The 140,596-nt window shown below is 43.8% G+C and overlaps 8 protein-coding genes across 19 annotated transcripts; 6 read left to right on the forward strand and 2 right to left on the reverse strand.

The window, feature by feature from the left end:
- Window positions 1-874: 874 nt before the first annotated feature.
- Window positions 875-14,829, forward strand: LOC112258795 (caspase recruitment domain-containing protein 10-like). Of its 3 annotated transcripts, none has more exons than XM_024433380.2 (24): window positions 877-1,056; window positions 4,261-4,503; window positions 6,506-6,643; window positions 6,735-6,921; window positions 7,235-7,373; window positions 7,581-7,769; window positions 7,876-7,995; window positions 8,183-8,308; window positions 9,014-9,184; window positions 9,385-9,483; window positions 10,051-10,087; window positions 10,675-10,712; window positions 10,987-11,075; window positions 11,279-11,325; window positions 11,443-11,563; window positions 11,712-11,889; window positions 11,989-12,112; window positions 12,297-12,537; window positions 12,758-12,824; window positions 12,910-13,012; window positions 13,123-13,281; window positions 13,458-13,570; window positions 14,201-14,316; window positions 14,462-14,829. In XM_024433380.2, the coding sequence occupies exons 1-24, from the start codon at window positions 1,050-1,052 to the stop codon at window positions 14,667-14,669; spliced, it is 3,060 nt and encodes a 1,019-aa protein (XP_024289148.2). In that variant the 5' UTR covers window positions 877-1,049; the 3' UTR covers window positions 14,670-14,829. The 3 variants fall into 3 exon arrangements, with proteins under 3 accessions (XP_024289151.1, XP_024289148.2, XP_024289150.2); XM_024433382.2 differs by having other exon boundaries at window positions 8,186-8,308; XM_024433383.2 differs by lacking the exons at window positions 12,758-12,824; window positions 13,458-13,570; window positions 14,201-14,316; window positions 14,462-14,829 and having other exon boundaries at window positions 875-1,056; window positions 13,123-13,275.
- A 776-nt stretch (window positions 14,830-15,605) lies between these two features.
- On the forward strand, window positions 15,606-42,628 carry LOC112258794 (trinucleotide repeat-containing gene 6B protein). 3 transcript variants are annotated; one of them, XM_024433378.2, is made up of 21 exons: window positions 15,606-16,574; window positions 18,803-18,890; window positions 19,161-19,182; window positions 21,077-21,436; window positions 21,583-24,246; window positions 24,333-24,488; window positions 24,574-24,758; window positions 24,888-24,950; window positions 32,932-33,090; window positions 33,339-33,473; window positions 33,708-33,857; window positions 34,055-34,153; window positions 34,349-34,547; window positions 34,861-35,013; window positions 35,138-35,305; window positions 35,436-35,579; window positions 39,207-39,299; window positions 39,459-39,674; window positions 39,868-39,938; window positions 40,366-40,505; window positions 40,748-42,628. In XM_024433378.2, the coding sequence occupies exons 2-21, from the start codon at window positions 18,834-18,836 to the stop codon at window positions 41,301-41,303; spliced, it is 5,790 nt and encodes a 1,929-aa protein (XP_024289146.1). In that variant the 5' UTR covers window positions 15,606-16,574; window positions 18,803-18,833; the 3' UTR covers window positions 41,304-42,628. The 3 variants fall into 3 exon arrangements, with proteins under 3 accessions (XP_024289146.1, XP_024289145.1, XP_024289147.1); XM_024433377.2 differs by lacking the exon at window positions 15,606-16,574 and adding an exon at window positions 16,692-17,238; XM_024433379.2 differs by lacking the exon at window positions 15,606-16,574 and adding an exon at window positions 18,103-18,516.
- A 3,161-nt stretch (window positions 42,629-45,789) lies between these two features.
- On the forward strand, window positions 45,790-55,561 carry LOC112258792 (casein kinase I). Of its 2 annotated transcripts, none has more exons than XM_024433376.2 (11): window positions 45,790-46,010; window positions 48,450-48,540; window positions 48,751-48,861; window positions 49,153-49,301; window positions 49,704-49,932; window positions 50,146-50,316; window positions 50,482-50,630; window positions 50,973-51,162; window positions 51,611-51,750; window positions 53,245-53,311; window positions 53,440-55,561. In XM_024433376.2, the coding sequence occupies exons 2-10, from the start codon at window positions 48,465-48,467 to the stop codon at window positions 53,275-53,277; spliced, it is 1,248 nt and encodes a 415-aa protein (XP_024289144.1). In that variant the 5' UTR covers window positions 45,790-46,010; window positions 48,450-48,464; the 3' UTR covers window positions 53,278-53,311; window positions 53,440-55,561. The 2 variants fall into 2 exon arrangements, with proteins under 2 accessions (XP_024289144.1, XP_024289143.1); XM_024433375.2 differs by having other exon boundaries at window positions 46,010-46,147.
- Window positions 55,562-60,056: 4,495 nt separating this feature from the next.
- On the forward strand, window positions 60,057-77,484 carry LOC112248053 (transmembrane protein 184B). Its single transcript, XM_042327543.1, has 9 exons — window positions 60,057-60,519; window positions 69,273-69,509; window positions 70,602-70,767; window positions 73,813-73,903; window positions 74,111-74,186; window positions 74,271-74,362; window positions 74,737-74,906; window positions 75,070-75,264; window positions 76,178-77,484. The coding sequence occupies exons 1-9, from the start codon at window positions 60,457-60,459 to the stop codon at window positions 76,402-76,404; spliced, it is 1,317 nt and encodes a 438-aa protein (XP_042183477.1). The 5' UTR covers window positions 60,057-60,456; the 3' UTR covers window positions 76,405-77,484.
- Window positions 77,485-89,025: 11,541 nt separating this feature from the next.
- On the reverse strand, window positions 89,026-97,520 carry LOC112258770 (ADP-ribosylation factor-binding protein GGA1). Of its 2 annotated transcripts, XM_024433327.2 has the most exons (18): window positions 97,441-97,520; window positions 97,205-97,352; window positions 96,531-96,615; window positions 95,853-95,928; window positions 95,618-95,716; window positions 95,403-95,526; window positions 95,216-95,316; window positions 94,991-95,071; window positions 94,522-94,659; window positions 94,313-94,394; window positions 94,086-94,199; window positions 93,812-93,952; window positions 93,659-93,735; window positions 90,838-91,028; window positions 90,344-90,549; window positions 90,085-90,254; window positions 89,883-89,993; window positions 89,026-89,759 (listed from the first exon to the last, which is right to left on the reverse strand). In XM_024433327.2, the coding sequence occupies exons 2-18, from the start codon at window positions 97,269-97,271 to the stop codon at window positions 89,649-89,651; spliced, it is 1,974 nt and encodes a 657-aa protein (XP_024289095.1). In that variant the 5' UTR covers window positions 97,272-97,352; window positions 97,441-97,520; the 3' UTR covers window positions 89,026-89,648. The 2 variants fall into 2 exon arrangements, with proteins under 2 accessions (XP_024289095.1, XP_024289094.1); XM_024433326.2 differs by having other exon boundaries at window positions 97,205-97,495.
- A 3,413-nt stretch (window positions 97,521-100,933) lies between these two features.
- Window positions 100,934-105,409, forward strand: LOC112258771 (MICAL-like protein 1). Of its 5 annotated transcripts, XM_024433334.2 has the most exons (11): window positions 100,934-101,069; window positions 101,177-101,720; window positions 101,939-101,981; window positions 102,107-103,235; window positions 103,538-103,638; window positions 103,739-103,865; window positions 103,996-104,086; window positions 104,236-104,306; window positions 104,460-104,556; window positions 104,667-104,705; window positions 104,841-105,409. In XM_024433334.2, exons 6-11 carry the CDS (start codon window positions 103,799-103,801, stop codon window positions 104,920-104,922), a joined length of 447 nt encoding a protein of 148 aa, XP_024289102.1. In that variant the 5' UTR covers window positions 100,934-101,069; window positions 101,177-101,720; window positions 101,939-101,981; window positions 102,107-103,235; window positions 103,538-103,638; window positions 103,739-103,798; the 3' UTR covers window positions 104,923-105,409. The 5 variants fall into 5 exon arrangements, with proteins under 5 accessions (XP_024289102.1, XP_042183482.1, XP_042183484.1 ...); XM_042327548.1 differs by having other exon boundaries at window positions 103,538-103,865; XM_042327550.1 differs by having other exon boundaries at window positions 103,541-103,865.
- A 368-nt stretch (window positions 105,410-105,777) lies between these two features.
- LOC112258772 (DNA-directed RNA polymerases I, II, and III subunit RPABC2) lies at window positions 105,778-108,258 on the forward strand. Of its 2 annotated transcripts, none has more exons than XM_024433335.2 (5): window positions 105,778-105,936; window positions 106,192-106,261; window positions 106,536-106,666; window positions 107,427-107,498; window positions 107,617-108,258. In XM_024433335.2, exons 1-5 carry the CDS (start codon window positions 105,917-105,919, stop codon window positions 107,705-107,707), a joined length of 384 nt encoding a protein of 127 aa, XP_024289103.1. In that variant the 5' UTR covers window positions 105,778-105,916; the 3' UTR covers window positions 107,708-108,258. The 2 variants fall into 2 exon arrangements, with proteins under 2 accessions (XP_024289103.1, XP_024289104.1); XM_024433336.2 differs by having other exon boundaries at window positions 106,539-106,666.
- A 3,701-nt stretch (window positions 108,259-111,959) lies between these two features.
- On the reverse strand, window positions 111,960-120,690 carry LOC112258769 (transcription factor Sox-10). Its single transcript, XM_024433325.2, has 4 exons — window positions 120,550-120,690; window positions 115,518-116,375; window positions 113,722-113,987; window positions 111,960-113,609 (listed from the first exon to the last, which is right to left on the reverse strand). Exons 2-4 carry the CDS (start codon window positions 115,958-115,960, stop codon window positions 112,828-112,830), a joined length of 1,491 nt encoding a protein of 496 aa, XP_024289093.2. The 5' UTR covers window positions 115,961-116,375; window positions 120,550-120,690; the 3' UTR covers window positions 111,960-112,827.
- Between the last annotated feature and the right edge of the window lie 19,906 nt (window positions 120,691-140,596).

Raw genomic sequence — 140,596 nt, forward strand, 5'->3', positions numbered from 1 at the left:
GGCTACCTAAATATGGCTCCCAATCAGAGACAATGACTAACACCTGCCTCTGATTGAGAACCATATCAGGCCCAAACACAGAAACAGACAAACAAGACATCCAACATAGAATGCCCACTCAGATCACACCCTGACCAAACAAAACATAGAAACATACAAAGCAAACTATGGTCAGGGTGTGACAGAATTAAACTGAGCAACTTTGTAAAACAGTGGGTGGATTGCTCCACCTTGTGGGAAAGCCCTTCTCTAGCCCCTCTTCAAAGCAGCTTTAATACCTAATTGAGTTGAAGGGAGTAAACTCAAAAAGTTCAACAGCAAAAATGACTGATCTTCATGATCTTAGATCTGTATGGCCTGTTGAAATGGAAGTTGTGCTCTAGCCTACTGATGGCTGGTTACATTTGAACTATGGTAGGCTTTCCTTTTTAACAACATTTGTTTAAAGTTAACCATACACTGTGTGTACAGAAATGTCAATTTCCAAAGACCAAGGCCACTTTATTTCAGGAAATTAGCTTTAATGGTTGACTTTGGGCATGAAAACGGTCCAACTCCTCCACTTTCTCATTCTTCAAACAGAAAATGTTTCCCTTGGGTTAACCAGAGATACAGTATTTGGGTTAACCTGGCCTTAACCTAAAGTAGCAGGCTTAAAAGAAAATGCCTGAGAGGAGTACCACATCCGGTTTTCAGCAGAAAAGGAAGCCTATGTTGAATTAGCTGTATCCCTGAAACCGGATACATCCGGTTGTTGGAAATTTATCCTGGTTTGGTCATCTGGAATGATCAGGACAGTTGTGAACAATTGCTGATTGGTGGAATATGGGATGTGCAGACAATTGTGAGGAGGCGGGACTGCAAAGTTGGGGAGGGGTGTGATACTGTGTCCCAGGTACAACACAACCAGCTTCTCAATGCAATAGCATAGCCATAGTGGAATAGTAGTTTACGTTTCTATGGACTCATTCATCCTTTTATGATTGATCAAAACGAAAAGTGGAATATCTGTCTGAGGAGTTTGCTTACAACACGATCAATCCTTGACAATGAGTGGTAAGTGGGAAATTAAGATTTCTTCTTGTCATGTTTATTTAAATTTATTTTTTAAAAGATTTCTTACCTGACTTTATCAGATAAAGTTAGATGACTCAATCGGGGGTGAAAAGTTGCGGCACTGAATGACACTTCGCCCTCCTTATTGTCTTGTCAGTCACAGTTATTTTTAGTATTGTAAGCTCCAGTCAATTAATGTAGTAAATATTCATATTGCCAAGTAGTCTGAGGGGTGTTCATTTTTATTTTGAGATGTTGACACTGCTCTGGGAAAAAGTTGTTCTTGATAAAAAGTATCTCATGTTTTCTGTGGACTACATGAGTAGCCTACATGGGAAAAAGAGAGATGTCAGGAAAAGATTCCACAGGACACAGATGTGTCTCGACCTGTCTGTCTGTTAGCCTATATGTGAGCAAGGGTGTGTGGTTATGGATCACTTACTCACCCCTCATTGTTGGTAAATAGCTAACTTTAAAACATATACTATGTTGCTTTAGACTTCTTCAGGAAAAAATGGGGTGTCAGCTATGACACGGCGCCTTGAGTTGGAAAAAATCTATTTTGGTTATTGAACTACAGTAAGTGAAGTGGATTTACACCCAGTTACTGAATTAGATTATGGGTCCCTGATCTATGCTTCTAAATGCGTCGAGAGTCTCAGTTGAACGTGTTTTTTCTTAGTCCAGGGAGATGGCACAACTGCTCCTCAGTAGTTGAGGTCTTTGTTTGCTATCACAGTAGGTTTTTAAGTGTGTGATATGAATCACATCAGTGTTTGCATTCTTGAACTCTGAGACAGATTTAATGTCATCCCTATCATTGTTTACAACCCACCAACCAACCTTGTGCAACACCAGGAGAAACTTGAGTAAATCATTGGTGCAGATAAATGCACCATCAAATGTGTTCATAGTACTGGAAGTTCCTCCTACAGCCTGTTATACAGTGCATTCGGAAAGTATTCAGACCCCTTGACCTTTTCCACATATTGTTACATTATAGCTTTATTCTAAAATCAATTAAATATTTTTTCCCCCTCATCAACCTACACACACTACCCCATAATGACAAAGCAAAAACAGGTTTTTAGAATTTTTTGCAAATGTATTAAAAAAATAAACTGAACTATCACATTTCCATAAGTATTCAGACATAAGTATTCAGAGTACTTTGTTGAAGCACCTTTGGCAGTGATTACAGCCTGGAGTCTTCTTGGGTATGATGCTACAAGCTTGGCACTCCTGCATTTGGGGAGTTTCTCCCAGTCTTCTCTGGAGATCCTCTCAAGCTCTGTCAGGTTGGATGGGGAGCATCACTGCACAGTTATTTTCAGGTCTCTCCAGAGATGTTAGATCGGGTTCAAGTCTGGGCTCTGGCTGGGCCACTCAAGGACATTCAGAGACTTCTCCCGAAGCCACTCCGGTGTTATCTTGGCTGTGTGCTTAGGGTCGTTGTCCTGTTGGAAGGTGAACCTTCAATCCAGTCTGAGGTCCTAAGCGCTCTGGAGCAGGTTTTCATCAAGGATCTCTCTGTACTTTGCTTCATTCATCTTTCCCTCCATCCTGACCAGCCTTCCAGTCCCTGCTGCAGAAAAACCCACAGCATGGTGGTGCCACCACTGTGCTTCACTGTAGGGATAGTGCCAGTTTTCCTCCGATGTGAAACTTGGCATTCAGGCCAAACTATTCAATCTTGGTTTCATTAAACCAGAGAACCTAGTTTCCCATGGTCAGAGTCCTTTAGGTGCCTTTTGGCAAATTCTAAGCAGGCTGTCATGTGCCTTTTACTGAGGAGTGGCTTCCATCTGGCTATTCTACCATACATGCCAGATTGGTGGAGTGCTGCGGAGATGGTTGTCCTTCTTGAAGGTTCTCCCATCTCCACAGAGGATCTCTGGAGCTCTGTCAGGGTGACCATTGGGTTCTTGGTCACCCCCCTGACCAAGGCCCTTCTCCCCCGATTGCTGGCCGTGCGGCCAGCTCTAGGAAGAGTCTCGGTGGCTCCAAACTTCTTCCATATAAGAATGATGGAGGCCACTGCAATCTTGGGGACCTTCAATGCTACAGATTTTTTTTGGAACCCTTCCCCAGATCTGTGCCTCGACACAATCCTGTCTCGGACCTCTACGGACAATTCCTTCGATGTCATGGCTTGGTTTTTGCTCTGACATGCACTTTCAACTGTGGGATCTTATATAGACATGTGTTTCTTTCCAAATCATGTCCAATCAATTGAATTTACCACAGGTGGACTTCAATCAGGTTGTAGAAACATCTCAAGGATGATCAATGGAAACAGGATGCACCTGAGCTCAATTTTGAGTCTCATGGCAAAGGGTCTGAATACTTATGTAAATAAGTGTTAGGTTCTTATTTTTGAGAGTAAATAACTCAAGGACACTAGATAAGCTTTAACCAAGTTTAATTCTTCCCAAAGGTTCTGTACAGCTGTAATTCAGACAACCCAACATTTCTCCCATCACAGATATATATCCCACTTAAGACACTCCTCCTTCTCTCCAATCCTTACATCTTATGGTTCTACAGGAAAAGAGTAACAGGATACTAAACCCTTATTACTCCCTTCAGGGGATCTGACCTCACCTCCTGACCTCAACCCCTCCTTCACCTAATCCACAGATGTCTATCTTTCTCCCCTATATCAACATGTTGCTCTCCTCCCATCCACCCAACACATTCCAAAGTCATATGTCTTTCTACAGAGAACCATTAACTTCTGACATAAAACCCAGTCTCTTTCACTATTCTATGCTTCTTCTCCATCATTTATTTAATATCTCAATGTTCAAAATGTCAAATCAAACATAAGGTATTTCTGTTTTTTAGCAAACATTTCTAAAAATCTGTTTTCGCGTTGTCATTATGGGGTATTGTGTGTAGATTGATGAGGAAAATCAATTTTTGAATACATTTTAGAATAAGGCTGTAACGTAACAAAATGTGGAAAAAGTCAAGCGGTCTGAATACTTTCCGAATGATCTGTATGTTAATTGCAAAATAATCCCCTCCAGCTTTCCTTGGAACACAGCCAGAAAAGCACCTCCTTATGCTACTTCTCACAAAGCAGCATACAATGGCCATAAACTGTATTATCAACATAGTTTGAGCCTGTTCTCTTTATAACACAGAATGTTGGCTCCTCTTTCAAACCAGTCCTGTATTAACTTGCTTTCTCTGTACCAGGCATCACAGTATGGGTGAAGGATTATGACACGGGACAGGAAGAGGGGCGGACAGTGTCCCCGTTCTCTGAGGAGTGCTGTGAGGAGCTGTGGGACAGGGTGGAGGGGGTGAGGCACAAGCTGACCCGCATCCTGAACCCAGCCAAGCTCACCCCCTACCTGAGGCAGTGCAAGGTCATCGACGAGCAGGATGAGGATGAGGTCCTCAACTCCATCCAGTACCCACTACGTATCAGCAAGGCTGGTGAGAGAGAGGGAGGGAGAGGGAATGTGTGGGAGCAAAAAAGAGAGGGAGAATGAGATAAAAAATTATGGAAGTGAATGAGAAGAGTGTAAAAGGTACAGTTGAAGTTGGAAGTTTACATACACCTTAGCCAAATACATTTAAACTCAGTTTTTCACCATTCCTGACATTTAATCCGAGCAAAAATTCCCTGTCTTCGATAAATTGGGATCCCCACTTTATTTTAAGAGTGAAATGTCAGAATAATAGTCGAGAGAATGATTTATTTCAGCTTTTATTTCTTTCATCACATTCCCAGTTGGTCAAAAGTTTACATACACTCAATTAGTATTTGGTAGCATTGCCTTTAAATTGTTTAACATGGGTCCAACGTATCGGGTAGCCTTCCACAAGTTTCCCACAATAAGTTGGGTGAATTTTGGCCCATTCCTCCTGACAGAGCTGGTGTAACTGAGTCAAGTTTGTAGGCCTCCTTGCTCGCACACGCTTTTTTAGTTCTGCCCACAAATGTTCTATAGGATTGAGGTCAGGGCTTTGGATGGCCACTCCAATACTTTGACTTTGTTGTCCTTAAGCCATTTTGCTACAACTTTGGAAGTATGCTTGGGGTCATTGTTCATTTGGAAGACCCATTTTTGACCAAGCTTTAACTTCCTGACTGATGTCTTCAGATGTTGCTTCAATATATCCACATAATTTTCCTTCCATGTGATGCCATCTATTTTGTGAAGTGCACCAGTCCCTCCTGCCGCAGAGCACCCGCACAACATGATGCTGCCACCCCAGTGCTTCAAGGTTGGGATGGTGTTCTTCGGCTTGCAAGCCTTCCCCTTTTTCCTCCAAACATAATGATGGTCATTATGGCCAAACAGTTCTATTTTTGTTTCATCAGACCAGAGAACATTTCTACAAAAAGTACGATCTTTGTCCCCATGTGCAGTTGCGAACCGTAGTCTGGCTTTTTTATGGTGGTTTTGGAGCAGTGGCTTCTTCCTTGCTGAGTGGCCTTTCAGGTTATGTCGATATAGGACTCGTTTTACTGTGGATATAGATCGTTTTGTACCTGTTTCCTCCAGCATCTTCACAAGGTCCTTTGCTGTTGTTCTGGGATTGATTTGTACTTTTCGTTCCATTCATCCCTATGAGACAGAACGTGTCTACTTCCTGAACGGTATGACGGCTGCGTGGTCCCATGGTGTTTATACTTGTGTACTATTGTTTGTACAGATGAACGTGGTACCTTCAGGCATTTGGAAATTGCTCCCAAGGATGAACCAGACTTGTGGAGGTCTACAATTTATTTTCTGAGGTCTTGGCTGATTTCTTTAGATTTTCCCATGATGTCTAGCAAAGAGGCACTGAGTTTGAAGGAAGGCCTTGAAATACATCCACAGGTACACCTCCAATTGACTCAAATGATGTCAATTAGCCTATCAGAAGCTTCTAAAGCCATGACATTTTCTGGAATTTTAACCGACTTGCCAAACCTATAGTTTGTTAACAAGAAATTTGTGGAGTGGTTGAAAAACGAGTTTTAATGACTCCAACCTAAGTGTATGTAAACCTCCGACTTCAACTGTAAGTGAGAGGAGGCAGGGAGAGAGGAGGTAGGTCGGAGAGAGTGAGGTAAGTAGGGGTTTGTGCCGTGTGAGAAAAAGGTGGTTTGGAAGGATAGCAAGAGGGGAGTGAGAGACAGAGTGAGGGGAGACAGGTATGAGTAACGAGGCAGGAGATCAAGATGAAAGGAATGAAGGAGTGGCCACTAGCTAGGTAAAGGAGAGGGAGAGATAAAGGAGGAGGTAGACAGATGGGGAGTGAAAAAGACGGGGAGAGAGGAAGAAACAGAGAGATGAGGTTAGAGAGGAAAAGATGACAAAGGGATTACCTGGAACATGAGCAGCTTTCACACTTTTGTCAGTACAGTACTTACAGTGTCTCCATCTTCAGGATGTATTGTCGTCTTCGTCTTAGAAACTTTAATGATGACCTAACTGTTTATCAGGACGTTTGATTGACATCCTGCATGGGCGGGGCCAGCGTGGCCTGCAGGCCTTCATGGAGTCTTTGGAGTTCTACCACCCCGAGCAATACACTCAGCTCACTGGAAAACAGCCCACCCAGCGCTGCTCCATCATCTTGGGTGAGGATTTGTCCCCAAATATCCCCCTTCCACTCCTGTATAACCTGTGTTCCCCCATCCCCCATTTACCTCCATTGCTGTGTCCCCCCAGATGAAGAGGGTCCAGAGGGCCTGACTCAGTTCCTGCTGCTCGAGGTGCGTAAGCTGAGGGAGCAGCTGCTGGGGAGCCGCGTGTGTGAGCGCCGCCTGTCCCAGCGTTGCCGTGTGGCCGAGGAGGAGCGCAGCCGGGCTGAACGCAAGACACTGGACCTACGACATGACCGGCTGCAGATAGAGAGGTACACCACACGGAACCACACATACAGGGCTTAAAGCACTGTGAGACAAATGACACTAGCATTAAAGTTTGATTAATTGAACTTCACAGGTAAAACCACACAGACATCTGGTTGTTATCCACAAGGCCCAACAATGTGCATTGCACCCAAAGTGAATGACAGTATTCAGACTGGAACTTGAAACATCGGGAATGATATACATAAACTACATTCGTGATAAGCCATGGTCCATGGCTGTCATACATTTTTTTAATAGGGATGTACAGTTTCTATGTCCAGTGTACTGAGAGCTGGCTGAATGTGTCTCCCACAGGCTGCGTCAGGACTGGGAGGCAGGCAGCAGGGAGCTGGGCCGGCTGAAGGACAGGCACCTGGAACAGGCTGTGAAATACTCTCGTGCCCTGGAGGATCAGGCCAAGGCCTCCGCACGTGAGAGAGAGCTACTGGAACAGGTATAGAGAGGAGAGGGGGCCAAAGGGTCTGATGGGTTGTTGAAGGAGAGGGAGGGTGACTGGGACAGAAGAAAGCAGCTGGTGAAAGATAAAAGGATGGATGGAGGGTATACATTTTTTTTAAAGAGCTGTTGGGACATGCCTTTATAGGAAGCCTTTTCCCTGGTAGGATTCCCTTGTAATACTCTTACTCAACCTTTTCTACAGATGGAGCAGCTGAAGATCAGACTGATGGAGGCAGAGAAAGAGACTGACAGTAGCCCTGTCTCTATTGCGCCAGTCAGAAGGAACAGGAGTGTCGCCCATCGGACGAACGACGCCCCCGCTGTTCCCGAGAAGAGGGAGAAGCCACTGCAGCACATTGACATTCAGAAGTCAGGTCACATTGAAACACAGGTAGAGCCACCACTCAGAGTGAATCTGATTCACCCTCTGAGTTTGGGATGTTTTCCCGCTCCGACGGTGCTGCTCTAACTCTTTTATTGTTCCGTTTTGACCTCAGGCTCTGTTGGACATCCTGAAGCAGGACCGCAGGGAGGCAGCAGAGCAGAGACACGAGCTGTGTGGCAACATCGCCAGACTACAGGGAGAGCTGGAGAGCTCTGAGGATTTCAGGGACAAGGTGAGAGCAGAGAAAGGGCCTATTCACGCCATTCTGTCCCATTATTCACTCTCAGAAGTCACTGAGCTGGTGACAGTTTTTCAAGTTGTCTTTGTTCAGGCTTCATAAAGTGTTAAAACACGCCTCTTGTATATCAACACAATTGTATTATTCTGTCTTTGATTGTATGGTGTGTTGTGTTGTGAAGCAGGAGTCTCAGTGTGAGCAGCTGCAGCTGAAGGTGAGGACTCTGCAGCTGGACTGGGAGATGGAACATAAAAGGAGCATTTCCTACTTCAACCAGATTATGGAGCTGGAGAAGGAGAGGGACCAGGTCAGTAGGTCTGAGTAGGGATACGGGTTAGAATCAAGTAATCAATGTATGGTAAGGTTTTTGTTTCTGTTGGTTTAAATTGTTCATGGCTGTTTGGACACTGAATGAACATGCACAGAGTGTAACGGTTGTCTGTGGTGGAAGAAGAGGAGGACCAATGCTCAGCGTGGTAAGTGTCCATAGTGATAATTTAATGAACACAAAAACAAATTAACGAGAACGAACGAAACAGTCCTGTATGGTAAATACACAAATCAGAAAACAATCACCCACAACTCAAGGGTGAAAACAGGCTACCTAAGTATGGTTCTCAATCAGGGACAACGATTGACAGCTGCCTCTGATTGAGAACCACACCAGGCCAAACACAGAAATCCCAAATCATAGAAAAAAGAACATAGACTGCCCACCCCAACTCACGCCCTGACCATACTAAAACAAAGACAAAACAAAGGAACTCAGGTCAGAACGTGACACAGAGGAATATTGAGGTTGGAGTGTTGAGTTTGAGGCCTTTTTGCAGGATAATATAAGGCCTTTCTCTGCATAGTTGCCCCATTACTCACCGTAATACATCATTTTTGTCTAGTCATGCAGGTGTTTCCACTACTCAGTATCTCCCCCACTCTGTGTCTGCCTGTCTCCTCATAACTCATCTCTCTAGCACGTTCTCTCCTCCTCCCTCTAATACTATATATCCTTCAGGCTCTGCGCAGTCGAGACAGCCTGCAGTTGGAGTATACTGACTGCCTATTGGACAAGAACCGCCTGCGTAAACGCATTGCAGAGCTTCAGGCCAATCTAGAGCAGCAGCAGAGAGAGCTGGAGAAAGAGAAGGACAGGAGCAGGGAGCAGAGTTCCCCCTGTATGCACTGTGTGAGTCTCAGCTACTGTATGTACACACATTCTGTGTACACACTTTTGATTATACTTGCACAACACAAGTGTGTTTTCCCTATTCTGTCAGACATACAGTTTCACACACTCACAAAAATATGACAATCAAATTACAGTGTGGACCTGTTAGCCTTCTCCTGTACTCTTCCAATGTGATTGTCTCTCTGTCCCTCTCCTAGTCTCACCTGTCTCTGTGCAGCGAGGACCAGTGCTACGGGCCCTGCTGCTCCCTAGACCTCAGCCCTCTGCCCAACGGCACTCACCAGCTGCTCTGCAAGGTCAGAGTTCATTGCCATCTTATCATCTTCGTTGGCAGCAGCTAGAATATTAGCAACATTATAGTGTTATGATCAACAGCAGCCACAACATTTATCTCTTCATAATCATGTAATAAATAGTCCTTGAGGAGTGTGGCAGTGTTGCTGTCCAACCCATCTTTTCATTTGACTCATTCAGAGTTGTACTTAAGTAGGTACCATTGAGCTGATCCCCGTAACAATAATGATACTTTTACTTGGCATGGTTATTCATGGTCTACTTACAGAGAATATTATTTTTAGATCAGTGTGAAGCAACTCCTGTGTGCTAATTAGGTCGCATTGTTGTTTTGCGTAGAGTTAGAGATATTATGTTTTATGTATTGTTTATTTAACTTTTGTTTATTACCTACTTCACTTCTTTGGCAATGTTAACATATGTTTCCCATGCCAATAAAGCCCCTTGAACTGAACTGAATTGATGTTGCCAGAGAGGAATTTGTGTAACTGTCAGCATGTTGGTACCTGTAGGATACCTTTCAGTGAACAGATGTTGATGATGTCTCTGTTTTCATTTCTGTGTTACAGTCTCCCTCTACAGACCAAACCCATGTCAACTCCGAAGGTAAGCCTATATTTCAAATCAAATCAAATGTTATTTGTCACATGCACCGAATACAACAGACCTTGCAGTAAAATGCTTACTTACAAGCCCTTAACTAACAATGCAGTTAAGAAAAATACCAACAAAAATAAGAAATAAAAGTAACAAATAATTAAAGAGCAGCAGTAAAATAACAATAGCGAGGCTATATACAGGGGGTAGAGTTGAGATGAATGCAGTGTTTCCCAACCAAGGGTACTTGGCCTATCCACAGGGGAGACTTTAAGGGTACTCTGGGTAGAGCAAAATATACTTGGTAGTCGAGTAACGGAAAAAGGTTGGGAACCACTGGATTAGGGGATTGGGGTTTTGCAAGGATAGCATTGAAGAAAAGAGCATTCCTGAGTTGATCCCTTTTTTTTTCATTCTGCTTTATTTATTATACATTTTTACATCACTGTAGCTGATGAAGGATAACCCTTGTATTTGAACTACTGTTTGAATAAGACATGGTAGAAATAGGCATGGCCAAAACAAATGGGGGTTTTTGGACCACTTTGATGAGAGAGGATAGGCTTAGACTTCTAAATACTTTATTTTGTCTGCAGGTTCCCGCTCAAACTCAGAGGAGAATCTCTTGACAGCAGTGAGTTGTTGAATTACTCCACAACACTTTGTGACATGCCAACATATCAAAGCATCATGTCTCATCTTGCATTAATCTATATTATATTAACAAATGTATTTTTCTCACTGAACAGTATAGCTGTGAATACACACAGTATATGTGGATTATTGAATAATTAATCAACTTTTTCAAGTTGTCTTGGAGACAATGAATAGGTTTAAATTGTTGGCCTGCATCTATACTTTAGTCATTCTCTATTTCCCTTTTTGTTTGTGTCCTGTGTGTTTTACAGACAGTGGACAGTGAGAGGGATGTTAACAGGCTCTCCATCTTCCCCTTCCCTCCCTGTATGGACTCCATCAACCGCAGGGTCAACATAGAGTATGTCATACCCATAGAATTAGGAATTAGAATTATTATTAATTTAATAGGATATCTATGGTCATACCATAGCAGATCAACTTGTACATTATTCTCTGATATGGAGATATCACTCTCTTAAATCCCATGTTATGCTGGAAATGCATTCAAAACTAAATAAATGATGATGAAAAGTCCTCTATTGTGATCTTATCCCTTTACAGGTTTGACCTGGACTCCTGGGGCAGTGATGAGAATGAGAACCTCACAGGTTTGGTTTAGTTCAGTACAACCCTCATGTTCGTCTAAGTCTGTAGCTACCTGTAATACATGTAACCCTGGCTAAGTATAGATGTGTGTAGTGATGTCTCATTATGTTGTGTTTCAGGAGTCCAGAGTGAGGTCTCCCTGTCGAACTCCTGTAGCTCCCTGCATTCTCACCTCTTCCCTCCTGACCTCATCAACCTGCCCCCTGTCCCACCTCACAAACCCAACTACAGCAGTCTCGGGTATGTCTCCATCTCTGTGCTGCCTACATCAGGGCAGCTAATCCAACGTAGTGTAGATACACTTGCTAACCCTTTATGGTGTGAGATATAATCTTAACTCTATACTGATAAGTGTAATTGCCATCTCTCTTTCCCCTTCCTCTTTCAGTTTCGAGCCCCTGTCCCCCGTACCAAGTCCCCCCACTACGCACAAAAGAGGAAGAGGCAGCCTGGCAGATGACATCACCATCATTGGGGGCAACCTCACAGGGATCTTTGTTAGCAGTGTCAGAGCTGGTTCTCCTGCTGAGCAGTGGGGTCTGAAGGAGGGCAGTGAGTTACTGGAGGTGAGAAACAAAGGCATACAGACAGATGGACAGGCAAACAGATAGTAGAAAAACAGCCACACAGGCCTGAGTATAACTGTCTCTCTCCTCCCTGTCCAGCTGGAGAAGGTTCTGTTTGGTGGGGGCAGTGTGCTGATGGGCCAGTGCACTGGAGAGGTGGCCCACTTCTCTCTGCAGTGGTGGACAGAGCCCTCTTCTCTCAAACACCAGACCAACACAGGGGGTGAAGTTCTGAGACAGCTTTTACAGTTCTTTTCCTTGACTGATGTGCTTTTTCAGTACAGTACACCTTTATAGTAAATGGTCTTTCTTGGCTTTTATCCAGATGTCAGACTGTTTATAGAACCAAAAAAGATAAAATAATAGAGTGTGTGTAACTAACTGCCCACCCCTTTTCCTCTTCTCAGCCTACTCCAAGTTATGTGCCCAGCTCCCTTCTCCTAACTTCTATGGTGCTGACTCCTTCTACGTGCGCGTCAACCTGGACCTGGACCCTCATAGCGACCTGCCCTGTCTGGGGGTGCACTGTGATGACATAATACACGTCACTGACACCCGTTACAATGGGAAGTACCAGTGGCGCTGCACCCTGGTGAACCCCCGCACAGCCAAGCCCTTGCAGGCGGGGGTCATGCCCAATTACAACAGGTAAGGGAGAGGTGCCACGTACTGTCACCTTTGTGACAGAGTTCAAATGAACAGGTTATATAATGTAAGACATTTTAATAAGCATGAGAAGAAGATTAAACGTTCCATTAATCTATAACAGACAGTTGTGCAAACATTTAGCTTTGTTAGACTGCACTCACAGACTGCATAAGACACATAATGATAAATGTGTTTCCCCCTACATCTTTCTCTATCTCAGAGCCCAGCAACTGTTATTGGTGAGGTTACGTACCTTAGCCCTGGAGCAGAAGGATTTCAAAAAAAAAGTATGTCTCCTCTTGTCCCTACTGTGTGTGAATCTCTGGTAACCAAGGGTAACCAGACTACTGATTCCTCCATTCCTCCCTGTAGGTATCCAAGAAGGGCTCTGAGCGTGTACGATTGGTCAAGGCTGTCCCCCCCAGCTGTCGTGGGATTGGTTCCACCCCACAGGTCCTTTACACACTCAGCAACCGTAAGCTCCGCCCATATGACTTTATTAATCTTTTTTGTTTGTCCTTTGAAGACTATAGTAAGATAAAAATACATGAACCTAAATGTGTGTGTGTGTGTGTCTTCGCTCAGGTCATGAGGAGCACCTGATTCCTTACAGTATGGTCCAGCCAATACAGGTCATGACCAAACGGCCTGTCATCTTCTCCCCCTCCTTGCTCTCTCGCGGCCTCATAGAGAGACTGCTTCAGCCAGCAGAGTCTGGACTGGACTTCAACACCTGCCAACCAGGTACACACACACATGCAGACACCCATGGTTATTTACATAGTGTCACTACACACTCAAATTTCAGAAGCACTAGTTGCATGCTTGTTGTCCTTCTTGCATGATCGGCTGTGTTTTAAAGTAATTACTTGTAGATATGTTGCCCCTCTATCCGCTTCTCATGGAGTGATGTCTTTCAGAGCTAATCCAGGCCACAGAGAGAAATGATAAGAGTGTTTTCCTGCTAGATGCTTCCACCCCAGAGCAGGCTCTTGGAATCAGTCTGCAGTCTATTCAGGATGTAATAAGCCAGGTATACACTGTTTCTTTCATTCATTCTCTCTCTCTCTCACACTCACTCACACACACACAAACAAACAAACACTTCCCATGGGGCAAAAACTGTGTCAATTTGTATGTTTTATTTAACCTTTCTTTAACTAGGCAAGTCAGTCAAGAATAAATTCTTATTTACAATGACAGCCTACCCCGGCCAAACACTCCTCTAACCCTGACGACGGGCCAATTGTGCACCACCCTATGGGACTCCCGATCACGGCCAGATGTTATACAGCCTGTAATCTAAACAGGGTCTGTAGTGACGCCTCTAGCACTGAGATGCAGTGCCTTAGACCGCTGCGCCACTTGGGAGACCCAAAATGTTGCTTCCACGCTATTTCAACGAGAAAATGTTATGTAATGATGCTTAATCGACGTGGAAAACTGAATGGATTTGAAAAAGTCATCAACATAAGGGAATTTTGTCTTTTTTCATCAAACATTTAACCTAAATCCAATGACATGGTGACATTTTTTTTGTTGATTTTACATTGAATTCATGATAGTTGACAACTACACCTAATGTAAATCAAAACTAGAGGTTGAACTGTCTGTGCCCAGTGGGTTACCTTTCCCATATAGGTTTCTGTGTCTTGTCTCTCAGGACAAGCACTGTCTGTTGGAGCTAGGCCTGAGTAGTGTGGAGGGCCTTCTGAGGCAGGGGGTCTACCCTATCGTCATTAATATCCGACCCAAGAACAAAAAACACAAGAAGCTAAAGTAGGTGCCTGACTGACTATCTGTATTTGTGTGTGTTTACAATACACTTTTAGATCATAAGTTATTATATTTTTGTAGTTGTATGTTCTCTAATTCAATTTATAAACAGTAGTTACAAAGTCAATCTATTTTGCCCCATTGACAGGAAGTTGCTGACCGGGCGAGGGGAGGATGGCGTGATGGAGGAGGTGTGTCAGGTGGACGAGCAGCAGCTGGAGACCCTGCCCCTACTCTACCACACTTTGGAACCCAGCACCTGGAGCTGCACCGAGGATCTGCTTCTCGCCATACGCAATGTCATCCACAGCCAGCAGAAGGCACTGCTGTGGGTTGAGTTGGAAAGGCTCCAATAGATCCCAATGTTTTCACCCAGTTTTATTGTTTTACTAAGATAAATTTGATACAATTATCGTATACATTTCACACACACCCATTTAGATACCTAGTTCTACCACAGTAAATATGAAGTTTCATGTTCATTTGATGAATTAAACCAAATCAAATCCAATCAAATCAAATGTATTTATATAGCCCTTTGTACATCAGCTGATATCTCAAAGTGCTGTACAGAAACCCAGCCTAAAACCCCAAACAGCAAGCAATGCAGGTGTAGAAGCACGGTGGCTAGGAAAAACTCCCTAGAAAGGCCAAAACCTAGGAAGAAACCTAGAGAGGAACCAGGCTATGTGGGGTGGCCAGTCCTCTTCTGGCTGTGCAGAGATTATAACAGAACAAACCTTACAAGCTCAGTAGTAACATGTCTTTATGTTTTAATGTTGTATTTCTTGTCTACCTATGTGTAAAAGTATAACTTTAGACCGTCCCCTCGCCCATACCCGGGCGCGAACCAGGGACTCTCTGCACACATCAACAACAGTCACCCACGAAGCATCGTTACCCATCGCTCCACAAAAGCCGAAGAACTACTTCAAGGTCTCAGAGCAAGTGACGTCACAAATTGAAACGCTATTTAGCTAGCCGTTTCACATCCGTTACATATGCTAAACATAAGCATTAAACAACCTTCATTAGTTAACAGAGCATCTTTTAAATGATTGAATAATTCATAATAATACATGGAATTTGTATAGCGCTTTTCTAACAACTAAATACATTAATATTAGTAGTTGGGGTTTGCCTACATTTGCCTTTGGCCACTTAGTCACAATATAATAGCTTTTGAATGTTCTTCTAAAAATAAATCTAAAACTTATGACTGCTTTATGGTTAGGAAAAACTTTGGCGTTTAGAATGTTCCTTTCAAGACAACTGGAAACTCGAACAAAAAACGAGAGCTTATTAAAGGCGATGCATTGTCAATAAATCATCTGTATTGACAATACAGTATTTACTGCGATGCGGCCTCCGCAGAAGTCAGAGCTAACACATTTTTTGCATTTGAAGGAAGTTGTAAAGAAAGTGTGTTTGTGTATATCTAGGACAGCCCCCCATCTACTGTCAACCAATCAACCATCCACTCAATTTGACCTCTGCATGCTTCTGGAGACTCCACAATTGCGTCACACCATCCTTACCGCGCCTCAAACCACATTTTCGGGTTAAGCGTGGTGATACCTGCAGAGGTATAATAATGCCGAGGTCAAAATAACTAGGAACTCGGAAAAATACTAGGTCAAATCATGGCGTCAGTGAATTTAAGGCTGGAAAAGTCGGAGCTCTAGGAAGAGGCCGGAGATGGAATTCCGAGTTGGATGACCGTTCAAATCGATTTTCCCGTAGCAGCTCGTTTTTCCGAGTTCCCAGTTGTTTCCAACCGACTGAAGTCGGAAGTAGGAGATTTCCGAGTTACCAGCTGTTTTGAACACCGCATAACTCAATACATTTTTCATTAATGTTGACGTTTTTGCAAAATAGATTTTAGTCGCGCGATTTTGCATTTGACTATGATATTTTGTGCAGTATTTCTCAAGTGACTTGCCTAGTTTCTCTTTGAGACAGCACTTCATTGAAGTATCCCTACTGTTGACCAATCGCGGACGAGGGAGCGTAGACTTCGTCGACCGACTTCCGCTTGCCTCTAGAGAAAAATGGTGTGCCCGAACTGCTGAAAAATAACCTGCCGAAGTCCAAAACAAACAAAAACGTCACAAAATGTCATCATAATATATTCACGAACTGTTCCGTCTGGGATGCATGCGGACGCCACTAGCCAACAAAAGAGAAAAACAACAACATTCTGGAAATGTTACATAACAACAGGGTATAAAGAAGCAGTCAAATGAGGCTGGGATTTTGAGGTCAGTCTTATGATATAGATAATACATTGTGTTCTGGAAAAGGTATGATGAAGAGAAGAGGGGGAATGCATTGATTGTACTTATTATTATCTCATACAGGTGCTGACAGTAAACCAAAAATGAGAGCGGACTAGGTTATTGATGAGTTTTTGTTTTGCAACGTGTAAGTTCACTGAGTTTATGGTAGAGGTTGTTCAGTTTCCACTGTCTAGTTATGGTCCTGTATTGTTGCTTTGGCTTACAACTTTTTCTACCAAACTCGAGAAGTGTCATCTCTGATAACACTCTGGCTAATTGGATGTAAATGACGTCACGCTTGGGCGAGAATACGCCCCCTTGCTGCAGAGTGCAGATATCCATTCAGCCCCCCTCCCTCTGGTCAACAACACAAGCTGCACAGAGAAGCAAAATGGCCGATAGTAAACTAACCGACCTCACAGCGCTTTGCAACCACCAAGAGGTTATGCATGTGTAGTTTACAGCGAAAACTACATTCTTATGAAAGGATATACGTTAGCTGAATTTCTCGATTGTTAACATTTAGCCTTTTGGTGATGTTATTTCTTATTTGGTTTAGCCTTGAACTACCGTTAGATTGCTAAACTAGCTTTAGCTAAATAGGTCTGCAAGAATTTCACAAAGTACTTTATGTTTGATTCCTGAGGTGAGTAACTAAAACGATGTATCGTTAAGTTGTTCATTACAATGTTGTAAATTGTGTGTACCATTTTTTTTCTATCCATGTTAAGTCATAAGCGACAGCTAACGTCAGTCAGCTAAGTTAGCTACAGAGAACGTCACTGAAGTTTTATCGTAGCTTCTTTGGCCTTGTCACTTCAGTCCAAAAGCGACAGTTGATTGAACAGACAAGTCATGTTATGAAGCAGTATTGTTGTCGTGTGTGTGTGCGCATGAATAATTTGAGAAACACAATCAATTCAATTAACATTGCTATGAACTATTTTCGATTACCACGGAGTACTCAACTAATCAACAGTATATATGTGTGACCGATATGTATGGATTTTTTTGTTTTTAACTATGTGTGGAGCTTAGCTTTGGGAGCTGGTTATAGCAAGCCGGCAGCTGTACGTCGTGTTCCCTACTAGGCTTCACCTTTTGAGCGGCAGTTAACGACGTCAAAGTCGCTCGCACGAAAGCGCTATCTTGCAGCTAGTTAATGTCAATACTATTTTGACAATTTAGCTAGATATGTTAACACACGTTTGTGTCGTTACGTGACTTTATTCTCGCGGAGTCTGTTTCGTCCGTTTTTTTCAAGTCCAACGCCACTGGGTGTCCAGTTTGGGGCTACTCTGTACTCGAGCTCGAGGCTGGAATAGGCCTTGGCAAACGTCAGCGCGATACCACCAGGCAAGCTTCTGCTAGCTGATTTGTATTAAGTGGCACTAGCTAGCATAATGTAACGTTAGCTATTATGGGAAATGTTTTTCATTAAATGCCGCGCATAGATAGATCCACATATAACAGTTTAACTAGTCAATAAATAGTTATAGTAAAAACGAACATTATATTGCTTGCTAGCTAGTTTCTAATCTGACAATTTTGAGCGGCTTAATTTGACTGCTGTCCTTAAATTGTATTTACAGACTAGACTACTACTTGGCAATTTGGACAAGCTCTTGTCCAAAATGCCTCCCATAGCGCAAACTTGCTTTGTTTACGTTTCCCATACATACACTCAAAAGACCCCACATTTTCAGCTTACTAGCGTTTTCAGTGGAGCGCTTTTGTAAAGCTGAGTCAAACAGGGGGACTAAAACGAAATGCTACCCCGTGATACCTGACCCATCTAGCCAACTAGCTCGCTCTATCCTGCACACACTCACTCTCTCGCCATCTCTATTAGCTCGCAAGGCCTTGACCTACGTGACAATTAAATATTTCTACCAGCTAACGGGTTATTTTATCTACCAGTCAGGTACTGCCCAGTCTTACATTTCCTCTCTGTTGATGTGCATGTGTTAAATGTTTGGAGTTGTAATTGTTTGCTTGAAAATGAATAATTCAGGGTGGCTACCACTGATTGTTGCCAAGGTTGTGTCTGCTTAATTCTATAGTTCTGACAATATTAACTAATTGTGTAAGAGTTCATTTGAATAAACTGTTGATAAAACGTTTTTAGGCAAGTCGCAGCAAATGTAGGCATCAACATCAAGTTGCATATCGCCAAATGTCAATGCCCACATCCATTTAAATGTGTCCAGATAGGAGAATCAGGAAAGGGAACAGCAGTTCATGGAAGACAAGAAAAAGAAGAAAGAGGATAAAAAGAAAAGGGAAGCTTCCCAGAAGGTATATAATATCCACTTTTCATCTGGAAATTAGGCCTACATAATTCAGAGTGCTCTGGTATGTTCCTCAAAACAGAATTGTCTGGTGTTTGATCCAGTTTCATGGCCCATTGAAAGTCAGAGCCACACTGTTTTGGCTGTGTTTTAGTCGTGACAGCAATAATGATTTATTTGGCCTGCGCACCATAGTTGCTTGCAGTATTAGCACTTGACATTCGTTACAATAATGTGTTGGCTGTTTCATGGCATTGACGGTCTTCTCTACTTTCAGGTGACTGAACAAAAAGTCAAAGGTAATTTTTTTGTTCTGTATATGCAGTACCAGTCAAAAGTTTGGACACCTACTCATTCAAGGGTTTTTATTTTTCTAAATTGTAGAATAATAGTGAAGACCTCAACTCTGAAATAACTCATGGAATCATTTAGTAATCAAAGTGTTAAACAAATCAGAATATCATTTATATTTTAGGTTCTTCAAAGTAGCCACCCTTTGCCTCTGACAGCTTTGCACACTTGACATTCTCTCAACCAGCTTCACCTGAAATGCTTTTCCAACTGTCTTGAAGGATTTCCCACATGCTAAGCACTTGTTGGCTGCTTTTCCTTCACTCTGAGGTCCAACTCATCCCAAACCATCCCAATTGGGTTGAGGTCAGGTGATTGTGGAGGCCAGGTCATCTGATGCAGCACTTCATCACTCTCCGTCTTGGTCAAATAGCCCTTACACAGCCTGGAGGTGTGTTATGGGTCATTGTCCTGTTAAAAAAACAAGAGTCCCACAAACCAGATGTGGTTTCGTATTGCTGTGGTAGCCATGCTGATTAAGTGTGCCTTGAATTTGAAATAAATCAACGTCACCAGCAAAGCACCATCAAATCACCACCATGATGCACGGTGGGAACCACGCATGTGGAGATCATCCGTTCACCTACTCTGTGTCTCACAAAGCCACGGCAGTTGGAACCAAAAATCTCAAATTTGGACTCCAGACCAAAGGACAGATTTCCACCGGTCTAATGTCTATTGCTCGTGTTTCTTGGCCCAAGCAAGTCTCTTTTTCTTATTGGTGTCCTTTAGTACTGTTTTTATTTTTTAAATTTTAATTATATTAATTATTATTTAACTAGGCAAGTCAGTTAAGAACAAATTCTTATTTACAATGACTGCCTAACCCGGACGACACTGGGCCAATTGTGCGCTGGTTTCTTTGCAGCAAGTCGACCATGAAGGCTGGATTCACACAGTCTCCTCCTCTTTGGGCTGCAATCTGATGTACAGTTAACTCTAATGAAATTATTCTCTGCAGCAGAGGTAATGCTGGCAGTCCTCAATAGAACCAGTTTCATCATAGCGCTTGATCGTTTTTGACTGCACTTAAACATTCTTAATGTTCCTTATTGACTGACCATGTCTTAAAGTAACAGTGGACTGGCATTTCTCTTTGCTTATTTGAACTGTTCCTGCCATAATATGGACTTAGCCTTATTTGGTAAAATACCATCTTTTGTATACCACCCCTACCTTGTCACACCTGATTGGCTCAAATGTATTAAGAAGGAAAGAAATTCCAAAAAATAACTTTTTAACAAGGCACACCTATTAATTTCAGGTCACTACCTCATGAAGCTGGTTGAGAGTATTCCATGATGATCGCTTTGGGCAAAGGGTGGCTACTTCGGCGTCAGGTAGCCTAGTGGTTCGAGCGTTGGACTAGTAACTGGAAGGTTGCAATATTGAATCCCCGGGCTGACAAGGTAAAAATCTGTTGTTCTGCCCCTGAACAAGGCAGTTAACCCACTGTTCCTAGGCCGTCATTGAAAATAAGAATTTATTCTTAACTGACTTGCCTAGTTAAATAAAGGTAAAGGGGGGAAAAAACGTAGAATCTCCAATATAAAACTATATAATATATTTTTTTGTTTCTACATGATTCCATGTGTTTTTCATCGTTTTGATGCCTTCACTGTTATTCTACAATGTAGATAATAGTAAAAATAAAGAAAAACCCTGGAATGAGTAGGAGTGTCCATACTTTTGACTGCTACTGTACATCTGTAACACTCCTTCCTTTCATCAAACAAGATAACGATGAGAGAGGAAAAGGCCTAGTTTATATTATGTTACATAACATTATGATTAGGATGCATTCCAGCATTGACTTGGTTCATTTGCTTCATTTTCCTTAAGTGCCAGAATCAACCAAGGCCAGCTCCACGCAGTCACTAGCCACTCCTGGCTCTGTGTCTCCCAGCCCTGGCCCCACTCCACCATCGTCCCCCTGCCCTGCAGCTGGGTTCGCTGTTCCTCCAGGTGGGAACAATGCAAACCGGGCGGCTGTGGCCAACGGACAGCCCCCCACCGGAACTCAGCGCTATATGCCCAGAGAGGTGCCCCCACGATTCCGCTGCCAGCAGGACCACAAAGTGCTTCTGAAGAGAGGCCAGCCACCACTGTCCTGCATGCTGCTGGGGGGAGTGAGCGGTAGGGGAGACGCACCCCCTCTTTCACAGGGAGATGCCCCCAATGCAACCACATCTGGATCCACAGGTGGGTCAACATTGAAATGAAAGGATGTGGTTTGGATCTGTAGTCAGCAGCTAAATTAATATTTGTCCAAGTGTAATTAACGTGCTGTTTTAATCTTCTTAACATGGTCCTCAAGTTACCAAAGTATGTTTGCTCATTATCTACAGATCCCAATCTGGGTTCACCTTCTCCTTCACCCCCTCACTCTTCACCCTCATCTTCAGTTGCTGCTTCTTCAACTTATGCAAATTCCACATGGGGGGTTGGCTCTGGCAGCCAGCCCCCTTCTCAGGGCTGGGAGAAGGTGATAGTGGATGGGAGTGACCTTGAAGAGTGGCCCAGCATTGTAGGTGGGGATAGAGTGGGTACCGAGGGAGCAGAGCTGGATGTCCCCAACAACAGCAGTGCCTCACGGACTGACAAATGCACCCAACAGCATCTGAGGACAGGAGGACCAAGAGCTGGGAGTTCAGACAGTCCCTCCCCACCCCACCCTTCCCCCTCGTCACTCACTGAATGTGTCCTGTCTGGTGTCGTGTGGGGCTCTTCAAGTCAGCCTGGAATTGGAGTGGCCGCAGCAGCAACAGCAGAGGGGCCAGTGCTCAACAATTCCAAAGTCTCCTTTCTTCCTGGGACTCAGGAGAGCCCTCTTTGTGTGAACAGTGGGATTCCTGGTGCCAACTTCAACCCTAATGCCAACCCTTCAGCCTGGCCTGCCCTTGTGCAGGATGGAACGACAGGGGTTGGTGCAGCTACCACCGAAGCTGTGCCCTCATCCATCACAACATCCTTCTCTGCCAGTACCACCCATACTCATCCACTCTCCTCTGTGAATCAAGCTAGCTATCAGCACCAACTCCATGAAATGCCTGCCAGGGATGGAGCACATCTCCATGGGGACTGGGGGGGCTTGGGGCCGGAGCTTGGAGAAGGACCAAATCAAGGAGGCAGAGACCTTGTGGACAGTGGGGTTGTTGGAGGGAGCGAGCATCTCTCTGCCTCGTCATCCTCCTCCACAACCTCTTCCTCTTCATGGAGAGCTTTGCCTCCCCCCTCTAACCTCAACACAGGTGCCTCTAAGACTGATGGGTGGGACAGAGTAGGGGGAGATGCAGCTCAGGAGGAGGAGAAAGCTGGGTTGGCAGGAGATGAGGAGTGGGTCAGGGGAAATGATGTTAGCTCAAATACCCCAGTGGTATCTCAGGGAGCATGGGATGGGGCTACAGAGGAGGGTTGGGGCGTTACACAGGAGTCGACAGATGTCAGGGGTTCCAGCAACCTGGCAATAGGAAGTAGCGGTGGAGGCGAGAGCAGCAGTGGAGGTAGCGGTGGTGGTGGTGGCGGAATATCCCAGGATTCTGCCTCACCAACATTTGCTACTATGACAACAGCTTGGGACAATCAGAAAGGGGTTGATGCTGTGGGGGAATGGGCAGGTCAAGGTGGCAGAGGAAGTGGAGACCCCTCATCCTCCAGTGGAGGAGGGTCCAGAGCTGGGAGTCACAATCGGAACCATGAGCATTCCCGCCAACGCTCCAGCAACCCACCCCCCAACCCTGAAGTGGCCTTACAGAGCATGCTCAGCCGGTCAGACCTGGATCCCAGGGTGCTGTCCAACACTGGATGGGGGCAGATCCAGGTACAGCAGAATGTTGCCTGGGACCTGGATACAGGAGCAGGAAGTCAAAATGAGGGAAGCAGTTCCCCTGCATTTCCATCTCAAGCTGTTAGTTCTACTGGTCGGGCATCTACTTACCCCGCAAGCAACAGCACAATGACTACTGATCCATCTGCTGAGGCCCATATGCCTACTATGATCACTGGTCCTGGCCCTGTACCTTCAAAGGGCGGCTGGGATGACGAGTCAAATTGTGCTCCACCATCCAACATGCGGAATTCTGCTCCCTCCAGGATGCCAGTGAAAGATATTGATGGCAGCCAGGGAAAGACGAGTGGAGCCTGGGGCGACGTCAGTACTTCAGAGAGCCATGGCAAAGGCTGGGGCAGTGAGGAGCAGGAGGGGAGAGACCGCAGAGGGGGCGGAGGAAGTAACTGGAGAGATTTCGGAGAACAGGGTGGCGGAAGAGAGAGTGGCTGGGGAGGTGGTCAGGAGGAGAAGGGGACTGCAGGGGGTTGGAAAGAGATGGGTAGGGAGGGAGGTGGATGGGGACAAAGAGGGGGAGGCAACTGGGCGCAGCGTGAACCCAAGACAGTCAGTGGAGGCTGGGGGGAAGGGAGGGGCAGAGGTGAAGGCAACACGGACAAAGGATCTTGGGGTAACATAGATGAGGGAGGCCCACAGAGGAGTTGGGGAAGTGGAGGTGACATGGGCGGCAAACCGCACCAGGACTGGTGCATGAAGCCGCATTCACCACAGATACCAAACAGCCAAGCGGCAACACAGAAAGCCCCAAATCAACAGCAACACCAATCACACACCCAACAGCCACCAGGAGGCTTGGGCAGGTCAGGAGGTCCTCCCATCCAGAATCAGAACCAAAACTCGGGCTGGACTGCTGGCCCCATCCCTCAGATCCCTGTTGGGCCTGCTGAGGCCCCTGAGCCCAGCGGGTGGGAGGAGCCCTCCCCACAGTCCATCAGCCGCAAGATGGAGATTGATGATGGCACTTCAGCCTGGGGCGATCCCACCTGCTACAACAGCAAGAATGTGAACCTGTGGGATAAAAACAGTGCCCCCTCTGGTCAGCCACCACCACTTCAAGGCCAAACTCAACAGTGTCCACCTACATTCGTACAACAGCCACCACCAAGGAGACAGCCTGCGATCCCAGCTAACCGGGACTCAAACCCTGGCAATGCACCTGGAATGGGTAAGCTATGACCGATTTAGTCCTTCGAAGGCCAACAACTGGCATTTCTGGCAGATTCTTTAATCTGATATTCTCTGTATTACCAGGCCCAGGTATGTGGGGAGGGGGTGGCAACCTTGTTGGACAATCTGTGGATAATGGCACTGCTTCCTGGGGGAAGACTTCTGATGCACCATCTGGCTGGGGAGACCCAGATAACTCTAGCAAAACTGCTGGTTGGGGAAACCCCTCATCTAAATCTGGTAAGACACTTCAAGGAGCTTTCATTGTAAAGCAAATGTGTTACTCCTCAGGACATTGCATGACCATTTTTTGCATGTCCCATAGGTTCAAAGTCTGTGCAAGAGAGCTGGGGCAAAGGAGAGGGCCCAGTTCCAGCCTCTCGACACTCCAGTTGGGATGAGGAGGAGGACGTTGGTGGAGTTTGGAACAGCACAGGCTCACAGACCAGCAGCAACTACAACTCTGGTGGCTGGGGGCAAGGCCCCGGGGGAAAGAGAGGCAACATCAAGGTATTTTTGTGGTTAGGGTCTGCTTGCTCAATTGTTTTTATATCCTAAGCTGTGGAACTATGAAAGGACATCTTTCTGATTGAGGGATTATGTTTAGCTACATTGCATGTTTCTGTTTGTTCCCTAAAGGGTGGAGGTGGAGAAAACTGGATGAACCCAATGACACGACAATTCCAAAATATGGGACTCATGGTAAGCCCTATTAATTATGTCTCGGAAGAAAGGATGGTGACGATGCATTTTCTGTTGAAGGGTAGGTAGCATAAACGTAACCACATGTAAAATATGGATTTGCATTAGAATACTCATCAAAAGTCCCAATACAAAGTTGTACCTCACTTTTCAATTTTGAGTTATTACATAAAACTGATCAGAATGCCAGAAAAAATATTTGCGGGGTGTGACATGTATTGGAGGACCCGGCAAGCCAGTCTATTCCCTATAATGCAAGCCCTCTGCCTATATGCTACATAGCTTTATTCAAGCCTGTCTCAAAATACAACACTGCCTCTTTAAGACAAATAAGCTCTTTACCTGACTCTTCTTTTAAAGGTGTCTAGAAATGTACATGTTTTGTGCTTTTGTAGGAAGCAATCACTCACCTATTACTGACTACAAATTATCTATAACTTACTAACTAGCAAAGGAGCTTCCGAGTGACGCAGCGGTCTAAGGCACTTCATCTCAGTGCACAAGGCTTCACTACAGTCCCTGGTTTGAATCTAGGCTGTATCAAATTCGGTCATGATTGGGAGTCCCATAGGAGTGTTTGGCCGGGGTAGGCCATCATTGTAAATAAGAATTTGTTCTTAACTGACTTGCCTAATTAAATAAAGGATCAAAAAAAAATATGAACAAAAATGTGCACTTGACTACATGAGTACCCTTATTCTACTTCTCCTCTGGTGATGTAGAGGTTAATCCAGGCCCTGCAGTGCCTTGCTCCACTCCCATTCCTCAGGCCCTCATTTGTTGACTTCTGCAACCGTAAAAGCCTTGGTTTCATGCATGTTAACATTAGAAGCCTCCTCCCTAAGTTTTTTTTTAATCACTGCTTTTGCACGCTCTGCAACCTGGATGTCCTAGTTGAATCCTGGCTTAGGAAGGACACCAAAAACCCTGAAATTTCCATCCCTAACTATAACATTTTCTGACAAGATAGAACTGCCAAAGGGGGCTGAGTTAGCCTGCAGAGTTCTGTCTTACTATCCAGGTCTGTGCCCAAACAATTTGAGCTTCTACTTTTTTTTTAAATTCACCTTTCCAGAAACAAGTCTCTCACTTTTGCCGCTTGCTATAGACCACCTACTGACCCCAGCTGTGCCCTGGACAACATATGTGAATTGATTGCCCAACAGCTATCTTCAGAGTTCGTGTCGTTAGGTGACCTAAACTGGGACATGCTTAACACCCCGGCCATCCTACAACCTAAGCTTGATGCCCTCAATCTCACACAAATTATCAATGAACCTACCAGGTACAACCCCAAATCTGTAAACACAGGCACCCTCATAGATAAGTTCCTTACCAACCTGCCCTCTAAATACACCTCTGCTGTCTTCAACCAGAATCTCAGCGATCACTGTCTCGTTGCTTGTGTCTGTAATGGGTCTGCGTTCAAACGACCACCCCTCATCACTGTCAAACGCTCCCGAAAACACTTCAGCGAGCAGGACTTTCTAATCGTCCTGGCCCGGGTATCCTGGAAGGATATTGACCTCATTCCATCAGTAGAAGATGCCTGGTTATTCTTTAAAAGTGCTTTCCTCACAATCTTAAATAAGCATGCCCCGTTCAAAAAATGTAGAACCAGGAACAGATATAGCCTGTGGTTCACTCCAGACCTGACTGACCTTGACCAGCACGAAAACATCCTGTGGCGTACGGCATTAGCATCAAATAGCCCCTGCGATATGCAACTTTTCAGGGAAGTTAGGAACCAATCTACACAGGCAGTTAGGAAAGCAAAGGCTAGCTTTTTCAAACAGAAATCTGCGTCCTGCAGCACATACTCCAAAAAATTCTGGAACACCTGTAAAGTCCATGGAGAATAAGAGCACCTCCTCCCAGCGGCCCACTGCATTGAGGCTAGGAAACACTGTCACCACCGGTTAATCCACAATAATTGAGAATTTCAATAAGCATTTTTCTACAGCTGGCCATGCTTTCCACCTGGCCACCCCTACCCTGGTCAACACCTCTGCACCACCCGCAGCAACTTGCCCAAGCCTCCCCCATTTCTCCATCACCCAAATCCAGATAGCTGATGTTCTGAAAGAGTCAGATCAGCCAGGCTAGACAATCTGGACCCTCTAAAATTATCCCCCAAAATTGTTGCAATCCCTATTACTAGCCTGCTACATACAGTGGGGCAAAAAAGTATTTAGTCAGCCACCAATTGTGCAAGTTCTCCCACTTAAAAAGATGAGAGGCCTGTAATTTTCATCATAAGTACACTTCAACTATGACAGACAAAATGAGAGAGAAAAATCCAGAAAATCACATTGTAGGATTTTGAATGAATGTATTTGCAAATTATGGTAGCTTTGGACTTTGTCAATTAACACATTCTTATCGGCAGACTCGACAGACTTGGCTTCTCAAATGACTGCCTCACCTGGTTCACCAACCACTTCTCAGAGTTCAGTGTGTCAAATCGGAGGCCCTGTTGTCCGGACCTCTGGCAGTCTCTATGGGGGTGCCACAGGGTTAAATTCTCGGGCCTACTCTTTTCTCTGTTATACATCAATGATGTCGCTCTTGCTGCTGGTGATTCTCTGATCCACCTCTATGCAGACGACACCATTCTGTATACTTCTGGCCCTTCTTTGGACACTGTGTTAACTAACCTCCAGAGAAGCTTCAATGCCGTACAATTCTCCTTCCGTGGCCTCTAACTGCTCTTAAATGCAAGTTAAACTAAATGCATGCTCTTTAACCGATCGCTGCCCGCCTGTCCAGCGTCACTACTCTTGACGGTTCTGACTTAGAATATGTGGACAACTACAAATATCTAGGTGTCTGGTTAGACTTAACTCATATTAACCTCTTGAAGCTAGGGGGCACTATTTTTACGTTTGGAAAAATAAAGTTCCCAAAGTAAACAGCCTATTTCTCAGGACCAGATGCTAGAATATGCATATAATTTACAGATTAGGATAGAAAACACTAAAGTTTCCAAAACTGTCCAAATTTTGTCTGAGTTAAACAGAACTGATATTACAGGCTAAAACCTGAGGAAAATCCAATCAGGAAGTGCCCCTGTTTTTGAAATCTCTCTTCTTATGCATCCCTATTGTGCATTTAAAGGGATATCAACCAGATTCCTTTTTCTGTCCCTAAGGTGTCAAGTCTTTAGACACAGTTTCAGGCTTTTATTTTGAAAACTGAGCGTGAAGGATCACATTGCGTAAGTGGACAGGTGGGGGCTCTCAGAGTGAGTTGGTGTGCAATTGAGTAAGACGGCCATTGTTCCTCCCGCTGTTATGGAAAAAGCTACACTCTGATATTTATATATAAATATATATATATATATTATTTTATATATATATTAAACTACCTGAGGAATGATTATAAAAAAAAAAAAAAAAAAAACGTTTGACATGTTTATGTGGACATGAAGACTTTGGAATTTCTGTCTGCGTTGTCGTGACCGCTCCTTCCTGTGGATTTCTGAACATAACGCTACAAACAAACGTCTGTATTTTGGGTATAAAAAGAATCTTTATGGAACAAAAGGAACATTTGCTGTGTAACTGGGAGTCTCGTGAGTGAAAATATCTGAAGATCAAAGGTAAACGGTTAATTTGATTGCTTTTCTGATTTTCGTGACTAAGCTTCCTGATGCTATTGATGAACTTACACAAACGCTTGGATTGCTTTTGCTGTAAAGCATCATTTCAAAATCTGAGACGACAGGGTGATTAACAAAAGGCTAAGCTGTGTTTTCCTATATCGCACTTGTTTTTTCATGAATATTAATATTTTTTTGTAATATTATTTGACTGTTGCGCTATGCTATTCAGCGTTGCTGATAATTATCCCGGATCCGGGAGGGGTGGTTTAAAGAGGTCACATTAAGCATCTCCAATCCAAATTACATCTAGAATCTACATCGGCTTCCTATTTCGCAACAAAGCCTACTTCACTAATCCTGTCAAACATACCCTCGTAAAACTGACTATCCTACCGATCCTCGACTTCGGCGATGTCATTTACAAAATAGCCACCAACACTCAAACTGCATCCAGTTTGCTGCGTAATCACAGTGCCATCTGTTTTGTCACCAGAGCCCAATTTACTACCCACCAATGCAACCTGTATGCTCTTGGTGACATGCCCTCGCTTCATATTCATCGCCAAACCCACTGGCTCCAGGTCATCTATAAGTCTATGCTAGGTAAAGCCCCGCCTTATCTCAGCTCACTGGTCACCATAGCAGCACCCAAGCGCTCCAGCAGGTATATTTCACTGGTCACCCCCAAAGTCAATTCCTCATTTGGCCGCCTTTCCTTCCAGTTCTCTGCTGCCAATGACTGGAATGAATTGCAAAAATCACTGAAGCTGCAGACTCATATTTCCCTCACTAACATTAAGCACCAGCTGTCAGAGCAGCTCACAGATAATTGCACCTGTACATAGCCCATCTGTAAATATCCCATCCAACTACCTCATCCCCATACTGTTATTTATTTATTTGCTCCTTTGCACCCCAGTATTTGTACTTGCACATCTATCACTCTTGTTTAATTGCTAAATTGTAATTATTTTGCCACTATGGCCAGTTTATTGCCTACCTCCCTTACCTCATTTGCACACACTTTATATAGACTTGAACTCGATTGTATTATTGACTGGATGCTTGTTTATTCCATGTGTAACTCTGTTGTCGCTTTGCTTTCTTGGCCAGGTCGCAGTTATAAATGAGAACTTGTTCTCAACTAGCCTACCTTGTAAAATAAAGGTGTAATAAAAAAACATGCAGCTCTCGCTTTGATCTCAAACCAACCCTATCTGCTCATGACCGCTCATGCTGTAAACACAGTCCAGTTCAAAGTAAATGGCACAGATCCATATATGGCAATGGACCATTTGCATATAGAGCTACTGCAGCTCTGATATGTTTATGCCGTCCCGGGCTGTGTAGCGTACAGCTGAGTAGTGAGTGTCAATGCAATAGAATTCTACTCCAATGCGTTCTGCCTACATTAACATTTCTTGCATAGTTTTTGTTTTGGTATGTCACATTGAAAGTGATATGGTTCAATGTCACATTGAATATTGCATTGATTTGATCATAATTGCCACAGTAAAGGAATACGTTGATGGTGTTAACAAGAAACTCTAGAACAGTGTTCACCAACCTTTTCTGAGTCAAAAGTATAAGCTGAGATCTACCGCTCAGATTTTTTTTTTACCTACTTAAATCAACCTATGCAACATTAACCAGTTGAAAACAGTACTGTAGTGATCAGGTTTGTGCAGTAAGCTATAGGCCCAATACGTTATCACCACATATTAGCTTTGCTTGAGTTGCCCTGCCAATGCATTTTTGTTCGGGCCATTAAAAAAAATATATATACATATATATTTCAAAGTTTGAGGTAGGCTATACGATCACACTGGTAATAGATCCATTGTTGTATTACTTGTGAGACATGGCTGCGTGAGCACACATTTAAATAATTAGCTTTTTAGTTTACTGTTCTTATGGGGCCGGCATCTGATGTTCAGTCTCAGCGGAGGGAGGAGCAGCATACAGAGACTGCCTCTTAACATCCCTTCGGTCTCCCTTTCCTCCACTGACCAAAAAGGGACACTGTCTTCTAGCTGATTGCAAAACTCGAATTCCACCGCCTTATTGCACAAATACATGTTACTCCTATGAACAGAGAAAGGGAAATATTAATATTTTAAAACGACCCAAGCCGCTAATAAAAACGCAGCTCTCTATATTTACTTCCCTACTCATTCATTACTGCTGCAGTGCATGTTGTAGCACTGAGTGGAAATTGGATGAACTCTCATTTCATGGCTTCTAAGTGTTGACAGCGCTGAGTTAAACTTGAACCCACTCATAAACTCTTTGCTGTATTCGTTGGGTCTCTCTGGTCATGGTTTTGAAAACTCGTAGTATCAACTTTGCTGTAGCTTCCTTTTATGCCGGATACGTTACTGCAAACATGGTCATCTGAGCCATCCGATTGGCCAGTGGTAGACGTATAGTGCACTTTGCTCTCTGGGCCCACCGGGAAGGCAGAGATTGTGCCTGAAGACACATGAAATGGTTCAAAATGGCAACAGTTCACCTACCCGGTGCACATGGCAGCTGAATTGGGTGTGCCTACCGCCAACAGTGGTAAAAATAGGAACACATTGCTTTATCGTTAGGTTTTTATTTGGCGATCGACTGGTCGATCATGATTGACCGGATGGTGACCACTGAACTTTCTAGAGCAGTGAAGCTCAATCTTGTGCATCTCTCTGTGGGTTGATATTCCTGTGTGGCAATCCCAGGGAGCTGTGTGGCATGCACACAGTTTAGAGGGACCATTGGTTAGCACTGCTCGAGTCAGCCAGTTGCTGTCAACACCTAGCTTACAGCTACATTAAAGTAAACCATAATTTTGGAAATACAAAATGCCATCTAACCAGTTACCTTAGCAAGCCAGATAATTTGATGGCTAGCTAGCAGGCTAACAATCACCACTGTCGACATGGCTAAGTAGTAAGCCAGAGAACAACTAGTCTAGCACAGGGAGGAACCCACACAAAAAAAAGCCAGGAGATATAAAGTAAAGGGAGTGGAGACTTAACAATTTACAGCTGAGTTAGTTACCAAAGAGCCAAGGAGAGGGAGAGTCTGCATACTAATCCAATAGTGATTTATAGTGCGGTAAATCCACATTGACACGGTTTATCTCATCACTGCTGACACTCAATGTACCAGTAGGAAATCGAGCAGCAGGACGGTCTGGGGGGCCAGAACATATATTTTTTTTATTTTACCAGGTAAATTGACTGAACACATTCTCATTTACAGCAACGACCTGGGGAATAGTTACAGTGGGGAGGAATGAGCCAATTGTGAACTGGGGATTGTTAAGTAACCGTGATGGTTTGAGGGACAGATTGGTAATTTAGCCTTGACACTGGGGTTAACATCCCTACGATAAGTGCCATGGGGTTGTAAATGACCTCAGGACATTAAACGGGTGTCCTTCCTCTATCTGAAAGACTGCACCATACACAGGGTAGTGTCCCCAATCACTGCCCTGGGGCATTGGGATATTTTTTAGACCAGAGGAAAGAGTGCCTCCTACTGGCCCTCCAATCACCACCTCCAGCAGTATCTGGTCTCCCATCCAGGGACTGACCAGGACCAACCCTGCTTAGCTTCAGAAGCAAGCCAGCAGTGGTATGCAGGGTGGTATAATGCTGGCTGATAATTACAAATAATTTGTAGTCTGCAAATGATCCACGATAAGCCCAAACCGATGTGTTTGACTAAAACAATCATTTCAAACCTTGCTTACATTTTTATACAATCACGTCTTTTTATTATGCTTAGGAATACTTGGAACAGATTTCCAAAATTTAAAAATCACAACTTATTTATTGGTGTTTTTACAGTCTTATGTCCAAAAATGAACCATAGACATTTTTTTATTTTTTGCATACAGAACATGCCCCAAATAAGGCCACCAGTTGGGGAACCCTGAAATAGAGCTTGCAGGCTTCACAAACAATGCTCGGCACAACACCTGGTTTCATTATGAATCCTGCCTTCCACTGGTTATACTAAGCCATCGAAGTCCTCCGGGGTGAAATGAGCACCGCATACAGTAGATGTGTGCGCGGTTCCCATACTCCACCAAACACACAGGAGTAGAGGGGTTGCAGTTTTTGGCATGAATTTGTGGTTTCTTATTAGTGGATGCACTTAGTATCTCACCATGATTTGGAATGTAATTACATGCTAGCTTGGCTAGTAGCTAATGTTAGCCAACTGGAACTAGCTAGGTAGCATAGATTCTCAAGATGATGTTCTGAAGAGGTTTTAAATTACGCTAAAACATAAGTGTTTGTAGTAATGGTTAACCAGATCGTGACTACTAAGTCTTTGATCACTCTTACTTTGAGTAAAAACTGACGCTTACTACTCTTTTAATAGGGCGAGGACTTGAGTCTTGATAAAAAGTTGGAAGGAGATAAGAGAGGGATGAACGACTACAGCTGTGAAATGCGGAGAGGTGGAAGAGGTGGCGGAGGCTACCGTATGCCCAGTTCCAAAGACATGGGGCCTGGAGACATGGGACCTTACAGTGACAAGGTAAGTGAGTCATACTCCTGTCAAGCGGTTCAAGGTGTCCTTGAAGCTGTGCTAAGCAGTGTTTGCATGGTCTGTCGATTGGCCTAGGTGGAGGAGGCTAGATATGTTGACCCTATCATTAGCTAGCCAGCTAACATCAACTAGCTTTTTTTGTCAACTAACTTTATAGATATTTTCATTTTATCAGCTCTCACTGTTCCTTTTTATCATTTTCATTTTTAACTGTACTCTTCTGTATTTCGTTCCAGGTGGGGGGTCATGGTTTATTTGGTGGCAGCGGTGGGATGCCTCCGTCTCGGGGAATGCGCCAGCCTGGGATGCATCCCATGAACCCCTCCCAAGGGTTACGCGGACAAGTCCCTCATCAATTCTTGTCTGCGCAGGTACGTTGCCTGTGTTGTACCTCATGAATATGAATGTTTATTTAGAAAGTTGTTCCACGTTGGGTATGAGCAGGTGCTCCAAAAGTCAATAACAATCTTTTCTAGCTTGTCTTTTAGATTACCATTTTGGAATATTGGCCAGGTTGTCTAACAAAACTCTACATTCTATATCCAGAGAGCATTTTTCTTTCTCCAGTGTCCACAATGCTAATACACATTTTTTTCACGTCACAGGTGCCGGGTCCCATGTTAAAGCAGATACCCTCTCCTGGCAGCAGTGTTGGAGGAGTAGGTGTCGGAGGAGGGGTGTTCCCACCTCAGCTCTCGCCACAGCAACTTGCCGTGCTTAGTAACATTTACCCTCATGTGCAGCAATTCCACCTGGTAAATATCGTCTCCGCCTCGATGTTGTGGTTCAGGCCGTCTGAACCGTTTATCACAATTTTCAAAATTGCTCAGTAATTCAAATAATCTTGTATTGATTGGATATTAAGTAATTGCAACTGTAAAACTGCTACTACACTAGCTCTCTCAGTGGAATAGAATAGTAAAACTACTTTGTGCCTGCCAACCCCCCCCAGGCTTGTCAGCTCCTTCTGCAGCAGCAACAGCAGCAGCAGCTCCTGCAGAACCAGAGGAAGTTGCCCCAGCCTATACGCCAGCAGACTGATCCACAGCAGGTACTGAACGTCCCATAGTAGTGTAGTGCCTTATCACTATACCTATAGCAGTTCGGACTAATTTAAATATTAGATGCAATAGTTGTGCTAGACTTTCAGTATGTAGTAGCTTTCTAGCCAGCTTGTCTTTAGTCTCTTGATGCAGTGTTTGTGTACATATTTTTCAGTCTTTTCTCTTACCCTATGTCTCCATAGCTGGCTAGGATCATGGCTATTCTGCAACAACAGAGACAGCAACAACAACAGGGAGTGGTAGGCGGAGGCAGTGGGAGCTCCAAACTGTCCCCATCTCTTGGAGGGGCACCAAAACAGCCGATGGCAGACTCGATGCCCCACCCTGGTATGGGTGGCCCCTTGTCAGATCTTCATGCCAAAACACAGGCGATGTACTCTGGTAAGTTGCTTAGGTTTGGTCTTCGTTATTATCTCTCTAACACATTTCAGTCCAATCTGTCAGTTTAGAGCAGTCTACTCAGTATGACGTCAAAGGCAAACCATTACTAAATCATATCCAACTAATTTGTGTAAACAGTAGCTCGTATATCACTGTTGCCGTGACGAAAGTCTTTCATTTAAATCACCTAGCAGCTATTCCGTGATGTTCGATTTCAGGGGGATTACACTGGCCCAAGTTTTATCAACACAGCAATCTTTGCTCATGACTGCAGTGAATGAACCATCTGACCATGTTTTTTCTGTTATATCAGGTCTTGCTCCTGGAGGCAATCTGTCTGGGCTGGAGCTGGGCTCCATGGTGGGGGGGGTGAAGGATGGAGGAGGGCAGCAGTCCCGCTTCAAATGGATGATGGAGGGTCACTCTCCGGCCCCCTCTCCCCCAGATACAGCCCATCACAAGAATGGTGAGTCATTAAAATCCAATGTCTTGCTAATTACATGAATAATCATACCTATATAAAGCCATAAAAGGAAAAGCCATGTCAAACTGACAAATGATTTGTGTTTTTGTCTTATGTGCTATTGCAGGTCCTTTACCCATGGCCATGAAAGTTCGAGAGGGCTCCCCATATTCACAGTATGAGTTGCTCGGAGTTGATGGGTTGGGAATGACCCCTCAGGGCCCTTCTGACAACTGGCACCGTACCCCTGGAAGCAAGATGGGCACCATGACTGGGACATCCAGCTGGCCCCCAGGTAAACTGCTTTCAGTACCCCAAGTTCCTAATGCACAATTTTGAAATGCACATATGAAACATTGCAGTTGCAAAAAATGTCAATATTGCCAGGCTCAGTAGTCTTCCCTGTGTTTTTTCTGCGGTGACAGAGTTCCAGCCTGGAGTGCCCTGGAAAGGCATCCAGAGTGCCGACCCGGAGTCGGACCCGTACATGACCCCTGGCAGTGTGCTGGGCTCCCATGGACCCTCCAGCCTCAGTGACTCTGACCACCAGTTACTGCGAGACAATACAGGTACTCACTGTTTAATCACTGCTTCTGTATAAGTATTGAATGAGATTAAACCTATTGGCACACCTTGGGCTGTTGCAGTGACTGTATTAATGGCGGTCACGAGGGCAGTCAAACTGCCTGGTGGGAAAAGCATCCTCCATTTGCTATTTAAGTGCATAGATTACTTTTTTATTTATCCCGCTGCCCCTGTTTTGGTACAGGTGCAATGGTCTGTTCTAAATCAAAACAAATTTCACCAATATATGTTATTTAGAATATGTAAAGATAAGATTAAATCAAGAATAGTCTGATTGGGGGACAATTAGGGCTGCAAAGCTTCTGTAAATTTTCGGACATTTTCCATGGGAAGTTGAGCCCTGGAATTTTGCTTACATTCATCAAAAAAGTTAGCTTATAACAGTGAACCTTTTTTGTGGGATACACATAAGGCAATTCTAGGTCATATGGCATATTTTGGTTAAACCATCCCCAATTCAATGGAATTGCAACCCTCTGCATGCACAGTGCATTCTTCCATCACATGTAGAGCTGATTCTCAAGATCTTGCACACTAATGAGATGCTGTTGAGCCCTTTCTGGTAAGTTTTCATTACTGTACTGGGTGGGGTGGATATATTTTATGACATAAATTATTTTTTATTAACTAGTAAGTAGTAGCCTACAGCAAAGTGTTTAAATTATTTCGAACTTGTTAGCAATTTCTGCAAGTTAGTTTTTGTTTCCATGTGGGTTTTAGTTTGCTTGAGCCTGTTAACTGGGGAGTGTTAATTCACCTGTTTCCATATGTTTCATTTTAAACCATTTATCTTACAAAGGAGTTGTTTAATCTAACTGCTTAACTATTTATCTGGACATGGAATTGAATTTGTTTTTATTTACTCTTTTTTTTTTATTTTTTTTAAATCTTTACAGGAAAATGCCATGGGCACTATCTGATGTGTGGAGACATTTCACTGTAGCTAATGTAGAAGGAAAAGCTGTGTACATTTGCAAGTACTGTACCAAATCATATGTGAAGAATGCAACAGATTAAAAATAATTTGGCCAAGTGCATAAAGTTCCCTCACTGTTCACAACAAGCAACCTCTGACAAAAGTACCTCTACTTCTATTCGAGGTGAAAATGACAAATCCGACATCTTAACGATAGCAACAGCTCATGGTCCTCAATGGAGGAATGTAGTCAGAGAAATGCTGATGAATGTCTTGCTCAAGCTGTGTATGCAACTGGTTCACCTCTGATGCTCACAGGCAATGTGTATTGGAAGAGATTTCTGAATGTACTTCGCCCAGCATACACCTCTCTAGGGCAGTACCAAAAAATAGGTACTGCCCTGCCCATTTCACTGTTTCTCCAAGCAGAGGAAACTGCAGTTCTGAAATGCATCAAAAAGCGTGAAGACTTCTGCCAGAAGCCCATACACGCCGCAGCGTACATGTTGGAGCCCAAGTATGCTGGCAAGAGCATCCGGTCTGGTGCAGAGATCAACAAGGCCTATGGTGTCATCACTACCGTGTCTCGCCACCTTGGCCTGGATGAGGGAAAGGTTATTGGCAGTCTGACGAAGTACACTTCCAAGCAAGGGCTTTGGGATGGAGATTCAATATGGCAGTTGTGCCAACATATTTCATCAGCCACCTGGTGGAAGGGACTTTGTGGATCTGAGGCTTTTTCCCCTGTTGCTTCCACCATCCTCCAAATCCTACTAATATTAGCCTCCTCAGAGCGCAACTGGTCCTTGTTTGGGAACATACACACCAAAGTACTCAACAGGCTGACCAATACAATGGTTGAAAAAATGGTGGCCATCCGGGCAAATTTGAGGCTTTTTGAACCTGACAATGAGCCATCCTCAAGGTTGGAAAGTGACAGTGAAGATGAGGCCTCAGTCTGTTCAAGAGGTGGACATTGAGGAGGTCTGGGAAGAAGACATGGAAGCCTGAGAGGAAGACGACCAAAGCTTTAGTTTCTAGACTATAATTTTACAGATGAATGTTGAAAATGTTTTTGGGAGATGCAATGGATCATTGGGGATCATTCAATATTCCCTTTTGTTCAGTGAAAACATCCCATGTGAAGAGTCAATTCATTGAATTCAACTTCAATTTGTAACTAAAACATTTGTAATTCTATTGAAAGGATTTAATCATTTACAATTGTCTGCTAATGGTAAGGTTTGATTCTGTCTCCATATTATATGGTAAATATATCCAATGCAAAAAACACATTTCACGTCTTTGGCATCATTAGATTGAAGACTGTTATTTTATCAAATCAATTCTCTGTAATTAATAGTAGTGGGTAGTGGGTGTGGACTGAAGTGCGGTAAAGACAAAGTCACTACACAGTTGATAATTATATTAATTGAAATGCTAATCCTTTGCCCATGAACACACACTCATTTGGGAATAATTGCAATCAATATATATTTACTCTCAGTGTGTCGTTGTGATCTCTGATGGAATCGTCAGTCCTTCTGTTGGGAAGTCTTTTGTGGATACCATCCAGAAATGTTCTTATAAATTAGATGTTTCGGCTGTTGCCAATGCTCCACGTGGTATGGTTGAAATTCAACAACCATTACAACCTTAGCTTAAACTTGAGTTTTTTTGTGGTCTCTACTCAAACCTTTGCCCCCTCAGCTGACTGAGGTAGGCATGGTCTGAAAAGGATTTCTTCAGGTGGGGGTTTTATTCATAGCAGTAGAAAAGGGCTGTCCCATGAGCCAGATCATGTCTGCTCATGGGGGTGGGCCAATGACTTAGTTAAACTTTTTAAAGGGAATACAATCCTCTCACATAAGGGTTTAACATAGCATTCCATCATTTCACAAATGGTTTAATCTTTACTCATTCATTTTATACAATAATAACTCTGTTTATAATGTATAAACAGAGTTATGGTAATGTGGCTGTATTGTCTTTCATGAGGTCACAAACATGAAACAAAACAGACTGGGTCGTAGCTGGCTTCTCCACTGTTTACGTATTCTCCAAAACATGGATATTTTTTCTGTGATGTAGAAGAAATTCATTTGTTCTACTGTGAAACTCTCTCTCTATATACTGCATGGACAGGAGAGTCTCCTCCAGGAATTTACAACCTGAGATAACAGAACATGTATGTAGGAGCGCGAAAGAGGGATGCCACGATCTATACCCAGAAAGGGCCACGTCATGACACACGTTTAAATGGTATTAATATTAATTTGTATATATTCCCCAAAATGTGCAACCCTAGTGACAATGTTAGCCTATCACTTGTAAATGATCACTTGTGAAAATGTTTTAATAAGGTTTGTATCACAACTAAAGTGGCCAAATAACTTATTCAAATGAAGCACATTAATCTGCTTTAAAAGGGGTGTAGAGCCTAACTGGCATACATGAGCAGCGAGGGAGTTCGCATCCCCACAACTGGGGATGCAACAGCACAGGTAGCGTCATTCTCTGATATGAACAACTTTAAGGTCTAGTCCAATAGTTGAGACTGAGCTGCTAACCAAAGCTCTGTAAATTGATTGAAATGAGCAATGTTTCCCTTGTGTTCTGGGGAACGCTACAATCCTGGCAGAGTTTGTGAGTGAGGAGGAAGTGGCTCTTGACACATCCTATCTCTCTGTTGCAGGGCCAAACCCCTCCCTCAACACCTTGCTGCCTTCACCAGGTGCCTGGCCCTACAGTGCCTCAGACAACCCCCTTGGCAATGCACACAGCACAGGTAGTGACATTCTCTAATATATGAACAGCTTTAAGGTCTAGTCTAATATTTGAGAGAATGAGCTGCTAACCAAAGCTCTGTAAATTGATGATATATTGAAATTAGCTGTTTCCTTTGTCATTTATTTTGGTCTGTTGAAAGTTGTGCTTGTTTCCTCAGCAAAGTACTCTGACTACAAACCCAGCTGGCCCCCAGAGCCCATTGGACACAATAAGCCGTGGAAGACCAGTCGCATCAGTTCCCAGCTGCCACGCCCCCCTCCTGGACTGACCAGTCAGAAACTGGCCTCGACATCCCTATGGGGCAGCGGAGCCCCGCGTTTGACCAGGGGCTGGGGAGAGGGCGGGGGCAGTCAAGATTCAAGATTTGGGACAGGTAATATTATATATCTGGATCAACCCTGTAGTGATTTTAACTGTTTCCTGGCTAACTTGATACAAAACCATTTATAGCTGTTGGGTTTTCAGAACTCATTGTAGTAAGATATTTATTAGATACTGGCTTTACAACAGAAAAAGATTGAAAGACTACCCTTTGTTTCTGACTGCCCTCTTTCCCTCCTCCGTAGGCTCAGCGTGGAATGATGGTGTGGCCTCCAGAGGCAGCTGCTGGCTACTGCTCAGCAATCTCACCCCTCAGGTACAGATGGAGAGAATTGATAAAGATGTTAGCACTAGCACCTATGAGCAGAAGGATGGGGGGGGCCTATGGATTATGTTGTGGGTGATTTGGAATTTTATGTTTTCTGACCCATCATCGAAGTGGAATTTATCACAGCTATTAAATAAAATGGCCATTGAGAGAGAGGTGGGTGTGAATTTCTTATTCATCAGCATTCTCCTTCAGTGTATCCTATATGCAAATGAGCCGATGTCATGCGTGACCCAAGTGTAATTGGATTGTGAAGTTGGCTGATCCATTTAATCAATTAAGTATTGCATGAAAGGGCTGCTAAGGGAAAAACAGAATGGGGAAATGTTTAATTCCACTGCCTACCCTTTTACAGTCTCACACTTCCCCACCACAGACACACTGGTATCCCACTACATTTTTTGTTCTCCTACAGATTGACGGTTCCACGCTACGGACTATCTGTATGCAGCACGGCCCACTGCTGACCTTTCACCTCGGCCTGACCCAGGGCAGCGCCCTGATTCGTTACAGCACACGTCAGGAAGCAGCCAAGGCCCAGGGTGCACTGCACATGTAGGCTACTACCCCTCTACATACTAACAAACGCTGTGCTGCTGCCTAGTGTAATGCTAAATGCCTGTAATTAAATATTTACAAATTCGCCCTAATGTTAGCTCCATGCAGCATGTTTTTTTAATTTTATTCTTTATTTTACCTTTAGTGCTGAATTGGAGCCTGATGGCCATTCAGTTAGTACAATTTCTACTACTTCACCTGTTTTACAGAAGGACACTGACATATTTTGTTTTCTCCAGGTGTGTTCTGGGGAACACCACAATCCTGGCAGAGTTTGTGAGTGAGGAGGAAGTGGCTCGCTATTTTGCACATTCCCAGGTTGGAGGTGCGGAGGGGGCCAGCCCAGGGGCAGGGGCGGCCCAGGGCTCGTCAGGAACGCACACAGTGGTGTGCAACAGCGGAGGGGGCTCCCCGGGGAGTGAACGAGCAGCAATTGGAGCAGGAAACAATTTGGGTGGAAACAGCGGTGGAGGAGGGGTTCTGGGTAGTGTGGGGCCTTCCAGCTCCGGCTGGCAAAGTTTGGATGGTACGGGCAGCTCTACAGAGGCCACCTCAGCCCAAGGTCCTGGGCTTGGTATTTTTGCTCAGTGGAGCGCCAACGGGGCTGGGAAGGGGGTGGGGGGTGGGGTGGGACGGGTAGAGGCAGGGAGGTCTGGGCTCTGGGGTGGTGTGACCCCAGGTTACTCCAGCAGCAGCTTGTGGGGTGCACCCCAAATGGAGGACAGGCAGCAAATGGGCAGCCCAGCTGCCCTGTTGCCTGGTGACCTGCTGGGAGGAGTGGCTGACTCCATCTGACACACCTTCACATAAGTATATATTTAGACACATGACATACACTGGGAAACACAAATACATATATAAAATTGACTAAATATAACCACGTAAACACACGCATACATATAACTGACTAAATATAACCACGTAAACACACACACATATATATATATAAATGACTAAATATAACCACGTAAACACACAAGCAGAAATGTGAGACATGCTTACACACATTCTCATGGCCAGACTTAAGCTATTCTATAAACAAATGCAGGGACTGTTAGACGTGTAAGGCCTTTTTCCACAGATGAAGATTTCAACTGCTAGACTTGAACCTGAAAAATTAGTCTGTTGGTCTGAGAGACTGGCTGGATTGCATTGTGCTTAGTAGGTGATTTGATGACAGACTTACATGGACATGCACACACCAAATACAAACTAGCCTTTGGACAGATGGGCACTGTAACAGCATTACTCGCATCGTATAGGAAAACTATGTGATGCAGGACAACCTGCAGTTTCCATTCATGCCCCTTTATGGAGACTGAATCAAAACATGTGCAAACACACCGCTCTGATTGATGACAACTATCTTATTGTGTATGTTAGTTTCTGTTTTGTATGGTTGTTTTTATTTTGAACAGTGGAATACTGAAATGTAATTGTTCCTTTCAAATGCTGACCTCCTACTGTTGTTTTTCTCTCAATCACGTTTGTTACTGTTACTATGATAATTGTTGAAACTCTGGCAGTATGAGGGAACATTGCATTTCTCAGAGAGTGGGATACTGTGTGTGGAATTGTGTGTGTGTGTGTGTGTGTGTGTGTGTGTGTATATGAGTGAGAAGGAGACCAAGTGATAAACCCCTGTGTGTGAATGTGAGGATAATGTAGTGTGCATGTTACTGCCTGTCATGATTAGTGTGCGAGGCTGCTTACAGAAGGTCTAAAAATCTGTTTTGAGTGCATTCGGTATACTGCTGACTGTGTTCAAGAACATTGGCACTAATGCTTAGTTTTTTTTCCCCCTCATTTTAAGATTATTTTTTTTGCAGACTGTCTTTTTTATTGTCCGAACTGCAATAATAAAAATTTTAATGATACAAAGAGCTGAAGGCATATGTATTGAGAAAAAGGACATGCCAAATCTTATCAAACTGTGGAGTGGTGGGGGGTTGTTTACAAGACACAGAAAAGAGTTACCGTGCGTTTATATGTTTTGTGTATCGTTTTAAATTAAGACAGGCTTTAACACTCCTGTTCAGTGTTTCGTTTTGAGATTTTACAAATAAATTTATTTAAACAGAGAACAAGATTACTAATAAAGATGAAAGTATTGGCTTCTACTTGTCTTGTGGTCATTGAGAATTGTCCGTCTATACAGAATGGCCTCTTATCCTCAGGTGTCCCAACACCGTTCACACACGGGTTCCTGTGTCCACTCCATGTCGCACACACTCAAATAAGCCGGTGTCCATCTGCTATGCCGTCTTAACCAATCCTATTTACTGTACAAGCCACACAGCCTGTAAGAAGCATGTACTTCTCCACTGAGCTATCATTTCAATCCTATTTACTGTACAAGCCACAGCCTGTAAGAAGCATGCACTTCTCCACTGAGCTATCATTTCAATCCTATTTACTGTACAAGCCACACAGCCTGTAAGAAGCATGCACTTCTCCACAGCTATCATTTGCGGTGCAATTATGACAGTATGGAGTATTTAAATCCTGTATGTGAAAAACCAGAGATGGGCAACTTTGATGGGGGTAGGGGCCACAAAACAATCTGAACTCGTGGCTTGCGGGTCCACACGTGCAGTCAGAGACAGCCCTAATCAATTGGGGAATTTTGTTGGGCACCCCACCTTACGAACAAAACATATTGCTATGGGGCGGGGAGAAGATGTAACAATTTTATAATACAGTTCCTGCAATTTTACTAATTTTGCCATAGGGTGGAGAGAAATTTTTGTATTTTTGAATATGAGAGTGATTAACAAAATCAATGGGGAACCCCCTGTTGGTAATTTGACCATGATTACTACAAGTTTAGATAGCTGGCTAGACTAATTTACCAATCTAAAAAATGTTAGCTGATTAATTGGGCTAATTGAGTGACTGACCTAACAAGAAAAAAAACGATGCACTACCAAATTTGGAAATTGCACCGTGTGTGTTCTACTATTCTGACTTTCAACATCAAGTTTAGACCCCAACTGAGTTCCACAAAAGAGGGGGCTGCCAGTTGCCCATCACTGTGCAAAACCATCAGGATCTAGAGGTACCTTATGGTGACCTCCGCTGTTCTTTCACTTCTGCTGCTTGTGTCTAAACTCTAGGGTGCAGGACTACGGAGATTTGATTTTGATTTGATTTGGATCTCTTTTAGTCCCCATGAGTCCTTAAAACATTAAAATACAATTTAAAATATGAACACATTTCCACATATAATACACTATTACAAACATACATAATATACTAACATAATGACCCAATAAATACTCAATCTAAAAAAATATTGATTCTTCATCTACTATAGTCCCACAACATTTCTATGTATTATATTTAAATCGTTTTAAAATGTTTACATTTATACATTGAAAGGTTTCTGGTTTGCTCAGTTAATTTATTCCATTTCTTTATTGCTCTAAATCAAAATGTTATATGTCTATGTCTATTCCTTGTATTTACGGAATGTCTGTCTCTTACCAACTTAATACCGTTGTGAATAGAACTTGGCCGTCTTAAATTATGTATATTATTAAATAAAATATGCATGTTCCTTTCAATTATCTTATCGATTGATGACCAACCAAGAACATTGTGCATGAATGCAACAGAATAACAATATCGCCACCTTAAAACAATCCTTGCTGCTTTGTTCTATGCATTCTGCAGTCTCCACTTGATGATGCATATCCCCAGACCACCGAACAGTAGTTCACCTGACTCTCAATTAATGCTTGTGTTATTTGCTGAATAATTTTTCCTGGTAAATATTTAGCTATCCTTCTGATAATGCATGCTGTTTTAATATATATATTTTTTTTTACATAGATTAGTTATTTGAGACGACCATGATAAGCAGTTGTCTAGCTGCACTCCCAATAGTTTGGTTTCTGCCACTTCTTCAATTTGTACTCCTCCCATACTTAATTGTATCCCATGCTGTTTTGGCCTTTTCCTAGTGGAACAGACCAACATAACTTTGGTTTTCTTGGTGTTTAAAACAAGTTTGTTTTGGCAAACCCACTCCCTAATATTCTCCAAATCTCCTTGTAAAGCTTGCTGTACCTGTTAAAACGATTGTCTTGCTGCATAAATTGTAGTATCATCTGCAAATATAGTAGCTTGAGTTTCAGCTAAGGCATAGGGAAGGTCATTGGTATATATTAAATAGAGACATCCCCTTTTCCAGTGACCAATTAAATATGTATCTCAGTGGAACTGAAATCTGGGGAGCAGCACAGCGAAGCAAAAAAATTGTCCATAAGACCATAACCTGTAGATTTACCATCACGTAATGACTTCAATAGGTTTAACACCTCCTCCACTGACACCGTTTGCAGACTAAAAGAGCAGATCTTGCTGCTCATAATATGATCATCAATCCATTGGACAATAGCTTGTTTGGAAGAATGCATGTTTACCTTGTTGCTCAGTAAATTAATTTTCTATGTAAAAAAAATCTGCAAAATGATTGGCAATATCAACTGGTTTTGTTATTATTCTCTCGTCAACCTCCACACTAGATGGGCATGATGAGATAGATGTACCAAGTAAGCCCTTAACTGTGTTCCATAACTTTTTAGAATCGTTTTTACAATCAATAAAAGCATTGTTGTAAAACTGTTTTTTCTTTCGATTCAATTTAACTGCATAATTACGTAATGTTCTATAATTCTGTTCATCAATTTCTAATTTTGACTTGGCTGCTAAGACTTTTGCCATATTTCTTTGAGAAAAAGCCTCACCCAGTTCATCATCAAGCCATGGAGATGGACGAGCACCAACTGTACTCTTTCTTATAGAGAACCCTTTGGTAATGTGGATGAGGACTAATGTCTGGATGTAATCTTCACTATCTCTAAACCAGAACCACTGCTATTTGTTATGATGGCTCTTGTCTTCACTCTATTATCCTTCATAACAATGTTCATAAGAATCTAATCATCATGCAAAGGCCTATTCTCTTTATAACTGAACAAAAGCCAACTCTCTATGGTTGCGTTTACACAAGCAGCCCAATTCTGATCTTCTTTACACTAATCTTTTCATATCAGCACTGATCTGATTGGTCAAAAGACCAATTAGTGAGAGAAATATCAGAATTGGGCTGCCTGTGTAAATGCATATTATTTTCACTAATTCAGTTGCATCTATTTTCTGAGGCTGCCTATTCCTCAAATGTGTAACATTTAAGAATGTCTACAGTTGTAGCTGTTCTATTTCTTTAAGGCAATCCGGGTGCTTCTGACATCATCGATGTTGGTCAATGGTGCGTTGGGAGTAACGAGAGGGGGAGACAGAACTCTGATAGAGACGGCCATTCGTATTGAAGCTTCACAGGGACTATCAACAGGGAGTATAGCCGATTCTAAAGGAAAATTGGGGTATGAGAGCCACCAGAATCCGTTCCCATCCTTCGCTGCCCGGGGCCCAGTCTGACTGACATCCTTCGGATCAGCAACGCCACTGAACCACCTCTCGAATAAAGCTAATATCGTGTGAGTAGTGTACGGGGGAACCGACGAAACCAGGGGGGAAAGGGAACTTGATTCGACCGAACCGGAGTCTTGTATTCAGGAGCGTCGCAGAGGGGGAGGGGGCGAATAGAGATGGCTATCACTGGAGAAAATAGGGTAGGTAAGGGTGCGGCTAGAATAAAGTCAAAATGATACATGATCGTATACACTGTCAACTATTTGTGAAGCTTGAAGGTATTTAAAATGGTGTGAATGACTGGTACATGGTTGAAGCGGCAAGCGTATTATCGGGCTACTTGCTAGCTAGGCACAACCACTACTGATTACGGACAGTTGGTATTGTCACAGTAGCAACCTTTTGTTTGAAGTGTACGGTAGATATTATTATTGTAACCAGTTCGACTTTTGAGTGATCGTAAATGTCACAACTGTTCAACCTAGTTGAGATGCTTCCCTTTTGATTGTTACCAACGCAGCGACAGCTTTCTAAAAGGTTACGTAAGAAGATGTTTAGTTGGGTTGATGATACTCAAATCCGTAAAAGGATTTTGTCCATGCAAATGTTACATTTAATGTTGCCGTACCTAGTTAATACATTAACACTAGGTGAAATAGACTGGCATTATGTAGGCCTAGTTGTATTGTTTCTGAAAAAATTGTCTCTTTTCATGTGGTTGTGAAATCCTCCTAGCTTTTTGTTAAGACAGAATTCCTCTTAAAGAGAACGCATTGTAATTCTATGTAGGTTACAGGCCCACACTGATGAAATGATTCAAGTCAGTAAATACTCTGTACACTGTTCATGGGAATAGTGGTAATGGTTGAATATTGCAATACATGGTGCCAGAGTGTATGGTTTACACTGTAGTTACCAGGTCCTGATCGTTTCCTACCAAAATATAAAGCCTGGCTCTGAACTGTGATCTATTGATAAAACCTCTCACATGACCCAGTAGGATGAATCAACTGCTAAAGAATTATCATAAGTCCCGTGTTACAAACTGAATATCCAGCAGTAGACCATTGTGATTTTCTGGCAGTGTTCCATAGCTGAATGCTTTATATCACACATTGCTCCGTGCATGACAATGTCATTATTCCTGACAAAGCAATTCATCTATGGTGTTTCACATAGGCCCTGGTTAATGTTAGGTCTGAGCTGGGTCTCTACAGTTAAAACCCTCATGTTGTAATGAAACCTAACCCTTTATTAACCCTAATCCATCTACTACCATCACATCTGTATTTCTGTCTGTCACCTGATGCCTCTTCTGACAACACTACAGGCAATGGGAAGAACCTCATGCCAATCTTTTGGAATCATTTCCGGAAAGATATTTGGTCCCCCTTGGTAGTTTTAAATATGCACAACTAGTCCTGCACAATTGATTACTTTTTCCATTCCCGAATTGGTATGCCCATTGCCACACAACTGAGTTTGACCGAAAATGCTTCTTCTTGTTCTTCCTCATTCTGCTCTGTCATGAGCTACTTGCATTTCCAAAGTATTATGTTGAGAGGAAGTAGACCTGTAATCGTGGTGAGGTATAATGTGGTCAGTGCTGTAGGAAGGCCTAGGCCTAATCATAGGAAAAACATGACACGGTCATACACATACAATGAAAAGCTCTATAGTAGTTTAGTAATGAGAACTGACAGAATAATGCTTCCCATCTGTATGTACTACATTGTGAACTGAGAGATAGAAGAAGCTTTTCTTAGGCCACCTATATTGGTGTGGCGCTCTATAAATTATGCCTCATATCCTTCTCCAGGTCTTGCTCTAAAGTTCATTGCACAGATTCCTTTGTGGGCTTTGACACACATACAGCCCACGCAGCAGCGCCTTTGCAGTGGCTGCAGAATATGGTGTGGTTGAGGGTGCTAAATAAATGATGATCCTGCTCCAGTGTCACGTGCAGTTTGGCTCAGAAGACTCGCTTCCTTCCCTCCCTCGTGTCTGACAATGTCTACTATCTAGGCCCCAGCGGACTCTGGAGAGCTCTCCCGGGCCCTTCCAGGCAGATATGTTGTTGCTCTTTCTCTTGTCTGTCTTTCAGGCCTCATCTTCCATATTTCCCTCTGTATTTCCCACTTTCTCTGTACCACCTCAGCAGCCTTACAAATGTAATCATGTAGCCTATCGCTGGAATCCAGACAGCTGTCTGCTAATCAACCCGCTCAAGCAACACACTCACTCAATTCATTTAGTTGTTTGCAGTTAATGGTCGTCCTGTTTGGAATGTGTAAAGTGACCATTGTAAGACGGCCTACCGCTGGTTCAGGAAGAAATGTTCCATTAGTCAAAGTTTGCCTTCGATTCGAGATCTAGTGAATTCAGTTGGATTTGTATCGTTTCTTTTCATTTGCAAATTAGCCTATGCCAAGTGTAAAATATAAGACTGTACGGTCATGGTTGCCTCGTAACAACGTGGCCTCGTCTGTTCTGTGTCCATAGTGAACTTTCAACACCATGGATCTGAGAGTGGGGAACAAGTACCGACTGGGACGGAAAATAGGGAGTGGCTCCTTTGGAGACATTTACCTTGGTAAGTGGAAGTGCTCCATCTTTTCTCTTCTTCCTTGTCTTTTTCTCCATTTTCCTCTCTACTGGCCTAGTCCCCATATTGGCTTTTTTCCTCCTCTTAGCCATAGACTTTCTTTCCATTCCCTGGGTGTTCAACCGGAGTTTCTTTCCATGTTCATGGTTCACAAGTTGCTCCTGAGCCAAGCCCTGGTGTGTGTGTGTGCTTCTTCAGGTGCCAACATTGCCACGGGTGAGGAGGTGGCCATTAAGTTGGAATGTGTGAAGACCAAACACCCACAGCTGCACATCGAGAGCAAGTTCTACAAGATGATGCAGGGAGGAGGTGAGGAGAATGGGGGGGGGGTAACTGAGAAGGAACATTAGTAAATGCCATATGGACACGTCTGAGTGTATTGGGATCAGTAAGTAGTGACTATCATAAATGGTCAAATGTACCCAGTTATTGCATTTATTTCATTTCAGAAGTATCATGTTCACCAAAATAATGTGTAGAGCACTGAAACTCTTTTGCTGAAGTTGTTGTTGTTGTATGACATTAGTCATAAAGGATGTATGCGCACGTAACTATGGTTAGATGTACACTAAAAGCTACTTCTTTGTGCCTGCCTGACAGTGGGGATTCCCTCGATAAAGTGGTGCGGGGCAGAGGGAGACTACAACGTCATGGTGATGGAGCTCCTGGGCCCCAGTCTGGAAGACCTCTTCAACTTCTGTTCCCGCAAGTTCAGCCTCAAAACGGTGCTACTGCTGGCAGACCAGATGGTACAGAACTCTTATGGTGTCATCTTTTCCCCTCAATGTTCATTGTGCTGTTTGTCCTCTATACCCTTTACCAATAACTCTGTCTGCTGTCCTAACTTTGCTTGTGCTGCTGTGTCACCCTTTTCTCTTAACTTTGCTGTGTAGTCGTATTACTCTTCTATACTATTTGGCTGTCCTTTCTCCACTTCCTGTCCTCATTGTTCTTCCTTTTGCTCAGATTTGTTCTGTTACTTATTGTTTTGGTTTTTACCGGTGTTGTGCCCCCGAAAGGCATTGGCTGTTGGAGGGTTTAAATTACTGTAAGCTTACAGTAATGTTTCAAGGCTTTTACAGACCATGTCAGCAGAGCTTTCTGTTGTCTCGCTTCTCATTTTCTTCTGAATCCCCCTCTGTCCTCTCCAGATCAGTCGCATCGAGTACATCCACTCCAAGAACTTCATCCATCGCGACGTCAAGCCCGACAACTTCCTCATGGGGCTTGGGAAGAAGGGCAACCTAGTGTACATCATCGACTTTGGCCTGGCCAAGAAGTACAGAGACGCCCGCACACACCAGCACATCCCCTACAGGGAGAACAAGAACCTGACGGGCACTGCACGCTACGCGTCCATCAACACCCACCTGGGCATCGGTAAGGGACTTTTTAAAAAATCACCTCCTCCTGTTTGGCTGAAGTATCTAAATGTCTTTATGAATGTGATTTTCATTTTACCCTCCAATGCTCATGCCTAATGTTAAGATGTAGTGACTATTGTCCCCTTGTCCTTAGCTTACATATTTTGATACCACTCGATCCTGTCTGTCCTAAATAGCAAATCATTCAAACCTGTCTCCTGTTCTTCAGAGCAGTCTCGGCGTGATGACCTGGAGTCTCTGGGATATGTCCTCATGTACTTCAACCTGGGCTCTCTGCCCTGGCAAGGCCTCAAAGCCGCCACAAAGAGGCAGAAGTACGAACGCATCAGCGAGAAAAAAATGTCCACCCCCATCGAAGTGCTCTGCAAAGGATACCCCTGTAAGTGACTGCTAGTATCTGTCTAGGCTGTGACATTTGTATCAATGTGCGTGGACAACTATTTTTCTTCTCTATTGTGTTGTAACAAACATTTGCATATACCACAGTCTCTCAATCCTGGGTTTTTGCTCACCCTTCCCTTTTATTGCCATTGCTTGTCTGCAGCCGAGTTCTCCACCTACCTGAATTTTTGCCGCTCGTTGCGCTTTGACGACAAGCCAGACTACTCATACCTTCGTCAGCTCTTCAGGAATCTGTTCCACAGACAAGGCTTCTCCTATGACTACGTATTCGACTGGAACATGCTCAAATTTGTGAGTTTGCCACACCAAAGCTCTTATTCTTTACAAGGAACTAAGTGCTACATTCTGTCTGTACACCAGGTCTCTCCAACCCTGTTCCTGGAGAGCTACTGTCCTGTAGGTTTTCACTCCAACCCTAATCTTGCACACCTGATTCTAATAATTAGCTGGTTGATAAGATGAATCAGGTTACAACGGGTTGGAGCGAAAACCTACAGGAGGATAGCTCTCCAAAAACAGGGTTGTAAAGCTGTGGTGTACACTATCCATAGTGTCCACATAATCAGAATGATTTGGATGAAGTGTTCTATGTAGAGTTATGGGTTTGCTGTAACCTGTGTGGTCTCCTCTCAGGGTGCCAGTAGGACAGCAGAAGACGGTGAGAGGAGGGGAGCTGACGAAAGAGACGAGCGTATCGTAGGAGGCCCTCGGGGATCCGCTGCACGGGGTCTCCCGCCAGGGCCAAACCCACCAGCCATCAACAGAGTTAGGAATGGACCAGAGCAGGCCATCTCTAACCCCGCCTCACGGGTGCAGCAGTCTGGTGAGCACACACCTGTGCTCTTTTTAACTAGAGCTATAGTTGAATGGAATAGGAACATTTAGGAAATTATCCAAAAAGGGCCAATGGAGTGAGAGTGAGAGTGTGTGTGTGTGTGTGTGTGTGTGTGTGACTAACACACTTCAGTTAATTACTGTAGCTCCCTTCTGCCAATCAGTGTAATTTTGTAAATGCCGTATCTCTATGGCAAGACACATCATTCATCCAAGTTTCGTCAAAATCGTCCCAGTGCTGTCAGATTGCGTGTGACTAATTTACGAACGAACGGAGACCGAGCAGCAGAACACTACCCAATTTCATTGTGGGGGACAATGAAATAGCTTTTGATATAGATAAATCATTTTGTTTAAACGCATTGACAGAAATGACTGTTTGCAGTCAACAGTTCTATTTCTAAATGGCCTTCTCCCTTGTATTCTTCCTCTTTCAGGGAACACATCGCCGCGGGCTATCTCTCGCGCTGAGCGTGAGCGGAAGGTGAGCATGCGGCTCCACCGAGGAGCCCCCGCAAATGTGTCATCCTCTGACCTTACAGCCCGTCTTGACCAATCCCGAATTTCCACATCGCAGGTACGCTAACGCTACCCCATCATGCATCATCACAAACCCTAAAACCCAGGTGCCATGCACCTGAGCCCAACTCCTACGACCAACTTTTTGAGGGGGAATATCAACTGGAAAAATGTCCACCCTTCCAGAACAAGATTACATTTCTTGTCAAAGAGTCAGAGGACTTCCTATTAGTGTTTAGCTTCTATATTATGTAGCATGCAGTGGGTTGATTATTATTTTTATATTGTGCCACAATTGCGGCACTCACTTGATCACCCTCTTATTTGCACTCCAATTTTCGGAGTCCTTTGTTCTCTCAAATCAAATGTATTTATATAGCCCTTCTTACATTAGCTGATATCTCAAAGTGCTGTACAGAAACCCAGCCTAAAACCCCAAACGGCAAGCAATGCAGGTGTAGAAGCACGGTGGCTAGGAAAAACTCCCTAGGAAGAAACCTAAAGAGGAACCAGGCTATGAGGGGTGGCCAGTCCTCTTCTGGCTGTGCCGGGTGGAGATTATAACAGAACATGGCCAAGATGTTCATAAATGACCAGCATGGTCAAATAATAATAATCACAGTGGTTGTCGAGGGTGCAACAAATCAGCAGCTCAGGAGTAAATGCCAGTTGGCTTTTCATAGCCGATCATTCAGAGTATCTCTACCGCTCCTGCTGTCTCTAGAGAGTTGAAAACAGCAGGTCTGGGACAGGTAGCACGTCCAGTGAACAGGTCAGGGTTCCATAGCCGCAGGCAGAACAGTTGAAATTGGAGCAGCAGCACGGCCAGGTGGACTGGGGACAGCAAGGAGTCATCGGGCCAGGTAGTCCTGAGGCATGGTCCTAGGGCTCAGGTCCTCCGAAAGAGAGAGAGAGAGAAAGAAAGAGAGCATACTTAAATTCACACTGGATAAGACAGGAGAAATACTCCAGATATAACACTGACCCTAGCCCCCGACACACAAATTACTGCAGCATACATACTGGAGGCTGAGACAGGAGGGGTCAGGAGACACTGGCCCCATTCGATGATACCCCAAAGTCACCAAAAATTAGAATATTATCTGCTATGACTACAAGGTCCGATAGGGAACTCAGTGAGGAACGCTGTATATGGCCCAGGAGGCCTGTAAACAGTATCTATAAAAAGTGATTGGGTAGGCTGCATAGATTTCATGACTAGAAGCTCAAAAGAAATCTTTTTTCTTTATTTTTTTGTAAATTGAAATTTGCTATCTTAAATGTTAGCAACACCTCCGCCTTTGCGGGATGCATGGGGGATATGGTGACTAGTGTAACCAGGAGGTGAGGCCTCATTTGACACAGTAAATTAATTAGGCTTAAGCCATGTTTGTCAGGCCAATCACATCAAGATTATGATCAGTGATTAGTTCATTGACTATAACTGTCTTTGAAGTGAGGGATCTAACATTAAGTAGCCCTATTTTGAGATGTGAGGTATCACAATCTCTTTCATCGTGATACCTCTCCCCTCCCTTTTCTCTCTCTGCAGGTCAGCATGCCATTTGAGCACCTGGGGAAGTGAAACATTCAGTTCCACATGCACTGAATACTGACAGGTGAGGATGTCTCTTTCCCTAACACACGCAGGACTTAAGTAAATGTACCTAGTTTGTCAGACAGGTGATAAATAACAAGAAAACACTATATATACACATCTGACAAAATACGCAATCTTCCCTTGCAGGGCTTCAAGAGATCCTTTGTCCCAGTTTTGTTTCTGTTGTGAATTTTTGCTAATTGGACAAATAAGTGGATCTTGGAGGAAAGGACAGAGAATCATAAACTGATGAAAGGATGGCAGTTGGTCAAGGACTGCAGGAATTTCTCCCCTCCACCCTAACTTTGATGGGATAAACCTGGCCTGTAATAGTACGAGGATAAGATAGTGAATAACACCCTCCTCTCCACTGACCCATTTACCCCATGGTAGCTTGGATCATGCACCCCCTGCCACACACCTTTGTCCCTCCCCCACTATTCTCTGGGTGGCTGGCAGGTGGAAGACTGATTTGGGGGTTGAAAAAGACAAGCTGGTGCTCCTTTGCCAAATATAGTTGCAGGCACAAACGCGTTCCAAACCAAGAAAGGGTCAACTCGAAATTTGGGCTTGTGTGGATTTAGCCATTTCTGTTTACACTGCAAAGACCACACACACAAATGTACCCATGTATGTTTTAACCAGTTAATTTATAGAATAGTAAGGGGCTGTACTGATTGGTATGATTTACTGTGCATATTTTGTGAATAGATCATATTCATTTGGTGGGGGTCCTATTGAGGCTTGGGCAATTTTACTTTCTTATTTGATGTTTTAACTCCGAAAGGAAAGGTACAGCTGAAGAGAAGGAATGGTGAGAAGGATGGAGAGATGGGTGGGTGGTAGATGAAGCCATGAGAAGAAAGGAAGAGCAAGTGAACATTAGCTGAAATGATGTTGGGTTCTTTTCCCCTACTTTACCTCTTACTGAATTGCTAATTCTCCACTTTAGCCTAGCATTTAGGCTACTTCAACCCACTTTGGAACTGATGTTGTCCAAAAGCCAACACCTCACACAATGATTTCTACCCTTCTCCTGATTTTATTTATTCACCACCTCATCCACACTTGTTTTTTTTATCCTCCTTTTTGCCCACTTTGGTCTCCTTTTGATTTGTGTTCTTTGTTCGTAATATTTGGTAGGTTGGTAAGGTCAAAGCAACCATGCTTATTTTAAGACTGTGCAACACTCTTAAGACATGGAAGAATCACAAGCTTTCTTAATGTATCTGACCAGAGACTGCGATGAACAAGTTGGCAAATGATGGTGGCTATGATTTTCATGATTTTTCTTAATGCCAACTTTTACATTTTATTTTAATATTTTTCTTTTTGTAGGTCTGATGGGAATGGATGAGCTCTGTACTTGATTGAAGGGGGGTGCATCAGGTGTAATGGCTTTTTTTTTTCTTCTTTTTTTACTTCACTGTAAATATTTTTTATTTCTGTGTAAGCCAAAATGTGGTTGGTTGTTTTTAAGGTGTCATGTAGAAAAATAAATGCATAAATTGCAGCTGGGGATCAGTATTTTTTTTTAAATATATTAAGTACTAAATTGGGAGGAATTTTAGAAACTTTTACATCGCCAACTGGGTCGTGTGTGTCGTCAGAAGTGTAGGTCTGGTGCATGGACTCTCAGAATTCCATAGGTCCCCTGTTAAGATCACAGGGCTGCTGGGGACAAACTGCAGGCTATACATTTCTCATGCCTCATTATTTGAGATTGTCCGTCTCACTGTTCTTTTTCCGATACTCCATTTTGTTTCTCTTGTGTAAGAGGGAGCTCTTGGAAGTATTGCACTTTGTTTTTCCTATTTTATTCCCAGCAGTTTGTTCATAGTCTGTTTGTCACTACTCTCACCATCACTCCACTCAAAGCCTTTCCTGGAGGACCAGATATAGGACCTGATATAGGGCTGTCTACTTTTTTTTAACAAGGAGATCTATTCTATCCTTCTATTGCAAAATAAGAGGTCCCTGGATGTCATTTACCAGCACCCTTGATGTCATTGATAACTGGGACTCGGATGCAATCACAGTGATGTCACAGTTTCTGGTAATGACCTGTGTTTGTGACGTGTCCCTTTGGCAAGCCAGTGTGACCCAGTGGCAATGTAACTACGGGGAGGGATAGCGCTGGTCAGGCTATGGGGAGTATACACCTTGTGTATTGTGTACTGATATCTTGTACAGTTCTTTAACACACTTTAACTTTATTTACAACAGTATTTGTGTATATTTTATGACGTAATAAAAAAAATCAAATTTCCTCACTAGTAATTTGTTGAAATGGCTCTATTCTACTTCAGTTCTATGCACTTGTTGTGTACTGTTTATTTTTGTAGCTGTACAGTTGTGGCCAGAAGTTGAGAAAGACACAAATATAAATTTTCACAATTCTCCTGCCTCAGTTTGTATGATGGCAATTTGCATATACTCCAGAATGTTATGAAGAGTGATCAGAGGAATTGCAAAGTCCCTCTTTGCAATGAAATGAACTGAATCCCCCCCAAAAAAATTCCGCTACATTTCAGCCCTGCCACAAAAGGACCAGCTGACATGTCAGTGATTCTCTCATTAACACAGGTGTGATTGTTGACGAGGACAAGGCTGGAGATCACGCTGTTTGAGTTCAAATAACAGACTGGAAGCTTCGAAAGGAGGATGGTGCTTGGTATCATTGTTCTTCCTTGGTTACCTGCAAGGAAACACGTGCCGTCATTGCTTTGCACAAAAAGGGCTTCACAGGCAAGGATATTGCTGCCAGTAAGATTGCACCTAAATCAACCATTTATCAGATCATCAAGAACTTCAATGAGAGCGGTTCAGTTGTTGTGAAGAAGGCCTCAGGGCGCCCAAGAAAGTCCAGCAAGCGCCAGGACCATTTCCTAAAGTTGATTCAGCTGTGGGATCGGGGCACCACCAGTACAGCGCTTGCTCAGGAATGGCAGCAGGCAGGTGTGAGTGCATCTGCATGCACAGTGAGGCGAAGATTTTTGGAGGATGGCCTGGTGTCAAGAAGGGTAGCAAAGAAGCCACTTCTCTCCAGGAAAAACATCAGGGACAGGCTGATATTCTGATATCAGGCTGATAGGGTAGTGAGGTCTGCACAACGCATCACCGGGGGCAAACTACCTGCCCTCCAGGACACCTACACCACCCGATGTCACAGGAAGGCCATAAAGATCATCAAGGACAACAACCACCCGAGCCACTGCCTGTTCACCCCGCTATCATCCAGACGGCAAGGTCAGTACAGGTGCATCAAAGCTGGGACCGAGAGACTGAAAAACAGCTTCTATCTCAAGGCCATCAGACTGTTAAACAGCCACCACTAACATTGAGTGGCTGCTGCCAACACACTGACTCAACTCCAGCCACTTTAATAATGGGAATTGATGGGAAATGATGTAAAATATCACTAGCCACTTTAAACAATGCTACCTAATATAATGTTTACATACCCTACATTATTCATCTCATATGTATATGTACAGTGCCTTGCGAAAGTATTCGGCCCCCTTGAACTTTGCGACCTTTTGCCACATTTCAGGCTTCAAACATAAAGATATAAAACTATTTTTTTTGTGAAGAATCAACAACAAGTGGGACACAATCATGAAGTGGAACGACATTTATTGGATATTTCAAACTTTTTTAACAAATCAAAAACTGAAAAATTGGGCGTGCAAAATTATTCAGCCCCTTTACTTTCAGTGCAGCAAACTCTCTCCAGAAGTTCAGTGAGGATCTCTGAAAGATCCAATGTTGACCTAAATGACAATGACAAATACAATCCACCTGTGTGTAATCAAGTCTCCGTATAAATGCACCTGCACTGTGATAGTCTCAGAGGTCCGTTAAAAGCGCAGAGAGCATCATGAAGAACAAGGAACACACCAGGCAGATCCGAGATACTGTTGTGAAGAAGTTTAAAGCCGGATTTGGATACAAAAAGATTTCCCAAGTTTTAAACATCCCAAGGAGCACTGTGCAAGCGATAATATTGAAATGGAAGGAGTATCAGACCACTGCAAATCTACCAAGACCTGGCCGTCCCTCTAAACTTTCAGCTCATACAAGGAGAAGACTGATCAGAGATGCAGCCAAGAGGCCCATGATCACTCTGGATGAACTGCAGAGATCTACAGCTGAGGTGGGAGACTCTGTTCATAGGACAACAATCAGTCGTATACTGCGCAAATCTGGCCTTTATGGAAGAGTGGCAAGAAGAAAGCCATTTCTTAAAGATATCCATAAAAAGTGTTGTTTAAAGTTTGCCACAAGCCACCTGGGAGACACACCAAACATGTGGAAGAAGGTGCTCTGGTCAGATGAAACCAAAATTGAACTTTTTGGCAACAATGCAAAACGTTATGTTTGGCATAAAAGCAACACAGGACATCACCCTGAACACACCATCCCCACTGTCAAACATGGTGGTGGCAGCATCATGGTTTGGGCCTGCTTTTCTTCAGCAGGGACAGAGAAGATGGTTAAAATTGATGGGAAGACGGATGGAGCCAAATACAGGACCATTCTGGAAGAAAACCTGATGGAGTCTGCAAAAGACCTGGGACTGGGACGGAGATTTGTCTTCCAACAAGACAATGATCCAAAACATAAAGCAAAATCTACAATGGAATGGTTCAAAAATAAACATATTCAGGTGTTAGAATGGCCAAGTCAAAGTCCAGACCTGAATCCAATCGAGAATCTGTGGAAAGAACTGAAAACTGCTGTTCACAAATGCTCTCCATCCAACCTCACTGAGCTCGAGCTGTTTTGCAAGGAGGAATGGGAAAAAATTTCAGTCTCTCGATGTGCAAAACTGATAGAGACATACCCCAAGCGACTTACAGCTGTAATCGCAGCAAAAGGTGGCGCTACAAAGTATTAACTTAAGGGGGCTGAATAATTTTGCACGCCCAATTTTTCAGTTTTTGATTTGTTAAAAAAGTTTGAAATATCCAATAAATGTCGTTCCACTTCATGATTGTGTCCCACTTGTTGTTGATTCTTCACAAAAAATACAGTTTTATATCTTTATGTTTGAAGCCTGAAATGTTGCAAAGTTCAAGGGGGCCGAATACTTTCGCAAGGCACTGTATATACTGTACTCTATATCATCTACTGCATCTTTATGTAATACATGTATCACTAGCCACTAACTATGCCACTTTGTTTACATACTCATCTCATATGTATATACTGCACTCAATACCATCTACTGTATCTTGCCAATGCCGCTCTGTACCATCACTCATTCATATATCTTTATGTACATATTCTTTATCTCCTTACACTTGTGTCTATAAGTTAGTAGTTTTGGAATTGTTAGCTAGATTACTTGTTGGTTATTACTGCATTGTCGGAACTAGAAGCACAAGCATTTCGCTACACTCGCATTTACGTCTGCTAACCATGTGTATGTGACAAATAAAATTTGATTTGATATTCTGCAAAAGGTACAGGGATTGGACTGCTGAGGACTGGGGTAAAGTCATTTTCTCTGATGAATCCCCTTTCCGATTGTTTGGGGCGTCCGGACAAAAGCTTGTCCGGAGAAGACAAGGTGAGCACTACCATCAGTCCTGTGTCATGCCAACAGTAAAGCATCCTGAGACAATTCATGTGTGGGGTTGCTTCTCAGCCAAGGGAGTGGGCTCACTCACAATTTTGCCTAAGAACACCGCCGTGAATAAAGAATCCTCCGAGAGCAATACATCCTCCGAGAGCAACTTCTCCCAACCATCCAGAAACGGTTTGGTGACGACCAATGCCTTTTCCAGCATGATGGAGCACCTTGCCATAAGGCAAAAGTGATAACAAATTACCTCTGGAACAAAACATAGATATTTTGGGTTCATGGCCAGGAAACTCCCCAGACCTTAATCCCATTGAGAACTGGTGGTCAATCCTCAAGAGGCGGGTGGACAAACAAAAACCCAACGCCTTTGACACTTATGAAATGCTTGTAATTATACTTCAGTTTTCCATAGTAACATCTGACAAAAATATCTAAAGACACCTAAGCAGCAAACTTTATGGAAATTAATATTTGTGTCATTCTCTCAACTTTTGGCCACGACTATACACTGCATTTGGGAAATGGCATGTTATTGTATCTAAAAGGGGACCATTTGAAAAGACTAGAGGAGTGACTGGGTCTGAAATGCTTTTTTTCAAAATTAAAATTAAATTGCCAATACAGTAATGAGACATCTCAGTGCATATTTATAAAAGTCACTACACTTGAATACATGAACATGTCAGGATTAATAAACATTTTACATTCAATTTGCAGATACATTTTTAAAAGGATCAGGGTTTACATTTTTGAAATTATGTAAGAAAATATTGTTATTGTCATTGACTAATTCTATAGATTTTAATTAATATTTAAGTAAAACATTTCTGGTACGGATATATATCTGAAATTGAATGGAAGAAAGCTTGGTTGGCCCTTAATTTCTTTCACTTTGATATACCAATCAACTTTAAAATGTGGAAACTATTATCCAAATGTTTTGTGACAAGTTATTTTGGAGGAGCTAAGTAACTGCGTTTTTTATTTTTCAATGAAATGTGTAATATTATTCGAATGAAAACAACGCTACTGAATGAATTAACTTTATACTACCTGGTCAATTCTTCATACACAAACACAAATATTTGAAATCTGGGTTTGTACAACAATGCAAGATTAGCTGGCATATACGAGTTACATCATGGGAAAGTGGCTCAAGGAGATGAAGCTACTGCGCCTGCGTGAAAGCAGGAACGGTGGAGGAGTTTCGCTGTTCTGCTACTGTAAAATCTTAGCGTAGTGAATCGCTAGGAGAGATACAGGGGAAGAACGGAGCCGAATTCACGAGCGTTCCCCGATAATGCTATTTTGAAATGATAGTGACTGAATAAAGTTTTTCTATATGAGATGGACTATTAGTACAGACAAAAGTTTGTATTTTCCTAGGATTTGAAGAGTTTGCGAGCAGCTACCTAACTAGCGATGCTAACGTTAGCTAGCGAACTAGATACAACTGTAAACATGGTTTAAATTGGTTTCTCACTTGACGTTATATTGCAGTGATTTAAATTTAGTATGAATTATTATTTTTTATGAATGTGTGTCTGTCGTAGCTAAAAACGTATTTAGGATACATGTATGCTTGGATTCAAACAGCCGCAGTGTGTACACAAATCAAACAACTGCAGCAGAGGCAGGTAAGCCACCGCTCGCGCTGTGTTTTTGTGTTCAGAATGGATAGAAAGAAACTGTTTCCAAACGAACGACGAATGTACCTTTCGCTTGATAACACAGTTGTAATTTCAGTTCCTGTTTCAGCTCCTGAAATCATCCGTAAAGAGGTTTTGGTTGCCTTTTTTTCTATTATGGAAATGGGAAGCTGCTGTTTTTTTAATATAGTCTTTGCATGGAAATTATGTTATTCATTTATTCTCACTGCAACGCCCTATATTTTCCTTAGTATGTTATGCCTTTAGTATATCTGGAGAGGAAAACTGCAAAAAATGTATCTCGTTTTCATTTTGGCATCAATGTCAAAAAGCCGATGCTGGATGACTGGTAGGATTTAGGTCAAAGTACAACAGATGTTATGAAATACACCCTCAGGTTCAGTCAGCAGGAATTGATGGAGTCTCCCCTGTCATGTCTATATGAATTATCTGGACATTGAACCAAACGAAATGCACCAGACATAGCTCTCAATTACAACTGAACACCAGTATGTATACCTTATAAATATAACATGTTTGCTGTTTTTAGAAGCCATCAATATTGACCAATACTTTCATTCTTTACTACCGTCTCAACCCTTTCCCTTTTTCTTGAATAATTAAGTATTTGTGTCATGGAAAAATCACATTATAAATCTAATAGGCATTAATTCTCTAGGCCTATGAAGAATAGGCCTACATATTGTTGATATTCAATCTCAATAGTCAATAGTCTATGCTTCTCACGAACCAATAGTTACTTGAGAAACCCAACTTGAGTGAAACGAGTGTGACACTCAAATGTAACTGCCCCCTCATGTAATTCATACAGCAGGCTTCGTCCAGCAGCGTGAGTCACCCATGGCCACGACCTGCCTATATTTAGCCATGCATATTAATTGAATCCCCTTTTTAAATCAGTTTTATTCTGAATGATTAGGTTATTGCCATCATTGGACGCCAGACTGATGCATCTAGCGGTCACATTACCTAGTTAGCATCACTAATGCAGGATTGAGCAATAGGGGTCAGTCACCTTGCTGACTTTGAGAATTGATCATGTGCTGCTGATGGCTAAAAGACTCAAACCAATCTCATAAATGTTAACAATTTTTCTGTCATTCAATAAATTCCTCTCATTAGCTATACAGTTGAAGTCGGAAGTTTACATACACTTAGGTTGAAGTCATTAAAACTCATTTTTCAACCCTCCACAAATTTCTTGTTAACAAACTATAGTTTTGGCAAGTCGGTTAGGACATCTACTTTGTGCATGACACAAGTAATTTTTTCAGCAATTGTTTACAGACAGATTATTTTGCATATAATTCACTGTATCACAATTCCAGTGGGTCAGCAGTTTACATACACTAAATTGACTGTCTTTAAACAGCTTGGAAAATTCCAGAAAATGTCATGGCTTTAGAAGCTTCTGAGAGGCTAATTTACATCATTTGAGTCAATTGGAGGTGTACCTGTGGATGTATTTCAAGGCCTACCTTCAAACTCAGGGCCTCTTTGCTTGACATCATGGGAAAATAAAAATCAGCCAAGACCTCAGAAAAAACAATGTAGACCTCCACAAGTCTGGTTCATTCTTGGGAGCAATTTCCAAATGCCTGAAGGTACCACGTTCATCTGTACAAACAATAGTACGTAAGTATAAACACCATGGGACCACGCAGCCGTCATACCGCTCAGGAAGGAGACCCGTTCTGTCTCCTAGAGACGAATGTACTTTGGTGTGAAAAGTGCAAATCAATCCCAGAACAACATCAAAGGACTTTGTGAAGATGCTGAAGGAAACCGGTACAAAAGTATCTATATCCACAGTAAAACGAACCCTATATCGACATAACCTGAAAGGCCGCTCAGCAAGGAAGAAGCCACTGGCTCCAAAACCGCCATTAAAAAAGCCAGACTACGGTTTGCAACTGCACATGGGGACAAAGATTGTACTTTTTGGAGAAATGTCCTCTGGTCTGATGAAACAAAAATAGGACTGTTTGGCCATAATGACCATCGTTATGTTTGGAGGAAGAAGGGGGAGGCTTCGAAGAACACCATCCCAACCGTGAAGCACTGAGGTGGCAGCATCATGTTGTGGGTGTGCTTTGCTGCAGGAGGGACTGGTGCACTTCACAAAATAGATGGCTTCATGAGGACGGAAAATCATGTGGATATATTGAAGCAACATCTCTAGACATCAGTCAGGAAGTTAAAGCTTGGTCGCAAATGGGTCTTCCAGATGGACAATGACCCCAAGCATATTTCCGAAGTTGTGGCAAAATGGCTAAAGGGCAACAAAGTCAAGGTATTGGAGTTGCCATCACTAAGCCCTGACCTCAATCCCATAGAAAATTTGTGGGCAGAATTGAAAAAGCATGTAGGGAGGCCTACAAACCTGACTCAGTTACACCATCTGTCAGGAGGAATGGGCCAAAATTCACCCAACTTATTGTGGGAAGCTTGTGGAAGGCTGCCTGAAACGTTTGACCCAAGTTAAACAATTTAAAGGCAATGCTACCAAATACTAATTGAGTGTATGAAAACTTCTGACCCACTGGGAATGTGATGAAAGAAATAAAAGCTGAAATAAATCATTCTCTCCTATTATTCTGACATTTCACATTCTTAAAATAAGTGGTGATCCTAACTGACCTAAGACAGGGAATTTTTACTAGGATTAAATGTCAGGAATTGTGAAAAACTGAGTTTAAATGCATTTGGCTAAGGTGTATGTAAACTTCTGACTTCAACTGTATGTCCCACTGGCACTGATATACCCAGTCTGTCCTTCAGTGTGATCAATAGAGATGTGTTTGTGGCTCTCCTATGCTCGCCCCTGCTCTCAAACCAGGAGGAGAGGGGAAGGAGAATTTGGGTCAGTGGGCCCTCAGCCCGTGTCACGCCAATTTGCTCTGACTGACTGATTCACTCTGTCCCTGTGTTCTCTCTCAACTTCCATCCCCCTCTCCCCCTCACTCGGCTCCTTCTGGTTCCCCTCTCTCTCCCTCACTTGGCTCCTTCTGGTTCCCCTCTCTCTCTCCCCCTCACTGGCTCCTCCTGGTATCCCTCTCTCTCTCCCCCTCACTCAGCTCCTCCTGGTTCCCCTCTCTCTCTCCCCCTCAGCTCCTCCTGGTTCCCTCTCTCTCTCCCCCTCACTCAGCTCCTCCTGGTTCCCTCTCTCTCTCCCCCTCACTCAGCTCCTCCTGGTTCCCCTCTCTCTCAGCTCCTCCTGGTTCCCCTCACTCAGCTCCTCCTGGTTCCCCTCTCTCTCCCCCCTCCTCCTCCTGGTTCCCTCTCTCTCCTCACTCAGCTCCTCCTGGTTCCCCTCTCTCCCCCCTCACTCAGCTCCTCCTGGTTCCCCTCTCTCTCTCCCCCTCACTCAGCTCCTCCTGGTTCCCCTCTCTCTCTCCCCTCACTCAGCTCCTCCTGGTTCCCTCTCTCTCCCCCTCACTCAGCTCCTCCTGGTTCCCCTCTCTCTCCCCCTCACTCAGCTCCTCCTGGTTCCCCTCTCTCTCTCCCCCTCACTCAGCTCCTCCTGGTTCCCCTCTCTCTCACTCAGCTCCCCCCTCACTCAGCTCCTCCTGGTTCCCTCTCTCTCTCTCCCCCTCACTCAGCTCCTCCTGGTTCCCCTCTCTCTCTCCCCCCTCACTCAGCTCCTCCTGGTTCCCCTCTCTCTCTCCCCCTCACTCAGCTCCTCTGGTTCCCCTCTCTCTCTCTCCCCCCCTCACTCAGCTCCTCCTGGTTCCCTCTCTCTCTCTCCCCTCACTCAGCTCCTCCTGGTTCCCCTCTCTCTCTCTCCCCCCCTCACTCAGCTCCTCCTGGTTCCCCTCTCTCTCTCACTCAGCTCCTCCTGGTTCCCCTCTCTCTCTCCCCCTCACTCAGCTCCTCCTGGTTCCCCTCTGGTCCCCCTCAGCTCAGCTCCTCCTGGTTCCCCTCCTCTCTCTCTCCCCCTCACTCAGCTCCTCCTGGTTCCCCTCTCTCTCTCCTCCCCTACTCAGCTCCTCCTGGTTCCCCTCTCTCTCCCCACTCAGCTCCTCTGGTTCCCCCTCCTCCCCTCACTCAGCTCCTCCTGGTTCCCTCTCTCTCCCCTCACTCTCCTCCTGGTTCCCCTCTCTCTCTCAGCTCCTCCTCCTGGTTCCCCTCTCTCTCTCCCCCTCACTCAGCTCCTCCTGGTTCCCCTCTCTCTCTCCCCTCACTCAGCTCCTCCTGGTTCCCCTCTCTCTCTCTCCCCCTCACTCAGCTCCTCCTGGTTCCCCTCTCTCTCTCCCCCCCTCACTCAGCTCCTCCTGGTTCCCCTCTCCCCTCTCCTCCTGGTTCCCTCTCTCTCCCCTCACTCAGCTCCTCCTGGTTCCCCTCCCTCTCCTCACTCAGCTCCTCCTGGTTCCCCTCTCTCTCCCCCTCACTCAGCTCCTCCTGGTTCCCTCTCTCCCCTCACTCAGCTCCTCCTGGTTCCCCTCTCTCTCTCCCCCTCACTCAGCTCCTCCTGGTTCCCCTCTCTCTCTCTCCCCCTCACTCAGCTCCTCCTGGTTCCCCTCTCTCTCCTCCCCTCTCTCTCCCCTCAGCTCCTCCTGGTTCCCCTCTCTCTCTCTCCCCTCACTCAGCTCCTCCTGGTTCCCCTCTCTCTCTCCCCTCACTCAGCTCCTCCTGGTTCCCCTCTCTCTCTCCCCCCTCACTCAGCTCCTCCTGGTTCCCCTCTCTCTCTCCCCTCACTCAGCTCCTCCTGGTTCCCTCTCTCTCTCCCCCCTCACTCAGCTCCTCCTGGTTCCCCTCTCTCTCTCCCCCCTCACTCAGCTCCTCCTGGTTCCCCTCCTCTCTCCCCCCCCTCACTCAGCTCCTTCTGGTTCCCTCTCTCTCTCTCCCCCCCCTCACTCAGCTCCTCCTGGTTCCCCTCTCTCTCTCCCCTCACTCCCTCCCTCAGCTCCTCCTCCTGGTTCCCCTCTCTCTCTCACTCCCCCTCACTCAGCTCCTCCTGGTTCCCCTCTCTCTCTCCCCTCACTCAGCTCCTCTGGTTCCCCTTCCTCTCTCCCCCCTCACTCAGCTCCTCCTGGTTCCCTCTCTCTCTCTCTCCCTCCCTCAGCTCCTCCTGGTTCCCTCTCTCTCTCTCACTCAGCTCCTCCTGGTTCCCCTCTCTCTCTCCCCCCCTCACTCAGCTCCTCCTGGTTCCCTCTCTCTCTCTCTCCTCCCCTCACTCAGCTCCCCTCTCTCTCTCTCCCCCTCACTCAGCTCCTCCTGGTTCCCCTCTCTCTCCTCTCCTGGTTCCCCTCTCTCCCCCCCTCACTCAGCTCCTCCTGGTTCCCTCTCTCTCTCCCCTCCAGCTCCTCCTGGTTCCCCTCTCTCTCTCCCCTCTCTCTCAGCTCCTCCTGGTTCCCCTCTCTCCTCAGCTCCTCCTGGTTCCCCTCTCCCCCTCACTCCTCCTGGTTCCCCTCCTCTCTCTCTCTCCCCGCACTCAGCTCCTCCTGGTTCCCTCTCTCTCTCTCTCCCCCTCACTCAGCTCCTCCTGGTTCCCCTCTCTCTCTCTCCCTCCCCTCACTCAGCTCCTCCTGGTTCCCCTCTCTCTCTCTCCCCCTCACTCAGCTCCTCCTGGTTCCCTGGTTCCCCTCTCTCTCTCTCTCCCCTCACTCAGCTCCTCCTGGTTCCCTCTCTCTCTCTCCCCTCACTCAGCTCCTCCTGGTTCCCCTCTCTCTCTCCCCCCCTCACTCAGCTCCTCCTGGTTCCCCTCTCTCTCTCTCTCTCTCTCCCCCTCACTCAGCTCCTCCTGGTTCCCCTCTCTCTCTCTCTCCCCCTCACTCAGCTCCTCCTGGTTCCCCTCCCCTCACAGCTCCTCCTGGTTCTCCTCCTCCTGGTTCCCCTCTCTCTCTCCCCCTCAGCTCCTCCTGGTTCCCTCTCTCTCTCTCCCCTCACTCAGCTCCTCCTGGTTCCCCTCTCTCTCTCCCCCTCACTCAGCTCCTCCTGGTTCCCCTCTCTCTCTCTCCCTCACTCAGCTCCTCCTGGTTCCCTCCCCCTCACTCAGCTCCTCCTGGTTCCCTCTCTCTCCCCCTCACTCAGCTCCTCCTGGTTCCCCTCTCTCTCTCCCCTCACTCAGCTCCTCCTGGTTCCCCCTCTCTCCATCTGGGTTCCCCTCCTCTCTCCCCCTCACTCAGCTCCTCCTGGTTCCCCTCTCTCTCTCCCCTCACTCAGCTCCTCCTGGTTCCCCTCTCTCTCTCCATCTCTCCCCCGCACTCAGCTCCTCCTGGTTCCCCTCTCTCTCTCTCCCCCTCACTCAGCTCCTCCTGGTTCCCCTCTCTCTCTCTCCCTCCCTCAGCTCCTCCTGGTTCCTCTCTCTCTCCCCCCTCACTCAGCTCCTCCTGGTTCCCCTCTCTCTCTCTCTCTCCCCCTCAGCTCCTCCTGGTTCCCCTCTCTCTCTCCCCCTCACTCAGCTCCTCCTGGTTCCCCTCTCTCTCCCCTCACTCAGCTCCTCCTGGTTCAGCTCCTCCTGGTTCCTCTCTCTCTCCCCCCACTCAGCTCCTCCTGGTTCCCCTCTCCTCCTCCCCCTCACTCAGCTCCTCCTGGTTCCCCTCTCTCTCTCCCCCTCACTCAGCTCCTCCTGGTTCCCTCCCCTCACTCAGCTCCTCCTGGTTCTCCTCTCTCTCTCCCCCTCACTCAGCTCCTCCTGGTTCCCCTCTCTCTCTCCCCCTCACTCAGCTCCTCCTCCCCTCCCCTCACTCAGCTCCTCTGGTTCCCTCTCTCTCTCTCTCCCCCTCACTCAGCTCCTCCTGGTTCCCCTCTCTCTCTCTCTCTCTCACTCAGCTCCTCCTGGTTCCCCTCTCTCTCTCTCTCTCCCCTCACTCAGCTCCTCCTGGTTCCCCTCTCTCTCTCTCTCTCTCTCCCCTCACTCAGCTCCTCCTGGTTCCCCTCTCTCTCTCTCTCTCTCCCCTCACTCAGCTCCTCCTGGTTCCCCTCTCTCTCTCCCCTCACTCAGCTCCTCCTGGTTCCCCTCTCTCTCCCCTCTCCCCCTCACTCAGCTCCTCCTGGTTCCCCTCTCTCTCTCTCTCTCCCCCCCCTCACTCAGCTCCTCCTGGTTCCCCTCTCTCCCCCCCCTCACTCAGCTCCTCCTGGTTCCTCTCTCCTCCTGGTGGTCCCTCACTCAGCTCCTCCTGGTTCCCCTCTCTCTCTCCCCCTCACTCAGCTCCTCCTGGTTCCCTCTCTCTCTCCCCCTCACTCAGCTCCTCCTGGTTCCCCTCTCTCTCTCCCCCTCACTCTCTCCTCCTGGTTCCCCTCTCTCTCCCTCCTCCTCCTGGTTCCCCTCTCTCCCCCTCACTCAGCTCCTCCTGGTTCCCCTCTCTCTCCCCTCACTCAGCTCCTCCTGGTTCCTCTCTCTCCCCCTCACTCAGCTCCTCCTGGTTCCCCTCTCTCCCCCCTCACTCAGCTCCTCCTGGTTCCTCTCTCTCTCTCCCCTCACTCAGCTCCTCCTGGTTCCCCTCTCTCTCTCCCCCTCACCTCCTCCTGGTTCCTCTCTCCCCTCACTCAGCTCCTCCTGGTTCCCTCTCTCTCACTCAGCTCCTCCTGGTTCTCTCTCTCCCCCTCACTCAGCTCCTCCTGGTTCCCCTCTCTCTCTCTCTCCCCCTCACTCAGCTCCTCCTGGTTCCCCTCTCTCTCTCTCTCCCCCCTCACTCAGCTCCTCCTGGTTCCCCTCACTCAGCTCCTCCTGGTTCCCTCTCTCTCTCTCCCCCTCACTCAGCTCCTCCTGGTTCCCCTCTCTCTCCCCTCACTCAGCTCCTCCTGGTTCCCCTCTCTCTCTCTCTCCCCTCACTCAGCTCCTCCTGGTTCCCTCTCTCTCTCACCCCCTCACCAGCTCCTCACTCAGCTCCTCCTGGTTCCCCTCTCTCTCTCTCTCTCCCCCTCACTCAGCTCCTCCTGGTTCCCCTCTCTCTCCCCCCTCACTCAGCTCCTCCTGGTTCCCTCTCTCCCCCCTCACTCAGCTCCTCCTGGTTCCCCTCTCTCTCTCCCCTCACTCAGCTCCTCCTGGTTCCCCTCTCTCTCTCCCCCTCACTCAGCTCCTCCTGGTTCCCCTCTCTCTCTCCCCTCCTGGTTCCCTCTCACTCAGCTCCTCCTGGTTCACCAGCTCCTCCTGGTTCCCCTCTCTCTCCCCCTCACTCAGCTCCTCCTGGTTCCCCACTCTCCTCCTGGTTCCCCTCCCCCCCCTCACTCAGCTCCTCCTGGTTCCCTCTCTCTCTCCCCTCACTCAGCTCCTCCTCACTCAGCTCCTCCTGGTTCCCCTCTCTCTCTCTCCTCCCTGGTTCCCCTCTCTCTCACTCAGCTCCTCCTGGTTTCTCTCTCTCTCTCTCTCCCCTCACTCAGCTCCTCCTGGTTTCTCTCTCTCTCTCTCTCTCTCCCCCTCACTCAGCTCCTCCTGGTTCCCCTCTCTCTCTCTCTCTCCCCCTCACTCAGCTCCTCCTGGTTCCCCTCTCTCTCTCTCTCTCCATATCTTATTCAGATTTTCTCTGTCCACAAGGATGTTAGTTTCAGCTTTAATTGTTCAATTGAATAAAGTAGTAGGTTTTTATTGGTATGCCTGAGACAACCATCCATGTGTGATGTGTTCGATAACCTTGAAAGAAACTAGGGTATTGGTCCCTTGGGAGGCACACTGTTCCTTAATGGAGTTCCACCATTTCTACATATTTAGCTACTTATGTTAATGTGATTGTGAATATCCAGAAAACCCACCATATCCCCCTGTTGTCTCCCTCCAGAGGATGGAGGAGCTGTGGAGACGTGGCATGCCCCTGTCAGATCGAATGGAAAATGACTCCCCAGCCGATATGGCCCCAGGGTCCCCGACCACAGTGGCCCCGTCGGGCTCCAACGCCTCCTGGGTGCCAGACACCCCCCTGGTGACCCCTGAGGAACCATACTTCCTCATGACCTCCACTGCCCAGACTGTGTCAGGGTTCTTTGTCTGGACAGCCCTGCTAATAACCTGCCACCAGGTAAGGGGCTAGTGAACTCTTTCTCACACATACATACACAAACACACGCACACTCCTATGTTTTTCTGCATGCTGCATCTAACATATGCTTAAACTGTTTGTACTCAAATCATATGTTAGTGTGGTCTCACTGCTGCATAAGATGGATGCCTAGTGCCTCCAGTAGTTTTCTCAGTATGCACAAATCAAATTGCAGATAGAAACTGCAGAAGCATATCAAGGCATCCCTTCAGATTCCTCACGCCTGCCAAGCCCAGGTTGATTATGCACTCTGGAACACCTCAGGCTGTTCAGCCATGATAAAGTAGTTGTGGCAGGTCTTCAAATATGTAGTCATGTTGCCTGCAGACCACTAACCTCCTGTAGGTTCAGAGCTACTGAAAGGGCCAGGTTAATGATTCCTCTCCATTGTGTGTTGCTGCTCACACAAAGGGTTAAAGATGAGCCGTCGCTCTGACAACAGGTGTACCTAGCTCTGCAGTGACATCAGAGAGCGGGGGGCTGTTGCCTAGCAACAAAGCTGGGTACGGTGCTCTGTGTGCGAACACCCTACTGTTTGTTATTTTACCAAAGGTGTGTGTGCCCAGGCCAGGAAAAGTGATAGGTGTAGCTTTGTGTAAGTGGGAACCTGGGACCGGATGAAGTAGACAAAAGGCATTGATGACAGAGCCTGCTCATCCGAATGGAAAAAACACAACACATATCCACTCATCACACACACACGCATGATGTCGACTGCTCTCCCCAGGATGTGGGCAGGACCACAAAGTCATAGTCACTGAGCCCTTGTGAAAACGCATTGATTTCATGAGACACTTGTTTCAGCTAGCCCATTTTTAGCAAGCTTACGTTGACAGAGCTGTGGTCCCTCTCAGGGAGAAGGAAGCTGTTGAATATTCAAACACAATTACCCCCCTTTCACTCCATTGTCTATTTAACTGCCATGTTTATAGTTTTTAAATTATTCTCCTACAATGAGGCACATTATAATCTAGCCAGGTCCTTTAGGAGCTGAGATTAAATGATGCCCTCTTCACTCTGTCCTTCTCTTTCTTGTCTATGTATCTTTCCCTATTTTTCTCCCTTTGACAGATCTACATGCACCTGCGCTACTACAGCTCTCCCAATGAGCAGAGGCACATAGTTCGCATCCTCTTCATCGTTCCCATCTATGCCTTTGACTCGTGGCTCAGCCTCCTCTTCTTCACTAACGAAGAGTACTACGTCTACTTTGACACGGTCCGCGACTGCTACGAAGGTGAGAACCTTCCCACCCTGTCAATGGTGTATGACTCTTACCTGTTAAAATAGTGTTTTTAAATGTATTGGTATTAATATACATTTTTACATTTTATTTCACCCTTATTTAACCAGGCAGGCCAGTTGAGAACAAGTTCTCATTTACAACTGCGATCTGGCCAAGATAAAACAAAGCAGTGCAACAAAAACAACACAGAGTTACACATAAACAAATGTACAGTCAATAACACAATAGAAAAATCTATGTACAGTGTGTGCAAATGTAGAAGAGTAGGGAGGTAAGGCAATAAATAGGCCATAGAGGTGAAATAATTACAATTTAGCATTAACACTGGAGTGATGATGTGCAAGTAGAGATATTGGGGTGCAAAAGAGCAAGAAGATCAATAACAATATGGGGATGAGGTAGTTGGGTGTGCTATTTACAGATTGGTTGTGTACAGGTACAGGGATCGGTAAGCTGCTCTGACAGCTGATGCTTTAAGTTAGAGAGGGAGATATGACTCCATTCATCTTTTTCCCTTACCCTCGCCCCGCTTGTTAGTATTATGCACATTGATAGCTTCATACCAAACGCCCTTTCCATTTGATTTATCATAGTAGCAGGCTAACAGGAGGCAGCAGCAGTTTGAATGATCAGACCGTGACAGAGAAGTGAAAGTGATCGGGTGAAATTATGAAGCGTGTGGACAGAGAAATACAGCTTCACTCTATCCAATTAGAGTAGCAGGATCAATGTACAGCCAGCCCTTTTCTTTACACACAGGCAAGCTGGCCAGTTGAGTTATTTAGACCATGTAGCACCTCACTTGACTGACATGAGGAAGATAATTACAAAAAATACTCTGATCAAGTCGTACCCAGAAAATGACCCATATCTGTTACTATACTCGTTTTGTCTGACTACCCGGCACACCTCTAGCAGGATGACACTGGAAGAAGTTTATTTTGTGGAATTAAACAAAATGTTATTAACCGGTCCCCATGCTTTTAAAATAATGGTTCTGTTCCAGAGAAGAATAGATCACTTTCGTTCCCGCTTCTGATTTTGTTCCTTGAAAAATGACGTTCTTTTCCAGTTTTCAGTTCTGTTCTCTGAACCGGTTCCAACCCCTGGTCATAGTAACTAGTGTGTGGGAATCTGTTCTGTCCCCAGTGACAGATGGGCTTTGCGGTCTCTCTGCCTTTACGAGAGTGGCCATCTTTGTTCTCTTGTTGTTTCCAAAGCCTGCTGGGATTGCTGGGGAGGGGAAGCCTGTTCCCTAGCAACAGTATGCAAACGGCTGAAGCCTTGAAGAGTTTTAGAAACCACTCACTTATGAACAGATAAATTGTCTGGCTGTTCTGTCCCAGCCGGCTGTTCTGTCCCAGCCGGCTGTATCTCAACAGAAGTAACATCAACAGAAATTGGCATTATCATTTTGTTACAGTGGTTACATAATACAGACAGGTGTGCCCCTTGGTTACCGGTCTCTGCCATCAAATTATACCTGACAAACTCTATTGTATGTACAATGTACAACCCTATGTCTGTTTGTGGGGAAAAGGGGACCTCAGTGCGAAAGTGTGCTCAATGCATGAACGAGTGCTTTGCACTGCACATTTTGTATACCTTGTGTCAAAGAGAGTTGTGTGAGTCTATGATGCGTGAGAGAATGCTGTGTGTGTGTGTGTACTGTATGATGTGTGTGAGTGCTGGGAGCGCATGGATTGACGGCTGGGGAGCTGACAGCTCAGCCAGGCTGCACACAGTGGGCTCTCCCTTCCAGCACATGGCACACCGCACAGGCAGCAGCTGTGGCCCCAGGGCTCCACACTGCTAAATATAGAGGGCCAAAATGCTGTCATAAAGTTACACACTCTCTCTCTCACACACACACACACACACACACACACAGCAAAGAACACACACAGCAAAGTACACACATTGATGTTGTGTATTTATACATGCATGCTTGTATATGCAGCGATATGTGTGCAAATACAATATACAAAGAAAGCAAATGGAATAGGCAGGGGTCCTTTATGGCTGGAGTTTCCAATGCCAGAAAAGAGAGAAAGAGCAGCAAAGATTCAGGATTGATTCGTCCTGTAGTTGCTTCACCATCCTCAAATTAGCATGGCCTGAACACCTGGGACAGCAGCTGAAACCACATTCCTCCCAGTCAATGACACCAATAACAGTGTTCACAGCCAAAGGAGAGACAGAGAGAAGTCCTGCAGCCTCTTCTGCCCCGACAAACTGGAAGTGATTCAGTCTGACTGGAGAGGATTTTCCCTCAACTCTCCGTCTGTCCTAAGGAGTCGGGACCCACCACTGTGCTCTGTTCATTTGAAGCAATTTATTTAATTTCCAAATCAATTGAAATCTCTATGAACCATTCAAATCTCTTAGATAAATAATTTATGCTAATGAATGGATTCAAATAAACAGGTGCGTATTAGATTATACCAGTACTGGACATGTGTTGTTAAATAGGATGGTAACTGAATAGTTTTGGACTAAACATTCAGGTGGATGGATATCAATATATGGGAATCTCTGGAATACACGTTGTCACACACACACAGAGTGGGGGAGGGTAGCTTTGTGTGCACACAGGGGGACAGAGCGATGTTGATCCAAGCTAGAATGGAGGGTGGTTTAGCCAGAGGCCATTGGGGACAATGACTCAGTCTCTCATCTTGTTTTGCTTTCTGCACTGGCCCATGCACTGACACAGCACATCAGCATTCTGCTCATGGGAAATCGGACCACGGCCTTAATACTGTAGAGAGGAACATGGCCAATGCCTCTAGATAGAACATGTTTACTTCTGTGTGTGTTAGTGTTCTTTCTCGTTAATGTTTCTGGGTTCTCAAGGGATGCTCAGAGTCCAAAAAGACCAAATACACACAGACAGACAGATTGTTTTGGGGATTGATTTTGGATATGAAGGCTTTGCTGGGTTAACAGAAAGACTGCTGTAGTTGCATAGTGGCAACTACCCCCATATTCTCTCAACTCTCTGACACTGCTTACATGTGTGTGTTTCCTCTGCAGCGTTTGTGATCTACAACTTCCTCAGCCTGTGTTATGAGTACCTTGGAGGGGAGAGCGCCATCATGGCTGAGATCAGAGGAAAGCCCATTGAGTGAGTCTCTCTCTATTATCACTCTTTGTCCTCTCTTATAAAAATTAAAGACAATTTATGTACAATCCAATAATGTCATTCAAACATCCCACAACTGCAGAATAGTAATGTGTATCAATACTTCATTGTATGGTTTGAACCTCTTTTCATGCAATTTTGATCTTGAGAACACAGACTACCAAATGCTTGTATCTTGGCTGTCTACAGGTCCAGCTGTGTGTACGGCACCTGCTGTCTCTGGGGAAGGACTTACTCCATTGGGTTCCTCCGATTCTGCAAACAGGTATAGTGAAAGCCTTCTTCTCACACATTATTTGTGAGAAACCCTTACATATGAACACAGAGTTACATATTCTCTCTCTCTCAGGCCACTCTACAGTTCTGTGTGGTGAAGCCTCTGATGGCCATGATCACAGTCATCCTGCAGGCCTTTGGGAAGTACAGAGATGGAGACTTCAAGTACGTAGGGCTATGGGACACTCACTCATTCTACTCTATACTATATCAGAGTATTTGCTTAACCTGTGTTGACCTCAGTGAATTGTTTCAAAAGCCACAGAGGATTCATGTTTGTCTATAATATCTTTACTAGTCTGTACTTTTCTGTATGAACAGTTTAAATGTTATTTGTTTGTTCTCACAGATGTTTTTTTTACATTTACACTATTCTGGCTGTAAATCTGTCTTCACCGAAATGTCGGGGTTGTAGTTGTCAAGCATCTCAGAGTAGGAATTATATTACGTAATCTCTAAAATAAGACTTTGCTAAGACATCCCAATGTGTTGACACTGTTCTGATAGCTGGCTGTGCCTCTCTCTCTCTCTCTCTCCAGTGTGGCCAGTGGGTACCTGTATGTGACCATCATCTATAACTTCTCTGTCAGCCTGTCTCTCTACGCCCTCTTCCTCTTCTACTTCGCCACCCGCAACCTGCTGGTCCCCTACAGCCCCATGCTCAAGTTCCTCATGGTCAAGTCTGTCATCTTCCTCTCTTTCTGGCAGGGTAAGGAAACCTCTTGATCGACACACACACGCAATGTATCATAGATAGTGCTGCATCCAAGTGTGCTGACCCTCTCTCCCAGATAATACACACAATGTGATTTGACAGTACTCTGATCCTCCTTCCTCGATTTCTCTCTCCCTCTCTCTCTCTGGGGGATAAGGTATGCTGCTGGCCATCTTGGAGAAGTGTGGAGCCATCCCTAAAATCAACTCTCCCGAAGTGTCAGTTGGGGAGGGCACGGTCGCCGCCGGCTACCAGAACTTTATCATCTGCATTGAGATGTTCTTTGCCGCTGTGGCCCTGCGCCACGCCTTCACCTACAAGGTCTACATGGACAAGAGGCTGGACTCCTACGGTAAGGATACAGAGGGAGGGACTATCCATGCAGATTAGAGAGAGAACTGTTTAAGTAAAAAGAAATCAAGTCATCACTAGCATATTAGTGTGTCCCTGACTAAATGACACAAGCAGTTGCTTATGTTTCTGGAACTGTGTTCAGTGAGGATTCAGGACACTGGTTCTCTATGGTTGCTCTTCAAGTCTATTTCAGTGACTTTGTTCCACTGACCTGCTCTGTCTGTCTCTAAATGATTCTTTCTCTCTTTTATTGTCCCTTTCCCTCCTCTCCACTCCCTCGGTTTTTTGCTAAATTTTTCTTTTGTTGAATCCTTTTTCTTCTCTCATTTATCTTCTATCTCTTCCTTATTCTGCTGTTCTGTTCTCTCGCCCTTCTCCTTTTTTATTGTTCAATATTCATCCTTGTATATTTTCTTATGTCCCCCCCCCCTCTCTATCTGTCTCTCTCTGTGCTGCACTATAAGGGTCCTTTCCTATTTATGGACAGTACGGTAGGTCTACCACTAGCTCAGCTGTGTTTGGCTTCTCACTGCCACAGTACTTTCTGGTTGACTCCATTTCTGTGATGTGCTCATATTTTGTTATTCTATTTTTTTTAACTGTTTCTGAGATATAGAGTTTAATTTTGTACAAACAATTTATTTTGAGCGTCCTCAGTGCTGTCATACATTTGTATTGCCATTATTGTACAGTATGTGCTGCTTTTATCAATGTATTATTTTGTGGTGTGTATGAGTTCTCCCCTTGCAATGCACTAGGAGCTCCACTGGCTGTTTCTGTCTGTTTGGTTCAGTAGTATTATGTGATCCTCCATTTTGTTTACTCATGGCATTCAGGTTGCTCGCTGTAGGGTTCCACTCTTTCTTCCATTATCCCTCATCCTCCCTTTATTTCTATCCTCTGCCCGGCAGGTCGCTGTGCCCCAATGAAGAGCATCTCCAGCAGTCTGAAGGAGACCATGAACCCCGGAGACATGGTGCAGGACGCCATCCACAACTTCTCCCCGGCCTACCAGCAGTACACACAGCAGTCCACCCTTGAGCAGCGCGGAGGGGCGCCGGTGTCCCGCAGCCACAGCAACCTCAGCACCCGCGACAACGAGAAGACCCTGCTGCTCAGCTCCGACGATGAGTTCTGAGCCCCCCTACACACCGACCGGTGGTACTACTGGGAGGTGGAGACGGGAGGGGCTTTATGGACTCTACTATAGTGCCGTACCAAATCGACAGGCTTGAGTCCTTTGGCTGATCCACTTCATGAACATAGTACTCATATTCCTCAGTCTATATTGACTATACAAGCAACCTACTGCATAGGGGTCCATTTCCACATACCACTGCCAATATGGATCAATACAGATACACACACATGTGCATAGACCATTCCCAGGTGTCTTCAGGCTGTGTGTTAACACTACAAAGGCCTACTAGACAGAGAAACACTCACCAACGTGCATGCCATTGACATGAGTGCCATTGAAATAATACAGCATCCCCCTCACCCTCCTGCCAGATCTGCCTCTTGCTTAAATGTTGCCAAATAGAGGGAGATCCCGCTTGGTCAGCAGGACCCTCTCTAACTTAAAATTTAGATTTCAGAGTGACTTGGATAAGACACTAAGGGACCCCGAAATCACTGTATATTTTGATGTTTATTGACCTGATGGTGTTGTTCTCATTTTAAACAAATCTATTATGAAGGGAGGTTATTATTATATGATGTGTGTTAGTGTGTGTTGGAAGGTACAGTGAGGATAATATAATTGGGGGATTTTGGGGGTCATTTGGGGTGTCTCCCGGAATGTTATGGTTGTTGTTGATGACGTATTGAGGGAACAGCTGTTGACAGAGGTTTGGTGTGGGCGACTAACATCGCTCACGCGGATTACAGATGAAAGAGGAACCTGCTTCTTAGCAGAGCTGGACCCGGCCACAGCAGACAGGATTAGAATCCCGTAATTGGGGCATTATGTGCGGCACAGATCAGGCATGTTTTTACCATCAGGTTGGTGGAACGGTCATATCGCGCCCGAACTGCGCATGTGCAGACGTCTAATCAAAGGCTGTCTTTTGATCATGTTTTTGTGGACGAAAATTTAAACTTGTCAGTGTGTCACTTTCACGAGGTTGGAGTAATATCATGTTCATCTACTTAAGACATTGGCTTGAATCTACATTGTGTCTTTAGATTGAGAAAATAAACAACTAATTTCACTGTTCTCATCTCAAACCTCAGCCTGGTCTGTTTTGCAAGCGTTCCTGGAAGTCTTCAATGTTGCACCTCTGGGTTTAGAAACTCTGTGAAGTTGTCAAAGGGTATGGAGACCAAGCATTTCTTCCCCCTGGTGGCAAGAGGCAGAGAGATTTCCAACCCAGCCTCTGAGAGGAGCCTGTTGAGCAGAAATAGTTTCTTTGAATACATAGGCAAAGCAAGGCTTGGCTATCTTCAGCATTAATATACTTCAGTTATGCCTGAATATACCTGCTTTCTTCAACATGGCTGTTTTCTTGTCTTGTTAGGGTTGCTATGTTGTTGCTTAGTGTCACTAGCCTCATTGATTTTTCCTTTGAGAGGTCTTTTTGCTGAAGACAACACACAGATAATTTTGAAATGTTTTACTCATAAAAAAATCTCTCACTGAACTGTCAATTCCAAAGCTGCAGTTTTACAAAAAAATGTAAATAGGAACACTACCCATATTTGAATACCAGAGGGAAGTGTTTTTCTACAGCAGGGGTTCTTAAACGTTTTCATCTCGAAACACAAATTAGAAATTTTACCGTTCTCCCGTGACTCAAATCTTCCTCTAACGACCCAAATTAAAAATAAATAGTGTGTTATTATAGATGTATTCTCATAACTCGCGACCCACCTCTCACATGCCCAGGGTCCACTTCGGGTCAAAAAACCCTTTTCTACAGGGTCCAATAAATACAGTACCAAAAGTTACTATTAATTTCAATGTTTTTTCTTTATTTTGACTATTTTCTACATTGTAGAATAATAGTGAAGACATCAAAACTATGAAATAACACATGGAATCATGTAGTTACCCCACAAAAAATAAACAAATTTAAATATAATTTACATTTTAGATTTCTCAAAGTAGCCACCCTTTGCCTTGATGACAGCTCTGCACACTCTTGGCATTCTCTCAACCAGCTTCACATGGAATGCTTGAAGGATTTCCCACATGCTGAGCACTTGTTGGCTGCTTTTCCTTCACTTTGCTATCCAACTCATCCCAAACCATCTCAATTGGGTTGAGGTCGGGTGATTGTGGAAGCCAGGTCATCTGATGCAGCACTCAATCACGCTCATTCTTGTTTAATTAGCCCCTACACAGCCCGGAGGTGTGTTGGGTCATTGTCCTGTTGAAAAACAAATGATAGTCCCACTAAGCGCAAACCAGATGGGATGGTGTATCGCTGCAGAATGCTGTGGTAGCCATGCTGGTTAAGTGTGCCTTGAATAAATAAATAAATCACTGACAGTGTCACCAGCAAAGCACCCCCACACCATCACACCTCCTTCTCCATGCTTCACGGTTGGAATGGAGATCAATCCATTCTCCTGCTCTGCGTCTCACAAAGACACAGTGGTTGGAACCAAAATTCTCCAATTTGGAGTCATCAGACCAAAGGACAGATTTCCACCAGTCTGTCCATTGCTCGTGTTTCTTGGCACAAGCAAGTCTCTTCTTATTATTGGTGTCCTTTAGTAGTGATTTCTTTGCAGCAAATCAACCATGAAGGCCTGATTCACGCAGTCTCCTCTGAACAGTTGATGTTGATGTGTCTGTTACATTTATTTGGGCTACAATTTCTGAGGCTGGTAACTGATGAACTTACCCTCTGCAGCAGATGTAACTCTTGGTCTTCCTTTCCTGTGGCGGTCCTCATGAGAGCCAGTTTCATCATAGTGCTTGATGGTTTTTGCGACTCCACTTGAAGAAACTTATCAAAGTTCTAAAATGTTCCAGATTGGCTGACCATGTCTTAAAGTAATGATGGACTCTTTGCTTATTCGAGCTGTTCTTGCCATAATATGGACTTGGTCTTTTACCAAATATCTTCTGAATACCACCCCTACCTTGTCACCACACGACTGATTGGCTCAAATGCATTAAAGAAGGAAAGAAATTCCACAAATTAACTTAAGGCACACCTGTTAATTGAAATGCATTCCAGGTGACTACCTGTTGAAGCCGGTTGAGAGAATGCCAAGAGTGTGCAAAGCTGTCAATGTAAAGGGTGGCTATATTTGGATTTGTTTAACACTTTTTTTGGTTTCTTGTGTTATTTCAAAGTTTTGACGTCTTCGCTATTATTATACAATGTAGAAAATAGTCAAAATAATGATCAACCCTGGAATGAGTAGGTATGTCCAAACTTTTGACTGCTACTGTATATTTCATAGGTTTGAATGTTAAGTATAGGCTACATACACTTAAGTGATTGTTTTAATGATGTGCCCTATGCTGTGTCTTGATTAAAATGAATATATTATTCCCGAACAGGATATTGACAGGATATTGTACAAGACAGGATATTGTGTATAAAGTTGAACTATTGGTGGGTGGGTTTATTGGTGGGTTTATTGGTGGGTATAATAATGATAAAGCACAATGCTTACTTCTGTATCGTCTCTGCTCCATATTCCTTATATTATTTTGTTTCATACTTTTGTGTTCATTTGTATATTGGTATTATTCTGCTTTATAGATTCTGATGCAATTTTTTGTCTTTGTGGTATTTAAACAACCGCAAAATAAAAAGACAGACAGAATTGAATATTTTCATTTGGTCCTTTAGTGTGTGTTGAGTGAGAGAAGAGTCAGTGGGATTGATTGATATTGCGTTTGTTCATTTTTAGGTTGGCTGCATAAAAAGCTTAAAGTACCACTTTTTGGAGCTGGTCACTTCCCTATACAGAGAAGCTACAGTCTTCTGGTTCAGAGATGTATGATGCTACCAGGCAATATAGTTGTTCTGTTTAGAAGCCAAGTTTCAAGTTTTGTCATGTGCACAAGTACAGTGAAATGCCTTTCTTGCAAGCTCTAAACCCAACAATGCAGTAATCAGTATCAATGTCGTACTAAAAATAACAGGGTAGACTAAAAAAACTAAACTTAATATAGGGTCAGTGCCAATACCATATTTACAATGTACAGGGATACTGTAGTGAGGTAGATATTGTATGCATAGGGATAACGTGACTAGGCATCAGTATGTATGATAAACAGAGTAGCAGCAGCGTAAATGAAGATCGTATGCAAGTGTGTGTAGAGTCAGTATAAAAGTGTGCATGTTCTGTGTGTTGGCGCGTGAGTGTGCATAGAGACAGTGCAAAATGTTTAATAAATACAATGGTCAATTCAGATCTGTGTCTGACTAGCCATTTTGTTAGCTATTTAGCAGTCTTATGGCTTGGGGATGGAAGCTGTTCATCACTGCTTGCCATACCAAGCAGTGATGCAGCCAGTCAAGATGCTCTCAATGGAGCAGCTGTAGAACGTTTTGAGGATTTGAAGGCCCATGCTAAACATTTTCAACCTCCTGAGGGTGAAGAGGCGCTGGCGATCCAGCTTCACAACTGTGTGCGTGTGTGTGGACCATTTTAAGTCCTTAGTGATTTGAATCCTGAAGAACTTAAAAGCTCTCGACCTGCTCCACTGCAAAATGTTCAGATTTTTACGATGGGGCCGCTCCTTGGTCTTACTGATGTAGAGGTTGTTGTCCTGGCACCACACTGCCAGATGACTGACCACCTCCCTGTAGGCTGTCTCCTTATCGCCGGTGATCAGGCCTACCACCATCGTGTCGTCAGCAAACTTGATGATGGTGTTGGAGTCGTGCGGGGCCCACAGTCGTGGGTGAACAGAGAGTACAGGAGGGGACTAAGCAAACACACACGTGGGTCCCCCGTATTGAGGTTTAGCATGGCGTAGGTTATGTTGCCTACCCTCACTATCTTCGGTCGACCCTTCAAGAAGTCCAGGATCCAGTTGCAGAGGGAGGTGTTCAGTCCCAGGGTCCTAAGCTTGGTGACGAGCTTGGAGGGGACAATGATGTTGAACACTGAGCTGTATGAACAGCATTCTCACATAGGTACTCCTCTTATCTAGGTGGGTGAGGGCAGTGTGGAATGCAATCGAGATTGCGTTGTCTATGGATCTGTTGAGGCAGTATGCAAATTGGAGTGTGTCTAGGGTTTCTGGAATGATGGAGTTGATGCATGCCATAACCAGCCTCTCAGAGCACCTTATGATTACATATGTGAGTGCTACAGGGCGGTAGTCATTGCGGTAGCCTCAGAGAAAATACTGTAAATGAACACCTGAGGGAAGTCTCGTCTCCTATGGTATTTTATTTTAAAAAGAAACAGTAGTAGTAACAGTGGTTTTGAATGATAAATATCTTCCTTTGTTGGTGAAAAGGCTGTAGCAAGCTAGAAATAAACATTCTCCTTATGGTCCTGGTAACTTTGATTTGAAAAGAAACTTGTCTGTGTAACAGTTAGCACTTATAGCTGGCTATCATGAAATGAAGGTTTGATTTATCAACAAAAAAAACAACTGAGAACGAGGGAATAAGAACTGAAGTTCAAGTTCAGTTTTAGCAAAGAAGTTGAATAGCAGTTTGGGGACATTAAGATATAGCCTCCCGAAGCCCTTTACACGGTGAGTGTATTTCATACAGGTCTTATTCAGTCAACCATGCCAATGCTTTAATGTGTCGTTGAGATATTGTATTTCAGTTTTGTTTCGACTATTCGATGCAGAAGAAATATATTGAGTAGACTAGAGCAGGGATTCCCAAACCTTTTGGAGCTGGGTACCCCCTTTGTGAAAGCAAATTCATCAGGGACCCCCTCAAAAATCAGAACATTTTGCAAGTTTAAAACTAACTTCCTGCAACTCTACACATTTTCCCATCGGGCAGGGAAACATTTGAACAGTTTTAAAGCTTAAATTACAATGAAAAAAAATAATTTTTAAGGAATACAAGAAGTATTGAGTTGAACACTATTATTGATGGAGTACTGTGGATCCTGGTGAGCCTCACAGGCCATGTTGTGCATCCCAGGGTAGCCTATATTGTAGATGAATAATATTGTATTGTATCCTCTGAACTTGTTCCACAGAACCTTGGCCAAATTCGTTTCATCTGTTTTTGCTAGTAATATTTATTTAAATTGTAATTTAAAAAAAATCTTTTTGATCTGGCTTGCAGTACCTGGTCCACATACCCCCTGGACTAGAGTAGGGCTGCTATGAAACTGTTCTTCATAGCTATGAGTTTGTGTAGACTATTACATCCTTGTTGGAAAAACACTAACCAAACCTTTCAAAAGTGTCATATACACCCCACAAGAGGGGACATCATCAGTAAGTCTCCAAAAAGCAGCAAGTGACATTTTATTTAAAAAAAAACACCAATAGAGAGATAAAAGGATACTATGGCCCCACCTACTTTGTGAAGCACTGTCTCACCAAAGAGTGTAGAACTTAACAAAGATGGTACCCTTAGTTATGTTTCAGTAGCTTGTAAAGTAATCCAAATGAATCGTTTAAATTAGAAATGTGATCTGATTATCTTCTCTTCCCAATGTCTGCAATAGTGAACTTGGTGCTGTGTGGGAAAAGAGGAGCTTGGAAGACTTCTACACAACCAACTGGGTCAGACAAAGTTTAGCCCAGAGTGAACCTCCTGCTCAGTGTGTATGAAGAGACAGGGAAAGGTAGATAGATGATTAGTCACTCTGGTGGAGCTGCCTGCTCTGTATGAGGCACCTCAAGAGGCTCAACTCACTGATGAAGAGGAATGAAAGTAAGACACTATCCAGAATATACTGAGTTCAGAGGTCAATGACTTTATGGTTGTGTTGAAGCACAAAACCAAACAGAGAGCCAAGAGAAAATATTTATTTTCCACCATAATTTGCAAATAAATTCATTAAAAATCCTACAATGTGATTTTCTGGATTTTCTTTCTCATTTTGTCTGTCATAGTTGAAGTGTACCCATGATGAAAATTACAGGCCTCTCTCATCTTTTTAAGTGGGAGAACTTGCACAATTGGTGGCTGACGAAATACTTTTCCCCGACTGTACATACATACATACATACACAAACATTTATGGACACCCCTTCAAATTAGTGGATTCGGCTACATCAGCCATACCTATTGCAGACAGGTGTATTAAAATCGAGCAGACAGCCATGCAATCTTCATAGACCAACATTGGCAGTAGAATGGCCTTACTGAAGACCGTAGTGACTTTCAACGTGGCACAGTCATAGGATTCCACCTTTCCAACAAGTCAGTTCGTCAAATTTCTTCCCTGCTAGAGTTGCCCTGGTCAACTGTAGGTGCTGTTTTTGTGAAGTGGAAACGTCTAGGAGCAACAGCGGCTCAGCCTCAAAGTGGTAAGCCACACAAGCTCACAGAACTGGACCGCCGAGTGCTGAAGCGCATAAAAATTGTCTGTCCCTCGTTGCAACACTCACTACCGAGTTCCAAACTGCTCCTGGATGCAACGGCAGCACAAGAACTGTTCGCCGGGAGCTTCATGAAATGGGTTTCCATGGCCGAGCAGCCGCACACAAGCCTAACATCACCATGCACAATGCCAAGCCTCGGCTGGAGTGGTTTAAAGCTTGCTGCCATTGGACACTGGAGCAGTGGAAACGCGTTCTCTGGAGTGATGAATCGCGCTTCACCATCTGGCAGTCCGATGGACAAATCTGGTTTTGGCAGATGCCAGGAGAACGATACCTGCCCGAATGCATAGTGCAAACTGTAAAATTTGGTGGAGGAGGAATAATGGTCTTGGGCTGTTTTTCATTGTTTGAGCTAGGCCCTTTAGTTCCAGTGAAGGGAAATCTTAACGCTACAGCATACAATGGCATTCTAGACAATTCTGTTCTTCCAACTTTGTGGAAACAGGTTGGGGAAGGCCCTTTTCTGTTTCAGCATGACAATGCCCCTGCACACAAAGCAAGTTCCATACAAAAATGCTTTGTCGAGTTCGGTGTGGAAGAACTTGCCTGGACAGAGCTCTCACCTCAACCCCATCGAACACTTTTGGGAGGAATTGGAATGCTGACTGTGAGCCAGGCCTAACGCCCAACATCAGTGCCCGACCTCACTAATTCTCTTGTGGCTGAATGGAAGTAAGTCCCTACAACAATGTTCCAACATCTAGTGGAAAGCCTTCACAGAAGAGTGGAGGATGTTATAGCAGGGGGGGACCAACTCCATATTAATGCCCATGATTTTGGAATGAGATTTTCGACAAGCAGATGTCTACATACTTTTGGTCATGTAGTGTACCATTTACTTAACAGCAATGATAGACGCCACGCTCAGGTCACGGAGCTCCTGGGTAAGATAAACATCATGGTGAAAGTGAATGGAGGGAGTTGCTACACCATTAAGATGTTCCATAAAGTACAGGCCCTAAGGGAGGAGCAAGCGAGAATACTGAAGGAGAGGAAGGAAAAGATAAAAAGAGAGAAGGAGTTGAGACAAAAACAAGAGGCAGAAATTGCTAAGTTGAAAGAAACCATTCAGAAGGAGGTAAAGTGAGAGAAATCAGAGAGCGCGAGAAAAGGGGAGCTGGATTCAAAAAGAGAGAGCCGAAGATACTGAAGGTAAGAGATGCTGAGAAGGAGAAGAAATTAAAGTTGGAAGAGGAGCTCAAAGAAGGGATGTTTGATGAGAAAAACAAAGAAAACGAGGAGAAAGAGCAAAGTCTTGCCTGTGAAATAAATGCATGAAAAATAGATAAAAGACCTGAATATGGAGAGTGAGAGAGCAGCAAGAAAGAAAGCAAAAAAATAATTCTGTGCTCCACTGGAGAAAGAGATTGCAAAAGCTAGAGAAGAGATGGGGGAGGTGTATAAGGGAGGAAAGGATGGGACGAGGCAGGGCAGGGAATTAAGATGGGGAGAAGGAAGGGTTTATGAAGGGAGAGGAGGGTAAAATGGAGGGATATAGGAAGAGTATCAGAAAGGAGAGGAGGAAGGGAAACTAGAGGGATTTAAGAAGGAGGATTAAGTAGGCTATGGGAAGGGGAACAGGAGGGATATGATGAAGGAAAAAAGATGCAATATCCAAACTAATGGGAAATAGAGCAGTTGAGTTGGGTAGAGATGCAAAAGAGTACATATTTTGCAAAATCTGCTGTGATTGGAGTCATTAATGAGGGTAAAGGGAAATGTATGAAGAGGGGAATAAGGCAGGGCATGAGGAATGGCAGAGATAGCAGAGGGCTATTGCATTTTGTACAGTCCAATGCCCTTGGGGTTGAGAATAGACCATCTTGTAACACTGTATTTGAGCGTTTGTACAAGCAAACAAGAACATGCAAGCCAATCTTTTAAAAGTAGCTAAATTAATCTAAATCAACTTTACAGTTGATTTCAACCTCAACCAAACTGAGCTGCTCTTTCTCCCAGGGAAGGCCTGCCCACTCCAAGACCTCTCCATCACGTTGACAACTCCACAGTGTCCCTCTCCCAGAGTGCAAAGAACATTGGCGTGACCCTGGACAACACCCTGTCATTCTCTGCAAACATTGACTCGCTCCTGCAGGTTCATGCTCTACAACATCTGTAGAGTATGACCTATCCTCACACAGGAAGCGGCGCAGGTCCTAATCCAGGAATCTTGGAATCTCACATCTAGACTACTGCAATTCTCTGTTGGCTGGGCTCCCCGCTTTGCATTCAGACCAAAAAGTAAATGTTTTGTATTGTCAGACCGCAGCATCTTTTTCCTTATGCTCTCAGTCTTTCACGTACCTTTTGGCAAACACTAGGTGTGCTGTCATTATCCTTTTTCTCAGGAGTGGCTTCCGTCTGGCCACTCTCCCATAAAGTCCAGATTGGTGAAGTGCTGTAGAGACTCTTGTCCTTCTGACAGGTTCTCCTATCTCAGCCCAGGAACTACTTCTGTCAGAATGGTCATTGGGTTCTTGGTCACCTCCCTGGCCAAGGTTCTTTTTGCCCAGCAGATCAAGCAGAAATGGAGCTGGTCAAGTATGATTACCAGCAAGGAAGGTTGTTGAACTAAAACCCAGTATGAAAACCTAAAATGTTGTAGTCTATAGTCCTCTTCAGAAAAAACCCCTGATGGAGTTTAAGATACAAGAATCATTAGAATAGTTTGCTACTACAGCGGATGAAGGAGTGGAAAGAGCGTGGAATTTGACAGTGAGGAAGACGGAAAAGAGCTGAGTTAAGAGGGAAGCGGTGTGGTGAGGAAGATTGGCGTCAAGTATAAAAACTAAAAACATACTCCAGTAGCTAAGACATTGAACATGACTAGAATGAGGATGAATTACCTGCGGTGGCAGGTGTAGTGAAGACCGGCAAGTTCTAGCCTCGTCTGATGATGGTAAAGGGTATTCTGGCCTAGTGGAAGTGAGATTTTGAGAGAATGGATCCTTGCCTTCTGGCTGATCCATATGTGGTGTCAAGTTGGGTGGAGAAGAGGTTGCGGACTTGAAATCGGTGAAAGTAACTTGAAGTGGACTCGTGATGATTGTGTGTCTTCCGCCCAGAGGGATGGGGTGTTCCGCACCACACGCCTCGGGATAAGAACGGTGATTTGCTTTGCTCTCTGGAGCAGGGCACTGTTGAAAAGAGTGATAACTGGGGTGGTGTTAAGTGTTGAGGAGGATCAACTGAAATGGAAGATTCCTGGTGTCTGTGATGCCCGCCGTTTGGTGCAACTCAATATTAGGAATGGTGTTCCTAATGTTTTGTACACTCAGTGTATATTTCAGTAGATGGACTACTACAAATTCTTTATTCCAAATGGCTAGTGGTTTCTAGTCTATATCCCCAAACTGCTGCTATACTGTAATAAAACATCTGATACTGCTGCTAGCTACTGAAAAATGTGCTTGTGTTTTTTATCAAGAGTTTCTAATGCTGCTCTCATCCCAGCCTGACAGGCAGACCCTGATGTGGAGTGCCACCTGGCCCAAGGACGTGTGACAGCTAGCAGAGGACTTCCTGAAGGACTATGTCCAGATCAACGTGGGAGCCCTGGAGCTGAGCGCCAACCACAACATCCTGCAGATTGTGGACGTGTGCACGGAGAGTGAGAAGGACAACAAGTGAGGCTAATACTTCACTCTACTCCACTGAAACATTAGCGTTAGTGAATGGGACTGTGTTGATGTAGACTGATGAGGCTTATAGTCGTAGACCGATGTAACTAACTCTCCAAAGAGCTTTCATCGGCTAACATGTCTGCTCTCCTTCTCCCCAGGATGCACCAGCTGATGGAGGAGATCATGGCTGAGAAGGAGAACAAGACCATCATCTTTATGGAGACTAAGTAACGCTGCGACGATCTGACCCGCAGAATGAGATGTGATGGGTGAGGGAGGGAGGGAAAGGAACACACACACTGGGAGTAATTTATTGATTTTATTGAATATAAAATACTTCTGGTCATGGGGTTGTACTACTTCCTAACAATTCCCAGTTCTCTGATCATCAAGCTGACAAGTTTTTGCTCCTCAGGTGGCCAGCGATGCGTATCCATGGTGACAAGACTCCAGAGAGAGACTGGGTGTTGACAGGTAAGACGTGGTTTATTAAGTGTATTATATGGGCTAGTATAGGGCTAATTGGTATTGGTTGTTGTCGTGACACCATCCTTTGTGTCCCTCAGCTGATCTCTTGGCATTTCCTCTCTTCTATAGAGTTCCGTAGTGGCAAGGCTCCTATTCTTATTGCTACTGATGTGGCCTCATGTGGTTTGGGTATGTACTGTGTGCTCAGAATAAAAGCACAGTCCCTCAGTCCCCCCACAAAATGCATATCCAGTGCTGTCAACAGTTAAGTAACCTTTTCAGCATATTGTCAAACGTAAAGGTTATTTCATTGTACAAACCGGCAATCTTAGTATAGTGAACTAATGTGCTATTTTTGCCTTTCGGTGTATGAGGCAGGTGTACCATTTCTCTATAACTCTATAACATTCAGATATTGAGCTTTTGGTTTTTCAGCTTTAATTAGTTTGTACGTAAGTGATTATTTTCCCATTTAGAATTTCTCTGTTAAAGGTGGTCAGTAATTCAGTTCCAGGACAGTATTTTGAAATATGGATAGACATTTCCTGTCATGAGGTAGTTATCCGACTTCTTATGTAGGTTACATTTTAATTGTTTATTTTGTGGGTTCATTCCAACCCCTCTGTAGCTGAACCATATTTCATTTCTGTTTCATGGTCTTGGGATATTGTTTCTCTATTGAACTCTGTAAACCAGTCACACATGCTGGTTTCTTCCTAGTGTAGGGGTGTATCGGTTTGTGCTTGGCTGCTGCTCTGTCCTTTCCACCTGTAGTTGAATCATTCTAGTATGTAGACAAGACCGACCTGTAAAATCACATTTTTACTGTCTGGTTTTGTTTTTCAAGTTTCAATAAAGCTTTTGAATGTGTGTCTTAACATTTTGTTTCTGTACTCCAACTAGTGCTCTTAAAACTACCATTGTGTGAATGAGCTTGGTTAAGATTGTCAGACTCCTACATCTTAATGACAAGAACAGTTTAAACCCCAAGAAAAATAACTTTGCAAATGTACATGAGTTGTATTGGAGATGCCTGGTGGAATGTGCTTGGGAGACTCGAGGATTTGAGGAAAGAGTGTTTGTCAAGTTGTCTTGCTGAATCCTTCATCTTTAAAACAGATCATCTATGAAGCAGCGAGGAGTAAAAGACTCATACCCAAACTCAATGTCTGAAAAGATTTATGGATCAAACGAGTAACAGGTAAAACCAACAAACCCTCAAGGGACTTGATAGTGAAAACAATCCTTAAATAGGCACAAATGGCAGATTAAATAGGACTTCAGTGTTAGAATGTCTAATTCTACATGGCAAGGATATCAGGCAAACCGTTCTCCGTGCAGAAGGAGAGGAAGAATGATCCTTCATTATCACAGTAAGCAAACCTGGGCGCATGGTAGGGTAAACGCACCGCCAACCGTAATTCAGCAGGGCATTCAACAGCTATATAAAAAACAAAGACTCAAAGATAAAAGATGAGCCTTCCCCAAAACCTCCCAAAAGGCCCATTGCATGAAAGGAGAAACAGTGTAAATTCAATGAATGAAGGACAACTTATTTGTTAAAAACAAGACATGGCAGTGACAGTACTATTGCACAGCAGACAGTGTATGTTTGAAAGCAGCCAAATAAAGTTCTGTAAAGCTGCAGAGGACATTCCTCCAAAGCATAAAGCAAACACACCGTTGTGATTGGCTAAGCAAGGTAATCAATAGAAATAGAAGCATTTTTATAAAGGTTTATGCCGTGTCTGAGTGAGATGCCAAATCATGTCAATCTGTTGAATGTTAAAGATTGCCCCATGTGTCTGAAGGTGGAAACTGTGCTACAACTCCTCTTTCATCATGGTCTTCCTCTCCTAGCGTGAAGGTTAGCTTGTATTGCAACTGCACCTTCTCCTGGAAAAGAGAATTGAGGGTTTCAGAAATCTATTTGGCTTCATAGTTTATAATTACAAGAAAATGTTGGGGATGCCACAGGTACATAACAGGCCTTAAATGAATGTCTACACAGTCTAGTACCTTGTGAGGGTTGGCCAGCAGCAGGATCTGTGTGATGGCAGCAGGTGGGAGGATTGGGTTGAAGGCTGGAAGCTCTGTTTCTGATGGGGGCTGTAGCTTCACTCTCATTGTCTACAACAGAGGACAGAGGTCATGATGTCAACCCTACACTGATCATGGAACTGAAGGTGAAAAAGGCATGTTAAGAGAGAAGAGGTCTTACGTCAGGGACAAAGGCCTGGAAGAGGATGTTGCTGACTGGAACCGGGGCAGAGGAGAGCATGGAGATGATCACCACCAGCACATCAGCAAGAGAGGGCAGAGAGTCACGTGCAAAGTGGAAGAGCACCCGCAAACTGTGGCTATCAAACACCGTCACAGGCAACAGGCTGCCTGGTTACATCAAAGAGTTTAAAACACTGTTCAAATGTGATGCACTATTAGCATAGCAAGTAGATAATACAAATATTATAGATACTTACTGGGCTTAATGGACTCAAGCGGCACAAAAACATCTGTCAGGATCATTTCTATAGGGGGAATGACTGTGTGAACCGGAGAGGTGTCCAACAACCTATCACCGAGGAGAGCCACCGGGTGCTCAGGGGAGAAGGCCGGGATAAGACTTGGATTAGTTCCAGATTTGTTCTGGAGATCTCGTAGAGTAGGTTTGAACGGAGGCTTGTCCCTGAAAATAGATAAAGGTACTACATAAAAGGTTGAATAATGTTGCTGAGTGTCTGTCATGTTGTTCTAACAAGTTGGCATGGTCAGCACCCCATGATCCTTCATATATGATTTCGCTTCTTCATATATTGTTTTGCTTCTACAGCACTTGGAGTGACTTCAAATCATAATGAACAGTGGTCCATCAATACTGTACTAAGCAGCAACATAACTGGCAGACTAACACAAATACTTGACACAAACATCACCTGCGGTGTAAAACCATCCCATAGTGAAGGGTTATAGTTACCATTTGACCTGCAGGCCCTCTGGAGGTAGGGACTGCTGCAGCAGTGTCTTCCCCAGCTGATCCAACTCATCTAAGGCTGAGCTTCCAGACGTGGCTCCAGTAGAAAGAGGCTGGGTGTAGGGGAGCGGATCTGGACTCAGTAGTACACTAGGCGCAGCTGGGATATCAGGAATATCCACACTGTCGGAAGACTGTAGCAAAGAAAGTGACACCATGTGTAAGACACAGACGTGACACTTGTTGTTAAGGTATAAATCATGAACCTGCCTAAGTAATGGCAATCAAATCGTATTGTCATATACACATGGCTGGCAGATGTTAATGCAAATGTAGCAAAATGCTTGTGCTTCTAGTTCCGACCATGCAGTAATATCTAACAAGTAATCTAACCTAACAATTTCACAACAACTACCTTATACACACACAAGTGTAAAGGAATGAATAAGAATATGTACATAAAAGTATATGAATGAGTGATGGCCGAACGGCATAGGCAAGATGCAGTAGATGGTATAGAGTACAGTATATACATATGAGATGAGTAATGTAGGGTTTGTAAACATTATATAAAGTGGCATTGTTTAAAGTGAATAGTGATACATTTATTACATCCAATTTTTAATGATTAAAGTGGCTAGAGATTTGAGTCAGTATGTTGGCAGCAGACACTCAATGTTAGTGATGGCTGTTTAACTGTCTGATGGCCTTGAGATTGAAAAACAGCTTCTATCTCTTGGTCCCAGCTTTGATGCACCTGTACTGACCTCGCCTTCTGGATGATAGCGGGGTAAACAGGCAGTGGCTCGGGTGGTTGTTGTCCTTGATGATCTTTTTGGCCTTCCTGTGACATCGGGTGGTGTAGGTGTCCTGGAGGGCAGGTAGTTTGTCTCCAGTGATGCGTTGTGCAGACCTCACTACCCTCTGGAGAGCCTTGCAGTTGTGGGCGGAGCAATTTCCGTACCAAGTGGTGATACAGCCCAACAGTATGCTCTCGATTGTGCATCTGTAAAAGTGTGTGAGTGTTTTTGGTGACAAGCTAAATTTCTTCTGCCTCCTTAGGTTAAAGAGGCGCTCTTGCGCCTTCTTCACCACGCTGTCTGTGTGGGTGGACCATTTCAGTTTGTCCGTGATGTGCACGCCGAGGAACTTTAAAAAAATGTTCCACCTTCTCCACTACTGTCTCTGCGATGTCGATAGGGGGCTGTTCTCTCTGCTGTTTTCTGAAGTCCACGATCATCTCCTTTGTTTTGTTGACGTTGAGTGAGAGGTTATTTTCCTGACACCACTCTGAGGGCCCTCACTTCCTCCCTGTAGGCTGTCTTGTCGTTGTTGGTAATCAAGCCTACCACTGTAATGTCATCTGCACACTTGATAATTGAGTTGGAGGTGTGCATGGCCACGCAGTCATGGGTGAACAGGGAGTACAGGAGAGGGCTGAGAACGCATCCTTGTGGGGTCCCAGTGTTGAGGATCAGCGGGGTGGAGATGTTGTTTTCTATCCTCACCACCTGGGGGCGGCCCGTCAGAAAGTCCAGGACACAGTTGCACAGGGCGGGGTCGAGACCCAGGATCTCGAGCTTAATGACGAGTTTGGAGGGTACTATGGCATTAAATGCTGAGCTGTAGTCGATGAACAGCATTCTTACATAGGTATTCCTCTTGTCCAGATGGGTTAGGGCAGTGTGCAGTGTGATTGCGATTGTATCGTCTGTGGACCTATTGGGGCAGTAAGCAAATTGGAGTGGGTCTAGGGTGTCAGGTAGGGTGGAGGTGATATGATCCTTGACTAGTCTCTCAAAGCACATCATGATGACGGAAGTGAGTGCTACGGGGCGACAGTCATTTAGCGCAGTTACCTTAGCTTTCTTGGGAACAGAAACAATGGTGACCCTCTTGAAGCATGTGGGAACAGCAGACTGGGATAGGGATTAATTGAATATGTCCGTAAACACACCAGCCAGCTGGTATGCGCATGCTTGAGGACGCGGCTAGTGATGCCGTCTGGGCCGGCAGCCTTGCAAGGGTTAACACGTTTAAATGTTTTACTCACGTTGGCCACGGAAAAGCAGAGACCACAGGCTTTGGTAGCGGGCCGTGTCAGTGGCAGTGAATTGTCCTCAAAGCGAGCAAAGAAGTTGTTGTTCAGTTTTGCGGGAATGCTGCCATCAATCCAAGGTTTCTGGTTGGGGAAGGTTTTAATAGTCGCCATGGGTACAACATCACCGATGCACTTGCTAATAAACTCGCTCACCGAATCAGCGTATACATCAATGTTGTTGTTTGACGCTATCCGGAACATATCCCAGTCCATGTGATCGAAGCAATCTTGAAGCGTGGAATCAGATTGGCCGGACCAGCGTTGAACAGACCTGAGCACGGGCGTTTCTTGTTTTAGTTTCTGTCTATAGGCTGGGAGAAACAAAATGGAGTCGTGGTCAGATTTGCCGAAAGGAGGGCGAGGGATGGCTTTGTATGTGTTGAGAAAGTTAGAGTAACAATGATCCAGAATTTTTCCAGCCCGGGTCACGCATTCAACATCTGACGAGCCTTGTTTTCAGATTAGCCTTGTTAAAATCCCCAGCTACAATAAATGCAGAATAAGGATATGTGGTTTACATAGAGTCCAATGAAGTTCTTTCAGGGCCGTCGGGGTGTCTGCTTGGGGGGGGGTTGTTGTACACGAGTGTGATTATAGTCGAAGAGAATTCTCTTAGTAGAGAAGCTAAAAAGGGACTCAATAATGGATTTGGTGTTACCTGTTAATATTATGCATTGTCTCGCATCATGTCTCCCTGTGTGAAGTGCTCAGTTCTCCCCTCACCTGGAAAGAGTCCCAGGTGGTAGAGTCCTCAGGCTGGGAGGCCGGGTTGGAGGTGTGGGGGGTCCCCTCACTCAAACCTAGGAAAGATAGGCACAAAGTTACCCACAATTAACACACACAACATGGAAGTAGCAGAGGTCTTGGAAGACTTACCCAGTGACATTAGCTCATCATCAAGGAGACTGATGCCCATCTCCTGGGAGGGAGCATTTAGGCTGTCTGTTGGAGTGGGGAATTCTGGTGACGGAGGTGACGTGTCCAATCCCGATAGATCAAGTAGCGCCACACTACTTCCTGGAGGAGATAAGTATTACAGTGAGAGGAAATCTTTAGCCCATGCATGTAATCATATACTCTAGTCCCCTACTACCAAGCTTGTGTCAAGTGACCCTATCCATGCATGTGTCATTGACCCATTGTTGCTCACCTGTGAGCCTTTGTGTATTAGCTGAGTTGTTCCCGTTCACCACCTCTCCCTTCACCTGCTGCCTGTACAGGTTGATGACCTGAGTCAGGCTATCGTTGGCCTGGAGGATCTCCGCTGCCCGCCCACACACACACACACACAATTGTAATATACTGTATATTGTCACCCACACATTCTTCTCTCTCTGTGTACCATACACTAAACACATTGAGTGTCTAAAATCTCACCCAGAGCCTCATCATTGTCCTCTGTATCACTGGCCAGTCTGAACAATGTGGGTCTCATCTTCTCACAGCGCTGGTACAAGTCCTAAACACACAAATACACACTATCAAATGTCTGTATCTGCATGCAGTGCTTTGTATACATCATATATAGGTGATGCTGTTATGGCACTGTGGGAGGTGTCTCTGGCTTGTGTAAAGGTGCCACAGACCTGGATGAGCTCTGCATTGCTCTGTGGGTTGGTGGTCCAGTCATAGTCCTCCAGCAGCTGAGTCAGTAGGCTGACACTCTCATTCACATCCTGGATGGCGTTCACACGCTTGGACAACTTCTCTGCCTGCTTCTGGTCCTGAGACACAGGTCAGGAAGAAGAAACCAGGGAGGGAGGAGGGGGAAGAAATGTATCCGTTGTCCCTAAACTAAAGGAGTCATGAAAGCACTGAATGATTCTGACAAGGAGACCACCCCTCAGGGCAGAGTGCCCACTTTCTCACTCAGTCCCCGTACATGACAGTATAGTACTAAAGCACTTAGGCATTCAGTTTCCCATACTAACACACACACACACACCAGATAATACAGTTCACACTGTGATGTACATCTCTGTATTACTGTAATGAAACAGCCTATAGATCTACATTATTCATACATTTAGGCGAGCTTGAGAAAAGAGACTGTACCTCCTGCACCATTTCCTGGATCAGTTTGTTGGCTGCTTTCAGGTCCTCAGGTTGAGTGCTGTTCAACAGGCGAGTCAGTGTCTACCAAGACACCAGGGAGGAGGAAGAATTTAAAGTTAGGGAGAGGGCTGGTAAATGGAGTGGAGAATGCATGGTGAATCACATTTGTAATGCAAAATTTGAAGAAACAAAATAGTATGTTTCTTTTGTTTAACAATGCCTTACCTTTGACTTCTCCTCATCCTCAAATATGGCATTTTTTGGTCTCGGAGGTGGAAGCAGGAGGAGTTTGTCAGCTGGAAGAACTGGGTCCTGTTTGACAATGCCTGTTTAAAAAAAAAAACATTAACAACAACTGTGCGTTCATCACTATCATAGATACACTGAAGTCACCAAGTGTAGAACAGCTCACCCTGTTTTTTAAGCATCTCGTAGGCATCAGCGATCTTTGCCTCGTCAGGCAGCCCCAGTGTCCAACTATAGATGAGCTCCAACACCTTCTTCTTCACTGGCTCTGGAGCCCGGCTGCCGAGGTACTGAGGGAGAGAGCAGGAGCATGCTGAGTGAGAGCTTATCCAATTTTAACATACTTGCTCAGTGAAAGGCAGAGACAGAGACAATCATTACCTTTGGAGAGACCACTTTGATGAGCTCGTTGAGGAAGCGAAACTTGCCCACCTCACTGTGGAACCTTTCCCCACAGCTCTTCATGCACGTCTCCAGCACCTGGTTGTACACACATTACAAGTGAGTCAAACAATTAAGTTATTCAATATGAATGTAGGCACACACACTAGACAGAAGGCTGTCAATTGTATTGGCTATGATTCCTATTACAACACACTGCCATCACTTAACTCACCACGAGTGCCTGCATGGCCTCCCACTCCTGAGGGGATTGGATCTTGTGAGCCAGTAGCCTGGTGGCCAGCTGGGGTCTGAAATGGAACATAAAGAGTTTGATGTGGCTGAATTTGGCAGCAAATCTATCTACCATTGACTATTGTATGACATGCAATTGTACCTCTCCCTCTACTCTAGACAACCCCATGTTTTTTTTATTGAATGACACAGATGTCAGCACAGGGTCAGTATTAGAAATCTTAAAATGTGGAATATGAAGAAATCACTGCCCCATTTCCTGGTTGCAAAAATTCTAATAGTTTACCTAATTTCAGTTTGTGTGGTAAAACAAGCAATGTATAGTGTAGAGAATCATTGTACCATCTAAACCTCTTAAATATATTATAAATAACTACAAATACAGTATTTTCAGCTGTATGAAGCTGGTGTGCAAAACCAAAAGTAAGATGCAAAAATGAAAATTATGAATGGGACGCATAGAAAAAATCTACCGCTTCTTAGACTTGTTTTCAATGAGAATGACTGATCTAGAACTCACATTCCTATGTGAATTTGAACATAGCCCAAAAAGTTCCATATTGCAGCTTTAAGTAACAAGCATGTACTCAGTACAGCTACTCCTGAGAGGTGAAAACATAGTGCTAAGACGTGTACATGTCATGAGACACTGACATACCCCTCCAAATCATTGTTGAGCTGGTCACAGAAGGCCTGGATGCTGTCCCAATCTGTATCTCTGTTTAGTGGGTTTGTGGCCTTGTCTAATGGGAGAATGAAGGAAATTAAGAAAAGGGGAAGTAAAGGTTCATCTGAATATTTTTCGATAGTGACACATATCCATGTTTAATTCAGGGAACTGTCAAAAATGGAGATGAACATCAATCAATTCTGTTGCAGAACTGTTTAGAAAACAGATAATAGCAAGTACTTTAGCCTTCCAACAGTACTTTGGACACGACTTTGTAAGGGACTCCAACTCTCCCACTGACCGAGTGAGCTAGGCTTCCTGCATTTGACAGCACACTGTCACATAGTTAAGCGTAACGTCACTGGCAGGATATGAATTCACGATAGGTGGCTTGCTGGTTCCCGTATCTAGCAAGAGTTTGATGATTCTCTCTAGTCTAGATAGATTCCCAGAACCATCTGGATAGCTAGTTAGCTCACGTTAGCTTTACAGCTGGCTAGCTTGCCGTTTATGAGAGGTCTAACGTTACAGTCCCTCTCAATTTGCACCTTGATTTTGCTTAAACTGTCATCCCGGTCGACTGCAACACGGTTATTTTTCCAAGGATGCATGCTCCAATAGCTCTCTATACAACCTAAATAACTTTTTTTTTAAAGACTTACTGATACGTGCCTCCAAACTGCCCGTGTCAGGCGGCGCCGCCATCACTACGGGAATTCTCTTTACCATGAACGTGTCTCGCGAGGAACAACTTTGAGAGCACCCTTTCTCACCTCCCCGACAGCGATGGGTAGATGATGGCAGCTGGCACTGTCGCATAGAATATAAAACACAGAAAAAAGGTTATCATACTTTCTAATGAACCTTCTCGATCATACTGTAGTTGTTTATTGCAAACCTGTGCAGACAGTGCAAGCAGTTTCAGATTTCTACCGGTTTTCTCTACCCTCTAGCGGCACAACGGTGTACTGCTGTACATGTGTGTAGACAGTGCAGTTACGGTGTAGTACAGTAACGGGTTTGTTTTGGTGTTTATTCTGTGTGATCAACTCTTCGGGATAGTACATTATCTCGGAAAGCCACGATCGCTAAACAACGTAACACATTTATTAAAATGTAACCCAAAAGTGATTCGAACGAAAAAAATACTTGAGTGAAGAGATTTATTGTTGTGGTAATATTTTACAGCAAATCAACCCGCGAAAGTTGACGTTGCTCGCTATTTTCTACTTCAAGGATCTACTTCGCTGAGATTATAGAATTTTGGGGAACAACACATTGGAAGCAAGTTACAGTGAAGTCACATAGGTTTTCTCAGTAAAAACAATGTTGAACTTAGTTTGACTTGGTCGACAAAATATAACCAACAAGCTAACGTAGCTAGTGGGTGTGCTAAACAGTTTTGAATGTCCAGGATCTGACCGGTTGAGGTTGAAGTGGTTGTTGACTTTCTCAATTTAACATGGGAGAATGAAATTCTATCATGGGGACATTGAAAGCTTTACAAGAATGGTGTGGCATAAAATGCGAAAATTACCCCAATGTGGAGATAAGGAACATGTCTTCTTCATTCAGAGATGGATTGGCGTTTTGTGCCATTATCCACAAACACCGACCTGTTTTGATGTAAGTATATAAAATAAATTAGAATAGGAATGTGAACTCTCTTGTGAGCTTCCCCATCCTCTCCACTACTTTGGGCCATCACTGGCACCCAGTCTCCCACATAATCCTACCTCTGTAGCTCTGCCCCAGTCAGTGTGTTGTATGTGAGTACATTGTTGATAGTAGGCCTATAGGACGGACGCACAGTCGGACTCAGTTCCTGCCTGTCCTTAGGCTGATCCAGAGCTGCTGGCAAACTCTAATCTGTAGCTGTAGCAGGGACCTGAATCCTGTCACAGTGGATTTGTCTGCCCTGATACATGGAACCACAGCATGGCCTAAGCTCCAAGTTAACTCTTCTTAATCTTCCTCTCTATCTTTTCCTCTCCCCCCTCCATTCTTTAATGGAAATGTCTCTAATGTTAAACATGTAAAGTGTGGTGTGCCGCAGGGCAGCTCTCTTGGCCCTGTACTTTTTTCTATTTTTACTAATGATCTGTCACTGGCATTAAACAAAGCCTGTGTGTCTATGTACACGGATGATTGAACCCTTCATGCGTCAGCAACCGCAGCTAGTGAAATCACTGGAACCCTGAACAGAGATCTGCAGTCAGTTTTAGAATGGTTGGCCAGTTATAAACTAGTCCGGAACATCTCTAAAACTAAGAGCATTGTATCTGGTACAAATCACTCCATAAATTCTAGACCTCAGCTGAATCTGATAATGAATAATGTGGTTGTTGAGCAAGTTGAAGGGACTCAATTACTTGGAGTTACCTTGGATTGTAAACTGTCATGGTCAAAACATATTGATTCAATGGTTGAGAAGGTGGGGAGAGGTCTGTCCGCAATAAAGAGATGTTCTGCTTTTTTACACCACACTCCACATAGCAAGTCCTGCAGGCTCTAGTTTTATCTTATCTTGATTATTGCCCAGTCATATGGTCAGGTTCTGCAAAGAAGGACCTAGAAAAACTGCAGCTGGCCCAGAACAGAGCAGCACATCTTGCTCTAAACTGTAGACTGGCAGTCTCTCTTGGCTAAAGAAGAGGAGAGACACTTTCTTGTATTCATAAGAAACATTGTGTTGAAAATGACAAATTGTTTACATAGTTGACTTACACACAGCACTGACACACACACTTACCCCACCAGACATGCCACCAGGGGTCTTTTCACAGTTCCCAAATCCATAACATATTCAAGAATACGTACAGTATTATATAGTGCCACGATTGCATGGGAGAATGAAATGTCCTTCCATCACAGATTGTTCAAGTGTTTCCTGTGTTTCTCTAAAACAGCAAACCTGTTTTAAAAAAACAACAACAGATAAAGCACCACCTCACAACACCTCTCCTCTATTTGACTTAGATATTGTGTATGTAGGCTGTGTGTGACATTTTACATAGTTCTGTCCTTCTTATTCAACCTGGCAAGTCAGTTAAGAACAAATTCTTATTTTCAATGACAGCCTAGGAACAGTGGGTTAACTGCCTGTTCAGGGGCAGAACGACAGATTTGTACCTTGTCAGCTCGGGGGTTTGAACTTGCAACCTTCCGGTTACTAGTCCAACGCTCTAACCACTATGCTACGCTGCCGCCCCTTGAGCTGTTCTTGTCTATTAATGTTCTGTATTGTATAATATTTCATGTTTTGTGTGGACCCCAGGAAGATAGCAGCAGCTAATGGGGATCCTAATAAAATACCCAATCCCCTCTTCATTACATCCCAATGTTGTTGGTCAAATTATTATTAAGGGGTCTGTGATGGCCCATCATTTGTATCACATAGTACTATTCTGATTTTGCTCCAGAGACTTCAACTCCTCTCCAAAGAATGTTTATGAAAACAACCATCTGGTGAGTTTTACATACAGTGCCTTGCGAAAGTATTCGGCCCCCTTGAACTTTGCGACCTTTTGCCACATTTCAGGCTTCAAACATAAAGATATAAAACTGTATTTTTTTGTGAAGAATCAACAACAAGTGGGACACAATCATGAAGTGGAACGACATTTATTGGATATTTCAAACTTTTTAACAAATCAAAAACTGAAAAATTTGTGCAAAAATAGTTTTATATCTTTGTTTGAAGCCTGAAATGTGGCAAAAGGTCGCAAAGTTCAAGGGGGCCGAATACTTTCGCAAGGCACTGTAATTATGTTTTACATGCATAACTGTCAATGCACATTTTATGTTCATACATTGCACTACATCTGTTTATATTGTTCTAACTGTCTGCCGTTTTTCATTATTGATCCCTGTCTCCTACCAGGCATTTGAGGTCGCACAGTCAAAGCTGGGCATCCCTGCATTGCTGGATGCTAAGGACATGGTGTCCACAGAGGTGCCAGACCGGCTAAGGTGTCATCACTTATCTCTCCCATTACCACCACTGCTTCAACAAGAAGTCTCATGGTGTGTGGCTAAATTGTGTCATAGTCAAAACAGCACATGGTTGGTTCCACCTGTCTTTGTTTGTCAAATGTGTGTGTATTCAAAGTGGTCATTTTTACTAAGCAGCCGGTCCAGCCAGTTTGAAGACGCCATATGTCGCAGAGTGCTCCAGTCACTCCCAGACACAACCTGACTCTCTTGGAGGTTTGCAGCCTGCCAAGGTAATGTAATAAAGTTATGAAGCCATTTTTATTTGAATTTTGTATAATTTTTTTATTACTTAATCTCAACTCAAAGTTATTTATCTCAATCTCCTCTTTCATCCCAAATTCTCACATTTCTTCCTCTTTACTGTTGCCATTGGCTGACCTCCCCTGCTCAACAGTCAAGGACAGAGGAGCGATCCAACAGTGGCAGGCCATGCAGCGTTTGTGCCTCCTGCATGAAGCACGTCCACCTGGTGCAGAGACATCTCACTGAGGGGAAACTCTACCACCGGCACTTAGCCGGCAGCTGCTTCAGGTAACACCACTGCTCAGAAGGCAACGCTAGTTTATCCTTATCTGCAGACAGTGAAATATAATCTGTGATTTGTGTCCCTCTCATGTCATCCTGTGTTTCTCTTTCAGATACAGTGTGTGCAGCAGCACTCTCTTACCAGGGTCTTACAAAGAGGAGTGCAGTTGGCTACTTGGTCTGCACCCACCACTTGACAGCCAGTCAAAATGCCCTCCCCGACTACAGTAAACAAACTGGATCATTAGAGAATCTGCCCAAATTAGATGAGCAGGAGGTGACACTATCTCAAGGTGGATTTACAGACAACCCCGATCTCTCTGATTTTATTAGAAAAACAGACTCAGGTGAGACAGTTATTTCTGGAAGAGGAGAGAAAGAAACGGGGAGGTGAGAGAAAGACAAGGCATGACACACTTAAGAAGCCAAGGCCACCCTGTCCTCCAAAGCCCACTGTAGAAGAGGGAAAGCTTGAAGAAGCAGGGACACGGCCCATTCAGACAACAGAAACTGTCACTGTAACACCAGACAGCGGTTCGGCTTCTGCAAGCCCTGGACGGCCAGTTCCTGCACCCAGACGGGTGTTAGACTCTACCCCTCCTCGTCCTGCACCCAGAACCCGTCCACCTAAAGCCATGGACAGCCCCCCTGTTTCTGGTGAGTAAGACAAAGCCATGGACAGCCCCCCTGTTTCTGGTGAGTAAGACAAAGCCACCCACTCCAGCTTCTCAATTCTGACCTCACTTTACGACTGTATGAAGAGTGTCATTATTATCAGAATATTTCAGTACACTCAATTCTGTGTAGACTCCCCATCTTCTCCTCATTTCAAACATATCCACTAAATGTTTCTCTGTCCATCTCCCTCTCTGCAGGTTACACAGTTGATAATAAAACTTTACCCAATCGTTCTCGGAGGTAAGTTTGACATAACACATTATGTATCAGACATAACACATTATGTATCAGACATAACACATTATGTAACTTTGAGTAGAATTGTCCAATTAATGGCTATTTATTTCTTTAACTTTTGACATCAGGTTTGGCCAACCCAGTGGGCCCTGTAAACTCAAAGACCCACTGTGGCTGGAGCTTGTCATGCCAGGGCCCTGGCCAAAGCTGCCCCCTGCCCCACCCCCTAGTATGCCCAAGCCCCCACGCTCAGGCTCTATAACCTCCCTCAGAGGCAGTTGGTACAGAGCGCGAGAACCCCCTCCCAACCCCTTTGGGGAGTTTGAGGATGAGGAGGCTGATGATGATTACACCGGGGAAGAGAACACAATGAGTGGTGCTGAAGGCCAAGCACAGCCCTCAATGGTAACCAGCCAGACATGGTGTGGTACCAGTCAGTTAGCTGAAGTAGCCAGCTCACATTGCCAAGCTCATTTAGAGGACACATCCAGAGAAGTTGACAAGTCTAGTATTGCTGGAGCGGATGACGCAGTAAATTCCCTGAAATTGCTAATGCACCAAATGTAGAAAGTTTAGCTGAAGCAGGATGCTCACTTGCTGTATCTAATTTAGCAGAAGAACCTTGTTCAATTGCTATATCTGAGTCAGTGTGATAGCTAACATGGCTGAAGCAGCTGGCGCACTTGATGTATGTAATTTAGCAGATGTTGGAGAATCAACCAACTTGTCCAAAGCAGCTAGTTCACTTGGTTTGTCTAATTTGACTGAAGCTAAAACCACAAGTTCATCTTACTTGGCTGAGGCTGCTAGTTCCCTTGATGTATCTAATCTAGCTGAAGTAGCCAGATCACAGTGTATTTGGTCTAGCTGGAGCTAGTGGGTTAGGCGGTTTAGTTGGAGCAATTAGTGCACCTAACATATCTAATTTAACTGAAGAAGCTAGTTCATATGGTGTTTCTGAAGCTTCTGCCGGTTCACTTAGTGTGTCTAATTTAGCTGGAGCTGATAGCATATGCAGTGTAACTGGAGCACCAAAGTGCTCTTGGCAAATCAGATGTAGCCCAGAGCCTCTCTTTGCCCAAAAGTGTGTCTGTGCCAGCAATCTCCACTAGTTCAGCCTGTACTTGAAGCCACCCCCCACCAACCTTGTCAACCAATGGAGCAGCAGCCAGTCCCTCCCTGCTCAGACCCCCATCGCTCCCTAGTGTGTCTGAAGTGAGGGACTCTGGCCAGGTGCCCACCCCCTCTCACAGTAAGGTATAATGCTGCTCTTTAGTCTCCACTGATATCTATGTCACAGCTCAACCTGCCCAAAATACAGGACATATAAGCTTGTATTACACAACACATATATGCAAAGATATCAGGTTAAGTGAGTTTCAGACTGAAACTATTTTCCAACATGTTTAACATAAAAGACATGTTTTTCTAAGATTCCTGCATAACAACATCGTCCCTATACTGTAGGTTATAGCCTACTCCAGATAGCTGCTTGGACTGTGTGTGCTTGAATATTACAGCTGTGGATTTCACAGAAATGTCTTCAATCTCCAATTTAGCAGGTATGTAAGGAGAACCCTTTTAATCGTAAAGTCTCCCCCTCTGAGTCCCCAAATCCAAGCCTGCCCCTGGACATGGCTTCCCCGTCATCAAGAGGAAGGTGAGAGGATATCTCAGTATAATGAAATGAACCCATTATCCAGTGTTTTCTCCCAATCAGAACAGTCCCCTAGTACACATGCATGTCTCCTGAGATGCAGACAGACACCTATGTCTCAGTGGAGGAGCTGCAGGTGGAGCTGGAGGAGCTGGAGAAACGAATGGACAGGCTGGAGCTGAGAGGGGTGGAGATGGAGAGACTCTTGAGAGACTGCCAGAATGGAGAGTGTCTGTAGTTGCACGTGTCTGTAGTGTGCTTATTATTAACATCCAAGTCATTCTTTCAGTTATCATATAAAGTGTTGTTACAGATGAATTGTTATTGAGAAGACTCGTGTCGTCCACCTGTTTGTTTCAGACCAGGAAGAGGAGGACATGTTGGTGGACTGGTTCACTCTAATACATGAGAAACACATGCTTGTGCGCAGGGACGCAGAGCTGGTATACATGTAAGTGCACTGACCTGAAATGATATCAAAGCAAGACAGCTCCTTCATAACACCTTTATTATCTCTGCTTCTTTTATCATTCCCAACATATGGACGGTGTTGTAAATTAAATATTTATGGACCTGATGTATTTGTATGTGCACTCCAAGGGCCAAGCAACAGAATTTAGAGGAGAGACAGGCAGACGTGGAATATGAACTGAGATGTCTCAACAAAGTGGGTGAGTGGCCAGTCTTCACACGACCCTCCCTCCAGTATCTACTACTCCTCAGCAATTATCAGTCTGCTATTATTAATTATGTGTTATGTGTTGTTATTTGACTAATCTAATTGTTTGTCTCTCCTCATCTCCTCAATCATCATCCCCCCCCAGAGTGTGAGTGGAGTAAGGATGACCATTATAGGGACCAGCAGTTGATGGAGGAGCTTGTCACCAAGCTCATCAACAGCTTGGATCAGGACAGGCAAAGGTGCAGGAAACACTCATAGATGAATACCGACGGCCATTGATTCAGACAAATTTCATTAAGCAGATAATTGATGCTCTTGCTCATACCTACCAATGGTTTGTATTTTTCAGGGAAGAAGAAGAAGATGCTCTGTTTTCCATGATCAAGAAGAAAGTGTTTATTTTGTTGTCTTTCCTGTTTTCTCATGTCTGTTCACACTCTCATTCCTATTCCCTCAATACTACACATCAGACTCCTTAATTTCTCAGAATTTGATTATGGTATCATTATTTCTCCCTCTTCAGATTTAAAAGAGTCTCGGAAAGACCTGAAGACGTTAAGAGCAAAGTTCAAGCCCATGAAGATGCTGAAGATCCTGAGTCATAAAGACTCTAAGAGCAAAGGCTCTCTAAAGAAGAAGAACTGAGTTGGACTCAGGCTCACCCTATAAGGAAGGAACAAATAGGTCTATATTTGTTAACAAATACACATTGAGCTACAATGTAATGTCTCATAATTGTATAAATGAATGAAGATTTACGGGTAAGAGATGAAGACTCTTGGACTGTGGATGAGAGTGGTTAAGAATTAAGAGAAGCCTCTGATGCAGAGTATATGGATTTTCTTCCCAAGTGAAAAAAATTATCCCCATTATACCTCCCCATTACACTGCACTTTTTGCACAAGATGTGATTGCTCCTGCATTCTGTAAAGCCGTAGTCAGCCTATGATGAGTTGCAGCTTAGAATCATTCACTAATGGGATTTATTTTTGCAGTTCAACTTTGTTAAATTATATTTAATAAAACATTGTACTTTGTATGAACAGAATGCATTTGTATGATCATAATCTTTTGATAATGTTTTAAATGTCATTTTAATGTGTGTTTTTCTACACCTGCCTAATGTATATTTCAAGAAAAAAGTATTTGCTACTCCAGATTGTGGAAATGCTTTCCATTGCCTGTACTGTCTGATTTATTGGGCAAGATCTTTGTGAGATTGAGATTCACACTGTATTCAGATCTTTGTTATTTATGTCTCCCAATGTGGGAATTAACCACTTCTTGATGATAGGTATTTTATCATGCTCAAAGCCACATTATACTTTCTAAAAACAAATACACGTTTAGTTAGTATAATACATTTGGAAAAATAAACCTAAATATATATTTTTAACTATATATATTTTTTTAAATATCTCGTTCATGTGTTAAGCCGCTCTACGGAACTATATAACATGGTGCAGTTGATAGTCTACCAATTAAGTCGACGCACTACGCGACCGGAAGTTGGTTAAACTGTTTATGTCTAGATGTTAACAACAGCGTCTTGAAATTCGCTATAAAAACACTCGTTTAAAAAAAATTAAGTAAGGGAACATGTCCGATAACGAAGGAGAGTAAGTATATAGAATATTATCTACATTTTAATTTTTTTTTTTAAGTACAACGATGTCGCATGTCTTTTTAGACTCAACGTAGGGACCTTCCATGTTCTCTGATTTTATGTCAACGTGGTGACCCAGCGAGAACATGAATCATGTTAACCAATCTATCTGGTTAAATCTATCTGGTTAAATTCGCTCACGTTGCCTCAACTCTCCACTGTTCACGTTTTCGTGTATTATTCTTTACTCCTCTTATTACCTCTGCAGTTTTGATGATGGAGACTTTGATGACGCTGAAGAGGATGAGGGATTGGATGACCTGGAAAATGTTGAAGATGTGAGTTTGCTACATATTTGTTCTTCCTAGTTAGCAAGGTATTAACTCTTAAAGTTAATAGTAAGTGTCATTGTATCTGGACAGATTTAAAGTGTTTTAGTGATCTGTCATATTCCTCTGATGCTTTTTATTTCACTACGGTCAATCCATTACTGTCTGTCACCTATTCAATGTTCAACAATTTCATAAATTCAAACTCAATTTATAAAAATTCTCCCAACCTCTTCCTCTTTGCGCTCTCTGTCTGTTTCTTGTTATCCTGACCTGTTACGAGGAGGACCAAGAGAATGTGAAGATCCTGCCTGCAGGGGAGGGGTCGCAGGCTAACCAGAAGAGGATCACAACCCAATACATGACCAAATATGAAAGGGCCAGGGTGCTGGGGACACGTGCCCTCCAGATAGCGTGAGTACACCTCAGCAGTGTTGCAATACGCTAGGAAAGTGAAACCTCCGCTTCTTTCTAGAAATGTCTTTATGCCCTTGACTCCCTGTGAATACGGTCTATTAAAAAGAGCCCGTGTCAAGCCTCTTAGCTGAGAGCTAGTAACCATCTATGGGTTTCTCAAGAACATTTTGGAAGTTAATTAAAATACGATATGGAGATGACCTTTTATCTCTTGCATGGCTGTAATGCATATGTATGATTCCACCCATGTCTTGCCTTTACTCAAGACAGTCATTTGTCTAAAGGTGAATATCAATATTGAAACAGAGAAACTAGGACTCAACTAGCTAAAAAAAATACCATAATACACATGACAACTGACTGCGTTCTAAATGATCAAATACGAAGATAAAGCTAGCTGTTTTGGTACAGAATTACAACAAAACCAACGTGAATCACAACCTTACACCGTAATGTTTGAAGGAGCTTGGTGCCTACAGCATGGCTGACAAGATGTACAACAAAGGGAAAAAATGACAGCAGTGGACACGGAAGATAAATCTCCTCCCACGTGGATGCCATGTTCCCAACATATTACAACAGATGTTTATTTTTGCCACTACTACAGGTACCACTCACCTTGTGCTCTTGCCATATTCTCTACCTCGGGTGTCAACTGCAGGTTTAGTTGGTGAACGGTAATCTGCTGAGTATGTGGCGGAATGTATAGTGTATCTCTGTCATGTTGTCACTATTCATAACTGTCTCTGTGATATAGGATGTGTGCCCCAGTCATGGTGGAGCTGGAGGGAGAGACAGACCCTCTGCAAATTGCCATGAAAGAGCTAAAGTAAGCTATGCTTAATCTTGTTTTTTTTCTAGTTCATGATGGAAGGAGTCTATACAGTTTGATACTTGGAGAGTGCATGTTACTCTTCAGTATATGATTGAGTGTGTGACCGTTACAGGTGCAGGAAGATCCCCATCATCATCCGGCGGTACCTTCCTGATGGCAGTTATGAAGATTGGGGCTGTGACGAGCTCATCATCACAGACTGAGCCAGACCAAACCGGACTGGCAGGGCCAGACCACCTCGCAACCCACTAGGCTGGTGTGAGTGCAAACTTTTGTTCCAGAAAGCATTAACACACCTTATTTAACTAGTCGGGGTCTATTTAAGAATATGATTCATTGATTAGTCAAATCTTGTGTGTTACTGCTTGGCTGGAACAAATGCCTACATACATACTGGTCCTTTGCTATAACCTCACCTGCACTGGGCCAACCAGCTCTACAGGCAACCTGCAGAGTGAAGTCTTCAATTAATAAGACTTTTTGCATTTTAGGCCTGTGACCCCTCCCACTGTATCTCCATTGATTTTGAAAGCATTGAAGCATGTACACTCTATGAAGTGAAAGTAGGGCTTCTAAAAGCTATGTGCTGTTATTACAGCTGTTATTCATAAGGGAGAATTGTAACTCATGTCTACATTTACATTGTGGCAGGAAAAAATGTAATTGTGATTATGAATAGTTTTATGACGTGGAAGAGCAGTTGTGAAATAGCTCTTGTTTTATTGTTGTGATTAAATTGTTTTGTAACAAAGTACTTTTTGTATTTTTCTTACCAACACAATTGACTTATTGCATGCAGGTCTCTGACTGTTTTTATAAAGTTTAAAGCAAAAAAAGTATTTGGAATTTTTTCATGCAGTGTTAATTGCAAAACATCTAATTAAATATCTGCTACAGATGGTGCAACTCACAAATTAATTTGAGTGAATAACTTGCTGAAACAATTTCAACTATGCTCTGAGCAAAATGTCTCTAAATAATCTTCCCAAGAACTGAGATTTCTAAGAGATCTGTGGCATATTTCTGAGATATCAACATCATATGTTTTCTTGGAGGCTGGCTGAAGTACTGAGTCACACTGACATTACCCAAACACAATTATAGACTGAAGGATTGTGTGTTGGGCTGGGTTTTACTGTATCAGTTGTCTTTTACTCTGTACTGTACAAAGCTCTTGCACCTAGATCTTCTGAATTGTACAGATAAAGCACCTATCCAACCCAACACCCCAAATCGCATAGATATGTTTTCACAACAGTCAGTGTTCTTTCTCCAGTTTGAGTTCCACAGTCAAACAACTCGTTTATATTATTGTGAAAGTTGTACCCATACCTCCCAATGATGGACAGATACTGAAACTGACATAGCTCTCACCCTCTTACTTGTTCTATCTGCACACACTCAAACACACCAGCACAGTCAGTTCATTGTTTTAGTGGAAATGGGTTGTTACTGAGGTAACGATTCCTACCCAAGTTTGGGAGAGGGACCCTTGCCCAATTAGCAGATTTGGGTGTAAGGGGCCATGACACCCCAGTCTAGTTTTACTCTAGTCCTTACAGTGGGCTGACATTCTCCTACAGGCCGAAGGAGTAGAAAGAAAGCTGTTGGAAAGAAAAGGAGGGATATTCCCAGGTCAAGCAGGAAGAAAATAGATCTTTGCCTTGGTCAACCAGGGCTGTGCAGTTTCTTGCCTGTCACGCTTTTGATAGGAAGCCATTTCATTTTAGCCTTGTTCAACCATCCACATTTAATTTCTTAACTATATTTAGTGTGATTTAAGAGGTCCACAATGGGGAATTGCATTGGCGGTATCTTTTTTTTGCTTGTCTTTTTGGGTCGCAATGAATTTGGAAGACTCCCTGCCTGAGGATGGCACAGCATATGGGACCCAAGATCTTCACATGACCATTTCCTCAACCACAGAAAAGGGGGCATCGCTAGGGTAGATCCACTCTGATGATGGCGTACGTGCATAATGTCTGGCCTGGGCCTACACTTACCTAACACCCTCCTGTGTTCTCTTGTCTCCCCCATTCACCTCTGCTTGGAAACTTCTGTCCATTTTTATACCCATTCCATGAAACGACAACATTTGAATATCCTGCAGCCTCCCTCTTTTCCTCCATCATATAAGCATTTTGCCCACATCTCTATCTCTCTCTCTCTCCAGTTTTGGAATGTTTTAATCCCATTACAGTCCCAACCTGAGCAGGGAGGGGAGTGTGGGGGTACAGAGACTGTGCAGCCAGTATGAGAGTCTCTTTGTATCCCAGCGAGCTACAGGCCAGGCAGTTATGGGTATGGCTCCCTCATTGCCCCGTTTCCCTCCACTCACTGCTTCCTCTCAATGGCTCTCTTTGTCTTACCAAAGTATCACACAGCCCATTAAATAGAGGGAATTAGAGTCAGGCTTAACCCACAACACACAATCACACACAAGCATGGACATAGGCATACACACACATGATTTAAACTGCTGAAGTGCGTGTAGTGGGACCGGTCAGAGCAGTGGACCATAGTGGGGTTCAGTGTTGTCTGTATGGTGCTGTGTAGCCTGTGCAAAGAACAGCAATTTAATGTTTCTGTGCCTAGAGCTCATGGATGAGGGCTGCCATGGTTTTCAATATTCTGTAATCATACTCCGCCTAACTGAATTAGCCATGATCCATTTGCTGAAATTGCTTTTGTTAAGTGTATGAAACAATGATTGAGTTACTCCAAGCTGTGCATAACTGCTGTTGTTGCATCGCCTAGCCCAAGCCCTAACCCTAGCCTAATTCTGCAATGTGAGGAAAATAAGAAAATAATTCACTTTGGCAAGTAGCATTTATGGTATATTGGAATTCACTGCTTGTTGTCCAGTGTCATCTTACCTTTCTTAAGGCAGCCGGTATAAAAACATTAGTGGAGACAGACCTTTACAAAAGCAGAAAGAATACAGTTTTATTTAGTGTGAGAGGAATTCATTAGTCATCATGTCTCTAAGGTCTTGTTTCCGCTAGTATTTACAGGTTGTTTTGTTCTGCTGGCAACACTTACTGAGAAAACACCAAAACAACAATAACAGTCAAAAGTTTTCAACACGGTGAAGAAAACCTGTTAACAGCTCATAAAAACATAATACCAGCAAATATAAATAATAATTGTTATATTCATAAGAACAAGCAATTCCTAAAGCAAGATGTAGGATTTAAAATGAAATGTCATGTGCTTCTTACACTCAAGACATAATGTACAAAAAATGGCCCAAAAGTAGTTCTGGGCCAAAAGGAAGCACTACCATTATTTAAAATAATATCATTGAAATCACATATATTAGAATAAAATAAACATACAAGGTATTATTTCACATTACAACATGAAGGGGCATCCAACTTTAACTACAGGTATGGTTATTTTGGGGTTGTCTCTTGGTACCTCTCTTTAGAAAATAACCCTTTGGATTGTTGCTATTCTGTTGCAAACAAGGGGTTAGTATTTCATGACATAAAGGCCAGTTTGAGATCTGACCGTCTGTAGACTCGAGAACTCATTCGTGCATGCTATTACTCACTCAATCTCAGGCAACTGTGTTTCTGTGATGGCATTTCAGAAAAGCCATAAACAGGTGGCAAAAATGTTACAACTATCTACAAATCTAACATTTTACACTGAATACGGTACACTGAGTGTACAAAACATTAGGAACACCTTCCTAATATTAAGTTGCAGCCCCTTTTGCCCTCAGAACAGCCTCAATTCACTGGGGCATGGACTACAAGGTGTCGAAAGCATTCCACAGGGATGCTGGCCCATGATGACTCCAATGATTCCCGCAGTTGTGTCAAGTTGGCTGGATGTCCTTTGGATGGTGGACCATTCATGATACACACAGGAAAATGAAACGGTTGAGCATGAAAAACCCAGCAGCGTTGCAGTTCTTCACACATTCAAACCAGGACGCCTGGCACCTAGTACCATACCCCGTTCAAAGGCACTTTAATATTTTGTCTTGCCCATTCACCCTCTGAATGGTACACAGCCCATGTCTCAATTGTCTCAAGGCTTAAAAATCCTTCTTAAACCTGTCTCCTTCCCTTCATCTACACTGATTTGAAGTGTATTTAACAAGTGACATCAATAAGGGATCATCGCTTTCACCTGATCAGTCTATGTCATGGAAAGAGCAGGTGTTCCTAATGTTTTCTACACTCAGTGTATAGACACATTTTGAATGTCAAACCATTCATTAAAATGTGGGGGCAGTGATGCAGACTTTCAGTGTAGTGATGGGAAAACATTGGCAATATAATGACATTAATAGTAAAGATTATAACAATGAAAATAATGTATTATGTCTACTGAAGATACATACTTAATGACCTCAATTTTGGTTAATAGAAGATGATTATATCAAATCATTATGTAGTATTGTCTTCTTATTCGCTATTCAGTTTTGAAATGTTCTGTGTTAAAGAGACAATGCTGAATCAACATAATAGTCAGTGCCATGGAAAAAAAATATTGAGGTTGATAAATCAATATAGTGTTGAGGGTATGTCACCAAAGAGCTGTAATCAGGTCAGAAAAAAATGTGTTGTACTTGATTCAACATCAATGTAGTACTGTAATACAGTGTCATACAGAGAGAAACAACTTAAATCATATTTTTCTCTTTCATTAAAGTTTTGGTTTCAAAACTTTGGTCATTTTAATTTATAAAACATTTGTAGAAACAGATTTTCTGGACTGTATGCCCTTTGTTATAGATTTACAGTATATTCCAATTACAACATAGGCAACTTATACGCGCATTCTGTATGTCATTTAGCAGACAAATGTATCCAAAGAGACTTACAGTCATGTGAGCATACATTTTACGTATGCGGTTCAGTCGATGCAAGAAATTGTAGGAAATATGCCTCTAGGCCAATCACAGAATATGTCATTGATTATATATTGGATATTGTGTTACATCATGTAATTCATCTGTTTTAAACATGCCTGAGATGTAGATGGATGGGCTAGCACTGGCACTCTGTACTGTTGACATCTTTACATCATAAAACCATTTCAACGATAAGCCTCTAGATTTGAATACGGATTTGATTTATTCTCTTATCCAACCCTCCGAGTACTCAACATTGAAGTTATACACCACACGTTACCCCATAAAATCATCTGATTTCCATTCCTCCTTGGACCCTACAGGCCTTCCTGCATCTGGGCCAGACCAGAAGGGGATTCCATCTCCCCACTGCCTCCAACCCAGGTCTCCTCCGCTCTGTGGGTCTGCCGTTGGGGCCAAATCTGCACCAGAGCCCTCTGCTCCCGGTCTTTGTCAGGGCCGCGACAGGGTGGTGTAGACCGGCTGCTCCCAGTGCGTGGGGCTGTGTGACTGTGGCATGCTGGACGGGTCAGTAATGGCTGTGTACAGGGGCCTCTGCGTGGGCCCCATGTAGGAGAAGGCAGAGTACAGCCCTGAGGCCTGGCTGGAGTGAGCGTAGTAGGATCCCGAGGCCTGGTGGTCAGCATACTCTGCAAACTGGGCCCTGGAGGCCAGCGAGGGGAAAGCAGAGCTGTAGTGGGGCAGGCTGATGGGAGTGTAGGTGACATGGGAACCCCCTGAGGATGCTTCAGCAAAGTGTCCCCCCGAGCCGGCCTCACTCTTAATCTGGGCCTTGGAAGGGTCGGAGCCCAGAGGTGAGGCATGATGCTGCTGGTGCTGCTTGGATAGCCACGCTGCAGAGTGTCCACTGGCCACGGCCAGGGCAGAGGAGATACCGTAGGCATAGGGAGATGCAGAGGACCCTGCTGCTGCCGCTGACCCAGCACTCTGTCCGATCCCCGGGTGCCCATTGGGTGGCAGGTACTGGTCAAACTCGTTCACATCAAAGGGCTCCATGTTGGCCATCACCTCGTGGCTGATCTCACCGATGTCCACGTTTCCGAAATCAATGTGTGGTTTGCCTGACCCTGATCCAGAGCCACCCTCCGCTCCTACCCCCATTCCCCCACGGGAGCTCCCTGCTCCACCGCCCTCCCGCTTCCCATCGCCCGACTTCCCAGACTGGAGCTCCGTCTTGGGGGTGGTGGGTGGTGTAGGAGGGCTGTGGCTCTGGCCTGTGGGGAGACACAAAGCAGAGTTATTGTCAGCCTGGCTTGTGGTATATTATTTAGAATGGGGATGTGTGACAAACTGCATCAATAGGGCTGGTCAGACTCTGTGGCATACCTGCAGTATGTGGGTGGTGTCCATCAGCCAGAGGAGACCCCGCCCCCCCGACGTGGGCAGCCACGTCCAGGTGGAGGCTCTTGTAGTGCGATTGACTGTGGCTGACCTCACCCTCAGAGTGGCCGTCAGCTTCAGAGCCGGAGCCGGGTTTGCCATTCTTTCGGCGGCGTGGCTGGTACTTGTACTCCGGGTAGTCCTTCTTGTGCTGCTTCCTCAGCCTCTCGGCCTCCTCGATGAAAGGCTTCTTATCACTCTCATTCAAGAGTCTTTGAGGGAGAAAATCATTTTTTAAATAACAATGATAGAACATTTTAATTTCAGTCAGGAGGAACTTAAAGTAGAGGTGTTTTGTGCTGCTGATTTGATGCATGTGTCAAACTCTAATGCAGTCAGCCATTCTGTTTGAATGAGGAAATTACAGTAGTCTGAGAACATTTAACAGCATGTATTTTGATAACATGATGACCGTTATGTGTGTGTTAAGATAACAGTGACACAGTGCTGGTTCCTTTGACACCTCCACATCCCAGAGGTCAATAACCCTGGCCAACTCCAATAGAAGAAGAATGACATTTTATTTACTAAGTATTCATTTTATAATACTAAGTATTCTAGTATTTTTTTTTGTTTAAACGTCTAACTGGTGTAATGGCAACACACTCATACGAAATTATGCTATTCTCCTTGAATAGCATTAAAACATTTTTAGAAAACAACAATTGACAATATTTCTACTGTGGAGATTATTTCTACCGTCAGTTTTGCCTCTGAAACATTCATTTGATTTTCATCTCGTTCTAAATCGGATCTGCCATCTGCACAGCTGCATCAGAAAACCTGCCCACACCAGGGGATTTTCGGCTGGACTGTAATGAAATTAAGACACAGGCTAAAGATGCATCCTGTGCACGTAACATAAATCCATATTACTGATGGTGGAGTCAGGGGGACTGGCATGAGAAAACACTGACCTTTGAGACTCCCAGTTCAGCATGTTTCTTGGCCAATTATACAATCAAGCGCAGGCTCAGGGTCAAGTCTTTATCTAATTAATGTTGCCTCCTTATAAGGTTAATGAATTAGCCTCTCTGGGCCTTCCCATCAGCACGCACTTGTCTGACCTAGCAACAGTCCTCCATATCTGTGTTTTACAGGCTGACTGAACTAACCATTCAACCCGTTGACCAGTAAAATCTTGGATATCTTTTTACATAGTAGGTTCTTTAATATGGCACTCTCAATTACAAATGACAGGGATGTAAAAGTGTATATCTGCCATAATGGTCTATGCTTTAAAATATATAGATGAGGGGATTACAAAAACCTCAGTGATTCCCACTGCAGCCATCTCCCTCCTAAACCACCATGAATTAAGTGGGTTATGAAATTGGGCATATCCAGTCACTATAATGTGAATACAAAAAAACACAGAACTACATGTTTTTTGTTTTCTGTAGGCTACATAATCAACATAATTATTATTTTTTTAAATTAGGTTGTAGGGCTTTTACAAGCTTTATTCTGAGCTGGTAGAATATTATTTTAACATATCTCAACTAATTTGATTGAGAAACTCATTGCTGTAAAGAAGGGAACCTGCCTTGAAAAATCTAAAATCTATGACGTTGTTTTTATGTTTTATGGGTCCATAATTCAAGTCTACTGTAGCATGAGGTGTCCTTTGAACTTTTGACCCAGAATGTTGTGACTAAGAACGCATTTGAACTTGTGTAACCCTGGATGTTTATTGTTGTTTACCAAAGCGGACCGACGCTGTAATAAACGCTTTCCCTTACCTCCATAGTTTCCCGAGGGTTTTGCTGAGCTCCGCGTTGTGGAGGTGGGGATACTGGTCTGCCAGTTTTCTCCGTGCGGCCTGTGCCCACACCATGAAGGCGTTCATAGGCCTTTTCACGTGCGGCTTGCTTTTGCTGCTGGAGTTTACACGCACAGGCATTGGCACGAGAGTCCAGTCGTAGCCGTTCAGCACCTGGCTCACTGCTTCGCGGATACCAATGGGAAAGCGATCATCGTCTTCATCGGACTTGATGGAAATCCCGCCAGCTACATCGGATAGGGCGTCGTCGCTGACCCCTGTCAGCTGGGGCTGCGGACCGGACAGGGGGGAGTCTCCTCCGCCTGCTGCACTGGAGGAGTGACCTGGTGACAAGGAGTGACCGTCGTCCGAGACCCCCGGACTCATTTCTAACTCAGATAAACTCTGCTCCTCTCCCGACATCTTTCCCCTCTTCCAAGAAAGCTTCCTCCCTCAGGTGAGTAACAGAACGTGCACAAGGTATAGTTTCTTGGCCTATGGGTGTTCAACTACTAATCCTAGGCCTATCCCTATGTCTGAACTAATGAAGAAGTTCACCCTTTCTCAGGAATATAAACTATGCCTGTTTAAAACGAAAGGATTGCTTCTGTCACTCGAGGTCTCCTTTATATAAACTCCCAGTCAGTCTCAACTCTCAGTCTACGTTCTAAAATTCTGTTAGGATTCCTCATCAAAGTTCTTTCCATCCGTGTTGCTGGTATCTTACGCTGAGCGCGTATTGTGGATCCCAGTTTACCTGTTGATTCCCACCTCTTGCTCCAGTAGAACAGTGTCCTCTCCCTTGCAGTCTTTGAAATTGTAGTCCTTTATCTAAATACTGCAAAGGACATAAAGTAGAGTATGTATTAGAAAACAATACCCTAGTGAGTGAAATATAGAACATATTATTAAACTGGGTGGTTCGAGCCCTGAATGCTGATTGGCTGACAGCATTGATATATCAGACCATATACCACCACAGGTATGACAAAACATGTATGTGTACTGCTCTAATTACATTGTAACCAGTTTATAATAGCAATAAGGCACCTCTGGGTTTGTGGTACATTGTTTGCTCAAAATACTTTCATTTAATTAGCATATAAAGGATGTAATAAAAATGATTCGGAATTAGGATATAGAAGTGAATCTGAAGCCCATACAGTTAGTGCAGACGGTCTGTTATTCTAGCCCAGGCCTCGACTCCTGCTAACAAGCTACTGTTTAAGGTTTGGCACTTATTGCAAGCTCCCCAGAGAGAAAGTGTTGGAATAATATGAGCCCGCACCAGCACAGGGCTTCGATTTATACCTCGGAGCTCTTAGATAAACACGGGCTGGCGCTGGAAATATAAATCGCGTGGGTACGTGTGTATGCGCGTGTGTGAATTGGACACTGTCTGTTTGAAAAAAGTATAGGCTATGTGTCTGTATGCGACCTATTGGGGTCAAATGTGTAGTTTTGTCCATAGAATCAACGCCCGCCTGTGTAGGCCAACACGACCTTAACGTTTTGGTTAAGCGAACTTGTGAACTGTAATAACAAACTATAGGCTGTTTGTTTTGGAATTGATTTAATCGTTGAATCATTAATATTGTAGAAGTTAAATTCATAATGCTTGTCTCTCTAGTGCCCAATTGATCCTTTGTAACATTTGGATGCCACTGACATACTGGTGGTGAATTATCAGGGCATTGGCGGGACTGTGCCATCTCATCTTGTACCTCAACCACGTCCTGTTGTGCACCACCCCCACCCCCCAATCCTTTCTGTACGCCGATTTGTTATCCTGTCCACGCACATAGCTGTTGCCCCCATGATAGTGTTACTGTTACATTGGTCAGTAGGGAGAAGAGCATGGGGTGTGGTGATGATGCTTCCTTTGCCACCGCCCAAATGTGTTTAATTACAGCCGTATTAGGCCTAATGGATCGCATTGCAACGCCGTGATCTTGCAAAGAGATTTGACCGGTGCGTTTTAGTCAATAAGGTTTTGACTAATAACAAAATGCAGGTTAGACGTTGCCTTTCGTGGCTCTCATCCAGCAATAGCGCGCCTCCTAGTATTTTCTCGAAGAGTTTGACCATATGTCTGTTACGTTGAAGCTTATTAACAAGTCACTGGCAGGGATGTTAATCTGAATAGGCCTATGTCCGTATGGGTAACTGCGCTCGCAACAAACGATCTCCAATTGCGCGTCCGCATAAGAGGCTATGGGCCTACTTTTCATATGACAGGAGGACACTCACACAGGCTACTTAGAATAAAATATTGAAGCTTTATACACTATTTATACAAAAGTATGAGGACACCCCATCAATTTTGTGGATTCGCTATTTTAGCCACACCTGTTGCTGACAGGTGTATACAATCGAGCACAACAGCCATACAATCTCCATAGACAAACACTGGCAGTAGAATGGCCTTACTGAAGATCTCAGTGACTTTCAACGTGGCACCGTCCTCGGATGCCACCTTTCCAACAAGTCAGTTCCTCAAATGTCTGCTCTGCCAGCTCGATCAACTGTAAGTGCTGTTATTGTGAAATTGAATCATATAGGAGCAACAACAGCTCATTCGTGAAGTAGTAGTAGGCCACACAAGCTCTCAGAACGGGTAAAAAATGTTGTCCTTAGTTGCAACACTCACTACAGGGTTCTAAACTGCCTCATGAAGCAATGTCAGCACAAGGACTGTTTGTTGGGAGCTTCATGAAATGGGTTTCCATGTCCGAGCAGCCACACACAAGCCTAAGATCACCATGCACAATGCCAAGCATAGACTGGAGTGGTGTAAAGATCGCCACCATTGGACTCTGGAGCAGTGGAAAGGTGTTCTCTGGAGTGATGAATCACGCTTCGCCATTTGGCAGCCCAATGGACTGGGTTTGGAAGATGCCCGAATGCATAGTGACAACTGTAAAGTTTGGTGGAGGAGGAATAATGGTCTGGGGCTGTTTTTCATGATTCGGGCTCCTTAATTACAGTGAAGGGACATCTTAACGCTACAGCATACAATGACATTCTAGACGATTCTATGCTTCCAACTTTGTGGCAACCGTTTGAGGAAGTCCCTTTCCTGTTTCAGCATGACAATGCCCCTGTGCACAAAGCGAGGTCCATACAGAAATGGTTTGTCGGGATCAGTGTGGAAGAACTTGATTGACCTGCACAGAGCCCTGACCTCAACCCCATCGAACACCTTTGGGATGAATTGGAACTACGACTGCGAGCCAGGCTGAATGGAAGCAAGTCCCCGCAGCAATGTTCACCATCTAGTGGAAAGCCTTCCCAGAAGAATGGAGGCTGTTATTGCAGCAAAGGGGGACCAACTCCATATTAATGCCCATGGTTTTGAAATTAGATGTTCGAAGAGCGGGTGTCCACATACTTTTGGTAATGTAGTGAATGTATAGGCTAATAACGGGTTTGTAATGGACATATAAGGCGACAATAATTGATGACAACTCCGGTCTTGGTGCGCTCGCCCATTCGAGTTGGTTGCAGCCAGAACAGAGTTCCTATGTGATTCAATATTGACCATTTCTTTCAATTAGCATTTTTTTTTTACAAAGAAAGTATTTTCACCAGGTTGTCCTTCAGATTAGTTCAGAACTCTGAAAGACACACGGTTTGTCTGTCCTGTGATTATTAAAGCAGGAGTTAAATGCCAATTTTTGCTCGTCCACATTGAAAACTCGTATCTAATTTATTGTCAATATAGGCTCTACTGTATATATATATTATGTAGCCTACAGTATATTGATTGTTCTCAACATTCCTCTTAAAGTGGTGTTTATGATGTCTAACTTTCCATCAGTTAGACTTTTTCTATAGCAACCGTGATTAATTTACATGAAAGAAGTGGACTCCAAAGCCCTTCTTATCGCTTGACCTAACAATACATTTCCCTTGATTTACGAAAATATTTTCCCATGATTGATGCTGTAGTCTCTTTCCCTTAGTTAGTTGTAACGTGTTCATTTATTATAATAAAATAAAAAACGTTAACATATCCAGAAATGTGGCATAGCCTATCTGAATCTGCGATTTTTTAAAATTCCAAAACAATTGTCTCTAAACAATTGAATAAAACGTGACAATTCTATGACCTATTTGAGTTTTATCGTGAATTTGTCCTTCGAGTTTGTGTTCTGATGCAGGTCTAGAATATTGTATGCATTGAACAGGTTGTTGGCACGAACCACTGATCAGAGATGACGAGAACACGTCCAGCTTTTAACGCATTACGAAATGGATGATCCTGTTGACTAACTTTCTCTCAATGAATGAGTATATTAGTCAACCTGTAAATACTCACGAATAAATAGGCATAATACTTGTCAAATGCCTCATATCGTTGAAAATAGTCCCATGCGTCATGAATGTTGGGATAGTCAGTATATGTAATTTAAAGGAGTCAAATTTTTGCTGTTAATGGGAAAAGTTTCGTTGATTTCAACTTGAACTCGATCGATCCCTTATATCTAAAACTATATTTTTCACTGGTCTAAAAATAATTGTATCTTCGAAAGGACCGTTTACGACAAGGCACACCTAAACGGAATAGATAACTTTGAAGCTGGTTCATAATTGAAATTGTATGTCAGTAGGCCTATTTGTATTAACCTATATAGTCTGTAACATACACTTGCAAAAAATATATATAATATATTGCTGGGATGCGTATTAAACATGTATTTCTCCTGCCAGTCACGATAATCATATCCTGCTATAACAGAGCAGGCGATGCCCACTTTACACAGCAGGATTATCCTAAGATACATTTTAAATGTAACAATAATAATATGGTAATAGTTATAATGATAATAGCCAAATAATAATAGTCTAATAATTTAAATAAAACAATGATTTAGAAAAGATGCAGGTGTAATACATAATTTCTAACTGCACAATTTAGATGAACTTTATGGCTTGATTATTTGACAAATGAAAGAAAGAGAGAGAGAACAGCAGAGACAGGAAAGTATTTCAAAAGCTAAGCGCCTTACTTCAGTAATGAAAAATGAGGTCGCCCGTTTAGCACGAGAGTCCGTGTGTTCCCGAGTTTCCAAAGTGACGCTCGCGCTCACTCCCTAGCCCCCTCGCTCGCGCTGCCCTTCTATGAATGCCTGCTCTGTGTCGCGCCGGGGCTTAAAGAGCTCCGTTGTGTGAGGAAAAAGAAAAAAGTGGGGGGAAAAGTCTTAAAGGAGCAGCAAACTTACACGCATGCAACACCGGCAATCAATGTGATTGGTCGATTATTATTTTTGCACAGTTTCATGCAGGGTAGGATCTCACTGTCAAAATTAGCATCAATATTATGCCAATTTTACGCCTACCTGAATAATGTGGAGACGCCTCGATTGTTTTGGTTAGGTAGGCTACTTATCTATTTCTAGGCTGCAGTGCCATCAAATTCTGTGGAATGAGATGCTGCATTTAGGTTGGGGCATTTCAGACTTCTCAAAAGCAATGTCTAGCCTATGGAAAATCCTTTCTGTTGGGAAAATATATGTGATATCATCCATATTTGGGGTGTGTTACTTTTTGACCCTCTTGTGGTGATCAGAGTAGGGCAATTCCAATGTGGAACACAAAAATATCCGTTTTCTATGAACATTTGTTAAGATTAAAAACTATAATTCAGTATGAAATATATGTTTTTCTACGTTGTGATTTTTCAGATCCATGTTATTCTCATACGTCATTATAGCCATTACAGATTGGGTAGCAGATTTTGATTTCATGATTTAATGTGCTGGATGATTTATATTATTGATTTGGAATTAGGGATTCCATCTCTAAATGTAGGCATAGCCTAAATATCTATATAATGCTCAAATCATAAAAGAGCAATGTTGACTATGATATTTGTCATGTTAAATGTATTGGAGAGGGATATTAGCGGCATGCGCAATCCTTTACTGATACATTTTCATTTGCAAAAGCTTATAAGGCCACACCAAAAAGAGACCTTAAAAACATAAGTCATCACTCAATTTCAAATAAAAAATGATTTGGGTTTCTGAATAATTCATAAGGCCTGTATTATGAATAGGACTACCCGCTAGCCTTATGTGCATTTACGCATGAGGTACATTGATATTTACCAAACTCCACAATCACCTTGAACGCGTTCCCATGGAGAAATGTTTTCGTCTTATTGTTATTATTATTATAAGCCATGTTTTTTTTGTAGAAGGAGCGTAGGCCTAATCTCTGATGTTATCAAATGTAATTTATTTTCCTGTTTCTGCATTTCCTGTTGGTGGTGTGAATTTGCATTTGATTTGAATGATAGGCTACATGATGTAGTGTGCCCCACAGGAGCTTGTCCAGCACCCTGTCACTCACATCACTGGATACACGCGTCAACAACTGACTTTGATGTGTCTCTTCTTATCCTGTTTGAAGTGATGTCCGGGGACATCATCTAAATTAGCAGCGGGGTCTCAGGAGAACACACTGATGCTTTGTTTTTGCACGCTCATATCAGAGTCCCTCCCTCAGAGTCCCCCAGAGTCCCTCTAATTTAGATATCGATTTTACGCAGGTTTTACGCACACATACTAGGCTAAGTGAACAGTTGGCCTATAGGCATTTATCTCTTGATATTTTGTGTTAGATTAACTTAAATTTCACTGACACTGGTTTGTTGGATAGAGCATCAACGTAGGCCTACAGTAGACTATCCAGTGCAGGCCACTGACTGTCGGAATTAAATATAATTCCAAAGCGAACACTGCGCTACTTCATCCTATGTGTGAGTTTTATAATTGCATCAGTGCGCAGTCACTTAGATACACAGAGCACACATTTAAAACCAAACAGCATTTGCAGAAAATTTAGAAAGTAGCGATGGGGGGTATAATGTGTCGAACGCACACAAATACATGCGCTGTTCTTTTCAACAATGACCCCCTGTATTTCCTTCTCCCGACACTACCCCCTCATCCCAAAAAATCACTTATTTGTTCATTATCCATGAATGTTGACTGTGATAAGGGAATCCTAACCATGAGTGAATCTCTCTGTCTGGTTCTCTCTCCCTCTCTCGCCCTTTCATTCCCTCTCTCCTCTTCTCTTTGCGCCCTTTGTTTTATCTCAGGTGAATTGTAATCATGTGATCAAACGAACACCCCCCTTCCATTATCCCCTTAAAATGAAAAAAATGAGGAACAAAAAACAGTTCTGTGTATATGAAAAAGAAAAAGAGAAAAAGACATGTCTCCGTTTAGTGCGTCTCTTTGTCTGGGTCTCAGCAAACGCTCACATATAGGGGAAAATGCTCCAAGACCTCTACTTTGCTTATGGATCTCTGTCGCACCGTCCAGCTCTTGAGAGGGGGACATGTAAAATGCAACTCCGGTGGACTGGCTGGTCCTTCAGGATTTGTGGCCTGGCCGCAACATTGAAGTGAGTTTTTGTGAGTGTGCAGTAAAGATTGGGAGAACATCAGGAATTAATGGTGTTTGGGGGTGAAAAGACTAGCCTATTACTGCTCTTTTCATGTCAATGTTTAGCCTACATTTTGCAAGGCGCGAATATTTGAGAAATAAGTGTGATTCGTATAATTTCTGAGCCTCAGTGTTTGGTATGTCTATTATGTATTATACAGTTTTTGTTATAAGCTAAGAATGTTGTAATGCAAAACGTTCAGAAAGATACACTTCATGTACGTGGTTAGTGTTTCTTTATCGAAATCAATATCCCGTAAGGACCCAGCATTTGTGTGTGATTGTGTTGTGATTTATTGAAGTGAATTAAGAGGGAGAGAAAAGCCAGATGAACATATCTGTGGTCGCGTGTGTCGAATCGTTGTTGTTTAAATATTTATTTTAACTGCACCGTCATGACATTACATTTTATGTTCTCCTCTAGGCAAATTATAATCTTTTATCGAAATAAAAACATGTATTAAATTATGTATTTATAATTATGTAATAAAGAATATGCTTCCATGCAATTTGGTTGATTAGCCTAATGTTAAAGTTTAATTTAGCTGGTTTCTTAATTAATTGTGTAAACATTTAGTAGCCTAGACGATTGGTGTAGGTTAATAGAAGGTCGTTGTTCAAAATAACTCGGAATAGTTAGACATGGTTATATCGTTTTGATCGATTCTCTTATAACATCAGGTTAACTATTATCAATGCGATTTGTTTTTGTTGGTTTGCTTTTAGGCCTAACAATAAGTAATTTCACCATTAGTTAAACTCTTATGAAAACTCCGCGTCTAATCCATCTACCAACCTGGCCCCATTCCATCATGGCCACCGAATCATCAACCTCATTCCTAATTGGCATACATCACTCTTAACCTCTCCACCTGAACGCTGATGTGTGGTGAGCGTTTTGGAACAAAAATGGTCGCCGTGCATCACCCAGGTTGGTGCCGCACATTGGTGGTGGATGGGGTGAGTTTCCCCCTTACTACGTAAAGCACGTTGAGTACTTCAGTTGGTAGAAAAGCACTATATGAATTCAATCACTTATTATTATTATTATTACAAACATTGGAGTAAAACAAACTTATATATTATAAGTTATATTCTTCAACAATCAATGGATATATATAATTAATTTACATCCACAAATGTATATATCAACTAAGGAATCTTGCTTTAACTTTGTTCAAGGATATGGTATGTTATACTTTCTAATTGTAGCCTACATTTACTGAGCTTGTTGTAGGACAAAATGGTCAGACTATTGTTTTTGTTAATGGCAGCAAACGTGACAGAATAAGACGAGAAATACATTTTCCTCAATTTTACATTAGGACTAATTTATCAGAATATTAGAGGAAGCATTGATGTAACGAAAATATATATAAAGTCGTGCAAATGTGGCTTTTCAATTTTGGTTGCATACAACGACTAACAGGTTATTTATGTCGAAAGCCTAAATTAGTATCAGATCATTGTTAAATAAAATATTCTGGAAAATGTTTTGTCAAAATAACTAAACTTAATGTCAAACACATTTTTTAAATATATATTTTATAACAGAAGCCTAACTCCTTCACCCTCTGACTTTGCTTGTTAATGAATAAATATGCATTTTCTATATGATAAAACAACTTCCAACTTTGTGGTAAACCTTTTAAAAATGTAAAATGGTGAATATATTTTGTTGTTGTGTCTTTAGAACCAGTATTTGAATATTTTGCTAAACTGTATGTAATGTATTGACGTTTACAGATGTAGAGAAGTAAAAAATAGGGTCAAATTATATAATTACCAATAGAACAAATCGTTAACAAAGGAATAAGAACAGCTGTTAGAATAAGACTTCTCTTACTTATTGAATATTCATTTATTATATGTTGATTCATAATGAGGATTTATTTGCTATTTGTTTATTTAGCTTTGTTAATTTAGAATGGAATATGTTGCAGTATTGGGACATTTTCTACTCACAAACCACCTTCATATCATTTTAAATCACTATCTGAAAGTAGAAACAAATGGACACTACAAACGTTGAACTTAGTGCTTTTTACTGTGACTTATGTTGCTAAATGTTTCCTACAACAAAGAAATGTGGTTCATGTTGAAACCATCTCTTTAGTTTCTGAGTTTCCCATAAATCCGCTGTGGTGCCAGGGACCTGACATGTGACACTGATGAGGCCGTTTGTTGTGCAGCCGTAGACAGTTGTGACGGTAAACAGTTGGAACTCAGGTCTGTGACCAGGGGAGTAAGGGGTCACCCTCAAAGCAGACTGCTAATATGGGCCTCATGGTTCTGTGACTGTGACACTACCTGAGGGGGCTCTTCCATTAACCTGGTCACAACAGGGACAGATATCAACAACATCCTGTGGCACTAGACTGGATCAAATTTGTTTCAAGAACACTTAAGGGATAGAAGAAGAACAACAAGAAGAAGAGAGAAAGACCAGAATCTTCTAGAGCAAATGTATTTATCATTTTGTGTCTGTGAGGGAAGGATTGACCTTTTGTCTGTGTGCTGGCAGAGAAAATTCATGGGGGAATTCCTGCATTCTCACAAAAGGAGAGAATCTGATAGGGGGGAGAGAAAGAGCTGGAGAGGGAGAGAGAGGTCAGTGGTAAAAAAAAAATGACTGGACTTAGTGTAATGATCTCATATTTTCTGGTGGGATGGGGAGAATTCTGCTGTCATCCATCACTTGAATAAGGTGCCCAGTAAACACCCAAACTCTTCCTCCTCATAATCCTATTTTTGGCACTGAGCAATGGATTGCAGTGGACAAGATGGACTAGGCAAACAACACAGAGGTCCATTACAGAACAATAAGTCATTTACTTTAATTTAAATGTATCAGATTTTGCACCTGTACAAAATCAAGCAGATGCACAAATATTTCCCATTGCAGCAGGTCAGTCAAAGCTGCTGCAATCACCCCCAAGTCAATTTTGGAACCGCCATTCTTGGATGTAGACATTGACAGGTTAGCACAAGGATACCACACAGTCCCTCTTCCCTTCGAACCTAGACTCCCAGTGTATCTGTTGTCCACTACTTCACATTAACACTTAGAACCAAAGTTCACAGACACTCAGCGCTCCTAGAGTTGAACTCTTTAAGATTCCTTACATTTACCATATCACAATGACTGAATGGAATCCTTCACAGAAATGCCTCACTGATTGTGATAAATAATGATTAAAGCTCATTAAAATGTCAGGCAATCTTCAAAGGGTTAATAAAAATAATTCAGCATTCCATGAGACCTTCTGACCTTTCTTTTCAACCATCTTTTTAATAAATCGATGCAGCTGCGCGGCGCTTAAATAGGTCCCCCTCTTGAGTGTCTGTGGCTTGCCATGAATCCTGTCTTTGTGTTCCTACCACTGAATTTCCTATTCTTTTGTGTTCTTTTTTTCGATGTTGCTGGTGGTGATGGGGGGGGGGGGGTTGGGGGTGGTTGGTTGGTTGGGTGGTAATAGTGGAGGGGGATATAACTTGGACTGGCTTTCAATGCAGCTGGGGAGCAGGGTGGGGTGGGATGGGGCGGGGGGGGTTAGCAGGAGAAAATGCTAGAGAGAGATGGGGCGAGGAGGCAATAGGGGATGGGGTGTGGTGGTGCTGGGAAGGAGTGTGGGTCGATGTATTGCAAGCACCATGAATGGCCCTTTGTATGTCCTGGTTCATATCTACACTAGCTAGCCAAAGGGAAGAATCTAGTTACTTCAATTGTGTGAGGGGACATCTAAAGGAAATTGATAGGGGGTTGTGGAGTTAGAGTCTGAGGTAAAAATAGCGGAGTTTAGTTACCTGCCGGATCCTTGGTGGCATTCTATAACCGTTCATTTGCCATTGCATGCCATTTTGTGAATCCTGCCGTTATCAATAGCATTTCAACCATAAACAAATACTTTATAATATTCTGCAGATTGCTTGTAAAGTTTTGATGATAATGTGCATGCATCTATGTTTTGCTATCCTTGTTTTTCCTGTGGCTAAGATTTCCAGGCAACTAAGTAAACTTTAACGCACAGGTGTGCCTTTATTATCTATATATTGATGTAAAGTCAGTATTCTATTATCTATATGTTGATATAAAATCAGTATTTTATTATCTACAGTGGGGCTAATTTATGCTAATTTGTTTGCTAATTTAGAAAAAAGAAAAAACGGAAATACATAATTTACAGTGGGGTAAAAAAGTATTTAGTCAGCCACCAATTCTGCAAGTTCTCCCACTTAAAAAGATGAGAGAGGCCTGTAATTTTCATCATAGGTCATCATAGGTACACTTCAACTATGACAGACAAAATTATATATTTTTTTGTTGAGAAAATCACATTGTAGGATTTTTAATGAATTTATTTGCAAATTATGGTGGAAAATAAGTATTTGGTCAATAACAAAAGTTTATCTCAATACTTTGTTATATACCCTTTGTTGGCAATGACAGAGGTCAAACGTTTTCTGTAAGTCTTCACAAGGTTTTCACACACTGTTGCTGGTATTTTGGCCCATTCCTCCATGCAGATCTCCTCTAGAGCAGTGATGTTTTGGGGCTGTTGCTGGGCAACACGGACTTTCAACTCCCTCCAAAGATTTTATATGGGGTTGAGATCTGGAGACTGGCTAGGCCACTCCAGGACCTTGAAATGCTTCTTGCGAAGCCACTCCTTCGTTGCCTGGGCGGTGTGTTTGGGATCATTGTCATGCTGAAAGACCCAGCCACGTTTCATCTTCAATGCCCTTGCTGATGGAAGGAGGTTTTCACTCAAAATCTCACGATACATGGCCCCATTCATTCTTTCCTTTACACGGATCAGTCGTCCTGGTCTCTTTGCAGAAAAACAGCCCCAAAGCATGATGTTTCCGCCCCCATGCTTCACAATAGGTATGGTGTTCTTTGGATGCAACTCAGCATTCTTTGTCCTCCAAACACAACGAGTTGAGTTTTTACCAAAATGTTATATTTTGGTTTCATCTGACCATATGACATTCTCCCAAGCTTCTTCTGGATCATCCAAATGCTCTCTAGCAAACTTCAGACGGGCCTGGATATGTACTGGCTTAAGCAGGGGGACACGTCTGGCACTGCAGGATTTTAGTCCCTGGCGGCGTAGTGTGTTACTGATGGTAGGCTTTGTTACTTTGGTCCCAGCTCTCTGCAGGTCATTCACTAGGTACCCCCGTGTGGTTCTGGGATTTTTGCTCACCATTCTTGTGATCATTTTGACCCCACGGGGTGAGATCTTGCGTGGATCCCCAGATCGAGGGAGATTATCAGTGGTCTTGTGTGTCTTCCATTTCCTAATAATTTCTCCCACAGTTGATTTCTTCAAACCAAGCTGCTTACCTATTGCAGATTCAGTCTTCCCAGCCTGGTGCAGGTCTACAATTTTGTTTCTGGTGTCCTTTGACAGCTCTTTGGTCTTGGCCATAGTGGAGTTTGGAGTGTGACTGTCTGAGGTTGTGGACAGGTGTTTTTTATACTGATAACAAGTTCAAACAGGTGCCATTAATACAGGTAACGAGTGGAGGACAGAGGAGCATCTCAAAGAAGTTACAGGTCTGTGAGAGCCAGAAATCCTGCTTGTTTGTAGGTGACCAAATACTTATTTTCCACCTTAATTTGCAAATAAATTCATAAAAAATTCTACAATGTGATTTTCTGGATTTTTTTTCTCATTTTGTCTGTCATAGTTGAAGTATACCTATGATGAAAATTACAGGCCTCTCTCATCTTTTTAAGTGGGAGAACTTGCACAGTTGGTGGCTGACTAAATACTTTTTTGCCCCACTGTATATATTGATGTAAAGTCATGTCAAGATATGTCTAAAGGCGAAGTCAGGTGCAGGAGAGCAGAGTATGATAAATAAAGCGCACTTTATTATAGTTCCAAACCGGGAGCACAACAAAACAAACGCGCTCAAAAAACAGAACAATAAAGTAAAGCGCTAAACGAACATCACTAGACATGAAAACAATTACACACAAAACATGATGGGAAACAGAGGGTTAAATACAAGTAGATTGATTGGGGAAATGAAAACCAGGTGTGTATGAAAACAAGACATGGAATTATGGAATTATGAAAAATGGAGCGACGATGGCTAGAAAGCCGGTGAGGTCGATCGCCGAACGAACAAGGAGAGGAGCCCACTTCAGCGGAAGTCATGACAGTACCACCCCCCTTGACGCGTGGCTCCAGCGGCGCACCGACACCGGCCTCGAGGACGAGGCGCAGGGCGATCCGGCCGGCGATGGTGAAACTCCCGCAGTAGTTCAGGATCCAAAATATCTGCAACCGGAACCTCTCCTCCGGTCCGTACCCCTCCCACTCCATGAGGTACTGAAGGCCCGACGCCTCGAATCCAGGATGGAACGAACGATGTACGCCGGGGCCCTCTCGATGTCCAAAGGGGGGGAGGGACCTCCCGCACCTCAGATTCCTGGAGCGGACCAGCCACCACCGGCCTGAGGAGAGACACATGGAACGAGGGGTTAATACGATAATAAGAAGGAAGTTGTAATCTGTAACATACCTCGTTCATCCTCCTCAGGACGTTAAATGGCCCCACAAACTGCTGACCCAGCTTCCGGCAGCGCAGGCGGAAGGGCAGGTTACGGGTCGAGAGCCAAACCTGGTCCCCCGGTGCGAGCACAGGGGTCTCACTGCGGTGACGGTCCGCACTGGATTTCTGACGACTCGCGGCTCGCTGGAGATGGACACGAGCGGCCTCCCATGTCTCCTCCGCGCGCCTAAACCAGTCGTCCACCGCAAGAGTATCGGTCTGACCCTGATGCCTTGGTGCCAGAACTGGCTGGTACCCCAATACACACTGAAAGGGGGAAGAGGTTAGTGGAGGAGTGGCGAAGCGAGTTCTGTGCCATCTCGGCCCAGGGCACAAACGCTACCCACTCCCCCGGACGGTCCTGGCAATAGGACCGCAGAAACCTGCCCACATCTGTCGTGGAGAATTGTCTCATAAATATAACACTCTTACAAGAACTTGTGAATTCAATATACACTTTAATACAAAGTAGCAAAACTGAGCCCTTCCATGGAAGGACCTTATCACTAACGTAACAGAGCCGAGCTCCTCCATGGAAAGAGACTAAACTCTCATATTACAGAGTCCTGTCCTGCCTTTATAAGATTCTGTCTTTGCATAACATATAGAGTCCCCTCCCTCTATATAAAAATAGCTTCCGTTGACCTTTCTCCATTATTTTCTTTTCATCTCAGAGCTTGCTTGTTCACGCCCATTAACGCTCATATCTGCTTTTGGTTAGGTTATAATGATGGTAGAACTCCTTTCACGCCCAAAAAATAATGTATGCATTGCATGCTTATGTTTCACGTGTCAGTCATCAGTTATCTTGCTTACGTCCTTCTTCCTTTGTCCTTCTGACCATAGTATATCCAGCTGTCATAAATGTACGTATGGTCTTGGTTAATGTACTCTTTCAAAAATAGAGTACAGCCTGGGTGTCATATGGCCTGGGTGTCATCTTATCTTAATGTGCATGTCCTTGCTACTTCAGCCTAGCAACTAAACCTATCTATATTTAATGCTGAGCTGGTGGTTCGCTCCTACACATCCTGGTATTTTATTATCTATATATTGATGTAAAGTCAGTCTTTTATTATCCATATATTGATGTAAAGTCTGTCTTTTATTATCCATATATTGATGTAAAGTCAGTCTTTTATTATCCATATATTGATGTAAAGTCAGTATTTTATTATCTATATATTGATGTAAAGTCAGTCTTTTATTATCTATATATTGATGTAAAGTCAGTATTTTATTATCTATATATTGATGTAAAGTCAGTATTTTATTATCTATATATTGATGTAAAGTCAGTCTTTTATTATCCATATATTGATGTAAAGTCAGTATTTTATTATCTATATATTGATGTAAAGTCAGTCTTTTATTATCCATATATTGATGTAAAGTCAGTATTTTATTATCTATATATTGATGTAAAGTCAGTATTTTATTATCTATATATTGATGTAAAGTCAGTATTTTATTATGTATATATTGATGTAAAGTCAGTCTTTTATTATCTATATATGGATGTAAAGTCAGTCTTTTATTATCTATATATTGATGTAAAGTCAGTATTTTATTATGTATATATTGATGTAAAGTCAGTCTTGCCAGACCAAGGGTCAATTGTAGGCAATAATGACCATGAAGTGACAATGGATTCAGAATGACCCAAGTACAATCATGCTGAGATGATTTGTTATCAAAAAGACTTTGCATATATCAGTATGAATGGAGTCATTGTTTTCCACCACACTGACCTCCTCCAAAAACCAGGCACTCTTTAAAAGTCCCAGTATTTACCATGAAACAGGTGTAATTGGGCAAAGGTTGAACAACAGCAGAGGTGCATAAAGATGGTGGTCCACATGCACTCACCACAAATTCCTTGTTTTGCTAAGTTCGCCGTACAATACAACATATTGTTCATTGCTCTCCACTACAATTTTTGGTAATTACCACCGTATACATGATCCCAATTTTAGCTTCAAGAAGACGGCAATTTGAAAAACCGAAAAGGTAGATTGTGCTGATTTATTGGCACATTGAACCATGTCACACGCCATAGTTTCCAAACTCAGTGGGTAGTGCTAAAACATGACATCGTATCTCAATTCTGCCATCTTTATACACATCTTTACAAACAACAGACTTAAGGTTAACTGTTACTTTCTTTATCCCTTGAATTTCAGTTCACTCCACGGCCGCTGTCCCGTTCCACATCTCTCCCTCGCTCTTTCTTTTCAGCCTCACTCCGCCTCTCTGTCAGTATGCTCCCCCTCCCCTCCTCTAATGCAAAAGCATGAGCACTGCTGCAGCTGTGGGAGAAAGGAGGAGATGGAAGAGAACTGGGGGAGACGCATGAGGAGTAAGTGAGAAAACATTCAATGGAGCCTTGTGTCCCTCCCAACCATTCCCCCTGTCTCCTGGAGCAAAACCAATCACCTATTCTTTACCTCCTGTCACCACTATCTCCATCTCTCTGCGTCACCTTCAAAGTGCCACATAACATAGTGTGTGTGTATTATGTGATAACATTTGGAAAGTTTTATCTGTCCCTGAGTGAGGGGCATAAGACACAAACATGCTAATTGAGTGGAATGAGAGGCGAGGGACGAGGAGATTCAGGCATTTGCAGAAAATGATGCACAAGAATTTGGAAGAGAACAAAAGTGTCCTTTGTCGCCATGTTGCTGTCTGGGTGCTGGCTGGAACGTGGTCAGAGTCATTTGCATCACTGAAAATATTCAGTTGTGTATGGTCTTGGCTTCCCTCTCAGGCGTGGCCATTTGGTCCCTATACAAGATCAATATTCCTACCACATGTCTTCCAGCCAACTAGGAATGTATATCAGGGGAAATGTTTGTAGTTTTGATTAATTGTTGCGTGTGCCCGCAAATCACAAACCATACACAACATATTTACACGTGTAAAAGCCTGCTATGTGTTTCACAAGCTGGTGTACAGACAAGTGATTATCAATCTGCAATTGCTCATATATGAGCTGTCATATTGTGGCAGAAGTTATTGCTGTTAATGAGCAATCACTTTTGTAGGTAATGAGGCCTCTATTTAATCAATAGCAGATGGTGGATTTGTGGATTGTGCTTTTAAAGGTATGTTTGATTTGCTGTATGTCCTGGATTGTGTTTTTAAAGGTATGTTTGATTTGCTGTATGTCCTGGATTGTGTTTTTAAAGGTATGTTTGATTTGCTGTATGTCCTGGATTGTGTTTTTAAAGGTATGTTTGATTTGCTGTATGTCCTGGATTGTGTTTTTAAAGGTATGTTTGATTTGCTGTATGTCCTGGGTGGAGGAAGTTGACACTTGATTTTAAGGCTAATGTTGAACTAATGACAATACAACTCTGATCATATTCTCATGCTGTGAGGCAGCGGTTAGTAAGGCTGCTCAGCCCCATGATCCCCATTCTCAAAAGTCAAAGTCAAAAGTCAATCAAAAGTCATCAAGCACGACGACAGCTTTGAAGTGACTGTAACTCCTGTGAGACAAAGAGGGGCGAGAGACAGAGGTGAACAGATTGATCTGGAGGGGACGCTTAATAACAGTGTAAACTGTGTGAGAAGGAGTCTGTGTTTGACTCATCCTCTGCCTAGACTACAAGCTTCACATCCATTTGGGTAATTACCCGCCCACTGTGATCCTCGCGACCTTGCATAATTAACACGCCTCGAGCAGGGAATGAAACGTTGATTGCCGTGGCCCATGCCCAAGTAGCAGGGGTTGCATCTGTCTCTGCCTTGAACGACTACTGTTCTGACATTGTGGGGATGAAACCACCTCTTTCAAGGAAGCCTCTAACACGATAATTAAGAGGAAGGCTCTGACAATAGGACATTCAAGCAGTCGTTTATTCCCAATTAGTTGAAGTTCATGCAGTTAATAGTCGATCAATCATGGCAGGAGAAAAGCAACATCTTTTATGGCCTAAGATGTGCTCATGTTCATAGTGGTGTGTATTCATGGTTACCAAGGGAAGCCAGGCCTCCCCAAAATGTACTAATAAAAAAATAAAAAAAGTTAAAATAATTTATCTTTCATCTCTGTGTTTCATAATTTTCCTTTAATTCGCAAGAGGCTGAATGTATCTCACTGGAGAGAAGGCATTCGAGAGAGCAAAACAGCGCCCCTCTGTCTCTGTATGTGTAGCCCATTTATCTGATGCTGTCTGGTCAAAAAGGGTATGACATTGTTGCCACCCCCACAGCATTAGATGCTAGAGAAGCCAGCGAGCATTTGACCATGATTAAAAAAATACACAATAATAGCCAATCAGCGTTGAGGTCAACTGAGTGAGCTCAACTGTGAATGGTCCTGGCGCACCAAAAACAGTGTCAAGGGAAGCCAGTTTGGATTTGGCTTCACACCAATCACATCACATCACATCAAGTCAAACGTCATTGACAGATAACGTTTTTTATTGTTGCATCTTCTTGTGCTGTTGTCCTGCGGTGGCTAGCTAGCTAAAATTGTCCCTTTCCTAAATTAGCCATGGACAAGGATAGTGATTTGGACTTGTGGTTTTACTTCATTCTCCTTATTGGCCAAGGATTATAATGGAGATTCTGATCCAACCATAAATTCATACATTGTTCCCCTGGACTGAGAGGATGGAAGGTCATGTAGCTAGATGTAGAAGGCTAATGTTAGCTTAGTTAGCATTAGTTAGCATTGGCCATGAAAAGAAGTTGGGCTAGCAAGCAAGCGTTTTAGCCAGGTAGTCTAAGACAACAACAAATGAAAGTGTGTACTGTATGACAGTCATTGATTGTTTCGGCAAAATGAAAGAGAGGAGGATTGGCATTTCTCAACAAGTAGGGTGAGTCAACATGTTTTTTTTTGTCCCTACGCGCACACACAGAAATCAGTCCCATGGACAGCCACATGATATTTAGCTTAGTCCTTCCCCAGTGTTTTCACCCAGGCACCGTGACTGCAGGTTCATCTTGGTCCGCCGGAGCGATTGGCTTGGTCAGTTTTCTCTTGAAGTTCTTGTTCTGCTCTTATTTGGTTGTACTACATGTGGAGTTAGAAATCTACTTGAGCTTCATCGCTGAAGAAACCCAGAGCATAGTGCATGAGGTGGACGAGGAAGGACCCCCCCCCCCACCACCTAATCATCGGTGTTATTCAGTCCTAAGTTATATGTTATTATAAAAAATAATTGCAAAGAGTGTTGATGTGTACCCCGTGTAGAACCCACAGACAGAAGCCAGGTTGTTTGCTCATGTGATCATGCATCGCCTGTGGTGCCAGCAGCAGTGGTCTTGGGTCTACTGCATGATTTGTTGGAAGACTCTCAGGTAGTGAGGGCAAGATGCCAATTCCTCCCTCGGGTCTTTCCTCTTCATCTTTCGTTTTGAGTCGTCTTTATCCATCCCTTTGATCAATCACCCGTCATGTCACTCTACCGCCCCCTCACCCTCCCCTTCTGCCCTCTCTCCCTCACCCTCCCCTCTGCCCTCTCTCCCTCACCCTCCCCTTCTGTCCTCTCTCCCTCACCCTCCCTTTCTACCCTCTCTCCCTCACCCTCCCCTTCTGCCCTCTCTCCCTCACCCTCCCCTTCTGCCCTCTCTCCCTCACCCTCCCCTTCTGACCTCTCTCCCTCCCCTTCCCCTTCTGCCCTCTCTCCCTCACCCTCCCCTTCTGCCCTCTCTCCCTCACCCTCCCCTTCTGCCCTCTCTCCCTCCCCTTCCCCTTCTGCCCTCTCTCCCTCACCCTCCCCTTCTGCCCTCTCTCCCTCACCCTCCCCTTCTGTCCTCTCTCCCTCACCCTCCCCTTCTGTCCTCTCTCCCTCACCCTCCCATTCTGCCCTCTCCCCCCCCCCTTAGACACACATCTGACCTGTGTTTTGGCTGCCTATTCTTAACCCTTGTGTCATTGACTCCATGCTCTCACACTCTCTGACCATATCACAATCCTGTTGCCACCGGTGATGATGTGTCCCATTCCTTCCTGTGCATCAGGGCAGATGTTGTTTTGATGGGGAAAACACAGACAGTAGAAGAGCAGGGAGATGAGGGTGGTGGGGTGGATACAGAAAAAAGAGAGTCACTTTCCAATCATGAGTTTTTCTCGGAACATTGAATTAAGCAGCGTGAAAGGGTGGGGGCCTCGGGGGGGTCTGAGGGCGGCCATAGAGATGCCCGAATGAAAGACTTCGTTGTTGGAGGCCGGGAGAGAGAGATGAAAGAGGAGAGGGAGATGGGGAGCAGCCCCCTCTCCCATCGCCTCCTTACCCTGCGGCCCTCCCTCACTCTGCCCATGTGAGCTAGGGTTCAAACATGAAACCCACACACACACACACACACACACACACACACACACACACACACACACACACACACACACACACACACACACACACACACACACACACACACACAGCAGAGCTACATACTCACAGACACTGACAGACGTAGTCTTAGACTCCCTCCAAACCGTGTGTCCATAAGATGTAACCTAGATTCAGATGATCTACTGCTACAGCAGCACTCAGTTTCCCAGGTGATTAGTTGTGTTAATTGATGAAGTCCTGTGTGATTGAGGTCTCGTCAGTTTAACTGCCGTTACTGACACACTGGATGTAATCCCATTGCATGTAAACAGACAGGAGCCGGAGTCAAATAACATCAGTGTGAATCCACTTTGATGAACGCATGCTGGACAACAGAATGAAGGGAAAGGGAGAAATGTGCTGCCTCAGCAGGTTGTATGTGTTCATCATCAATCAGTATTAGATGGATTCCGTTGGGGAAGTAACGTCTACACCTCAGGCTGTCTTCACATGTGACGTCGTTCTGCATGCAGACTGGGGACAGAAACATGTAACGCCTCTATGTAACGCCAACAACTGTGTTATGACATTGAAATCCCATTGTAATGAAAACCCAGTTTGTACGAAGCCCATTTAATGCAGTGCATCCTGGTCATTATGTACCAGAGAGGGGTTGTTATTCTGCTCCATCTCTTGGATCATCTGGACGCGCTTGTTGAGTCATGGAGAAAACAGATGAGGGATGTATTGGTTGCCAGCTGGCTGTGACATTGTGTTAGAGCAGGAAACACAGTGGGGATAGGTTAGATTTCACACCAAGTTACATCTGTTGGTGGAAATATCTTATGTACCTCCCAGTAATTCGCTGTGTAAGAAACCACCAACGTTTCGCAATCAGTGATGTTTTTTACCTAATATATTACTGGGAGGTTATATATATTGAGTGTGCGACACTCTGTTTTTGTAGCTTCCAGTTTATTCTCCGTTAGTCAGCACCTCTACACTAAATCATTTTCTCTGGGTGCGCGCCAGCTATTGCTTTTTATTTGAAATATGTTTTGTAACAGCAGCTTCAGTAGCAGTGTTTTAGTGACTGAGTAATAAGAAAAAGAGAAGCTTTTAGAGTTGTCGTTTTTCATCGGGGAAGAAGCTAGTTCCCCTCGGGGAGGAATTCTTTGGGGAATCTGTAACCTTACACCTCTAACCGAGCACCTCAGCTGAAAGGACGAGGCAAGTGAAAGAGGATAGCAAGATTGAGACAGATGGGAAATGTGACGAAATAGTTGTTAGTGAAAGGCATGCCTGGACATACATTTTATCAAGTTTGACATTTTAAGACAACGTATGGAAGAGAGGAGGAGGGAATGTGAAAAGTAAATGATGCAAGAGTGAGATAAATGGACGGATTAAATTGTCTAAAGTGTTTGAAAATACAATGTAAATACTGACTGAAGAGAGGCAAAAATACTCTTACAGAGACAGGAGAGAAGACAAAACTAAGTAAAGACAGAGAGGAACAACAGGAAGCGCTTGAATAGGGTCATGAAAATACGGCACATGGTGATGGGTGAGGGATGAAGGAGGTTAGAGGAAGAAGAGGTCAGGAAGGAGAGATGAGGACGGTCAGGAAGGAGAGATGAGGACAGTCAGGAAGGAGAAATGAGGACGGTCAGGAAGGAGAGATGAGGACGGTCAGGAAGGAGAGATGAGGACGGTCAGGAAGGAGAGATGAGGACGGTCAGGAAGGAGAGATGAGGACAGTCAGGAAGGAGAGATGAGGACGGTCAGGAAGGAGAGATGAGGAGGGTCAGGAAGGAGAGATGAGGACAGTCAGGAAGGAGAGATGAGGACGGTCAGGAAGGAGAGATGAGGACGGTCAGGAAGGAGATGAGGACGGTCAGGAAGGAGAGATGAGGGCGGTCAGGAAGGAGAGATGAGGACGGACAGGAAGGAGAGATGAGGACGGTCAGGAAGGAGAGATGAGGATGGTCAGGAAGGAGAGATGAGGACGGACAGGAAGGAGAGATGAGGACGGTCAGGAAGGAGAAATGGAGAATGAGAAAGGAGGGGAAGGGGATGATGGAGGCAGATACATCCCATAATTAGCATAGTAATAGGAGAGTTAAAGGCCACACAATGGGTCACTGTTGAGTCCAAGTTTTTCCATTTGGAGACAATGCACAATAGAGTTGGTATGAGCCCCAAACCACTCTAATAGCCAGCATGTAGCCCACCCCCCTCTATTTTACCACCCCAGAGAACACACTCTCTAACTAATAAAGTGGTATTGCCTCAGGGCTTGAAGCTACAAACCAGTCCTCCCCACTCTGAACCTTTTCATCAAGGTTAAGAGATCCAAATTGTGACCATTTGTATAGATACTGTAAATAGACTTTGTATTCTGAGAGTAGAGCAGAGGATTGAGAAGAGGATAGAGAAGAGGATAGAGCAGAGGATAGAGAAGAGGATAGAGAAGAGGATAGAGCAGAGGATAGAGAACAGGAAAGAGCAGAGGATAGAGAAGAGGATAGAGCAGAGGATAGAGAAGAGGAAAGATAAGAGGATAGAGAAGAGGATAGAGCAGGGGATAGAGAAGAGGAAAGATAAGAGGATAGAGAAGAGGATAGAGCAGGGGATAGAGAAGAGGAAAGATAAGAGGATAGAGAAGAGGATTGAGAAGAGGATAGAGAAGAGGATAGAGAAGAGGATAGAGAAGAGGATAGAGAAGAGGATAGAGCAGAGGATAGAGAAGAGGAAAGATAAGAGGATAGAGAAGAGGATAGAGCAGGGGATAGAGAAGAGGAAAGATAAGAGGATAGAGAAGAGGATTGAGAAGAGGATAGAGAAGAGGATAGAGAAGAGGATAGAGAACAGGAAAGATAAGAGGATAGAGAAGAGGATAGAGCAGGGGATAGAGAAGAGGATAGAGAAGAGGATAGAGAAGAGGATAGAGCAGGGGATAGAGAAGAGGATAGAGAACAGGAAAGATAAGAGGAAAGAGAAGAGGATAGAGAAGAGGATAGAGCAGGGGATAGAGAAGAGGATAGAGAACAGGAAAGATAAGAGGATAGAGAAGAGGATAGAGCAGGGGATAGAGAAGAGGATAGAGAAGAGGAAAGATAAGAGGATAGAGAAGAGGATAGAGAAGAGGATAGAGAAGAGGATAGAGAAGAGGATAGAGCAGGGGATAGAGAAGAGGATAGAGAAGAGGATAGAGAAGAGGATAGAGAAGAGGATAGAGAAGAGGATAGAGAAGAGGATAGAGCAGGGGATAGAGAAGAGGATAGAGAAGAGGATAGAGAAGAGGATAGAGAAGAGGATAGAGAAGAGGATAGAGCAGGGGATAGAGAAGAGGATAGAGAAGAGGATAGAGAAGAGGATAGAGCAGAGGATAGAGAAGAGGATAGAGCAGGGGATAGAGAAGAGGATAGAGAATATGATAGAGCAGGGGATAGAGAAGAGGATAGAGCAGAGGATAGGGAAGAGGATAGAGCAGGGGATAGAGAAGAGGATGGAGCAGGGGGATAGAGAAGAGTATAGAGCAGGGGGATAGAGAAGGGGATATAGAGGAGAATAGGGAAGAGGATAGAGCAGAGGAAAGAGAAGAGGATAGAGAAGAGGATAGAGAAGAGGATAGGGAAGAGGATAGAGAAGAGGATAGAGAAGAGGATAGAGCAGGGGATAGAGAAGAGGATGATAGAGAAGATGATAGAGCAGGGGATAGAGAAGAGGATAGAGAAGATGATAGAGAAGAGGATAGAGAAGATCATAGAGAAGATGATAGAGAAGAGGATAGAGAAGAGGATAGAGCAGGGGATAGAGAAGAGGATGATAGAGAAGCGGATAGAGCAGGGGATAGAGCAGGTGGATAGGGAAGAGAATAGAGCAGGGGGATAGAGAAGAGGATAGAGCAGGAGGATAGAGAAGAGGATAGAGCAGGAGGATAGAGCAGAGGATAGAGCAGGGGGAAAGAGAAGAGGATAGAGAAGAGGATAGAGCAGGATATATAGAAGAGGATAGAGCAGGGGATATTGAAGAGGATAGAGAAGGGGATATTGAAGAGGATAGAAAGAGGATAGAGCAGGGGATAGAGAATATGATAGAGAAGAGGATAGAGCAGGGGGATAGAGCAGAGGATAGAGCAGGGGGATAGAGAAGAGGATAGAGCAGGAGGATAGAGAAGAGGATAGAGCAAGAGGATAGAGCAGAGGGATATAGAAGAGGATATAGAAGAGGATAGAGAAGAGGATAGAGCAGGATATATAGAAGAGGATAGAGCAGGGGATATTGAAGAGGATAGAGAAGGGGATATTGAAGAGGATAGAAAGAGGATAGAGCAGGGGATAGAGAATATGATAGAGAAGATGATAGAGAAGAGGATAGAGCAGGGGATAGAGAAGAGGATAAAGCACGGGGACAGAGAAGAGGATAGAGAAGAGGATAGAGCAGGGATAGAGAAGAGGATAAAGCACGGGGACAGAGAAGAGGATAGAGAAGAGGATAGAGAAGAGGATAGAGCAGGGGATAGAGAAGAGAAAGCACGGGGACAGAGAAGAGGACAGAGAAGAGGATAGAGAAGAGGATAGAGCAGGGGATAGAGAAGAGGATAAAGCACGGGGACAGAGAAGAGGATAGAGAAGAGGATAGAGAAGAAGATAGAGCAGGGGATAGAGAAGATGATAGAGCAGTGGATAGAGCCGGGGATAGAGAAGAGGATAGAGAAGATGATAGAGCAGAGG

Source organism: Oncorhynchus tshawytscha, linkage group LG09 (genome assembly GCF_018296145.1).
Source record: "Oncorhynchus tshawytscha isolate Ot180627B linkage group LG09, Otsh_v2.0, whole genome shotgun sequence".
Lineage (NCBI taxonomy): Eukaryota > Metazoa > Chordata > Actinopteri > Salmoniformes > Salmonidae > Oncorhynchus > Oncorhynchus tshawytscha.

Coding starts and splice junctions, on each gene's coding strand:
- LOC112258795 (XM_024433380.2), top strand. Junction 10,713..10,986: donor AGGAGAATCTCTTGACAGCA/GTGAGTTGTTGA, acceptor TGTGTTTTACAG/ACAGTGGACAGTGAGAGGGA. Junction 11,564..11,711: donor CCCAACTACAGCAGTCTCGG/GTATGTCTCCAT, acceptor TTCCTCTTTCAG/TTTCGAGCCCCTGTCCCCCG.
- LOC112258794 (XM_024433378.2), top strand. CDS start 18,834: ATGGAAGACAAGAAAAAGAAGAAAGAGGATAAAAAGAAAAGGGAAGCT. Junction 33,474..33,707: donor ATCAATTCTTGTCTGCGCAG/GTACGTTGCCTG, acceptor TTCACGTCACAG/GTGCCGGGTCCCATGTTAAA. Junction 34,548..34,860: donor AACACAGGCGATGTACTCTG/GTAAGTTGCTTA, acceptor CTGTTATATCAG/GTCTTGCTCCTGGAGGCAAT.
- LOC112258792 (XM_024433376.2), top strand. CDS start 48,465: ATGGATCTGAGAGTGGGGAACAAGTACCGACTGGGACGGAAAATAGGG. Junction 49,302..49,703: donor TACTGCTGGCAGACCAGATG/GTACAGAACTCT, acceptor TGTCCTCTCCAG/ATCAGTCGCATCGAGTACAT. Junction 50,631..50,972: donor ACTGGAACATGCTCAAATTT/GTGAGTTTGCCA, acceptor GTCTCCTCTCAG/GGTGCCAGTAGGACAGCAGA.
- LOC112248053 (XM_042327543.1), top strand. CDS start 60,457: ATGTATGCTTGGATTCAAACAGCCGCAGTGTGTACACAAATCAAACAA. Junction 70,768..73,812: donor GGTCCGCGACTGCTACGAAG/GTGAGAACCTTC, acceptor TTTCCTCTGCAG/CGTTTGTGATCTACAACTTC. Junction 73,904..74,110: donor ATCAGAGGAAAGCCCATTGA/GTGAGTCTCTCT, acceptor GGCTGTCTACAG/GTCCAGCTGTGTGTACGGCA.
- LOC112258770 (XM_024433326.2), bottom strand. CDS start 97,361: ATGCGACAGTGCCAGCTGCCATCATCTACCCATCGCTGTCGGGGAGGT. Junction 95,929..96,530: donor CTCAACAATGATTTGGAGGG/GTATGTCAGTGT, acceptor GTTCCATTTCAG/ACCCCAGCTGGCCACCAGGC. Junction 93,953..94,085: donor TAATACACAAAGGCTCACAG/GTGAGCAACAAT, acceptor TATCTCCTCCAG/GAAGTAGTGTGGCGCTACTT.
- LOC112258771 (XM_042327549.1), top strand. CDS start 103,721: ATGTCTCCTGAGATGCAGACAGACACCTATGTCTCAGTGGAGGAGCTG. Junction 104,087..104,235: donor GACGCAGAGCTGGTATACAT/GTAAGTGCACTG, acceptor GTGCACTCCAAG/GGCCAAGCAACAGAATTTAG. Junction 104,307..104,459: donor GAGATGTCTCAACAAAGTGG/GTGAGTGGCCAG, acceptor ATCCCCCCCCAG/AGTGTGAGTGGAGTAAGGAT.
- LOC112258772 (XM_024433335.2), top strand. CDS start 105,917: ATGTCCGATAACGAAGGAGA. Junction 105,937..106,191: donor ATGTCCGATAACGAAGGAGA/GTAAGTATATAG, acceptor TTACCTCTGCAG/TTTTGATGATGGAGACTTTG. Junction 106,667..107,426: donor ACACGTGCCCTCCAGATAGC/GTGAGTACACCT, acceptor TCTGTGATATAG/GATGTGTGCCCCAGTCATGG.
- LOC112258769 (XM_024433325.2), bottom strand. CDS start 115,960: ATGTCGGGAGAGGAGCAGAGTTTATCTGAGTTAGAAATGAGTCCGGGG. Junction 113,988..115,517: donor ACCCTCGGGAAACTATGGAG/GTAAGGGAAAGC, acceptor TCTCCCTCAAAG/ACTCTTGAATGAGAGTGATA. Junction 113,610..113,721: donor ACACCACCCACATACTGCAG/GTATGCCACAGA, acceptor GTCTCCCCACAG/GCCAGAGCCACAGCCCTCCT.